General features: G+C 38.7%; 1 protein-coding gene across 2 annotated transcripts; it reads left to right on the plus strand.

Annotated features, from left to right (window-relative positions):
• Window positions 1–7,749: 7,749 nt before the first annotated feature.
• On the plus strand, window positions 7,750–99,954 carry KHDRBS3 (KH RNA binding domain containing, signal transduction associated 3). Of its 2 annotated transcripts, XR_005255695.1 has the most exons (11): window positions 7,750–8,263; window positions 34,845–34,963; window positions 46,057–46,173; window positions 48,239–48,385; window positions 54,548–54,687; window positions 64,849–65,041; window positions 77,023–77,105; window positions 92,203–92,261; window positions 95,603–95,752; window positions 97,133–97,189; window positions 99,210–99,954. XR_005255695.1 is itself a non-coding variant. In XM_038126985.1 (9 exons), exons 1-9 carry the CDS (start codon window positions 8,176–8,178, stop codon window positions 95,692–95,694), a joined length of 1,038 nt encoding a protein of 345 aa, XP_037982913.1. In that variant the 5' UTR covers window positions 7,750–8,175; the 3' UTR covers window positions 95,695–96,212. The 2 variants fall into 2 exon arrangements, 1 of the variants encoding a protein (XP_037982913.1); XM_038126985.1 differs by lacking the exons at window positions 97,133–97,189; window positions 99,210–99,954 and having other exon boundaries at window positions 95,603–96,212.
• The last annotated feature ends 44,225 nt before the right edge of the window (window positions 99,955–144,179 follow it).

The raw sequence follows: 144,179 nt of genomic DNA on the forward strand, positions 1-144,179 counted from the left end.
AGTCAATAAAACTTAACAGTTTCCTTATGAAAACAAAAGTGGTTTCCTTGGGAAATATTATGTTCTAATCCCCCACTAATTTGAAAAAAGATAATAAAATATCTAGAGACCTCTAAATAAGACCCAGAATTGAGATATTAGACTAAGGAGGTATTATTTTTAAGGAAGTGTGTGCTTGGATACATTTTAAGCCTTACTAAGCACTTCTTACCTGAGTTTACATTTGTGGCTGTTCACTGCCAAAATAAGGCAGTGCATGAACAAAATTCAAACTATGGATTTTTAGTAACTTATTTTGACAGAAATTTATTTCTTAATATAAGTCACATAACTGCATTAAGTCAGAATCCCAATATTAGAGGAAATGATGGGGAGGGAAATGAGGGAGGGACACTGCATCTAATGAAAATATTCCAGCAGGAAAGACATATTTTTTCCTTAACATTTCATTTTATACATTGATCTATAATGAAATAGTCCTGCTATAATGAAATAGTCCTGCTTCTTACTTTCCCTCATTTTGCAAAAACTTAATAAATAGATGGAAGTGCTGTGATACTTGTGAATGTATGGTCAGGACTATTTTCTTTCCATTTGAGTTCTAAATTAACAATCTGAAATCAGGCCATTATCATGCATTGAATTCTCAGGCACAGTTTATAGAAACAGGTGTTTGGGGGTTTTGTTGGGTTTTTGTTCATTTTGTTTTCCTCTCCTAGTGACTCCTATTTCTCTTCTCACAGCCACATTTCCTTTAACATCCCCCAAAGCAACAGCTCTCCCAGCTCCTCTTGCTGTATCTTGCAGTGCCAACTCTTCATGGGGTGTCCTGTGCAGGGCCAGGAGTTGGGCTAAATGATCCCTTTGGGTCCCTTCCAACTCTGAATATTCTGTGTTTCTATGATTCTGTCTATGTACTGTCTAAAGCTAAAGAACTACTAACTTAAATACACAGTTTGTTTACTGCAAAAATTTAAAGTAAATTTAAGTAAGTAAACATTTAATTACAAAATATAGGACCAAACCACAATGATTATAAGTTTCAATAGAAATTAATCTAAACTTATGTGACAGATTTAAGGAACAGATTTCTTGTGAGATAAAATTCATAAATATAGATGGTGACAAAACTCTGCCTTGCTATCCAAGGTATTTTTAAAAATTATTAGCATTTACCAGTGTATATGCTGCTGAAATATTTTTAAAAACAATTGTTTTGCATATATCTTCTACCTGGCTTTGTGATATTAAAAAAATAAGCAATGAGATACACATGCAACAGTCACATCAACACTGTGGAGATGGTATTGATGGGTAGGTTGAAAGAATTGACTTTAGAAAGCAGACCTATTTTGTGTTATAAGTGCAAATAGCACTATTTGGAGCTGGACATAAAAACACAACATCCTTCTCAGGAACTGCTGGTGAGCTGAGCAAACCTCTCATGGCAAAGACTGATGATTCTCTCTGTTCCTTAACTCTTTGCATCACAAAAGATACCAAGAACAGGATGCTGAGAACATTTTGCAGTGTTTGATCCTTTCACTGTATCCTGGCAGAGTGGGTGCATGTATAAAATCCACGTTTCACAGACTGATCTGCACGTGTGCTCTCAGTGGGAGCTGAGTCTTGCTGTCTAACATGGTGAGTTCCTCTGTCACGTGTTGCCTTGTAGAAGGTACAGAAGGGGAATGGTTCCGTCTCCAAACAGAAAATGATTTATGCCTTTTTTAGTTTGTTTTCTCCCCCCTCCCTCCCCCTCAAAATTGCTTCTTTTGGGGGTCTCCTACAGCTGCTGCTTTGCTTCATAAGCTCACTTCTAGTATGCAAGCTCATTTAAAAGCAGCATTACTTTTGTATGCACTTTGGTCTCAACAGAGTCTGCAGAGTTATTGGCTCACCCTCCAGCTTTTTAAATAAGATTTTTTATTCCAAGGGAAAAATGGACATTTTACTGCTAAACCTCCTCCCTCTAAGAGAAGCTTAAGAAATGCCTTTTCTAAGACTGCTTTACTATTACTGTGTAGAGTTAAAGTTGAAAAGCAAATGCAATAAATGCACCATCACCAAATGGCCTCTATTATATAATAACTTTAGTTTACTCTGACTCTCTGAGGATCTAGGCAGTCTGAACAATGTAATTTTCTGACATATTATCAGAAGAAAAGAAACTGTGGTTTTCATGCACAACAATGAAAGAAATAGGCCATGGGTAAATCAGAAATGAAATATTGCAGAAAATAGTGGTATGTAGAAGATATTAAGACAGCAGATTTATTTCAGGGTTGGAGTAGCTGATATTCTTCACCTTGGTTCCAGTCGGTAACAAGAAAAAAGTCATATTTTCAAAGCTCAAGTATCCAGTAACTCATGCAAGCAGACAGGAAAACACAAGATTATAGTTTTGAATTGAGCTCTGTTTCTTTTTCTAGAAAACAGCACCATACAAAGATAAATGTTGGGAGCCACATCACAGTCTTACCAAGACAACAGATAAGTTATGGCTGATGAAGCCTTGGTAGTTAGGAAAGACAGTCTGTGAGAGACAAGCTTTTAATGGATTGAATATAAGAAGAAAAAATTAGCAACAAACAATTTCACCCTGTAAAAAGCTGTCCTAAGAACAAAAGAGAACATTCATTAGCACACAACACAATGTGCTAAAAGATGTGAAAGCAGGAAGAGGACAGGTATAACAGAGATAAGGGTGTATTGGATTTGGCATCACCCACGTTCAGAGCAATAAAAGAGGTATGTGGGAGGACCAGATGTATCAAGGTTTGTAATACACGTTGATTGTCCCCGCCCAGAGAAGGCAGTCACAAAGTGCTCAAAGCAAACCACTTTTGTAAGCGTACTAGGCAGGAATATAGGAAATTAAGGAGTGTAAAATTTTGCAAAAGCTCCTAGCAGAGGAATTTAACAATAGTACAACATTCCTTTATAGCTACAGTATAAGATCAAGAAAGAATTACTAAAAAAGTATTTATATTCAAATATGACACAAGAGAAAAACACTATCTAGAAAAAGTTTTCTTGCCATGATAATGTTGATATCCTTTGCATCATTAGAACTATAGGAAGTGTGTATTAGCAAGTAGGAATAGAAAATTACAAAATCTAGATTTTTAACAAATATCTGTACAAAACAAATAACGGGCTGTAAAATCATTGTGCCTTATTCAAAACAAGATTAGAAAAGACCCTTTTAATATTACAAAATTCTTCAGAGCAGAGAATACAAAGTTCATCAAGATGCCTACAGGCACACCATATGACCAAGGCACATGTGTGTGCAGCTCCAGGACTACACTGTTCCTACAGGACTACACTGCAGTTCCACTGCTACAGCTGCCATTAGCAAAATATCTAGAGGAAAGAAAATAATCCTTCAGATCATGGCATACTTGAATATAATGACAAAGGTGGTGAACTCACTGCAATGTATTGAGTAATTACTGCACTAGAAATCAGAGAGACTGTTCTGATACAGTGCGTTAGCCTTTAAGATCTAGAAAGAATGTAAAGTAGAATGATAAAATTTATCTGCTCTAGATGATGTAATCATCTTGCTCTATAGGTCTCATATATTCTATGTATTGTGTTCTACCTTAACTTGGCTGATTACCTTGATTAGGTCCAAAAAAAGCCTAAACTTTGAACTATGAGGAAAAGGTATAAAAGAGAAAGAGGTGAATTTTCAGAGAAAAGCTTTTGAAAAAAAATTGTCATGGATATTTTGATATGACAGTACGCTCTTATTTATTTTTTCATATTTTAAAACACATGCAAGTTAAAAAAAAAAAAAAAAAGAAAAAAGATACAGGAATATTGGAGAAAGGAGTGCAATGGTACTTTCATCACGCCTAATAGAAATTGGCAAGTAACACACTGCAATATTAAGGAAGCCAGAACCCACTTAGCAACATGCTAGTCAGAATTGTGGTGAGTCACATCAATCACTAAATGTGGTATATGTGACAAACCATTTCTCCAAACAGACCCTGCTTCTACAGGTCTTCAGCTGTGTGCACTTTAGTGAGTTGAAGTCTCAAATAAATAATGATTCTGTAACAGTCTGCAGTGGTCTGAGATTTAAATCAGGAACTCAGGAGTTAATCAGAGGCAAGGACTACATTAGAGGCATGTAAAGTCTATCACAGAACTGGAAATGACCCCAGCAGGGTGACAACCTGTTGGTGCAGTGCCTTCTGCATTGCAGGGAGGGTGCTGCAACAGGCTCCCCTTGATCGGGTGCCTTGTAGTAGATCCCAGCCACAAGGTTGATTTTGCCTAAATTACTGCTCACTCTGTTTGGTTCTTCTCCTATGACAGGTGTTCAATGATCACACCAAGCTGCCACTGACTGTGGTGGGCTCATATCCCACAAAGCCAACCCTGTCCTGGGCTGCATCCACAGCCCTGTGGGTAGCACAGTAAGACAGGCAATTCTGCTCCTCTGCTCTCATGAGACCTCACCTGCAGTGCGGCATCCAGCTCTGGGGTCCTCAGGACAGAAAATACATGTATCTATTGCAGCAGGTCCAGAGGAGGCCACAAAGATGGTCAGAGGTCTGGAACACCTTCCCTGTGAAGACAAGGCTGAGTGAGTTGGGACAGTTCAGCCTGCAGAAGAGGTAGCTCTCGGGAGAGCTTATAGCTGCATTTTGGCACTTAAAGGGGACTTATAAGAAAGATCAGAACTAACATTTTAAGCAGGAGCTGTTGTGACAGTACAAGAGGTAATGGTTTTTAAGTAGAAGACAGTAGACTCAGACTAGATATAAAGAAATTCTTTACAATGAGTCTGGTGAAACACTAGAGCAGGCTGCTAGAGAGGTGATAGTGCCCCATCCCTGAAAACATTCAAGGTCAGTTTTGATGGGGCTCTGAGCAACCTGATCTAGTTGAAGATGACCCTGCTCATTGCAGGAGCAGAGTTGGACTAGATGACCTCTCCAACCCAAAGCATTCAATGATTCCATGGAAATGACAAATATTTAGTTGTACTTGCAATATTTGGAAAAAAGACTTAATGGTGAAATTACTGCTTGTAATCACTGCTTGTTATGTTGATCCAACAAATAAAGAAAATGTAAGTGGATTAATTTGTACACAATCCATATTTCAGAGAGAGGACACAGCTCAGTTTCTGCCTCTTTACACGTGGTCTCCTCACATCCTGTTGGTACCAGACAGTGAATCTCACTCCTGAGAGGGAAGATACCAACACATCCTAAAGCTTCTAGCAAATATGAGCATTATTTTTGGCACCTACAATTTCAGCTTATAGATAGACACAAGATCAGGTCAGATAACTGGCACTAAAAAGGGAGCAATGGATATTAGTCTGACATGGTTCCTGACTGATGTCCTCCTATCAAACTAACTTCCTGAGACTACAACATGCATTAAACAGCAAAGTAGATGTGCACTGTTAGAGAGAAAACAGATTTTAGTCATGAGTTTTAGAAGTTTGGACTCATGACTTTTCAATATTCATGAATCCTACAGCTAGTACTTACTGGGCAGCTCCTTGAGCAAGGCTGCTTTTCAAGCTCTGCACAGATTTCAGCAGTATGAAAGCAATCAATCCTTAAGAAGATGGTGTTTCTTGCCTTTCCTGGACAGTAAAAGTGATGCTCAGCAGGCTTTTCCCAGCTAACCACATCCTGGGCTGCTTTCTAGGGCCCAAGGTTTGTAATTTCCCATCCTTTCTGCCCTTGTCTTATTTTATTGCATCCTTGTGAATTTCATTGGAGAAAATAATATCCTGTATTTGTTATGTGCAGGACTGAGTTTGAACAATAGGGTACAACATGGATAGTTTTATAATTCCTATATTATTACAGACCTGGAGAGAACCAAGTCTTCTGACTTCCAGTAAGTCTTTCTTTGTTGAAAGCCAGAGGGTATTGGTATAATATGGCAAGAAATACCGTAGTTTCTTGAAACACCAAATATTTATTTAGTCAGTTACCAGGGAGAATATGACTCTTTCCAAGAAAGGTGCACTGTTTTTTACACAATTTGTTATAACATAACCACCTTTTTGTCTAAGGTCCTGTCCTGCATGCTTTAGCACAACTTTAAGTACATTTAGGCTTAACTGGAAAAATAAGGATTTTTTTGCTCCAGGTCACTCAATAAAGATTACACTCCTACATATTGTTCTATGTCAAGAGTTGTATGTGCCTGCCTGTTTCACAACAGATGGTTGCATTTCAGTACTTTTATACAGAAGACGTATATGGAAGGTTGAAAAAAACATTCGTTTTAATTCAAATTCTTCCAGCTGCTTGTATGCTTTAGTTCTATCCATTGAGCTTGATGTCATGCAAAATAATTTTTTAAATAGAACTTTGCAAATTTGTTCCTGTTCATTTTGGATCAAGATTTATTTGGAATGGTTGTACAGAGAGTACAAATCAAGTATGTTTCATGTTGTAAGGTACCAGACATTGTTTCATGGGGCATTGCAATCTGTGAAATGCAACAAGGAACAAGCTACCTTAAAATATAGTCTTTTGGTTTTCAGGGTGAAAGAGCACTTGCAGTTCTAAGAAGGGAGCCTTAACCTCTGCTTCCAAGCTCTGAATGAGCATTTCTCATGCTGGTTTACTTTTGCAGAGCTTTCTTCCTCCCTGTATTGCAAGGATATGAGTAAGATATATAGCAGATTTTTTTCATGAAATACAGAAGTAAACTTATAGTTATTAAATTCACAGATATAAGAGTATTTTTTGTGGTCTTTTAAGTCTAGATCATCAAAGTTCCTTATCGGGTTATCCAGTAAACATTGATTAAAATGCTACTTTATGGGTTTGGTATCAGCGATTTAGTAATTTTCCTCTGCTTTGGCCTTGTGCTCTGTGACAGAGAAGAGCTGGTCTGGCTTCCTCCGGGCTTTTGTCACCCAAGATTCATTGATGAGACACCTAAGGACAAATAAGGAAGCGATGTAAAGCCTCAAAGCTACGGAACAGAGCAAATCATGACCTCGTACAACAAATGCATCCTCTGACAAAATAGGCTCGAGCAAGGTCTTTTAAACTTTGCTCCTCTTTCCTGGTTTAGAACAGGGTGAATCCCAAACCCACTTAGAGCTGCACATCTGGGCAACTCATCAGAAATATATATAAATACCATTTTGGCTGGTATTTATGAAGTGGTTTGTATTACTAGAAGCAAAAGCACAGAATGCTGGATAGAGGATACCGCTGTTTGTGAGAGAGAAAAAGAAAATAAAGCCGCGTTTGCACTACTTTCAAGACGTGTCCTTCTCCTTAAGATCTGGGAGGGACGGAAAGGACATCGTACCGGATTCCTGACCCCTCTCACAGATCCTACGGCCCCGGAGAGGGCCCGAAGGGGACTCGTGTGTTGGAAGGGTCGCTGTGGGGTCTGAGGAGGCTCTGTAAGCCTCGCTGGTGCAGACATCGCCCCCCACACTCCCAGCGCCCGCTCGGCTCCCGGTGCGGAGCCGCTCTGGCAGCGTCCCTCAGCACCGGCCCCTCACCGACCGCGGGGGGCGGGGCCAGCAGCAGCGACCAATGAGAAGCTGCGGCTCGTCTCTGACTGACAGGCCACACCATCCAATAGGAGCCTTCAGTTGAGCAAGGCGACGACACTTGTGGGGCTCTGCTGTCCCCGCCCATTGGAAGGAGCCGGGGCGGGGCACCGCTCCTGGGCGGGGCTAAAGGCGGCCGGGGGGGCGTGGTCTGTGGCGGTATATAAACTTGGTGCGGCGCGTTTTGCGCGCTCAGTGGGCGCAGTGTCGCCGGCGGCGCTGTTTGCTGTGTGGGTCTGTGCGCAGCGTCTGCCGCCGCCTAACAGTCTCTTATTGTGTGCTCGGCTCCCGTCTGGGTCAGCGGCCCCCGGGGCGCGTCTCTTCCCCGTCTTCCCTCCTTGTGCGCTTCCGCAGAGTGATCTGTCCGCGCCCCTTGTCCGCTGCGGGGGGGCGTCCCCCCAGCCCGCGCCCTTTTTCTCCCCCCTCCTGGCCGGGGGCTTGCGGCGCTTCCTTCTGGATGCGTCCCCGCAGCCCCGGGCGGGAGGCGGCCAGGGGGAAGCGCTGCCTCCGAGGATTTACCGCTGCCTGGGACTCGGACCCGATCCTTCCCCGCGGGCGCACCCGGCGCTCCGGCTCCGCTGCCGCTCCGGGCCGCCGCCGCTGCCATGGACGAGAAGTACCTGCCCGAGCTGATGGCGGAGAAGGACTCGCTGGACCCGTCCTTCACCCACGCCTTGCGGCTGGTCAACCAAGGTGAGGGGCGGCGGGGCGGAGCGGGGCGCCTTGTCCCGCCGTGGGGACGGGCCGGAGAGAGCGGCGGATGCTCAGCCCGAGGTTGACCCTTCCTTGTTGCACCGCTTGGCGGGGTTTGTTGTGCTCCGGCTCCCGGAGGGGTTCCCGGTGCGGGGTTCACCCTTGCCTGGCACCGCTTGGGGGGCTTTGTTGTGTTCAGGCTGTCGGTGTTTGCCGGCTCCCGGCGCCTTCCCCTGCCGGGCAGCATCGCCGGGTGCCTGCCCGCATTGCCCCTCTTCCATCCGTGTTTTCTCTGCCGTCGCTCACTACTCGAGTTATGGATTATTCCGAGTTGAATGGCTGTGTCTGCTGTGCTCTGCTCGGGCTGCATGCCAATTGAAACCCCCGAAGGTTTTCCTATTTTACCCCGTTTCTGAACAATGAACAGCCGATTGTTTACGTGTGTGTGAGCCTTCGTAAGAACGAGCCTACTGCCCATGGCCTTTCCTAGAAACTTTGGGCTCTGCTATATTTTAGTAAACCTTTATAAAAACACAAAGCCTATTTTGTTTTGCAATTATGTAACTCCAGATAATAAATTGCTTCCACCCCTTTTGCATCTGTCAAGTCAGATGTGCTTTAAAGTGCTAGCTTTTTGTTTCAGTGATGCAGTACTGACTAGAAAAGTCATTCTATGTGAATTAAAGTGTGATTGAATGTACGTTTGGAGATACTGTATAATTGGCAGGCAACTTTCAAGTACAGCTCTGGAGAGACAAATGCTTGATCTAGTGCTTAGGATGCTCAAGTGAAATAAGCCGTGAACTGATCCTCTAACACACCAAACATAGTGATAGCCAAAATGATTTTGGCTTCAATTGCAATGATTACAAAGCCGTGCTTGGTGTGCTTTGCATCCTATAGCAGGAACAAGTTTAAGTTGATGTGGGTTCTTCTCATGTGTTGTGGGTTTTGATGTGCAGCAGATGCAAATGCCTGTCTCAGAATCAGAAGGAGAATTACTGTTGTCTGAAATACTCTGGAGTTAGGGGTAGCTGTCACAGTTTCAACTGTGGAATGCATATGCTAAGTGAATCGAAGGTCCATGTCCATGGGTGGTTGGTATTTTGCCTGTTTTTCCAAACTTTGAATCTGTAAAAATGTCACTGTTGATTGTGGGAAAAGGAGGATTATGTTTAAAAAAAGTTATTTGCTGTGTTTGCTGTAAATGAAAATACTCATAAAAATTAAACTTGATGGCTACAAATTATTGAAGTTCCTCTCCAGGTAGTGAAAAATCTTTTTGCATGTGTAAATTATTCCAGGGAGTTACAGAACCAGGTGATTTACTATTTTGTAAACAGTGTTAAAGAAAGTAAATCTGTCCTTTTTGGCTGAGTTTATGATATTTTTGGGGTTCTTATTAAAATGATAAATTGGAGGACTGAAAGTTTTGCCTTTCATCATGGTATCTGCATGCATATATTTAGCTCCAGAAAAAGAACTTATATTGTCAGTGTAAAAATGTAGACATATGTGCATCCAACCTCTGTAATCTAGTAGGTATCTTAGGGGTTTTTTGTTTACTTTGAAAGTGAAGTCTTGGATTATATCTGAAGTGTTTCACATTTTAGAGGTGGAGAAAAGAAAGATTGAGGGTGACTAATCAACTGGTAAACTCCAATTTAAAATGGAAAGTTGTATAATATCTATATATAATATTTTAATTGTAGAATCACCAAAAACCCAGATCCAAATGAAGCCCCTGTATAATACAGGTGGCAAATATGACTTCAGAAGGGGATGTTTTACTAACCCATCCTGCTATGGCATGAACTTTATCAGGGATTGGTTTTTTCTCAATTTTAATAATTCTATGCACTTAAATGAATGACAATTATTAGTGGAAATACATATGTAATGTATGTATGCTTGTGTTTTGTGTGCCAGGTCTACTGAGTATTTTCTATATTAGCTCATGTGGAGGCAAATGAAATACCTTGTATAATTTTTTAACTGAATGTGTTTATCTTTTAGGTTTAGAATGAAACAGGTTTCCAAGTTTGGCTTCTTTTGGGTATCTGTGAGATACTGCCTTAGCAAAGGTTTTAAGTGCTTTAAATAGCCAGCTTAATTATGTAATAGCATTTTGGTGTCTTAGTGGCATTAAATTTGCTATCTGTATTTACTTAAACTGAAATACTGTACATCAGCTGTCTTTCTTCAGAAACTCAAGAGTAATTTGTAAGAGTTGTATGGATAATGTAGAATCCTTTTGAGATGCTGAAGTAATTGAGGTATGTTTACTGCTTAGACAGAAGAGCCAAATGGCTAACAAATTTCCAGTCATGTTGAAATTTGGTTTCTAGGGAAAATCCTGGGTTTAGACTTCTGAAATGTGGTAATTATAGTTTTCAAATGGAAGTGGATAAATTTGCATATTATGCTTATAATTACACATTATAGTTTGTGTACACACAAATTACATAATTTTAAATTTAAAAAGTGGAGCTTGACCTGCTTCAAGTTCCTGGGTAAAATTTCAGTTAAAAAAGAACAATGTGGAAATAACTAAGATGCTGTAAGAATATTTTTGTGGGCAGTATTATTAATCTGTCTTTCTGAATTAAGATATGACAGGAGTTTCTCTGCCTTGAATCACTGTTTTGATAGCACTAAAATCAAATATCAGTATCCTTCAATGTTCCTGCATAGTAAGTCCTAATTTTTCTTGTTGAGAACTCTGTTCAAGGATTTGATGCCCCATTTCCTCAGGACACAAATACAATACCTATTACTTAAATTTTAGCTGCTGCTTAAATTTTAGAACAGGGGGAATCTTTTCCAGGAGGCTAGACTTTATCCCTTCTTCTAATTAAGAAAATGTATTTGTATACTTGAACATTGAGCCATCCTAAAAAGTGGATTTTTTTGCCTATAAACCCTCAAGCATGTTATAGATTGGAAATAGACTTATTTGCACGTGTGGTAAGATGACCATGCTAATAGGATTAATTTGCAGCTGGTACCGGACAGTGGGAACTGGAATTTTGTCCAGTTATTAGCTTATAGCAAGCTCTGTAAATGAGGAACCTGGGGAAAGGTGAGCTTCCATGAGGAAATGAGAGCTTAGTACATTTGTGTTTTCCTATTTTCAACTCATGTGCTTATCTTTGCGCGAAATCTGAAAAATATTTGTCTGTGGGAATGATGGTAGTTCTGAAATCAAGCCTTATTTGAAGGCTGTCTTTGCAGTTGTGGTTGTATGTAAATGTTGGTAAATGTGCAAGTGTAGTGTTGATTCTCATAACTTGGTTCATGAGCGATGCTCTAAAAATACTGAAAGATCCGTGACAGAAAAGTTACTTTACCTTCTTTCACATTTATTTATAGTAGTGATTTAAGACGAGCAGTTCGTGAATGTTGAATGAAGTATGTGAAACTGCAGATGGAAGAAGCAAACTGTAAATAAAACATGGTGATACCAGACACATTTCCAACAGGGGAGACGTGAAAATGGGTGCTTGGCAGTTGTTCGGTTGTGTAGATAATGAAAGTTAGGGCTGCTGTCATTGCTGAAAGACAACTCTCTTGTGCAGACTGGACCCCTGGAATTCTTCCTTACAAGCTCATTTTAGCTGCTTTGAGATTTGAGCTAATATCTGAAGTTGGCAAGGCTTCCTTTAAAATGTCGATGAGATGATGTACAGGAATACCAAGCCTCCCTATCAGTAGATGGCTGTATGTGCTAACTGTGTGTCGAGTGGCTTCCCTGAGCCACATGGCTTGTGGTGATCAGCAGGGGCTTGCTGTTTCTTGTGTCAAATTTTGCTTGGGACTTCAGTAATCAGAGCTGTACCTCCCTAATTAACAGGGAGAATGCAGTGTGAGGGACTATACTCAGTTTCTGCTTTGTGGAGGATATTAGTGGTCTAATTTTTTCTTTTTTTTTTTTTTCCAGCAAAGATGACTTTGTAAAAATGCTTGAAGTAGGAGCTTAACCATAAATTAAGGTTCTGTATATTATAACTGACTTTTGTGGTTTAAGCTCAGCTTGGTTGGTAGGTACTGTGCAGCCACTTGCTGCTTTTCCCCTGGTGGAATCTGCGGAGAATTGAAAAAAGGTACAACTTGTGGGTTTAATGACTGAAATAAAGTAAAATATAATAATTATATTGGAAATTAAAAAGAGGACTAAAACCCAAGAGAAACAAGTCATGCATAATACAGTTGTTCCCCATCTGCTGACTGATGCCCAGGCTGTCCCTGAGCAGCAATGTGGCTCTGAGTCAACTCCCTCCAGTTTATATACTGGACATCCATCCTGTGCTGTGTAATATTCCTTTGTCCAGTTCAGGTCAGCTCTCCTGGCTGTGCTCCCTCGGGGCTTCTTGTGCACCTGCTCCCCAGCAGAGCGTGAGACACTGCAAAGTCCTTGATTTAGAGTAAGCACTACTTAGCAACAACCAAAACATCCCTGTGTTGTCAACTCATATTGGATCTGAATCACAGCACTGTACCAGCCACTAGAACCAGGACAACTTTCAATAAATCTAGGTATGCAAGGGGTTTTGCGCTTTTTTTTTTTAATTTATCAATAAAAAATGTGATTGTGGAGTGACATACCTATGTTGTAATGTAAGTAATCAGTTTGCCACCGAAGCATCCACTTTCCTGTGTGGACAAGTTTTGTGGCATGGCACAGACACATGGTGCTGCTCATTGCAGTCACTAATGGTGCTGAATGTACTCCATCAGTGTAACCCCAAACTCTCCTTTTTGTCATTACAGTATCAATCACAGAAGCAATACTCTTTCAAGTGTCCTACTCTTTGAGGATTTCAAAGCACTTCATGAAGGTCATAGATGTTTTGAAAATGAGATATGGCTGTAGAAAGCTGACTGTGTTTTAAAATTATTCAGAGCACCGTATGAAATGTAGTAAGTTTTGTGCTCCTCAGATTTTTTTCAGACTGCTGGTCACTTTTAGATGTCATTCTTAGAAGTTAACCAGAAATAAACTCTTCTGGGTTTAGTCTGATTGCTAGAAGACAGTCTAAGCAAAACATTTAGGTGGAATTGGATATTTTCCAGGCCAAGTGTGATGAGAAATTAAAGTGTCAGTAATGGGAATGGATATGATGTAATGGTTGTGCCATCAAACTAGGGATGGATAACTTGGGTTCTATTTCTGTTTTCTTGAAGCAGCATGAAAAGTAGTAACTCTTGGAGGGCAGAAGGGGTATTTCACAATCTGTCTCTTATCTCAGCTATCTGTATTTGGTAAAACTTCAGAAGTTCCCATTTTTGTTATGGTTGCTCTTTGCTTTTACTACAGTGAAACTGTACTGGAGCGGTCAGAGGGCTTCCTATAAGTTAGATTTCAATCTTGCCGTCTTAAAAGGCTGCGGAAGTGGTTTATCAGATATTCCAGTCATGTTAACAGGGCTTCTGCAAAGTGCAGCTGAAGATAATCATACTTTCTTCACCCCTGGGCTCATCTTTTCTGAAGCCTGACTGAGCCTAGAGCCACTCACTGCAATCACAGTTGGTGTAAAGCTGACTCCTAATTCACTTGCACACTCACTTTGGCAGTCAATGAGAGAGATTGAATTTAAAGGTTTCAAATGCAGGCTGACATGGTTTGTCACTTTCAATCCTTTTTGACACCAGCCATGCAAATTAAAACTGTAACCTTCTGAGTACTTATTTACTGGGGGAATCAGAAAGAAGGTCACAGCACTGTTCCTCTGGCCTGTGGCTTATTTGACTTTTCTTGCATGTACTTTAAATTTATGTATGTGACCTTTCTGCCCTCTGACTTCAAGTATAATTAAGAAACACAAGAATTTAGGATGCACTTTTGTTTGAAAGAATCAGGTATCAAAGTTCAGAGTTGAGAAGGTTCTGTAAAGTATTCAGTGTGGTACTGCATGACTTTTTAATTAGTATTTAGCAGGGTTCAGTAAAAAGCATGTTTAAATAGATTAACGGGTAACTGACACACCTAATATTTTATGGTGAATTAACTGACTGTTCTTAGCTGAGCTCTGCAAGAATCTTGCAAACTTGATGTTTACATTATTAATACTGTTTTTCAAAGAGGGGATAACAAAGGACAGGGCTTCTCTACTGGGCATGTGAAATATCTTGATAAAGTGGGGTTGTCTACCCCTGTGTCCTGGGAAGGCAAGTCTCACCCATGCCATGGGAGCTGTTTGGTAGGGGTGGCGATAGTTCTGGGAATTATTTTAGAGCCATATATTTCTAGCCAAGTGTGATTTTTTCAAGTGTAACACTAGCTAGAAAATTAATATCTTTATGGCCTTAAGCTAAGGCCATAGGGGCATATGGATTTGGGAATTTAATTTTCTTGTGACATTTTACTTACAGAAGTCCATATGTCTTAATCTTTGACGAAATCATGGAAAAGTACAATGCTTTGCAAGTTTGAGAAGGTCTCTAGGCCTCTTGCTAGTCTGATTGGTGTATGAAAGAGATCTTTGACTTGCACTTTGAGAGCCTGACTGCCTTCAGGAGAGAATAAAGGTGCAAAGAGGCCCTGCAAATGGATAGTGAAATGTCTGGCCAAGAAGTACAAATGAAAAAATGCATGGTGCTTTAGCAGTGGATGATTAATTCTTAAACCACATATAAGGGCCAGTAGATTTTATGTATCTTGACAACTTTGCCTCAGAATGAGTTGCATTTATGGACATTTGAACCCTGCTAAATTGTTAAGCTCTTTGAACTGTCAATGACTTGGGCTCTACAGTAGCTGTAGGTTGGCTGTTTATGCCAAGGAGCAAATTAAAGAGCAGTAACTGGAGAGGTAGCATGAAGAAGCATTGTTAGACTGACTGATGTATTTTTGTACCTCAGCAGCTGAGCAGTGCATGTTTTATTCTTTGTGTGTTTATCCTATCTTAAAATTTTCCTTTCCTTAAACTTACCTTTGTCATATTTATCACTTACGGTTCTTTTATGTTGTGTTGTTGTTTTTCAGCATTTTACCTTTTTGTCAAGGCAAACTTATTAAGAAACTAGGCAGTTAAATGGATTTCCTTTCTATTCTCCATCTCTAGTTGCTATTTGCTGGATGCCTTTCATTTCTTATTTTGATGTGTTTATCAGACTTTTGGCTGCAGGTAACAACTCAACTTCAACAAATTTGCAAGGCAGCAAAAAATGTCAGTTTAATTCTTGTAGATGGTAAATCTTTCACTTTTCTTTTGGCTTGAATAGGTGTTCTTTTATAGATCTTTATTTTCTAGGAAGAATTTGTTGACAAAGTAATTGGAAACCTAAAAGATTAGAAATCATTTCAGTAAACCCATTGTACTTGATCCAACAGAAAATTTGTTATAACAACTGCTGCTGTGCTGATCTTGGTATAATATAGTGACTGTGAAAACCTGAAGCTGCAAATCCTTTGAGGATTTACTGATTTTCTTTTACTGTAATAATCCATCAGGATTGTTCAAAAGGAACAGTCTGAGTAAGATGCCTTTATGTGGACAAGACAAAGAGTATAGGAAGATGTCTTAAGTACTGTGTGCAGTTTCAGACACCTCAATATAGAAAAAATACAGAACTATTAAAGGATGTTCAGAGGAGGACTATGAAGAGTCTGGAGGAGAAGCCATATGAGATATGGCCGAGGTCACTTGGTCTGTTCAGCCTGGAGAAGAAACTGAGGGGAGACCTCAGGGCAGTCTGCACCATCCTCATAAGGGGAAGAGGAGGGGCTGGCACTGATCTCTTCTCTGTGGGGGGCAGTGACAGGACCTGAGGAAAAGGCCTGAAACTGTGTCAGGGGAGGTTTAGGTTGGATATTGAGACAATATTCTTCACCCAGAGGGAGGTTGGACACTGGAACAGGTTCCCCGGGGAAGTGGTCAAAGCACCAAGCCTGACTGAGCTCAAGAAATATTTGAACCATGCTTTCAGCCACATGGTTGGATTCTTGAGTTGGTCTTCTGCAGGGCCAGGAGATGGACTTCAGTCCTTTTGAGTCCCTTCCAAATCAGGATATTCTGTGATTCTGTAAATTGCTTCTCTCACTGCTGCTGCATTTGTTGAATGCTTGGAGAAGAAATGTCTGTTGCCTTTTATTGCCTCAAACCATTCAGCAACAGTAGTCTGGGAAGCAGATGTGTTTGAAAGCAAAAGGTTTTAGATGTTTTCAGCCAATTTTTCCTACTGCTTTGGGATAAAAATGATGATTTTCAGATGTAGAGATGGAAGGACTGCTTCTAATGTGGTCATTCTTCCTTTCATGTGTCCTTTTCTGTTTGCCGGTAGTGGACAAAGGTTTTTGTTACTGGTTCATTTTGTTCAGTGTCCTAATTAACTAGAGGTGGTCAATACCAATCCTGATGTGTCCCTGGTAAGAAGCCAACTTTCTGCTCTCTGCAGTATTTGAGGGTTAAGGAGATTTTTGTTGCCTTTCTTCTGCTATTAAGCAGAAATGCTGTGGTGCCCTCTATGCTGACTTCAGTGATACAGCTCCAAGGGGTAAAACAGTAAAGTTAAAAAAAATCGTCCTTTCCTTCTCTGTCCACCTCCAGACTAATGCTAAATGATAAATTTCACTTCTGTTAAAAAGAAAAGGCACTCTGGCTTTCATGTCTCTTTGGTTATTTGACTTTTTATGGTGTTTAACTGTACCCCATCTGCCCTCCTGAGCCTGAAGGAAAGCAGATTTTTCTCAGCTGTAGAAACACAGTTTGGGTATAATCTTGATCCATTTGTATAGTCATGAAAGTTCAGAAAGCATTTTTTCACTTTATTAAGTATCCAACTGCTTCATGACCACTTCCAGCCTATTATTTTAGGCTCAAGAAGTCCTAATTTTGGAGAAACTTGGTCACAGATCAGTTTTCTGCCTTCCTTTAAAGGGTTCCCCAAAATCTTTGTGGTAGTTGGAGATGATTCTCAGAGGAAAAGTGTTTGTTCTTAATGATTGGCTCAGTTTCTCCATTTAAAGCCTGGTGTGTCTGGAGGAGCCAAGTTCTTTTACAGCAGATGGGCTGCAGTGATACCTTTAGCCCTTGTTAACACTTGCTCCCTACGTAGAGTTATCCCAGTAATATCCTAGGCTGGATAGTCTGCAAGGTGAAATGCAGCACCTTAGTACTAGATCTTAGAGGCCGGAATAGACTCTTGTGGTCCAATTTGTCTTGTGTTACACAGATTAAACTTAAAGATTCTTTTTGCCTATCATATACCCTTGACCTTTTTATTACACCATGCATCCATGGTCTGGAAAAATGATTAGTTTTTTATTGGCCTACTGTATAAAAGCATACAGCAAAAGATTTATCATGTTTTTAAGGCTTGCTCTATCTGTTCTTTAGACCTTTTTGTTTCTGCAGGCACCAGAGTCTTCACAGAAGCCTGTTAATACCATGTGAAACAAATGCTGGGAATGATGTAAGTGTAGTTGTAAAGTGCTTGCGAGGGATGTGATGGTTTTGACTGGGGTTAATTTTTTTTCCCCAGCGGCCAATGTGGGGTTGTTTTGGATTTGTGATGAACACAGTGTTGATAACACAGGGAGATGTTTTCATTACTGCTTAGCAGAGCTTACACAGAGGCCTTTTCTGCTCCTCCAGTGAGGAGGCTGGGGGGGGAGCAAGGAATGGGGTGAGACACAGCTGGGACAGATGACCCCAGCTGACCCAAGAGATGTTCCAGACCATAGGGCATTGTGCCCATCATAGAAAACTGGAGGGAAGAAGGAAGAGAGGAAGTTTGAAGTGATGGTGTTTGTTTTCCCAAGTCACCATTATGTGTGATGGAGCCCTGCTTTCTTGGGAATGGCTGAGCACCCCTCTGGCTGTGGCAAGGGGTGGATGAATTTTTTGTGCTTTGCTTATGTGCATGGATTTTGCTTAAGCTATTAATAAACTGTCTTTATCTTGACCCACAAAGTCTATTAATTTTCCCCTTGCGATTTTATCCTGTACCCTCTTGGGGGAAGGGAGCACCTATGTGGGGTTTAACTGCTAGCTGGGGCTAAACAGTGACAGAGAATTAATGACCTCTGAAGAACTTTTCCAGCCTTATATCATCTGTGAATTTTACGATCTTGGGCAATTGTGAACTATTGATATGAACACTTTGGAAAGAGCAGAAGCATTCCACAGTGGGTTTTCCTACAATATTCCAATACAGCATCTTATATGCAGAGCTGTTGACGATGCTGCTTTTGCAGAACGATTTTTGAATGCATCTTTGCCAGGCAGCTCTATTATGATTAGGGCACTAGTTACTAGAGAAGGCATTGTGCATGTTTCATTTTTGGGGCAGCCGTTTCGGGAGGGTTTCAGAGCGTTTCGGGAATTATTTCTGGAGCGGTGCCAGGAGGGGGCGACAGCGGCCCGGCCCTGCGGGGCTCCCGGGATCGGGTGTGATGCCCCGGGAAAGGCGGGATCGGGGCTGTAGGAACGGGTGTGATCCCCGGGAGAGGCGGGATTGGGATCGGGTGTAAGCCCCGCAGGAGGGCCGGGATCGGAACTCCCGGGATGGATCATCAGCCCACCAGGAGAGGCGGGATTGGGGCTGTAGGATCGGCTGTGATCCCCTGGGACAAACGGGATCACGTCTGTAGGATCGGGTGTAATCCCCGGGATCCAGTCATCAGTCCACCGGGAGAGGCGGGACTGGGGCTCCCGGGAGCGGGTGTCATCCCCCCGGCAGACTCCGGAGCGGGTGTCATCCCCCCGGGAGAGCTGGGCTCGGGTGTGAGCCCCCCGGGAGAGCGGGGTCGGTGCTGTCGGATCGGGAGTGTGATGCCCCGGGGAGCGGGAATCGGGGCTGTAGGAGCGGGTGAGATCCCCGGGAGAGGCGGGATTGGGCTCGGGTTTGAGCCCCCCGGGAGAGCGGGGTCGGGGCCGCGGCTGCAGGCGGGTGCCGGCTGCCGTCGGTGTCCACCTGTCGCAGCAGCTGTCGCAGCCAGATGTGTTCTGTCTGTCCTCAAGGCACAGGTGTGTCCCTGTCCTGCTGTAACCCCAGCCCGCAGCCCAGCCCCCGCAGCCGCTCGCTCCCTCCCCCGCGAGGGAATGGGGGCGGGAATCGGAAGAGTTAAAAACTACAAAACTCTGGGTGAAGAGAGGATACTTTGATAAGCGAGGTACAAGCTGCACACACAAGCAAATGAAAACAAGGAATCCATTCTCCACTTCCCATGAGCAGGCAGGTGTTCAGCCATCTCCAGGAAGGCAGGATTCTGTCACACCTGACTGTGGCTCCAGGAGACAAATACTTCCACCTGGAACATCCTCGCCCTTCCTTATTCCTCCCACTCCAAATGTCCACCTCTTCCCTCTGGCCCTCACTTTGTATATTGAGGATGACACCATGTAATACACGGGGATGGTTTTAAACTAAAGGAGGAGAAATTTAGATTATATATTAGGAAGAAATTCTTCTCTGTGTGCTGAGGCACTGGCACATGTTGCATAGAGAAGCTGTGGAAGCCCCATCCCTTGGAGTGTTCCAGGTCAGACTGGACAGGCTCTGAGCAACCTGGTCTAGGGGAAGGCATCCCTGCCCATGGCAAGGGGTATGGAACTAGATGATATTTAAGGTCACTTCCACCCCAAACCCTTCTATGACCTGAAGTAACTTTGACCTATGGTGTTTTCTTCATGTATGCTTGAACTATTAAGACTGCTGTCAGTCCAGTTTGAAAATCTTGAATAAAATTTTAAAAGAAACTTTATGAGACTTCTAAATTTCAAGCTCTTAGAATATTCCTTTATTATCAGCTGATTAAATGGAGAGTACAGGGAAAATTACCATAATGGTATTTATAAATTATTTATTTATAGGTGTACTTATATAGTTTGCAGACCTGAAAAATTAGGCCTTGTTTGAAACCCTAAGTAATAGTTCACATAGTTCAATATAACATTAATTAAAAATACTGGTGTGTATTTCATTACCACATAAGTGGCAAGTAGCTGGCTGTGGGATCGGGTCTATAAAGAACTCTAAGCAAATTATCCTTTAGATTAATGCCCTGATAGTGGAAAATGGATGTGATTTGCTCCTTTAACTGGTAGATTATAGTTTAGACTTCACTGGTGTGCTGAGCATTGTGCTAATATAATGTATTTTCTGCCTCTGAGTAGGTTGTAGGTCCTGAAGGTAGCAATCCCTTATTCCTGTTCATGTGTTCAAAGCAATGACCAAAGCTTCCAGTGACTGCCTGGGCTAGGAGGCTGCTTGCTCTGATGCCTTGCATGAGGCTGATGCTGAGTATTCATTTAGTTACTCTAGGCGATAGCTGAAGTACTCAACTTGCTGGATAGCCTCCTGCTTGGTCATTTTTCTGGAGAAAGCAGTGAAATGGATAGGAAATAACTGAATCAAAAGTACTTTTTTTTTTTTTCCCCTGATTGGATTAAGTATAAGGTAAAACTGTAGATTTAATTCTTTACTGTTCTTTCAGAGTATTTTGTCCAACTTTGTATTATTGCACTGGAGTAGTAGTAAGTAGCTAGAGCTCAACCCTGTAGCTTGTATTTCAGTAAGTGTTTTAGCAGTAACTTCATTATTTATAAGTCTGTGTAAATGATGCTAATCACATAGGTATGTCTTTTCAGCATCTGTATGAAGTATTTTTTGGCTTCTCATTTGGAAATGTTTCATTGCTGCTACCAAAGCTGAGATTTGAAGCTTTTCTGCGGAGTCATTGGAAAAGAGCTGAGTGGAGGGAATGCAAAAAGCAAGCATAGTTCCTTTATTCAGGTTTGGTACCTTAAACGTGGCTGTGCATACTGTTAGTAATGGATGTCAAGCTGTGCTGTAATAAAACAAACGTTAGCATTATTTTTCTTTCATTTTATTGATGACTAATCAGCTGTTTGAGCTGTATGAATAATAGTCAATCAACTTCTTGTAATAACACCCTTTCCTCTTGTTCATCCTCAAAACAGCCATCCTGACGTGGGAGAAATTTTACATGTACCTAATTGAAATCCTAACAGAATATTGAATGCAATTTCAAGCTAAGCCACAAAATGAAGAAATAAGAGCAGATGGCCCCTTCAGAAAAAGAAATTAAACAGAATAGATATTCTTGGCCAGCTACATAGTTAATCTCATGCTTCTTGTCAAGGGGTACTGCCAATGCATAGTTATTTTGCAGGAGTAAAGTAAAAGCTGTATGAATTTAGCGATAAAAGCTTTCCTTCATTCCCAGCTCTTTCTGATAATTGTTATGTTTGTATTTTTAAAGTTACAGTTATAGGAAGTATGAGTAGTAATCTAGTGAATCAGTTGTGTCTTGCTTTAGAAAGGGATCCTGTAAAAAGAGTGGCTCTGGGAATGTAGTCCCATTTATGATCTATGAAAATTCATGGTAGCATTTCTCGTATTTTCCGGATCTGTGCCACACTGATGATTGAGTCTTTAAACCCTCATGTCAGATTTGGTAGAGGGATTTGTGAGTGTGTCTCTCCGGTTGGAAAAATAGTTTCTATTCCCTGTGGTTAAATGTTTTTTTCAGACGTATTAGTGGACAATCAGATTTTTCAGTTCAGCGAAGCACCTTTATTTCTTGGGTTTATGCAAAGTAGCACATTCTGGCCTCTTTAGGTGGTTATTCTGTATGTGACTGAACATGTCATTCCTGCACTTGCTCTAAGGTCAGTGAATGGAGCGGGGAAAGTGAGATTTGAAACTTAGTAACACATGATTCTTTCTCTAGGAAGACTTCATGGGTGCACAAGTACCCGTTGCGACTGTTAGAGTTTCTTCCCAAATGCACTTTTTTGCTTTGCTTCTCTCAAGTAGCAAGGAGCAATAGAAAAGCCTGCCCTTTTAATTGGTTATTGCTATCTCAGCTGTCCTTCATCTTTTAGGTACCCAGACTCTAAATTTCTTAAGCAGCTGTATTTTTTTAAAATTCATTCTCTTTGTCCTCTGCCACATCTAGAAGATAACTTCATTCTGTACTTTCGGAAAATGGAGCATCAACATTTTCTTTCCCATATAAAAGCAATTTAAGCATCACTGAATCAAGAAGTAATGGCACCTCAGGTAGTTTGCGTTGGCACTTTTCTTATTGTTTCTTGGCAGACAGAAGTGATGAAGGAGCAGAAACTTGAATATATGGGGCTGTGAAGGCAGGTGGGGGACAGGCAGGGCAGGTCTGGTTAGAAGCAGCTTCTGCAGGTTCCCAGCATGACTGTTAAAAATATGACCAGTTTTGTTTTTGCTGTCTCACCTTGAATGTAGGTGAACTTCCCTGGCTGGGAATTGTTCTACTGCACTTAAAGGTGTCAGCTGTTTTGTGCCTGTGACACTTTGTAGTAGTTGATTTTCAGTGTATAATCTGTAGAAATGTACTGAAATATGCAATTTTAACTATTGAATATAGGAATTACTCCCCTAAGAGCCCACATGCTCATCACTGGGAAGAAGTATTCAGTGAAAGATGGCATTCTGAAATTAGCTGGATGAGAACTAGAACAGTAACATGTCTGAAGTTAATTTATCAAATAATTGTGTGACATAATTCGGCTGCAGTAAAACTCAGGCATCACATTTTAGATTTCTATATAAGCATTTGATTTCAAACTGTCTTCAGAACAAGCTAGTAAGACAAATGAATTTGCAATGTCTTGACTGCTGAGTAGTTGCACAGAACATGCAATTTTCCTGATTCTTACAGTTATACCATAACCACGTCTGTTGGGAAGAAACTTGGATCTTTAAAAATACTTTTTACTGAAGAAAGATGCTTTTTGTAAACAAATTTACTAAGTCAAAATATAACTTACCAGAAGGAGCTGATTAGTTCAGTTTAAGGTAAACATGAAGATATTTTCTTTAGAGAAAGATTTTGAGTCAGAGCTGTTTCTTACCACAAGTAAACCAACACCAAAAATGCTACTAAAACTGTAGTGTATTTTAGCTTTGTAAGGTACATTTCAGCAAAAGCTTTCTGGCATAAGTTGGTAGTTACTTCAGGCTTTTATGCAGGTAGAAAACATGTTTTGTTTCAGTTTTTCTTAAATTTGGAAAGATGCATAATGTTCTATTAGGTGAATGCTAGAAATACTAGTTTCAGAAAAAAAAACTTTTCTTCACAGATGCCATGAAAGTTGGAAGATTGCCTTCCTCAGGGAAGCTGCTGCATGGACAGGCACATGGTCCTACAGAGGCAGAGATTTATTGCAGCTGTAGACATGGCTGCTTTCCTGCAAAAACTGGTCTGTTGAAAGATGTTTGGTCCTTTCCTAAGATTTGCATCTGGATTGAGTCCCTAAGATGGACTTTCAAGTTTTATAAAACTTCTAGGGGAGTCTGATCTTGTTCTACAATTCTGTGAAGTGGTTCAACTAATTTCATGAAAATAAGTTTAATAGCATAATATTTGGAAAAAAAAACTTGAATGTGGTAGTGATATGCCTTTTTCTGTGTAATATGTGTCTTCATACACAGAAAATAATTTGGATTTTCCTGCTATTGAGCATGTGGAAGGGATTGTAATTAATGTAATCCCTCTGCTAGTTAATTTTTAACTTGGATGTTTGAAGTTTTTAACATCCAATTTGTGTTGAAGCTCATACAAAAAATTACCACACAAATTTCTTTAAGCTGCACTTTCCCATAGGACAGTAGATGTGCAAGCTGCCTTTTCCTGCCAAGTTACATTACTGCAGCCCAGGACTGTATTGGGTGACAAAAAATAAAAGTACTGCCTACAATAGTTTTGTCAGAAGTGGTTCTTTGCCTCTTTTATCTGCTGGCAGTGGAAGTGATGGCCTTCTGGAGGAATCATGAAGTAATTTGGATCGGAAGGACCTTAAAGGTTATTTAGTTACTATCCCCCCTGCCATGGGCAAGGACACCTTCTGCAAACAAGGACCAGCTTGTTTAAAGCCCATCCAACCTGGTTTTGAGGTTAGAGGATTAGGGTTGTGTTAACCTAATCCAGGATGGTGTGTTGGAATTAGTCTCTTTTCTTTTACATGTGCCAACTTAATGTTGTAGGTTTATTTCCTACATCTGTGGATCAGAATGCACAGATGCTTTAGTTTGTTACCTTTTTCATAAATATTATGAAAGCATTTTTAAAATTTGTGATTTTTTTTTTGTTTTGCAGAGTAAAATATACAACTCATCTATTTAATGACCCATGACATACACCTGTTTTTGTGGTATTATGTTCTTTTCTATACAAGATGACTTTTTCACAGCTTACTTGCACATCAGTAGTTTGTGCTTTAGTAAACAAGGTTTCAGACATGGAATTTCTCAGGATTCCGAGAAATTTACTTCAAAGGACCAAGAACCTTGTGTTAAAAATCAGTAATATGAAAAAATTACAAACAGTAGGTTGAAATGAGATTATACATGAAGGTTACTCCAGCCTATGCTGTTTTCAATGGCTCATCTTTTAGAGGCTCTAAGCAGTGATTGCATTCACTGAGTTCGTGCAATCAGTGCAATGCTACAGAATATATAGGTTTTTTTTTATCAATTCTGTAGTGAGATTGAGGTTATACTTGTTGGTAGAGCTTATGTAGAATCAGTGGGTGTGAGTTTAAGTCATAGCAGTGTCTGGTGCTAACTCTGAATTTCACTGAATTAAATATAACAATTTAAAAGCACTATGGATGCTTGCAATAGCTTTATCTCTGTTCCTTTCACTAACACTGTGTGAAATATGGAGAGTGACAAGCTTTTATTGGACAGAAAATGTGTTTTGGACCATGTTGCATTCTGGGAAGCAGTGGGAAGAGCTGCATGCTTTGTGCATTTTCAGCCATGTGCAATGGAGAGGGAAAACAGTGGACTTCTGTACCCTGGGTCTGTCCATATCTGTGTCTCTGGACTGTTTTAGCGTTCCTGTGATGAATGAATAACATTGATTTCTACCATGCTTTCAGGTAACAAATCATGGCTTTCTATGTTCCAGTATTTCATGAGAAATGAATCTTGGGTTGGGGAAAGGGTATTTTTTTTAAAACACCAAAGATGGAACAAATCTTTCCTCCGAAAAATAATTTCAAAACTCTTCAACAAAACAGCAGAAATCAAGACACTTGCTAAAACTTGCATGAGAGGAAGGATCACCACTTCTAAAGTGCTGGCAGTGCTGTTCTGGTGCAGCGCAGGTGCTGATAGCCTTTGCAAGTGCACCTTCCTGGCTGGTGCTGAGCTTGTTTGAGCTTCAGGTCCTCTTCTGCAAAGCTGTTTTCTGGTGTTTGGTTTCCAGGACATTCTCTTGCATGGGGTTGTTCCTCCACAGGAACAGGACTTTGCACTTGCCTTTGAACTGCACAGGACTGCTGCCCATTCCTCCACCTCTTTGAGGCACTTTGAGTGTCATCAAAGCCTTCTGGTGTTTGGATCACTCCTGGTTTTCTGTTGTGTAAAGCTGCTGAAACTGCACTCTGTACCATCAGCCAGGTCACTGATGAACATGTTAAATATGATCGACCCTCAGAGCTCACCACTGATGTCTGGCCCCTGGCTGGCCTGGTTGTGATGCCCCTGACAGAGTCCTTTGAGCCAGGCAGGTCAGTTTTCAGTCTTCCTCGTGTCTCTATCCTGTGCCTCATCAGTCCGCATGAGGATGGGGTGTGGGAAGCTTATCAAAAGCCCTGCTACAGATGGGATGGACACATCAGCTCTTTTCTCATCTCATATTGTTCATAGTGTTGTTTAGTGTGTGTGACTTCCCTGCCACAAATTTGTACAGACTGCTCTCATCTTGGCCTTCTATGCTTGGAAATGGTTTTTAAGAGCTGTTTACTACATCACCTTCCAAGAGATCAAGGTGAGTCTTACCTTGCTGTGGTGTCCCAGATCCTCCTCCCCGCTCTTGAAGATAGGACTCCTTTGCCTCAGGGATCAGTGACATTCCCTGATGACCATGACCTTACAAAAACAGTGGCCTGTTGATGACATCAGCCAGCTCTCTCAGTATTTGTGCATGTGTCCTGAAACTTCTGCTTTAGTGATGGCTTCAAGTAAATTGTGACTCACAGAAGGTGTGAGTTGTGTTTTATTGGTATTTATCAGTGGGATATGACACATTACTTAATTGAGGATTGCCAGAGGCTCTACCCTGCCTTCTGTCATGGGGATGGAGGCTCCTGGCAAAGCTCTAGTTGCCTAAAAATGATTTTTAGAGAAGTAGAAGATAACACCTCTTGTTCTTGCTGATGGCTACATAAATCTTGCATAATTTTAAGCAAACAGCTGTACACTTACTTGTGTAACTATCAGTTATACAAAACACAGGGATGTGTTTTGTTAGCCTACTATCTTTTAGTATTAAATATGGTTTGTTTGGCTCTGCTGGCAGTTTTTTAGACTGCAGTCTTTGCCAGCGCCTTAAAGTGTGGTCTTAACAGTGCTCAAGTCTATCTGTTGTAAGGATCAACAACTGGATGTGCTATGGCTGCTACTTCACCTTTGCAATAGTTTAAAATCTGATATTTGCGTGTTGAGAGCTGCAGCTTGTGTCCATTTTTCAGTTGAGATCTGACTTACACCTTTTCTTGTGAAAGTTGTCAGAGGAGTCGCAGAAAGTTTGTAGCACTCTGCAGTGCTGCGTACATGATAAGGAAGGAAGATTATAGGCCCTTCTCCATGTCTCACCAAATGTCAAGTGAAATGTTGTGTAAGAGCTGCCTGGCTGTGTTCATATGCTGAAATGAAAAAGGTGGAACATCTGCTTGTAAGGACTCTTGATACAGAACATTAACTTCATTTTGCCTGGGTCCTATGCACCAAGTAGTGCAAGATACTCTGTACATTGGATTTTATTTTTAAGTTACAGAACAAATGAGTTGACTTTTTGTAGTTAGTGGATGTCTGACCTTGCTAATTTAGAAATATTCATGCTTAAAGAAAGATCTGCAGTAGGTACAGTGGGTGAATCACAGAGCTGATTTTAGCATTTTGTTATAAGTTATCTTCACAATGAGATAAATAATTTTCAGTGGAGTAGGTTGAGGATATGGGACAGACATCTACATCTACATCTTGTTTTCTTCCTGAGCAAGACTGATTAAACATCTGTTAATACCTTATACATGATTTTTGACAGCTCCTACTGTGGTACTTCCTACCTTACTGCTGACATTAATCAGTCTAAACAGATTTTAGTGGAGTCGTTTTTGATGTGGAGGTAATAGGTGTTCATTTTGTTTTGAATTGCTTAAATAAAAAATCCCATTCAAAATATTTTTCATATTGGTGACTGAAGTGTGTTTTCAGATCAGTGCAGATAGTAGTACCTAGATTGTAAAATAGAACTTATAATGCCTGTGAATGCAATTTAAATAAAGATTGGTTTGAGTCCTTCAACAGGGATATTATTATTAATTTGAGGATTCTGAATGCTGTAGACATCATTCTGGCATGAACTGCTTATTTTATTGTAAATTGAAATTAGATTCATTGTCAGTTGCTTTTACAAAATTAAGGTGGCATATGAAAGACAGTTATTTGGAATTCAACTATTGTAATAATGCACATTAGTTGAAACAAATTAGTGTGGTTTTTCAGGCACAATTCATGCTCCTAATACATTACTTTCTCTGCCAGTTGGGAATTAGGACCTATTACGGATGCAAAACTTGCAATTTTTAAAAAGACTTTTTAAAGGATTAAAATATTGGCTGAGCAGAACAGATGAAGTTTTCTGAGGCACTTAAATGAATGGAGGTGGGTGCATTAATAGAAAAACAGCATTAGAAATTGAAAATTCTGTTGCATTTTTTATTTGTGTTTTAGACCTATTTAGGATGAGTCTAAATGTTTACATTCCACATATATTTAGTTTCTTTATTTTAAATATTTTGAGGCTATTTTTATTTGATTACTTTAGTTTGCTAATTTTCCTTTTTTTGTTGTTGTTTTTTTTTGTGAAGATACACTAATTAGTATTTTACTTTTACTCTTAAACATCTTAGAGAGCAGAAAAAGGTATATTTGTCTAAGCATTTACTCATCTCAGAAAGTGTTTAGTTGCTGAACTTAATTGTGTGTTTTTCTGGGGGATTGGGATGCCATATACAGTTGAAATTGGGAAATTCTGCATTTTTTTTGTGAGCGTCTACACAGAGAAACTGCTTTGAAGCAAACTAGGCTATGCTAGACATGTTTTAAGATACTCAAAAGTAGGAGGCTAAGGTTGCCTCTTCTGTTTAGTGCAAAAATTGGGAAGGTTGTGCAGCTTCATGCTGATAAAGAGGATGGAAAATGAGTAGTAGGTCTCTTAAAGGCTGTTGTAAGGAAGTCTGTGAGGTTTATTTCAGCAAGCTTTTTGGACTGTATTAAACTTGGTGTAGTGATTCTAGTTCAAGTTGGTGCTGTGCAGTACTGTTTTCAGCTCAAAAGATGAGAAATATTGGTTGGAGAGGTGCTGACTCAAAGAACTTGTAATCATCCACTACTAGGACAGGGAATAAAGGAGATCAGGGTAGAAGATGTATAATCTAAAGCACAATCAAGACCATTTTACTACAACAATGAGATTAGGCTCTCATCAATTTAATCAAACTTGAAATTGTAATTGGGTTCACCATCTTGTGTACTATGGATTCACAGAACTCCTGGAAGGTCTGTGGGCAATTAGTCAGCATCCTGCACAGTAGACTATTAGGACTTGGCTTCATTGGGAAAGTTTTCTTTTTTTTTTTTTTAAGAATAGGTATTCTTAAAATGTGTCTTCTGGGATAAATTATGGGTTTTCCCACAGTGAAAGTTTCCAAATAAACAGTATGGAATGCTGATATTGTCAGTTTTTGTCCATTAAGGAAAAACTTTTTTTTTTTTTTTTTCTGAAATTCTGCTACATCTGGCTTGTAGCCCCCTTTTCCTCTGGGAGCTTGTCTCTTACCAAAGCTTGACTGTGTTCCCTAAAGGGGGTGTTCATAAAATGCAAACTAATAAGTCAAGGTCTGTTTTTTGTAGTACCATCACTTTGTTTTTTTCTGATGTGAAGCCAAAAGGACTCATGCTGCCAGGGGAAATGGCCATCCAGCTCAGTGTTCTGTCTCCATCAATGGGCAAAAGCAGTGAGTTTTCAAGAGCTAAAAGGACAGGGGGAATATGTAAAGATGCTTAGCCTTCAGTTTGACTTAAGAGCTTTATGAATTGAGGAGGGTGTGACTTTTCTAAGTCAACTGTGAAGTTGTGAGAATTCACTGAGAAATATTATTGCTGTTGGGCTATGCTTCAGTAGTTGTACAACATGCTTGATTGAGTCAGTCTAAATTTTGATGTTTCCTTTTCTTAGATACAAGGCAGTAAAATTGCCCAAAGAAAGCAAAATCTATTGCTTCTATTGTATAATGTTAGTAATTTTCAAACCCACTTGATTTAGGAGTATTTTTAAAGGATAATGTAGTTCTTAGAATATTTTGACTTTCAAAATAAATGTGGAAACTACTTCTAGTGCAATTGCAGTGCAGTTCTATCAATGCCCTGTTCTCTTAAGCTGTGATCATGTGGATATCCTTGAATGAGCCTTGCATTTTTTCACTTTTTCTTCCATCTAAAGCTGGAAAAAGTTAGTACAAAATTATTTGGATATGATGGTGTGTTTGGTAAGACATCTGAATCTAAGAAAATAAAGCAGAAACTTTTTTAAGGATTTGCAGGCAAATTGACCTGGTTTCTGTTTCTCCTGATCTTGTGTAAAGGAAATATTGCCTTGAGGACAAATGCAGTAAACATTTCTGTTTACTTTGAGGTTGACATTAGTTCTTATATTTATTATGTTGATTAACTACAGACAAATAGTGCATCACTTTGCTCAGCATTAAACACAAGTATTTATATTGGCTTAGCTGAGGGAGCTGGAATCCTGGATTGTACTTCTGCCCCAGGAAGATTAATACTAATTGAAGAATAATATGAAACAATTCCACTTCATCATTATCTGATGTATCTACCACTGTTATTTGGTGAATTAACTGAGGACTAATCATTGCTTAGATCTCTGCTATGATTAAATCTAAAGAAAAAAACCATCCATGCAGTTATTACTGCATGCAGTTAAATTCCTGTTGCATTAGCTGCATCCTTGGTCTGAGAACATGAGATTTTAATCTCTAGCTTTATGGGAAGCTTTAATCACATGTTTATTTACTGTTTGTGATCTAGGAAATGGCATTGCTTCATATAGCAAAGCAGTGCAGAATGTAATCTAAGGATTAAGAAAAGGCAAATCTTCCTATCCATTTGACCTTGAAAATCTGATTGGATTTCCTGTGTGGTCTGGCATGATTTTTCCCTAATTATCTAAAGCTTGATGTATGTGAATGATATTGTAAGAGCTGTGCAGATATGGATGAAATTCTAATGCTTAGCTGTATTTCCTGTTCGTCTTAGATTTCAAGTGCAAAGAAATAAAAAAAAAAAGTAAAATTTGAGATAAAATGTGATCAGTGGACTGGACTTTGTTAATACAAAATTAAAGTTTTTTATAACAGTGATGAAGAGGCAGAAAGTCTTCATTCAGTTTGATTAACACATTAGACCACAACAGGAAAAAATTACTTAATCTTACTTTGTACTGCTTTGGCAATGGGCTATGGTTGTTTGTTAGTAAAGTAATTTGACTTTTAAAAAAAATGGGGAAAATTATGATCTGTTTTGCTGAGAGCTGATTTGCAGCCTCTTAATGGGTTTCAGTAACTTCTTGAAGCAAAAAAAATATGTTTAAACAGTGCAAGTAAAAGAATAAAGGGGTTTTGCTTAAAATGTTCAATAAAATGTGTAGATACTTGGGGTAGGAAAACTGATTTTTGGAGTAAGTAATGTTTCTTTTAATAATTACTTTAGTGACTTGAAGTTCAGTATCTACTAGAGCAAGAAGAGAATGGTCTTTTTATGTTTTTTATCAGCTCAAAGTAGTCCCATATTATGAGCATATTTAGCATTAATCACATTGTTGCAATCAAGTCCTTCAAATACCAATTCAAATAACATTTCTGAGCTTAAGTATTTAGGAAATACAATTAGCCCTGTATTGATCTCTGAAGGAATTTATGCAGTTGGCTCAACTGAAGAATGTTACTGGGGTAGAACTTTGTGCTTAACTCTTCAACTGCATTTTAAGTGCATCTGAGGTGTCTGAAACAACTCATTTCCAGGTGTAATATTTTTTGGCAATTTCTAGGAAGTTCCTTAAGCCACTGCTGATTCATAAAGTTGTGGTTCTCACTTTCAGGTGGGCAGGGGGATTGTAGTGTATGCCATGCTGTGCATTTGGGGATCACAGCATATGACTCAACATGAGAAAACAAATGTTTATCTTTACCAATTCATAAAAACTTGGTGGGCTTTGATGTTGAAGGTAGTTTTATTTTGTTAGTTTAGATTCTTCAGGAAAAAGTCCTTTACTGTAACAGTAATTACAGTGACTGAGAACTTGGAAATGTCTTGCATCAGGCTGGGATCATTTGAACCACCTGGGGGGTCTTGGTGCACTGCTCTTTCACAAAAAAGTACAGCAAAATGCATTCATTGAATTTAATATTTAATGAAGTTTAACAGTGCTTTTCTGACTTAAAAAAATTTAGTTCTAACATATAAAATCAGTACTAAATCAAATCATATCAAATTTTGTTGCAGCTGCATTTGCTTCAGTCATTACAAATGGATGTATTTTTATTAGCGCTTTAATAATCAGCATTTCATGGTGTAAAATATTGCTCAAGATTGGCAAATTTCTGGTCAGTTTTAAGCTTTGAATGTTTATACTAACACTGTAATGCCAGCAGCAGCCTTAAAATTAGTGTTGTTTTTACTTGTAAAACATAAAAATCTACAAGTACCTAATCTTGTTTCTGAAGAGAAATCAAAGAGCTTTGTCCCTACTGCCCTTGTTATATGAGGAAAGAGTGGTGTTAGAGGTATATCTGTGTTATAGATATGTCAAAATTCATAGGCAGATAAAATAGTATTATGTGATTAATATACTGAATGTAATGTCATTATAAGTCTAGTATTATAAATGTACTAAAATAAGAATATTAAAAGTTTACAGCTTCACTGACCAAATGGAAACTGCTAAAAGAAACATGTCCAGACTAGTTACCAGAGCTAAAGGAGGGGGTTTGTATAGAAGCTCTCAGGAGCTGGGAAACCAGTTGTCCTACAGATACCACCTACAGTCTTGCTATATTTACATGTCAAGAGGAAAACAGCACAGGAACTGGGAATCTTAACTAAGTCAGGAATGAGATATCAGTGGCACACCTGGCCATAGATAGCATATTTTATGATAATCCACTTAGCCTATAGTCTGTTTCTGGGAAATCCACTAACATGTAAAGGACTACCAGTAAAAGACTGTTTAACATGTATATCTTCCTGGGCATGGGTTTGTGTATTGTAAACTCGATCCTTAAGGACTCGTCCAGCAGAAGACAAGAGACCGATGAATTACTCCCAAGATGTCAGAGACTGGACTGTCTTCCCATCTGATAATATTATCCTTGGACAGGAGAAGCTTTGGAAATTCACTTGATTATGAAAAGGACAAAGGACATCCTTGCCTCTGGCGAGAAAAACAGTATAAACACTGGACCCAGACATGGCCATGGTGTGTCACTACCTCTCTGACGCGACAGGGGCTCAGAGCTGCGTAAGTTTGTCACCCAGAGCCAAAGTCCTGGGCTTGACTCTGTCTATTTTGATTCACGGCTGGCTTAAATTGTGAATTTGAACGCAAAATAAATTTTATACTTTGTTATTTTATAATAATTTGACTCTCGCAAATTATTGATCCGGCTTAATTGGCAATTATGTTTATAACATCTGTGTTTGAATGCTGTGACGGTATTATGTGTTTACACCTGAATGTGGTATTTGAAAACTTTGACTTCTAAAAAGTACCAGTCACTGGATTTTTAAGTGGGAACATCACACCCTATAAAATTTTAGTCTTAATTTCACCTGGAAATGAGTTCCAAATTAAATTGATGTAACTTTACATTTGTTTAATTGTCCATTATTCTCTAGTCTGTAATGTGGCATTTCCAAATTTCCATTTTTACCTGGATTTTGAATATTGAAATGTTCTTCAGTTGTTATTAGCTGGTGAGATAATGGTGCTGGAGACTTTTTTTTTACTGAGCATGATGAAACAAAGGACATGCTGGAGCAAGGTTGCTTTGATAGAATTTTTACATTGCTATAATCCATAGGAATCAAAAACTTTGTAGAGACTTGACAAGAAGTTTTGAAAGTACAGCTGAGGAATTCTTTTCCTTCAAGAAGCCTTCAGATAGTCTGAGGCTGGTTTGACTTCCTTAGTTTTCAGGGACTGAATAGTAACTTGGATAAATTGTTTATTTCCTGTTTTGTGTTAATGAAGTTAAAACTTGCATGGAAGATAAGTTTCAGTTATTAAAAAGATGTTGACATCCTAATTTCTGTACTTGTAGATAAAAATGGACTGGTATTCATTAAACAAATTGCTGATAATGCATGGATTTTTTTTGTAGTTAGAAATGTGTTGGTTTATTCTGTTTTTCATTGGACCTAATTTCAAACCAGACTGTCTTTGAAAGTGTACTAAGGCTGGTTTCCCTATATTTTTGATTGGTTTCTTTGCGTTCAGGTTTTTATTACAGTCTCCTCTCGGCCTAAGATCACATTCCTCTTAAAGAAACTGCAAGGTCTTGATGAATGTCCTTAATTTCTAGAGGTCCAGTAGAGTAGAAGGGTGTTTCTTGTTGTAACAGATGAACAAGATATATGGAAATGCTTGTGGGGGACAAGTGCTAGATTCCCACAGGAGCACTTCTCTGGAACTTGTGAAATGGGTTGGGTTTTGCTGTGTGCTAACATCTTTAATGCTGCAGCCCCCAGCATGATGAACCCAATCCAGCAAATAACTCAAGAAGTGCTTCACTTCATCTCCCTGTATGCTCCTCATGAACCCTCTCTAATGAAATGAAATCTGCAGTTTTTCATTAGCACATTGGAGAGTCAATATTTGGAGAAAAGTATAGTCAAGAGTCAGTTTTGTGTGTACCTCTGGAATGAATTGAGTCATGCAGGCCAGAGTTTGAACTTCTAAATGCCATTCCTAATAATGTCATTGTTGGTATAACACTAATCTCAGATTTTTGGGTATGATCTATGTACCTCAATTACATTTCTGGAATTCCAAAAGATTAACCTGACATTTGTTCCTAAGTCCACTGTAGAAAGCCACCATTAAATCTGACACTTTTTTTATAGAAGGGGAATAAAATTGTTGAATAATAAACTATGCTATGTTTTTAAATTTATACATGCTCAAAGGTATCTAGGAATAGTTTTTACTAATTTAGTCATATAAAAAAATGTATCCTAAGTGTTAAGTGAGTACAGTGTTTGCAATGCTAATTCAAGGTGCTGGTATAAACATGAACATACAAAAAAGGGAAACATTCTTTATCCTATCGGCCTTGTATCACCAATTACATGTATTGATTACACAATATAAGTGTGCCATACAGTATTAGCTTTGAAATTTATTTATACTGAATTTGAAGATTCTCGGCTTTTAGATTGTGGCATTAAACTAAAAAAGTAACTTTTTTTTTTTTTTTTTTTTTTACAGAAATTGAAAAATTCCAGAAAGGGGAAGGAAAGGAAGAAGAGAAGTATATTGATGTAGTCATCAATAAGAATATGAAGTTGGGACAAAAAGTTCTGATTCCAGTAAAACAATTCCCTAAGGTAAGCCCAGTTTTCATATTTGATAAATATAAGTTCTTATAAAAGATATTTCACTAGTATCTTAACTATTCTTTAATGTAACATTTAAAACTATTACTTTAGTAATAACTAAAGTTATTACTGTTACTCTTCTGCAATCTGTTCTGTAAGATCTCTAAGGTAGAAGTGATTCTACCTTAGAGCTCCTATATTGTTCATTTGTTGAAATAAATGTGCAGGAAAGTGGTGCTGGTCAGACAAAGTAGTATGTTGAGAGCAATAATTGAACCATATTTTTGGGATAGCAGGATCCTCCTCTTCTGAATATCAAAAGGAAAAACAAGTTTTGAAGTTGAATCTGATGTCAGGCTTTGAAACTTTCTTATTGTAGCTGGAAGTGCAGCTTAAAATGCACCATTAAGGAACTAATTGTGAAAATTTTCTTCTCATCCTCTTAAGTTTCAGCCATTGTTATTCTTGGATGAATTATATCTTGACTGCTAAATTATGCAGTCTATTCTGGAGGGGTAGAGACTGCTTCATTAATATCTTTGCCCACCATGAATTCTTAACACTTCTTTACTGCCAACTATTATCCTGCACTAAAATATTGCTGCCTGGAAGCATTTATGCAACATTCAGTAGGCTGTGGAACTTTATTATTTTGGTGCTGCTTAAAATTTTAAGGTTAATGTTATGACAATCAGATTAGCATTTTTTAATTTGTTTGAAATGGCTTTTTCTTCCTACTAGAAATTTCAAGACTATCTTTTAATGGAGGAAAAAAGTCACCATTCCTCCCTCCTGTTTAGAAAAACCTTTTTTTTTTTTTTTCTGCACAGTATCAGTGTTTTTGTCACAGGCCTGTGCAGGATATCTTGCAGGGATTTCTTTGCTGCTGTTCAAAGTTTCATTAAATATTCCTTGAGTGAGTGCAAGGCTGCACATCACGTGGGCACATCTTTGGAACTCTGACTTAAGTCATCTTTATGGCTAAGTAGAGCTATATGCAAGCATGCAGTAGGATGAAGATGGCAAGGAAAAATATAGGAACCCCTTACTCCATGGTCAGTGTTTGCAAACAGGATGTTTTTCTTCTAAATGTTGAGATGTAGATACTTGAGCTCAGGGGCAAGAAAGGCAAACTGGCTATTAAAAAGGGAAACACTGCCTTCTGAAAGATACTTCTGCTTCTTTATCGAGTGTCCACTTTCCTTATAGGACTAAACATTGAAATTATTTAGGATAGCTAGTAGGAAAGCCCTTGCCATATTTTGAGCGGCTGGAGATGCTCTGCTGTTTGATTCTGGCCTATAAAGACACTGAACTGGAATAAAGCCTGATGTGTGCTGCGGAAAGAAGCCTGAACTTATGTCCAGGCAGGTCTAGGGGTGCAAAATAAAACAGGTGTGCAGAGCAGACATGTCATGTGAGTTCCTTCATCTCTACTAGGACTGCTCCACAGAAAGGAAAATATTGGTATCTCTGTTCACATAAATCTCTCTTCTGACAGAGTGAATAAAATCCTAGATACTTAATATTTAAGAATATTTTATCCCAATATTTGGGGGCTCAGCTTCTCTCAGAAATTTCCATTTTATTGCATATAGATGGATATTTGATAAAGGTTGCTCATTAAAGGTTCTGTAGAGTCAAAATTAACTAAAATTTCTCACTGTATCGGGAGCATCAGTTCAGAATTTTCACAGGTACTCCTGATACCTCCGAAAAGCATCTGCCCTAAACTGCAACGAGTCACTGCAATTTGCTATCACTTGGTATTAGAACCAGGCTTGTGGTTTTATTTTTGAGATTTATTAAATTATGATACAATGTATGAAGTGACATAGTTTCAACATGGCAAACTAAGAACCTTATCCTGGCATACTGTAGTCTACAGTAAGTGACATGAGTTTTAGATGCCTGTACATGGGAGTAAAAAGTCTTTTCGCATCAATAAATTTTTGAAGTGCTAATCCTATTTCTATTTTATTTGTTCAGAAGAGGGATCAGCCATTAGAGATGCTTTGTCAAGATATGTGGGATGGATACGAGGTTGTTCCAATCATCTTGGTTCCCCTGAACTGTTTGTGGAGCGCATGTGTTGGATATTTATCCATGTTGGCTGATTAGTGACAGCCAAGGTGGCTTCACTAAGGACAAGCTATGCATGACAAAACTGGTTAACTCCTTTGACTAGGTTGCAGGGTTGGTAGATAAGGGGAAAAAACAAGTATTGTTATCTATGTGGATTTGTGCAAAGCATTTGATACTGGCCCATATGTCACTCTTGTACCTAAACTGCAGAGACAGGGAGTTGATGGATGGATGGCTTGGTGAGTAAGGAATTGGCCGGATGGTCGCCCTCAGAGTTGTAATCAACTCAGTGTCCAAGTGGTGACCAATGATGAGTGGCATTCCTTGGGGGCTGGTACTGGGACCAGCAGTGTTTGATATCTTTGCTGGTGACACGGACAGTGACACTGAGTGCACCCTCTGCAAGCTCACTGACCCAGCTGTGTGGTGCAGTTGGCACTCACTGGAGGGACAGGATGGCATCCAGAGGGACCTTGAGAGATTGGAGAGGTGGGGCTATGCAAAGCTTGTGAAGTTCAGCAGGGCCAAGTGCAAGGTGATCCCTGTGGGTTGGGGCAATCCCAGACACAAATACTTGGTGGGCTGAGAATGGAGCAAGAGCAGGCCTGAGGAGGATGACTTGGGGTGTTGGTGGAGGAGAGGCTCAACATGATCCCAAAATGTGCTCTCACAGCCCTGAAACCAAAGGTGTCCTGGGCTGCATCCAAAGCCCTGTGGGCAGCAGGTCGGGAAGGGAACTCTTCCCCTCTGCTCTGCTCCTGTGAGACCCCACCTCCAGTGCTGCATCCAGCTCTGGGGGTCCCAGAGCTTAGGACGTGGACCTGTTGGAATGAATCTAGAGGAGGTCATGAAGATGACTGGGGCTGGAGCACCTCTGCTAGGAAGAGGGGATGAGAGAGTTGGAGAAGGCTCCAGGGAGACCTTACAGCATCTTCCAGTACCTAAAGGGGGTTTACAAGAGAGCTGGAAAGGGTATTCAGTGATTTGACAGGTGGGGAAGGTTTTAAAATGAAAGAGGAGAGATTTAGATCAGATAGTAGGAAGAAAATTTTCACAGAAAGAGCAGTGAGGCATCTGGTGCAGTTGACCAGAGAAGCTGTGGGTGCTCCATCCCTGGAAATGTTCAAGGCCAGGCTGGATGGGGCTTTGAGCCACCTGGTCAAGTGGAAGGTGTCCCTGCCCATGTCAAGGAGGTTGGACCTGGATGATCTTTAAGGTACCTTCCATCCTGTACTTCTCTGTGATTCTCTTCTGCAAAACTTGCCAAAAAATACTGTGGTCCTCATAAAAAACATGAAATGAAGTTTTGCATAAATGCTCTGTGGCTCTGCACAGCTGTTCTCTGTGTATGTGTGCAGTTTCCTAGACGATTTTACCTGTGATAAGTGTTGATATTGCTCCAAATGTGTTGATGGTAGAAAATACCAAGGAAGAATGCCTCAGAAAAATGGTTAAAAGATTTGTTTCTCATTTTTGAGTTTTCTTTCTACTGATCAGTGTTGGTGACAAATGCTTCAGAAGAATGAAATTCCAGACTTTAATATGGATGAAATCTGTGCAAAAAAATCTTCTGCATGTCAGTAGTGTGTTCAGAGTTCTCCTATCATTCTGGCATGTTTAATGCTGTTGCCTATTTTGCAAGATCCTGAACAAAGACATCTCCATTTTTTCCGGAGATGTAGTGTCTTTATGGGGTTAGTGACCTGAGAATCTGCTATTTAAGGCTGACAAAATCATTATAATTATTAATAAATCTCTCAAGCAAGAATTAGGTTACAGTTTGGGTTTAATCTAACTAACTTTGGTAACCAGGAAGTAGTGAGAAAAAAAAAAAAGTTTGCTTCAACTTCATTAACAGAATAGTCCCCCTAAATAAATGATCCTGCTTTTAAACTAGTTCAAAAAATCCCCCAAGTTATTAAAATTGTTAAATCCTTAACAGTGTTAAATAGATGAAAATGAAACTAACCACAAATACAATTGATTTTTGCCAACAGAAACTATTTGTTTATATTTGCCAGGGATGACTCTGGGAAAGAAAGATGCCTCTGCTGTTTTATGTATATTGATATTTAATGAATCCTGTCCTGATTTTTTTATTATAAAAGGGGACTGTGAACCCAAACAACCCATCAGTGCCCTGCCCCCAAGCAAGACAGCTTGCTAGACCTGAAATGTATATTGCATTACCTTTTCCTTCTTTAAAACTTTGCTGTAACTCTGATTCCTTGAATAAATCATAATAGCCTCAACACAGGTCAGGCAGTCCAGGCTCTGATCAGATCAGCCTGGCATGGTAATGCTTGCTCACATTTCCTGTCCTGTCATATCCATTCTCATGAGCCTGTGGCTGGGCCTGTGCAATTACCTCTGACAGCCCTGGAAGGTGACAGGTTAAGTGCAGCAGAAGCTCTTCAACTTAAGTGCAGAGCAGCTGGCTTTCTGTTGGAAAAGAAACTGGTAGACCTCACATTCAAAAGTGTGTATTGCACTTTTCTGGGCATCTTTGCTCACCCTGAAAAATTGTGAGTTTTCGGTTTTTTGCTTAGTGCACTAATAGTTGAGTGTTCCTGATGATGCGGTTAACTGGCCTCCTGCCTAAGAGCTCTTGGTTCTTTCTGTGATTCTCTGTAATTATATCCTTTAACTGGGAACCTTTGTCTTCCTCAGCCCTTGGCAGTGTTAGTTAACATGCTTAATCTTATGCTACAGATAGTTGGTCTAAAATGGGTTTTTTTCATACCTGGGCCTTGATGGAAGGTGACAGAATAACCAAGGCAACCTGAATTTTGTCTGTGCTATGAAATAATTCAAGATGGTTGGTCCCAGGAGTTATGTTCTGTTTCTCCTTGAAACTGGTTGTACATTTGAATAAATTTCCTTGTGTTATTTACAGACTCCTGTAAAAAAGTCCAATTTAATATGTCTTGTTATGGTGACAGAAAGTTTTACCTGGTAAGACAGAACCTTGTGGAAACTCCTCTATAGATTGCAGGCCCAGTCACATCTTTTCAAAATACTGTTGTATGGGGTCTTAGAGGTTTTTTTGTTTGGTCCAACTCTGCAGATGCCTCCAAGAGGCCTGAAGAGCTGTGATACGGAAATTAATCTGAGGTATTTAGGGGAAGCTTGAATAAGCTTTGGTAATGCTGTCTGCAATCCTGTTGTAACTGGGACATCTACTACGAGTAAGGATTAGCGAGGTTGGGCTTTTATGCAGCCTTATAGGAAAAGGGCCAACTTCTTGAGGTAGAACTGATTTCTAGCTCAAGTTACCTATAAAAAGGAGTCCATGTGCATGCTGGGTGTCAAAATGGCAGATAGGGGAATGAGATCTTGTCAGCTTAGGACACTGAGGTTAGAGTGACTTGGTTTTTTTGATCTGCTGAATACCTCAGCTGACTTTGGGTTGTGTGTGAGAATGTGACGCTTAAACCTGTATTTGTGTTTCATGCTTGAAAGTAATCTTCAAAGTTTCATGGACTTAAAGGCATAAAAGGTGAGCTGGCCACTCAAGGAAGATCCTGATGTAGTTGTGGAGGGATTCTGGATATGGCCCAACTCTGCTATGAAGAGCCATCACATGGGAAAGGTGTTTTAGAGCTTTGTTGTGTACTTGTGAGGCAGGAAGGTATTATCCCCCTCCCATACATTTAATGTATATGCATTGTGAATTAGTTTAGTCTCAGAACCTGATTTTGCTTTGACAGTTTGCTGAACTTGGGTGTTCTGAATTAGGTGAAAAAAATAGTTTCCATGGATGTTAAATGGAATCATGATAGTTTTCCATGAGATGGATCAAAACTGGGGAATAATTATTTCCATTTTTGACAGGCTACTATTTTAAAAATTGCCCATAGATCTACAATTAAATACTGGGTAAATCTCAGAAGAAGTTAGGAAGAAATGGTCTGTTGTTCCCCAAAGTGATACTTTAAATATATTTTCTCAAAAGTTACTGATTTGTGGAACTGGTATCCATTTAAGCATTTTAGCTCAACTTTTAAAGTGAAAATACCTGTTTTAAAATAGCATTGTCATATACAATGTATCTGCTATTGTTATGTAAAGTCATGGAGAGATTCATATTTTAATCACATGGCTAGTTAGAAAGCAATTTTTCATAATAGCTCATTTCTTAAAGCAGAAAAGAGCAAATGTCGTTGCATAACCAGAAGTAATGTGAAGGAACAAGCATCAATAGTAATATAGAGATAACTTTTGAGCAACTTTGTAGTAAAATTGACCAAGCTTTCTGCTATGCATAAATGTTTAAAGACCTAATACCATGTTACATGAAGGAGAGTAGTTTGTGGTGTAACACTGATGCTTGAAGCACTTACCTTTCTATAAAAACTTTATCTTTCTGAGATGAATAAGAAAATCCTTGAAGTTTGCCTTGTTTCAGGTCATTCTAGGGGAAAGTGCTCTGAATCTTAAATTAACTTTTTTTTTTTCCTAGTGACCCTGTCACAGAGAAACCATTGCAGAAAACTAATATGTCAATAAAGCTTTCTATGGCTTTAATAACAATGGAGTGCTTAAAGCTTTACAGGAAAGCATTTGGTCAAGCATTAATACTTTCACTGAGTGTTTTAAGCTGGATGAACCATTCTTAGCAGACATGCCTTGGTTGAGGATAAACAAGGATTACTTTTTATATTATATCCCCTTTTCTGTAATATATACATTTAAAAATGCTGTAGCACTGGCATTAGATTTTTTTTGTTATAATTCACATAGTAGATCAAATGGTTCTGAAGAGAGTATCATGTTTTTTGAATGCTCTTTGTAACTGTGTTTCTCCAGGAATATTTTCAAGCAGTGTTATGGTATGGAAGCAAATTTCTAGACAACTGTTTAACTCATGTTTTGATTTGGTGATTCTGAGGAAATGGGTGCTACAAAGTGATGCCCATAATCTCCATTGTACAATAACTGAAAAAATGCTTCTTAAAATGAGGATTTATGAACAGCTAAGAAAGGAGACGATGAGACAATTTTGAAGCAAAAACCTTATAATAATTTTGTTGCTTGTATTGTGAAAGGTGTTTTGTATTTAAGATGTATTTTAAATTGGAGATTTTTGTTACCGACTTTAGGATAATGTGTAAAAGGGAAACAGATACACTCCTTCAGTACAGTTAACCAGTATTTGCCAGCTAATGGACACCATGGTCAAGAGAAAAATCCCATGTCCCAGGAATTTAAGGAAGGACTGTTGCACTGCATGGTGTATCTTTACCCACAAAGTAAACCAATTCTCAGATTTTAGGAATAAGAACACCTCTCAAATCTTGCATCCTTTTGCTCAAACTAATGTATTATCGGATGGTATTTTGTTCAGAGGGTACCATTTATCAACAGCAGAATATTATTTGGTTAGAAGTGTAGCTGAGGTGCTAATTTTTCCCATTTTATCTAACTGTTTTCTCCCGGGTCTGTTAATATGAGTCTTGGTGTTGTTTTTGCAAAGATGTCTGTAATTTTGCTTGAGATACCATATTTGCCAATTCTTCAGAGCTGGTCTAGAAGCAAATCTGAACTGGGGACTTTTATCTCCCTTTATATATGCCATTGTCCATAGTTTACTGGTACTTACCTAATACATTAGAAGCTGTCTTAGTGCAGAGACAATTCCTGACTTGACAGAGGTGATCCAGTGCAGTGAGTCATTTATGGTTGACTCTTAAGAGTTTGTCTATTGTGGAGAACTGAAAACTAACTTCACCAGCTTGCACTGGAATACAGTGTGGCTGCTTTAATACAGTGTCAAGCTGAAGTTGGTGAAGGTAAGGACAATTTTTGGTATTTACAGCAGTTTGAAGGTGACTGTGCTTTTTGAGAGGGGGTGAGTAAAGAGAGGAGGCTGGCATGTCTGATTCTGATCCACACTAGTGAACGTGGCTGGTCTGACTTGGGCAGAGCTGCTCAGATGTCTGTTTGTTACTCTCCAGAGTGTCTAATTGAGAGATAGTTCATAAGCTGGAGTTCAATAATAAACCTGAAGTTATTCTTTGTTTTTGTGCTCTTGGGGCAAATAAACCCTAAATGTGGAACACGGGAAGCACTCATGCAACTTGTATGTGAGCAATCTTGTGTAAGAGCTAACCTGGATCTGCCAGGCTTACTTGCTTCTGTAACATCAGCAGATAAAAAGGATTTTTTAGTTTTGTAAGTAACATTTCTTTTACTGTGTGCTGGATTTATACCTTTACGTCATTCTATTTGAGTCATTCTATTTGATTGAAAGCAGTGTATAAGTAATAACAGTAACTTAGTGACTGATACTTTGAGTGTTTCTATAGCTATGAAATATCTCAAAACCCTTTGATCAGATGTTTCCAATTTGATATAAAAGGGAGATAAACCAATAGTTTGAACAAAATGCATTACCTATTCAAAGTAAATAATCTGTTTTCTACTGAAAGGATTCCTTCAATATCATAAATGGGTTTTATTTATGGAATAATCAACTGAAATGTTGCAAAGCCTTTCAGTTTTGTAATGTGGGAGCAAAAAAAATGCTTTGTGAGTGTGTTTCTAGCATTATTTTACTAACCTGTGCTAGTGCTTTTAAGCTACACCTAGAAGTATTATGCTTTAAGTCAGCAGAATTTCAGACTTGCAACACAAGTTTCTTATGCTTCAGACTTGTCAAATCAAATATTTGGAGCCTTAGTGCACAGGAAAGAATAGTTCAGTGGATCTCACGATGCAGACAATACATGTTCATGTTCATTAAATGTGTCTAGAATATGTCATCTGTGCGAGTCCTTGTATAGCTTCTGCAGTGTCTGACTTTGGCACTAGAGATTTTATGGTTTTTAAAAGATGACAACTTTTGGAAGTATTAAAGTTTGGTACATCAAGTTTTAGATTTACACAACATTAAACTACTTGGTTTTAACTGAAAGAATTTCTCTGCAGTAAAGAGTAAGTGTTTATTTTTGTTCCCAGTAGCTTAAAAGGCTGTTATAAGTAGACATAAGTAATCTTAAGTAATGCTTGAAAAACTGAGGTGGTGTTCCTCTACATGAAAGCTTTACTTTGAGATGAACTATGAGCCTTCTTTAAGGAGACTCTTGATAAGGAGTAATTGACATCTCGAGGTTCAGATTTGTTACAAATTGTTTCAATTTGTTTGCTTTCCTTAGTTATATCTTCAGAAACAACAAAATCAGAAGTCCAAGTTAAAAGGAATCTCTAGAGAACATCTGTGCCTTCAGATGCTCAACCTTCTGTTGAAATAATGATTGTAAATTAAATTGCACAGGACCCCATCAGTGGCCTTGAGTCCTGAATATTCTCAGCTAGGGAAATTTCTGTCTGTATCTCTTCAATCTTTCTGATTAATATTTTTTATTGACTGTATCTTAGGACCTATAAGAAAAAAATGGACAACTCTAATAAAAAAATTCCCTGAGAATTTTTTATGTGATCTGATAATTTCAGAAAAGACTGGTTCACGCAAAGCCTTAAATTTAATAAGCTCTGTGGACTTTAGTAATCTGTTAGCCATTTTCTCAAAAATACTGTGTCAGGTCTACATTGGGAATTTTCAACTAGTAAGGGGAGTAAACTTACATTTCCATATTTAGTTTACTTTTAATGCTTGTTTTCCTTTTTGTCTAAAGCTGAAAGAATTTAACTGGACCGGTACACTTTGTGCATTGTAGTGTGAGTGCAGCTGGGCCTTGTTCTGTCACCACTTCCAGTGTAGCAACAAGAGATTTGGGACTGCCATTGCCCCATGGTTAGGTCCTTTCAAGTAACTCCAGATGAACAGGGAGATCAGTGCAGCCCATCTTGGCTCTTCAGTGACACAGTAGTAGAGGGACAAACAGAGAACTTACAAAGTGTTTCATAAATTTGAGGCCATAAGGCTTAAGCTTGTTTGCTGTTCAGCATCACTATATTTTATTTCTGCTTAAAACTATCTTTTTAATATGATTGCATCACTTCAGTTGTTGAGTACCTCAACCTTCTTACCTGATGTAACCAGTTTTCCAGCATTGTTTATCAGGGCAAAGGGGGAACAATACCTTCTTTAACCTTCCTTTTCTGCTTGGGACATCTGGAGAAGCCCTTTCTGTTGCTCTTTGTGTCCTTTGTGAGATTCAGTTTCAGCTGTGTTTGGGCCTTCCTCACTCCAGCTCTAGACAAGCAGACTTTATCTCTATACTCTTCCCAGGTCACCTGTCTTAACTTCCCACTATCTGTGTATTTATTTCTTGCTCTTTAGTTTGACCAGCCTGTCCCTGCTCAGCCATGCAGGTCTCTTGCCTGAATTCTTGCTGCTGGGAATTGCTAGCTCTTGTGTTCAATAGAAGACTTCCCTAAAGATCTGCCAGCTCTGTTCCACTCCCTCATCCCTGAGGGCACTCTCTCAGGGGATCCCACTGACTAGCTCCCCAAAGAGCTGGAAATCTGCTTCCCTAAGATTCATGAGCCCAACTTCACTCCTTACCTGACTCATATCCAATGCACTCCAATCCTGGTGTCCCCATTGAGCTTATTTGCCTTGGTGACCAGCAGATCCCATAATGCCTTCCCTCTGGCAGGTCTGTCTGTTACCTGGGTCAGGAAGCTGTCCCACATGTATTCCAGGAGTCTCCAGGGTTGCCTGCAGCTTGCCTTGCCGCTTTTCCAGCAGATGTTGGGGTGGTTGGAGTCCCTCAATAGGACAGAAGTCTTGGGCAGGATGCCTCCTGTTAGCTGGAGCAAGAGGGCTTTGTCAACAGGCTCCTCTTGATCTGGCACCTTGTAGTGGACACCAAGTCATCCTTGAGTTCAGATATTTCTGTGTTACTGGAGCCACTGACATTCTATTAATTGTGCTATGTGATTGTACTTAATATTTTTTAATTTATGATCTAATCATTTGCGCCTATGACCAAAAGCTCTTTCAGCAAAATACTCATTTTAATTTATTCATTGCTCATTAATTTACATTAACTTAATTGTATTTTTAATTGTGTTGTTTTTTTTTTGTTTGTTTGTTTGTTTTCTTACAGTTCAACTTTGTGGGAAAACTTTTGGGTCCACGTGGTAATTCTCTAAAGCGTTTGCAGGAAGAAACACTGACAAAAATGTCTATTTTGGGAAAAGGTTCTATGAGGGACAAGACAAAGGTAAGGCCTGGCTATGCCAGTGGAGTTTTGATACTTACCTTAAATTTCTGAGGGGAACAAACCTTGTAAAGAAAATTGGAACAAATAAAGCATAGGAAATCCTAATACTGATTATTGGTTAATGTCTCTCTTTGGCCCATGATTTAGCATGCAGTGGGCAAACCAAGCCAATAGATGTCAAGTCATGGAAGGCAGAGAATTTTATGGGAGCTAAATTGCTGTCAAAGAGGGATACTGGAATGGGAACAAGTTGTGGCTTTTGTGTTGATCTTCATGGGAAACAAAAAAAAAAACCTGAAATGCTTAATGTGTTCCTATGGTTGTGAGATGTAGCCAGTGAGTGAGTGAGCTTATTTTCATTTGTGTGCTGTTATAAGAGTTTTAGTGTGTAGTATTTTCATAGAACCACAGAATATCCTGAGCTAGAAGGTACCCACGTGGATCATCAAAGTCCAACTTCTGGCCTTGCAAGTAATGGAGAAAGTAATGGAAGCATTGCCAAGTCATGTTACAGAACTAAAATAAAATACAATAATAAAGTGAACTCAGCAAAAAAAGCACAGAGTTACCTTAAAAGTTTGGTTATGGGAATAATCTTAAAAAAAACCTGCATTGAAATTCTATATGTTTTGTTGAAGGTGCTGATTGAAATGCTTTTTTACCAGGTCCTACACAGAAAATGGTGACTCTATTGCTTATTGCTTTTATCAGCCAACTTGATTGATAAACATAGACAGGAAGTTTCTTAGCACTCTGCTTTCTGCACAGACCAACTGCACAGTGATATTTTTTTGTCTTTAGGAGAAGAGGACAAGGAACATGTGGTGCAAGTATATACTAAAAACCAGTATATGAGGACCTCAACTAGCTTCCAGTGCTAGTGACTCATATGTTTGGAGTAACTGTGCCTAAAGTATTTAACTGAGAAGCAGTTCCTATTGAAACTAAATATTTGAGCTGTGACATTTATATTGGGTTACTTTCTATTTTTATGATCTCTTATTTTAATGTACAAAATAATGATTTTACCGATGGAGTCTAATCCTGCTGAGTGACTTCTTAATATTCTTGGTCTGGGTGCTCTGACAGCAATTTAGACCGATTTTTGGGTTTTTTTCCTGTTTTAAACATCTTCATAGTTAAACACAAATCATGTTAAAAAGAATGGTATTCATGAAGAGCAGAAATGAATTGTCACACAGAAACCTCAACCCATAATTAGGGGTGTGCAGGGGAGATTTCAGCTATCATTGCAATTTACAATTTTAGTAATCTTAAGGGTGAAGTGCTTACCTGGTGCTTGCCAAATACAGGAATCTGCAGGGAGGTGTTAGTTTTTTAGACAACAGAACTGCTAATTAATTGATACAATGTTATCTGGTAAAGCAATGAAATTATTTTTAGTGCTGGTCTCATCCCTTAGGACTAGTCAAGTACACACTGGTGAGGAGCAGCCTGAAAAAGCAAGTGCTGCCCTTTTGGTCTGTGGATATTTTGCATGTGAATGTCAGTATTTGAGAACTGAGCTCTGCTTTACTCCATTGAACTCAGCTTTGCAGTCATTGAAGTGGGTTGGGTGAAGGACGATGAAAGCAATAAGCTTGCTACTGAAATAGCTAGTGAACTCTTTTTGCTAATGTTCTCTTCCCTCATTTCATATGCTGTTAGCTTTATGTCCAAATAGCACAGTTCTGAGAAGGATGCACTCATTGGATAAAAACTTCAGTGAGAACAGCATATTAATACTGAAATTGAAATAATATTGGTAAAAGAAGCCCACTCTTGTGGAATATTAGATCAAACCTGTTTCTGTAGACTTTACTTGCAAGAAAAGAGCGTCTTCATGAAACTGGTGCACCTGGGAAAACTCTTGGAAGCATTCCTCCTTGTGCTACAGCGTCTGTATGTGAGCAGGAGCTGTTGGCTCTTACTTGGTGTTACTTTTTTATTTGCAGACATCTGAACATGAGTGAACAGTGTCTGCAAATTCCTCTGGAGAAACTTCAACACGTGCATTACGTTTCAAACAAGAATGTGTAAAACCAATCTTTTTCTTATCTCCTAGGAGGAAGAGTTGAGAAAAAGTGGAGAGGCGAAGTATTTCCACCTAAATGATGACCTACATGTTTTAATTGAAGTATTTGCTCCACCTGCAGAAGCATATGCCAGAATGGGACATGCATTGGAAGAAATCAAGAAGTTCCTGATTCCTGTTAGTATTTTTTTTTAATGAGAATTCTGGTAGTCTTAAATGAGAAATGTTATCTGTAAAACTGAGTAAGCTGGTCTAGCAAAGGTGTCCCTGCCCATTGCAGGGGGTTGGAACTAGATGATGTTTAAGGTCACTTCCAACTCAAACTGTTCTATGATTCTGAACAGCGCACAGTATTGATCAGGTCATGTTGCTTGATTATTTTGTGAAAGAAATGATGATTGTCAAATACTTTGCATTTTGATACAGGCACTTACTGCGTGAATCTGTAACTGTCCACACAAATGTCATGACCTAACCTACAGTAAAATAGAAACTTATTCTTGCTTAATTAGTCATATGCAAAGTATCACAGACTGCAAATGTAAAAATCTGTAAGATGTGTGCCTTTAATGTTTTCTTGGTACATGTGAAGCATCAGTTCTGTTTAAGAATTAATACATTTGAAGCTGTAGTTTTTCTCTCACGTGTAATCCTGGTTTAGTGTTGAGTGCTGAAAATCAATACAGGTTTATCTTGTATCTTCATTTTTATCACAATACTAGTGATACATGAGTGATACTTGTTCTCTGGTGTATACTTCAGCTTCCATTGTATGGGTGTATAAAATGACATCTGGTTTCCAGTACAATTTTGTACTCTAGGCTTGGGATATATCTAGTTATTGGTTTCTAATGTCTTCTATAAGAAGATAATTTCATCTGCACTTCATGTAAGAAGCAACCTTACATCTTTTCAATCTTAAACTGCTTGAAAAAGTCCAGCCTCTCTTATGAAGCTCTGGAGCACTTGAGGTGATGTATCTCTGTGTGAAGTTCTCAACTGTTTTAGCTCTTAAGTGAACATTTCTTCAGTCTTTATTGGTGATCAAAGGAATAGTATAGAAAGCAAAGCATTCTTAAGGTGCATTGACTTCTGTTTATTTTTACTGCTGAAAATGTTACCTAGGTGTTAGTCTTTATTTGTGTCAGATCTGTGAAGTGTGGGCACCTGGCCAATGAAAAGTTTCCTGAGGCATGTGTCTGAGTGACAGCAACTTGTAAATGTCTGAGTAGAGCCAGAGTGGCTGTACTGGGGACCAGTTGGAGTTGTTTCTTGTACAGTTGGTGCTGGTGAGTTAACAGTGCTCCTGTGTGTATTTTGGGAATTACAGTTTGCACCAAACCTAGTCCACATCTGTGTAACCGCCCAGAGAGTGGTTGGGCACCAAAACAGGCCCCCAGGGAAATGGTCATAACAAAAAACCTGACAGAGTTCAAGAACTGGACAGTGCTCTCAGGCACATGGTGGGATTCTAGAGGTGTCCTGTGTAGGGCCAGGATTTGGACTGAAATGGTCCCTCTTGGTCCCTTCCAACTCAAGCTATTTTATGAAACTAAGTCTCCAGGTGACTGAAGCTGTGTGCTCTTTGAGTGTTTCCTCTGACCTGTTTTCATCAGAATGAAGTGAGTTCATGTGCCCCAATACTACACTGTGTTATGAACCAAAGGATGATAAATGACAATTGTCATCTAATTCAGTTGGAATATGTCCTGATGTGAAATAACCCTAATGTAGATGCACTTTAGGACAGTTAAAAAGCAAAGATGTCCTGGGTGTTATGTTCTCATCGTATAAAAAATCAAGCATCACATTGTACACTTGTCTGCAGGTTCCAAATTGCTTTTTTCTTGATGCATATGAAAAGAGGTGAATGAGCATACTATTGTTCAGACATCCTAACAAATCAGACAGGGGATACTCAACAGAATATTTGTAGGAATGCTGGGCTATCATAATGTCAAAGGTTACTCTATTTACATGATTCATGATTTAATGGTGTGGAGTGATAAGAGAGAATTAAGTTCTTGGCTATTCTGGGCAGCAAACAGCTGCCTTTTTTAGATAGAAATATGTTTAATTTGATAAATGCTTCTTGCACGTTCTGGAAGGAAGGATATGCCTGATCCCCATGCCCCTTTCATCAGAGGTCTTATTTTTCTTCATTGAGCTTGATTTCCCTAATGTTGCCATAAACGAAGTAAGCTTATCATAACCTGGTCATTAGTGTGTTAAGCCAGTAGAATTACAGACTGATAACAAGCAATTCCATTGACTGGTGCTTATACACTTTTCCATCATTATTTTTTGATCATTGCATCTTTATTATACTGAGCTGAACTGATGCGACATAATCTTTCCTGAACTGTGGGATCAAGCCAACACTGTCTTAATTTCCCTTTGGCTTTTCAAATGTAAGCTTATCAGAATTGCTCTAAATGCCTTAATCTCTTTCGCCTATCCCCCCTTGCAGCAGCCACTGAAGGAATAAGTAGCAGCTTTTTCTTCTCTAGAACTACTGTTTGGTTCACTGCTGCCAAATGCAACTTGGTGTTTGGGGTTTGTTTTTGTTTTTTTTTTCCTTCAAGGTGTGTTGTGGCTTTCTTAAGAAATTACCTGTTTTATTTCAGGAAAGATGTCCTGCTATGAGTATATATGATTATGATCATAATTTGCATTCTCCTCACAATGTAGGGTCACCGACTTCCTATAGTTTTAGATGCTAAACCAAATTTATGAACATAGTTACTGTTCATTTTTCAGATCAGTGCTGAACGTACCACCATGTTTGGTGCTAGAATGCAGAATATCCTTGTGCTAGCTGACTATAGCAAAAATGCCTCAGCCTCTTTTATTTGATCTTCAAATCCATGGGCAAGGATCCTTGCATTGACATTTAACCTCAAGCAGCTGCAGTTGTGTTATTTCATTTAAACTTTTGGCGTTACTCAACCCAAAACATAAAAACTGGTTTTGAGGGCATTTTTAGCTGTGTTTATGTTGCCTTGAGTCTTACCTTTCTCCTGCAGTTAGAATTGTGGCTTCTGACTTTAGGTATGTTCTTTTACCTTTCTTTAAATTACCCAGACTCTTTGGTCAGCGCTCTTGTTTGAGTATTAGATTGGTGGGTGTTGTCCTTGATACTGGTTATCTCAGAATTACTTCTGTCAGGTCAAAAAGCCAGGTACTTTCAACCTCACCTGCCCCTGTATCATACCAGGGTTTCAAGGCCAGGCTGGATGGGGCGCTGAGCATCCTGATCTAGTACAGGGTGTCCCTGCCCATGGCTGGAGAGTTGGAACCAGATGGTCTTTAAGGCCCTTTCCATCCCAAACCATTCTGTGATTTTATGGCAATGGCAGTTTTGGCCATTAGAACTTAGCCTGTTTTGCTTAATCTTTGAGCAGTGGCAGTCATTTGTTTTCTGACAGATACAGCACTAATTACCCTTTGCCTTTGGTTACCAGAGATTCTTGTTCTCCTTGTCTTCAAAGCAAAGTATAGAAATGTCTTTGAGAGAACAATCTATACCGATTACATGACAATGTGAGTAGGAGTCACAACCTTTTCCTGTAGCCTGTCCTACCTTCTGTATATTTGATTTGTAAGATGTGGTGATGAAATAGCTTTTAATGGCATTTTTGAAGAGCCTGGTCGCCTTTGGAAGCTCTCACAGACTTTTCCTTAAGTAAGCTGGCAAGTAACTGTGAGGTGTAAAAAGGTGGCTGGAAACCTGATAATTATTGATTGTTCACTGTCAGGATAAAGATCTACTTGAGTGCTTTGCAAAGCTGCAAAGGGTTTTGTAGGGACCTGTCCTAACATGATATAAATAAATAGCTTTTCTGAAGGTTTGAGTGATAAATTGAAATAAGGTCTTAAGCTAGAGAGATCCCAAGAAGAGCCGCTGCCCAATGTGTTGATCTGGCTGGGTGAAAATCATAGATACAATTATAAAGAAGGTTTAGTTCGATCATGTTAGTATGGGGACTTGTGGAATGAAAATCTCTTGTGTGGATCTTGATGTAACTGTACCCTCCATGGTTGAATAAAACTCTAGTTTGTAAATTTATTCATAAAATGAGAGTATACCTGTTTGGTTGAAATTCAGCATCAGCATTTGACTGAAATTCAAGTGCTGCCACTGCCGAAGCTGCTTAGAGGTAAGGAATGCAGTCTAAAGGGTTTCCACATCTATCTTCTAGGTGAGGAAAAGATTATTGTCTGCTTAATTTGGCTTGAAGTGCACCGTTTCCGGCAGTGAGTATTCATAAATTGACCGTCTGCTACTTTTAATTGAGGAATCCATTTCAGAGTCTAATGGATTAACACTGCAGCTTATCGTGGCTGCCTTGTACTGCCCCTTCACTCTGCATCCTCCTGCTGCCTCTGGCATCTGTGATAAGGGCCATGTTTTGTGTTCTGTGCTGTGCACAGTGGAGCCCTTCTCTGTGACCTAAGGCTGCTGCTGTGTCTGGTAATATGCTGCTGGAAAGTGAGAAAGCATCAGGGTGAAAAGAAAAAGGGACCCAACACAGACAGTGGCAACCCAAGCACATCTTTGCTAAGGGATTAAATTAATTGAGTAAAAAATGATCAAAGGTATTTTTCCAGGAGCACAGATCTGAAAAAGATGTTTTGTGAAGAAATTATAAGGGGCATCTGATACAGGCTGTCAGAACTTTGATACTGTATGTTGGTGGTACAGTGTCTTGGCATTTTGTTCTATACAGGACATAGAATTTTGGTTTTGTAACCAGTTCTGATCCAACAACAAAGAAAAAATAGAGTGGGTTTCTGTACAGTAGCTGCCAGAAAAGTGTTCAGTTTCCTGTTTTTAGTTTACAGCCTGTGATGGATTGGTTATGTATTGGGTCCTGGCCATTTAATAATGGACTCTGTTTCTCAAAAGCTTCACTTATGCCATTTGAAACAGTTATTTCAGTCTTTTAGACCTTTTTCCTATTTTTTGTTTTGTTTCTGCTGCTAGATAGAGGATGATCTTAGGTGGGCAGATGTGAGTTAAATTTCAGAACCTATTTAAGGCAGTCTGGACAAAATGCTGTTATGGTGCTGCTTCTTCTAACACCAGTAACTTTCTTCAGCAATGGCATATAAAGGACAACTTTTTTATTTCCTTTTATAAAAGTCTAGGAGAAGCAGAATGTTTCAAGGATAATTGAGAGATTTGAATTCATGGAAGTTTTAATCTCCTTTCAATGCAGGGTTATGTTTCAGAGTCTTCAAGACTGCCTGACAATCTTTTGGTCCCTGTCTAGTGAATAAATGTAATAAACTCAGATTTGCAGTGAGATGCAGATTCTTTGTTTTGTCATTGAATTGTAAAATGGGTGGTGTTAGAACAAGCCTTCCTTCTTGAAATGGGAGGATTTGCAGAAGAGCTGTTGTATCAGAAGTATCCCTTTGTTTCTATGGGAGCACCTATTAATATTTTGATACTCAGTTAGTACGGATGCATCTTGGGTAAAATAGTTATCTTTAAATCACCTTTATGGCTGCATTCTGCTTGGCTCACTTTAAGTGGAGGAGAAAGGGTGGAAAAATACTTACATCTCAAGAGTTCAGTGCTGGGTCTGTTTTATTCCTGTGCGCTCTGCTTGTTTCAGAGGTTGACTCAAGGTCCCTGAAAACTGTGCTTGAGAAGTACCATATTAATTCTGTTTGTAAAAACCTGAGCTTTCTTTTTGCTAGACCTTGAGAGTAGAGGATTTGTGCAGACAGAAGTAAGCCATATGTCCTTGGCATTTTTACCATTGCATATTATAGAATTTAATTTTTTAGTTCTTCCTATTAGATAACAGTGGGTGTGTGTATTGAATGAATTCCTGTGTTTATTCTATAACTCCTGACTTTAGAAGTGTGGATTCCTAATCTATTCCTTCACTTTCATGTGCTGTTCTCAACTGTATATTTATTCTCTACTCTTTTGTAACTCTCTCTTTTTCCTGCTTTTACACACAGTCATTCTATAGCTGGAACTAAAAACTGGATCTCAGTTTAGAATATGGGATCTTGATTTTTTTTTTTTCTGGTTTCCTCCTATCTGTGCAGCATTTTAACATTGCTATTTTAACTGGTAAAGCTACATTAAAATATATCCAAAGGGAAAGAAAAACAAGCCTAAGCAGAAATGGCAGTTATTATGTAGAATTCTTTAATAATGTTTGGACTGAATAGTGTTCCTATCTTAATATGTATATTATACTTTTTCAGTGGAATGTTCAACTTTCTAAGAGGAGACTTTCAGGAGACATGTTTGCTGAGAGTGGTGGGTAAAAAAATAGAATTTTTTTTTTCTCACTCTTCCTCCCCTTGTTTTAGGACTACAACGATGAAATCAGACAGGCACAGCTTCAAGAATTAACATATTTAAATGGTGGCTCAGAAACTGCAGAAGTTCCAGTTGTCCGTGGAAAAGCATCAATTCGAGCAAGAGGAGTGCCTGTTCCTGCTTTGTCCAGGTACGTGGAATTTCATTGGAATGTGTGCATTTCAAGCTTTTCCCTGCAAACACAATTACTCCCCCCAGTACAACATGAAGGATTCCCAAAAGAAGAGCAAAATATTGGGGAAACAACCTTCATTTATTGATGGAAGTTTAATTAATTTGGACTGAATTAACAATGGTCTTGTGGAACTTGAATGCTGCCTTTGTAAAGAAGCTGTGCACAGCATAGGAGATGTTCAGTCCTACTGTGAGCACCTTGATTTCTAGCCTTGAGTGGCTCCTTAGGTGCAGTCTGTGTTTGTACCCTATGGAGTTGGAAGCAGTAAATCTCTTACCTTGACTGATGTGAATTTCAGGTAGTATCTCCAACTTACATAGTATGTTTTTCTTTTTTATGGTACTACTAAGTTTTCATAGTCATGATGAAATGATACAGAAGTGCTCTGGAGGTAGAACGTATGTATTTTCTTTTCTGAGTGGCCCTTTGTGAAAAGTGGCTTTTGTTTGATTTGCGTGGAGGCGAAGTCTACTGCTTTTGCTGTTTTTCTTTGTGACAGGAGATGTATTATTTTTACTCTAGCATCCCCCATCTTCACTGCAGTACTGAGATAACAGTTGAAACTCCTTCAAGTTCTGAAGTGTGAAAACAAAACCTAAATAAAGTTCTGTTTATGTTACAGAATACAGAGATTGTGGCTGCAGCACCTAGGTGTGACTGTTAACTGTGGTGATCTTTTCTTCTGTTTTGTGTACAGTTCTTGTCAATGCAACTTGAAACTTGCATATCTGAATGCAAGTTGTAAACTAATTTCTTGTTTCAATGCATTCCTCGTGAACTAATTTCTTAATAATACTCTGAAGCATTTTACCTCAGATGATGAAGCATGTTAGAAGAAGCAGCACTATGGAAATATTCCATATATATAGATCTCCTTAGTTAGATGTATCCTGAAAATTATTCAAATACAATGCAGAGTGCTAACTTTGCCACAGATGCTTATAATGATTCTGCTACACACTCTCAGTGTGGATACATTTGAAGTACTATTTAAAGTTTACTTCATTTTTCATGTCCTTCAGGTAATATTTCTGGGAAACAGACCCTATTGTTTGGTCGTTTCCTATAACCAAAGCTTGCTAACTGCTTTGCACTGTTAGTACCTAGTATGTGGATATGTAAATAGTTTTTTAGAACACAGCATGCTCTAAGAAAAACATCATGAGTTCTATTCTCTGGATTTTGGTAAATTATTTTTTCAAATCTGCATTTTACGCAAGAGATATACTGTTCCAGAGCTTACAGAATCCTTCAAAGTTGGTCTACAACTACTGAAATGTCTTCAGGGTAAATTTAAATGCTATTAGTGTTTGATTTGGAAATGACAGTAAAAGACTGTGGTTTTGTCATCACCATTTTTCACATATATTCTAAAGGAAAGTTAAAGGGTATCTGTTTGTATGACTTGTCCTTACTTCAAGGCTTGTCTTAAACTCCAAGACACTTTTCTGTCAAATTGAAGTGCTCTGTTAGTATACTCCTTGAGTGAAGTTCAATTCTGTTGCTACTGAGATTCTACAGCCATTGAGCTGAAGATTTCAAACTCAGTTATAAAGCTCTGATTCTTTTTTAGCAGAAATGGATTTCATTGAATAATACTTTTGTTGAAGCAAAGCTTTTAAGGCTTTGTCTCAGAGTTGGATAAAACAGTTTCAATCAGCAGCATCCCTGAGATATCCAGGAGAAGTTGAAGCAAAGCCTCAGAAGACTTGCAAAATGAAGTTTAAAACCTTGATCCTAACCTTTCTTTGTAATCTGCAGAATGGTGTTATGATACCAGTCTTTATACATGAAACATCTTGTTGAGTGTGTTTAAGTTCCCACTTTTGAAACCTTTATTACTCTTGAATAGTTTCAGTTAAAAAAAAAAAAGTACTAATTTATGTGGTTTTTGCTCCTTATCAGATGAGTGGGAACTGGATATAATACATCTATTAAATCTATTTTTAGCCCATAACAAAATTTTATTTTGTAGAAAACAGTACATTTGGTTTGCATACAAAAATTCTAGTTTATGTGCAGACATTCCTGTGTGTGGTAAGTAATTTCCTAATGGTTGTGGTGTAGCAACTCTATTCTTTTTTTTTTTTTTTGGATTGTTCCTGATTTTCTTGACTAAATTTTTATTACTCTAGAGTCAAGTAAGGTTTTGTTTGTGACTGGATGGAATTTGTTCTGGAAGAGCCGTGTGTGTTGCGAGCTTTACATTCAGCAGTCTCTTTTCTCATCATTGATCTCGGTGGATACAGCTGCTTCCTATAGCTATTTCCTTTCCCCCCTCCTTGCCCCAAGTTTTTGTCCCAAATACTTTTAAAGATGACCTTCAGATAATCCCAGCACTTCAGTTTTCTGTAGTGTTCATGCTGAGCACTTTAACTATTTTGACATAACCAACCCCTCTACACAACAAGAAGGGAAAGTGGTGAAATCTGGTTTTATTCCTTTGCTTTTATTATGATCTTAAATTCTTTTCTGGAGGCAACTATATAAAATGATCATACAAGTTGCTTTTTAATTTTTTGTGATGGCAAGCTTAGAAGGATCCATGGTGTTTAATGTGATGATGTTAGGGTGTGAAACCAGAAAATGTAACTCTTTGGGAATCAGTGTCTCTTTACTGCATGTGTGTTCCCATCCTGAATCAGTGCTTTATAAATTATAGCCACCAAAATGTGAATTTTGATTTCTGATTAACTAAAAACTTAAAATACACATATTAAAATTCTAGAGGAAGGTATCCCTACCCATGGCAACAGAGTTGGAATTTGATTGTTAGGGTCTCTTCCAACCCAAACCTTTCTATGACTCTATACATGTTAATGTACACCTCTAAGGAGGTTTTGAAGCTATAGCAGCATTTCTCTTTAAAACTTCACACTATTTTAAGAATAAAAATAAGATTCAAGGATCACTCATTTGTGACTCCAACTGAGAGGTTTTAGAAAAGTGAAATTCTAGAGTATGATAATAATAAGTCTAAGGATTTAGACTAAAAGTTCCTTGATACCTTGGGGTGACACAGGGGGAACCATTTCATGTCACTTATGTCTAGAAAACAGTGCTAGAATCACAGAATGGTTAGTTTGGATGAGACCCTTAAAGACCATCTCATTTCACTGCCTGCCATGGGCAGACCTTCCCCTAGACCAGGTTGCTCAAAGTCCCACCCTGGCCTTGAACACTTCCAGGGATGGGGCATCTGCAACTTCTCTGGACAGCCTCTTCCACTGTGTCTCAATGCTCTTATTATAAATTTCTTCTTTATGTCCAATCTCAACCTGCCCTCTTCAATTGGAAGTGGTTGTTCCTCATCCTATCAGTATGGAACCTGATAAAATTACTCTTTTTCTTACAGGCAGATTCATTTAGCTATTGAAAGACCACAGTAAGGTAGAGCTGGCTGAGTTCACACCCCAGATTAAGAGAGATTGTACTTGAAAAAAATAGTCTCATTAAAGAAATGGCATATTTCTGGTTTATGCTTTCAAGAGGGTATGGAGGGTTTTTTTGCTTTTCCATTTATTATTCATATTTCAGTCCATGCATGGCTGGTGTCCTAATGGTTGAGTGACTGTCACTGTCTGGGGAAAAATAAAACTGCTACAGAAGTTGTGAGTTAGAACTTGCTGTCTTGTATATTAGCAGATGAGCTGATGTGGATCACTGCTGCAGTGTGTTCACAACTTCCAGCTGCTTTCCTGCCACGACTGGAATGAACTGGTTTCTTTTTTTGAAGAATCACTTTTTTTCTTGAGAACATGTAGGTAGTGAAGTGCAAAAGATTCTGTAGCACAAAATAAATATTTGACAAAGCCAGCTCAGGATCTAGGCCAAAGGCAGATATTATTAATGTTCACTGTGTTTTGTTTTAGTTTTGTGATCTCCCATTTTCCACAAAATTGAGGCATGAACATATGTATTAATGTTTTGAAATATAAATATAAAATAAAAATTTTTCAAGGGTGTTAACTCAATGGTCAATGGTGGCCCTTTTTTTTTTTTTTTTTTTTTCAAAAAAGGATGAAAGGTCAGGAATCTGAGCTCTGAGTTGTATCCGCATATCGGTGTTTTAGTATTTTAAAATACCAGCACTGAAATAACAGGTCTGTTATTTTTCAGATGTCTAATATTAAACAAAAATATTTATTGTTTGAAGAGCACTGAATTTTGCTGTCTGTGCTCACATGAAGATAATATATCAACATCTCATAACCAGATTTGTTAGATCTATTTATTGAACAGTGTAAATCCCTGCAGATACATAGAACTATGAATGCTAAAATTAAAGAATTTCAAGTGTTTCCTCATTGAATAATGTAGTGTTCAAGAACTGGTCTTAAATTTTGCGGGTATTTCTATTTTAAAGCTGTTCTTCCATTTAATGTTTCTGAGGGGAGATAGTGCAAAAGGATCTTCATAACATTAGCTATTCCATTTTTTTGTTTCACTAAGAGTGAAGGAAAGCTGTGAACTGACTCTAGTTAGGATTTCATGATGAGAATAATTTTAGTCACTCAGCCATCCAGTGATGGGCTAAACTTGAAATAAAAATCAGTGTGATTCTAGAGCAGAGAAAGTGCTAAATGAAGTGATAGAAGTGGCTGTTGCTGAGGGCAGCTGGAGATGAGTGTAAGTGAAATGCTGTGCCTGCTACTGTAGGCAAGGGCAGTAAGTTAGTTTGCTGGAAATAAATCCTAGAAACAGTGTGGGACTACTACAAAGTAGAAATGTCAAATATTCTTGCTAACAAAGGCCAAAGAAGAAGTATCTAAGTTGTATAAGTTGGTAAAATACTATTTCAGTGGGAATCAGTGATTAAATCAGTACTTGTGAATTCCTTCTGAGCATTCACAAATGTTTTGAGTCTTACTTCGTGTAGCATAGTTCTAAGTGGCACTAGATTTTGATGTTAGACTTTCTTGACAATGTTTTTACTTACAGAATAAATTCAGGATTCAAACAATGAGTTGTTAATCACAAAATTCAATACATTAGTAATGCTGTAAGTGGACACAGTAAGGTAGACTTTGCTCTTGCACATTTTTAGACATTAACCATCATCTGTCATTACTCCACAGTTTTTACAAATCACTTTAGCACCTTCTGACACTTTTGTTAGAGGTTTTTTCTCCCCTTCTCTTGTGTGTTTCCAGTTTTATAGAAATTGTTCTTCACTTTGTATTTTCTTTTTCTTCATACACTGAAGTGCAAGTGTTAGTAACGAAAAAATGTCATGAGAGGAGAGTTAGATTCCAACAAAAACAGCTTCCTATGACAATATCTTCAAGGGATGATGTGGTATGTAAGTTAGATTAGAGTATTCCTTCCATTGTGTTGTGAAATAAAAGATATTAAATGAGTTACTGGGATTTTTTTTACTTAGTCTAGTCCATGGTACCCAGATATAAAAGCCTTTTTTAATGCAGGGCCTACAAGATAATTACCCAACTTCAGGAGTAAAATTATTCAGAATTTAACAATCTAAATTTCTTGTGTGTTTAATGGAGAAGGGTTAACTTCTTCACTGGATTCACCACTGCCAGATTAAATTCAGGAAAGTCAAACCCAAAGGGATTATGAAGATGAAACAAATACCTTAAATTTTCCTTAAGCATTAATAATCTGGCAATAAAATGTTTCTTTGAGAGCAGGGGACAATGGACTCAAGTGCATAGGTGAGCATTTTGTTGCTAAAGCCTTTATGGAAGTGACAACACCACCAGGCTAAGCAAAAGGATTTGCTGAGTGTGTTTACTGCCAATAATTAAATACTAGTGTGTGTTTGATAGAAATTGCAGTTAATAGGTACGTAAAGTTTTTCTCAAAAACATAGCAAAAAGAAATTGAAATGCTAGAGTCCCCTGTGATGCTCCAGCATTGTGTACTGCAGTGTTGTACTCTGAGAGGTTATTGGCACGGACCTTTTTATTTCACCTTTCCTAAAAATAAGACACTCTAGCCCTGTTCCAAAGTATTTGCACAATCAAAGTTCTCAAAAAGTTTGGAGACAGATCTGTGGGAGGTTCAGTGCTTATTTTGTACATGCCATCAGCCTGGATATACAGCACTGTAAAAGTTTTTATGGGTTCATACTCAAAAGAGGTTCTTATTGAGGGCATTCAGAAGATTTCTTACAGGGACAGAGGTGACACCATGGTAAAGAGGAAAGAAAATAAAGACAAAAAAATGCCTTTCTTATATTTTAGAAAGTGAGCTGTTAGTCAAGGCTGACAGTGGGCTAACAAACCAGCTTTGATAATGTGCAGCTTGTTACAAAGGTTTTTATAAAGGAAATAAAACTAATCAGCTGTCTGGTAGCAAAGATGAGGGAAGATGAAGGCACCTGGAATTTGGCTTGCAGAAGGTTGTCCTTGGGCAATGAAGCAAACAGTGGAAGAGGTCTAGGAGCCATGAGAAGTTTGATTTGATGGTAAGGTATCTTTGGATGTGATAAAACAGAGCTGGGATAAAATATGTAAAATAATTGTTCTAATTATTAGCAGTTGTGCAATGATTCTTTCAGTTATAGAGAGGAAAGGGTGGAGAACAGACCCTCTGTGCAGTTTCTTCAGAGGCTTTAGAAGCAGATGGATACCCCTCAAAAGTAGTTGATTAGGAGATGAAAAGTCCGGGAAAGAATGAAATTTCAAAATCAGCTTCATTCACTTTTGTTTGGTCCTGTGTCTGGCCACCAGGGAGGAGCTCAGCACCTCCTGTTCCACTGCTCCCCTTGAGGAAGGTGTAGACTATGCTGAGGGCACCCCTCAGCCTTCTCCATTCCTCTGATGTTTCTTTTGGACCCATCAGATAAGCTGCAATTGTCATTGGTAGTATGAAAGTGCTTTAATCTACTTAATTGTTCCTGATAGGTGAACAGTTCTAGACTGCTCATCTGGACACAGTTCCTGATGCACTTCCAGTTATTTTATGTTTGGGATTTTTTTAATTAGGAAAGAAGCTGATTCAGGAAACAAGTCTGCGAATACACACAGTTGAATAGTGAAGTTTTGTATGTACTCTTATGTTTTCTAAAATTGTATTTTTTAGTGTCCTGAGCTCTGGACCAGTCTTAATTCTAGATATCCTTTAGGCAGTTGTAGTGCAGAACCTATTAGTTTGTGTAATGGTAGGATAGATAAATTTATATATGTGTAGATATTAACTCCCAAGTGTCCCCTCCTGTAAGTTGGATTTTTTAGCAATTTTCTTTTCTAAAGCATTCAGGTTGGGATTCAACTACAAATTAGAGTAGGCATCTGAACCTCTGTTGCAGTTTATTGAAAATTAGTGCACGTATTTTTATTTGTTCCTTTTTTTTCTGTAATTTGTCTCTAAACCATTGGCAGCACTATCCAATGGATTACTGGAAGAACAGTTCTACCATGAGGAATTGTTCAGTTATTCTTGATGGTGTGGCAAAATCTTAATGTACATGTGCAGGTAGACATTCATATATATGAATTGATCTGCTCTGGTGATTGAGGCTCACTCTGGGAGGTTTCCTGATTCTGAGACCATTGAAGGACTTTCAGGTATCTTGGACCTGCTTTTCTGAGTATCTTGTTTTATTAGGATTCTTCCTTGGAGGTTAGAGTTGGGTTCAGCCTTCCAGGTGATACCTCTTTTAAAACCTGTTCTAGCTTTACTGAGCTCCTACTGCCCTTTCTCAAGTGCTCTCTTTTTTGATAATTGTTGTGTATTTGTTCTGACTTACCACAGAATTGCTGTCTCCCAACATCATATATGCACATTTTACTCTTTTAAGCATTTTAAACATAATTTGTGTAGCTGCCCTTTTCAAATTAAGCAATACCTATTAAGCAATACCTGAACAGATCTGTTGTTTTTGCAGAGCTGTGCAAAGGTTTCTGTTCAAGTGGTTCCTCTATATTTGAGTCTGTTCATTGTAAATGTGCATCAAGCTTCTTTACTTCCCCTATAACTTCTTTAAAAATAACAGTTCTTGAATTAAAAGGATTTACAATTTACAAACTTTTATGCAAGTTAAAAGAAATAACAATTTACAGTTTCTAAAAATTGCCTCTTAGCATCATAACCCGATACAACTCAAATCCGTGTGGTGCTGATTGAACTCTGCTGTCACTGGGTTTTTTGTCTCTGTGCTTTTCCAGTCTCTTCCAGCCTGATGCAGTAACATGAGAACCATACAGCTCAGATTAAGAGGTCCTGTAGGAGGAATGAACACAGTTATGAAAAGTTAAGATCATAAATGATCTCATAATACAAGAGAAATATTCCCACCCATCACCATCCAATCCTTTTAACTGTTTTTTGAAATGCAGAAAAGACCTCCTCACGTGGATCTAGTTTTTCTAATTACTTCTCAAGAATAAATCTGTGCTAGCTTGAAAATCTGTACCTTTTTTCTTCCCTTAAATGTTTTTCCATATTTTCCAGCATATTTCCTGCTTTCACTTGCACCGTGCCTGAAGGATGCTGTCATGATTATGCCTAATGATTCTTAAATCTTTCTACTGACCTTTTTCTTTTTTTTTTTTTACTTGGTATTGACTATATTCTGTGCCCCTAGGTTCATTTCCCTTTCTCTGGCTTCTCCTGGAAAGTATCACATTTGCTATTTCTTTATATTACTTTAGCAGGCTGTGTCTGGAAACATCACTGCTCACCCCTGCCCCCACTACAATGAAGTCAAATAAGCAGCTGTTACCCAGTCCTGAGGAGGCATTCTACAGATAGCCAAAACCAAGTAATAAGCACAGTGTTAAATCACTTACTCTCTAGGCTTGTTTAAAATACTTTGTGACTGTGTTTTGACCAGTAATAAAATTAATAAAATCTATCCTGGTTTTACCTTTACATTTTTTGCATTCCTCATTCAGTGATGCAGTTTTTGAAATACTACTTATTTGTGGGAAAATGATTGTCTTGTTTTGTGATTCATTTATTGATGTGAAATTATATGATTTGTATGAAATGGGATAGGAAATTATAAGGTCAAATCTGGATCTTTATCATGCTGTTCAAGTTGGAAATTTCTACTGAAATCAGGACATTTTTACTCAATTACTGGTCTTGAGATTAATTAGATAATGGCTTGGTAGGTAGAAAGATAGGGTGTAGATCTTGTGCCTTGTTACCTTCTATGTATCTGTTGGAGTGTATGATAAGGGCCTGACTTCTTTGGAACAATTCTATTTGCCAACAGCAGTCATTCAGACTGAATTATATCTCCTTTAGGAGAGGAGATGTCTGTTAGGGAGATGTCTAATAGGGAGATGCCTATTAGCAATGTTTTAGATGTCCTATTTAAAAGAGAGTAAAAGATGCAAATTTCTCACAGATTGTACCTCTAAGTCTCTCCCTTTACTACAGGGAGGTAGGAGGAAAAGCCACTTCTAAATGGATCAAATGTTTTTTGAAAAGTGGTTCAACTGAAGTCTTATTTTCATTTTTCAGCCCTATGTTAAGTGTCCAAAGTAATGGAATGCAAGTTAGTGCCTATCATGCTTTCAGAATTTTTGACCAAATATGCTGTTATTTAGTATTCTTAAATACATATAGGACATCAGGTTATATCCTCTAATCACCCTGCATTTTATTACATTTGGATGTTTCCTGAAACAGATGGAAATCTCTTCAGAAGCAGAAGAAAATGTACTTTTTGTGATGCACTCAGTGTCTCTCAACCAATGTGATTTTTGGGTTGTGTTCAGAAGCTTTCATGGATCAGAAGGAGTGGCAACTGATTCCTCTGTGCAGGGTTTGAGTATGATATAGCCTGACACCTTCAAATGAAGCTGTTACTCTGTGCTTGTGATTTCACAAACTAGAAGTCAAATTCCAGTGAAGTTGCCTGATTCCAGCAGATTGTTTTGGGTGTGTCTGCGTGTGTGAGAATGACTCAAGTCAGTGCAAGGTTCATCCCTGAATCCCAAGTCTAGTTTGTACCTTCCAGCATTTTTTGCATAACGCGTGTAATCAGATTTAAGCCTACAGAGAAAGGACAAACTCTAAATCTCTTCTAGACTTTTTCTGGCTGTAGCAAAGCAAAACTTCCATGATGTGGGGGAGGGAGGTGTTGGAAGGGAGGCCCTGGCTATAGTGTTTAATGGTGAGTGATCCATGTGTTTGCAGGGGCCGTGGGGGAGTGCCTCCACCACCAGCAGGAGTGCCCAGAGGGGCACCAGCTCCCAGGGGAGTCCCTCCCAGCAGAGGACCAGTCAGTCGGAGCCGGGGACTTCTGGCACCCAGAGCACGAGGAGTTCCTCCCCCGGCAGGGTACCGGCCCCTGCCGCCACCCCCCGCACAGGAGACCTACGGGGAATATGTAAGTGGAGCTGTGGATGTGCTGGGCATGGAGCCTGTGTCATTCTGGAGAGGTCAGATCCCTTCAGAACTCTGTGCAATCTCTGTAATTGGCACCTAAGTAAGTGCTACACCCGACACCTCTGACAAATGTGGTCATCTCTCTTTATCACTTTAGGCTTGAACTGTTCAATTAAAAAAAAAATAAAATCAGGTTATATGTATACACCACCATAAAGACATTTACTGTGCATTTGGCTAAATAGTTATGTGCCTCTTAAATGTTTAATATTAGGTTTCTGCTTTCCAAAAAATCTGAAAAATCTCGATTGTTGTGGACTTTTAATTCTCAACTAAAACAGAATAATATTCTAATCTTCCTTCCTAAGCCTATCTTTGTGGTCATATAGTGGTTTAATGATCAGACATGTAAAGTATTTTTATGAAAGCTTCAGAACTAATCCTAAAATTTTAACAATGCACAGTATATCTCAATAAGCCATACATATCCATCTTGATTTTACTGTATTAAACATTAGAACTATATCAAAATACTTTTTATGTTATTTATGACAAAATTATGCAGTTAAAATTGTTAAGGAAAACTTAAATTGAACTTACAGAGCAGTAAGATAGAGAAAAAAGATCATTAAGTCAAAACTGTAGTGATAAAAATTAATTTAGTCTTATAGAAAAATAATACCTTCAAGGACAATGGTTTTAATACTAAAGGTTTTAGTGTGCCCTCTTTAGAGCCAAGTGTGTCTGGACTTCATTGTTTAGACTAGCAAGAAAGGAGATTCTGTGTTTCTGAAAATGTCTTTGCTATTTAGATATTTTTTGCTTTTCTCTAAACCTTTCTTTTACTTACCTTCACCTCTCTTCCTCCAAAGATTCTCCACCAAAACCGTCTAAATCAAATACCGGGGTTTTTTCCCTTTAGGCAGAAACCCGGTTTTCTATATAACACTTGTAGCTTTACAAGGGAAGAAGTTCAGTGTTGTTAATGTAAACATTTATGCATATAACTGAAAAAAGTCATAAGAAGTTAATGTAGTTCATTAATTTTGAGGAAGAATACTTTAACAATGTGCCTAAATTTCCCCTGACTATACTTGACAAGCCAAAGTGGGTATTACAAATAAGTGGTTCTCTCACAATGCTTTCCAAGACATCAATCCTCATTGTACACCTGTTTCCAGGACATGCATTCTAGAACACAGAGAGAGATGGCAGAATAGAAACCTCTTTGAGTAACCTCGTATTTCTTTATGATCTGCCATTTATAGAATGTGTCTATAGAAGTGGTGTGGAAGTAACAGCTGTTTGCCTCAGTAGCCTGAAGTATGCTTCACTTCTAGGGAGAATAATTAGAAAATAGCACTGTACAGAAAAATAGTGCTGTGCTAAATAACTTCTAAGAAGAATTTTCTTTAGAACTGGATCACTTATCTACCAGAAAAGATACCTTAGCTGTGATAGATATGGTTAGATATAGTACTAAAGCTGTAGTTGAAAAAGCAGATCTAGATGGTCTATTTTTTCTTTAGAAGAGCATTTAGCAGGGACATAAGCCATTGGTGTGTTGCATGTTCAGTGTTAAATTTGATGCTTGGTATTTTTTTGCTTGTCCATTTGTGGTACATTATTTAAGTGCCTTATCTCTGTCTTTTACAGGCCAAGGGAGCATGGTATGAGTCATTGGTAGTATTTCTGTGCCTTCTTTACAAACTCCTGCTTAGTTATATCTAATACTAAAGCATTAGTTTGCCAACCTGAGCAGAATAAGGTCCTGTTGGTTGAGAAGTGTCTGTAGAATGAGAACATCAGAAACACTGGGGGGTACCAAAAGCTATTTTAAGCACTGCCAGAGCTTTGGAGACTGAGGTATCTAGCGAGGTGACAGAGAAACCTTTAGAAGTGTATTGGGTTTTTGTGTCCAGGTTTTGGAGGCAGAGGGGTGCAGGAGTGATTTCTGTGAGGCACTTCTGGAAGCTTCTGCTGTGCCCAGCAGAGCCAGTGTTAGCCAGCTCCAAGGTGGTCCTCCTGATGGCCAAGCCAAAGCCCAGCAGTGGTGGTACTACCTCTGGGAAAATGTGTTTAAGGGAGGGAAAAAATCCCAGTCTGGAGCAGTCTGTTCCTAAAGGGCTTCACCCCATGCAAGGTGCCTACACTGGAACAGTTCATGGCAAGCTGCAGCCCAGGGGAAGGGCTCACATTGGAGAAGTTTGTGTTGGACTGTCTCTGTGGGAGGAATCTGATGCTGGAGCTGGTGAAGAGTGGGAGATGTCCTGTCCCTGGGGAGGAACGAGCAGGGACAAGGTGTGGTGAGTTCACCACGGCCCCCATTCCCATCCTCTGCATTGCTGTGAGGGAACGAGTGGAGAATTTTGGAGTGAAGTTGAGACTGGGAAAGGGGAAGGTGTTGCTCAATTGAGTTTTTATTTCTCATCATCCTACTCTGATTTCATGGGTAATAAGCTTATTTCCCCCAGCTGGGTCTGTCTGACAGTAACTGGTGAGTGATCTTGAGCCATGAGACTTTTATGGTTTCTCCCCCCTGTCCACCTGAGGAGGGCTTTGGTGGGCACCTGGTGTCCAGTCAGGGTCAACCCACCACAAGAAGACTTTCCATTGAGGATTGGAAAGTCCTGAGGATTCATGAATAACTTTTCATTCCCTTAGGCTTACAAGCCTTTGCTTTGTATTCATTAAACTGATGTGAAACTATGCAAGTCCAGGAGGAAGCAAACTGTGTGTGGATGGAAGCTTTGAACCACTCACTCCTGTAACTGAATATCTCAACGGTGATTTAGGGCTTTCAGTATGTAAAGTCCTTGCCCATTTCCTCTGTTGAGTGCTATTAAATCTACCTTGTTACAGACAATGAATTGCAGCATCCTTTTTCCTTCACTCCCTTTGCTAACTCTGTGTAGTCCTTGCAACCAATGAGTTTGTAACATCTATGACAAGCTCAGTCATAGATGCCTCCTGCTTATCCTGATATCTCTCCTTCCTCTGCTTGATTAAGTAGCTGGTTTTCTATAAATAGTTACCTTCAAAATGGAAAAGGGAATGCCTGTTTCATTCTGAAAAGTTGGAAGTGTTACTTCTGGTGGCAGTATTTCACTTGGGGAAAATATCACGGGCAAAAAGTCGCTAATTAGAGATGCATTTTAATGTAAGATCAAGAAAACTGTGTGAACATTACTGTCCTGTGTTTAGAGCCCTCAGGGAAGTGTTCCAGAATCTTGCCCATTACAGAAAGGTCTGCTCAGGGTGAGCTACCTCTGTTTTCTGTCAGCTTTCTGGGGTCTTTGCATTGGTGGCCTTTGAATGCTTCAGCTTTCCCTGCAGAAGTCACGCAATGTTCCGGGCTAGCAGCAGTAGTGGCACGTCTTTCCAGTTCAATATAAGCAGTTTTCCCACTCCACTGTTGCCAGTCTCACTTATGTATGAGTCTCAGCTGCACTACTCATTCCTCCTGAGACCCCACCACACTGTTAGTACCATGATGAAGCTCTTGAAGCCACTAAATGACAGTTCCTTATCATTTTCTCTGAAGACTGACTCTTTAATAGCTGTAGCATCAGCTTATATAAGAAAAATTCCAGCCTCTACAGCCAGTCAGCTTTATAATCGCTGTTCTGAACTCACTGCTCTGGTTGCTGTGATAAACTTTCTCTGAAGACTAACAGGACTCTTATTTTTCTTTCCTCAGCTGCTTAGGTCAGGAGAAAACATGTTGTGACATGTGAAGCATGGCCAGGATTATTTCTGTAATAGTTGGATGAGGGAAGCCATACTAGGTGGATGTTACATTTGTTGAGGAACTTACAGATGGTTTCAGGAACATTTTTATCTTAATTAAATGTGGTTTTTTTTTCTTTACTCATTGAACTATACTGTGTAATAGATAAAAATATTTTTATAGATTTTTAAGCTGACAATTTATTCCACTATAATAAGAAATATAAACTGTATTTAAGTAATGTAGCTGAAAATTTTAAGCTTTTCTACAATTTTCCAATAAGCAGGAAATTAGTAACAGTGTAAGGTCAATTCCTTAGCAAATGTTGAGTCAAACATGGGTTAGAACAAAACTGCTCAGTCTCAGTCACTGCCTCGTCACATTTGTTGCTCTTGGCCTCGTCCTGCTGTTGTCTTCTTCGCAGCTTCCAACCTCTGAGGCTTTTTTCCAAATTAGCAACACAGCAGTGGGACTGAAGCTTTTAAGACTAGATTTTTATTTGATGCTGTTTTCATTTTATAAAGGCAAATATTTTGCAAATATTCTGCCAGTCTTTCACTTCTGTACTTTGCATGAATGTATTCGTGATGATGCTGTGTCAAGTCCTGTTTTGGCTGCTTAATTGTGTTAAACGCAAGTGAGTTTTATCTGAGTTCATAATCACATTTTTAGGCATTAAGAGCTTTAAACACAGATTTAAAACCTGTTGCTCTGGCAGTATGGAATGTCTCCACTAAAAAATAACTCATCAGTCCAGCATGTTGTAGCCAAGATTTGCTTCAGCACTACTTTGGAAGGCAGTGCAATCTGAATATTCCTCCCTGTTCTGGAGAAAATTTGTGTCAGAGCTTTATTTCTGGTTTTTGGCCTATTTATTTGTTTTCTTGTGTTCAGACAAGGGTTAACTCAGGGGCAGAGTTTTCTGATGCACTGACCACATTTATAATTTCTAGCAGCTAAAGCTTCAATGACATTGCTTTGTGTATTAAGAAATGGATCCAAGATGGAATGTCTACCAGTAAGAGAGACCAAGGGAGCCTTTCTAATTTTAAGTAAATTGTAAATGGAAAAAGAGCGCTGTGAATTATTGCCAATTAGATTTCAAGATTATTTTAACTTGCATACAGATACAGACCACTCAAAAGGATGTACAGAACAGTTGGATGCAAAAAAGTCACTGATTGCAACAAACTTCAAAGCCTACTCTTTAAAAGCTACATTTAGTTATTTCTTCTTTCTGCAAAACCATAAAGGTTAGGGATTTTTATAAGATTTATAGTTCGTGAAGTATTCATATATGGATATTTCCAGAAATACATTGCTTTAACTGATGAACAAAGCAGACCTCAGACTCAAGATTGTAGTTCTCACTCTCAGTCTGTATTGTGAAACTGTAATTAGCACGGTATGTGTTCTGTGAGGTACATGTGTATTACAGGTATTACAGTTATATGAGACTATGCTTGTCCTGTTTCCCATGAGAAATGGGGAAGACCCAAAACATTGCCATAACCTGCTGTCTAACAAGACCTCACCCAAAATAATGAGCAGGTGGTGTGTTGCTCTGTCTCTGTAAGTGAAATCTCAGTATTTTTCTGGTACTAGAAGACCTGTGGTTCAAATTCCTGTTACAGGTGTTCATATCCCCTTGGGTCTCTCTGGAGATGATGTGCTGACCACCAGGATACTGTCCCAACATACATAGCACTTTCTGTCCTTTTGGTTTTGCAGGAAATCCTACAAATTTGATAAGCTTTAGGGAAAGTTGATTCACAAATAATATTTGTCTGGATGGCTAAGAAATTAATTTCATGATCCAGTGAGTATTACAAAATATGAATGTAGGTATCCATTAGATAAGAGAATAATTTCAGTCTTACTATTTACAGGGGAGAGCCCATTCCATTGAAAAACCTATATCCTGTTATTTAGTTCACTTCCTTAGAAAACCAGTGCAAATTCTGTTTTCATCTCCAGCCTTAAGCTTGAATTCCCTGTATCCCTATTGAGATCATAATTAATTTAGATTTTGAAAAACTGAAAATTAGGATTAATGTGGAAGCAATTTTTTGGAGCTATTAATAAACTGCTGATTTTGAGTGGTGAACTGTTTTTAAATTAGAGTTTTCTCATTAAAATTCACTTACTGTTTGGGGTTGAAGAAGGTAAGATCTGTAGGGAAAAAAAAGAGATAAATCTCTGTCTACCATATAAAAAACCCAATTTTATTTACAAATAAAGGTTTCTTGAAGTTGAGTTAGTAAAATATTAGTGAAGGTAAGGGCTAGTCCAGATGGCATAAGACTTTGAAAAGAATTTAAATTCTTGAATGGAGTTCAAGTATAATTTCAGTGTCACTTTGCAATATTTACACTGTTTTAATTTACCTTGATCTTGTGAATGTTGATAACATCCTAACGACGTGCAGCATTTTAAATCATTGAGTTTATCTGCTTAGTTGTTTGAATGTGAAGCTTTTTGTTTGGGTTCCTGGAAAGGGCTTGAATTAGCTTAAATCTTGAAGAAGCAGAGAAATTGTCTATTGTCCATGCTGTCCCTCTTGCCTTTTGTGGATAATGTTGTGGTTTCCATTTAGGCATTGTGCTATTTTCTGAGCAGTTTGTTCATTGTGTTCTGACTTTTTAGAGGGTGCTAACACTGTTCTTAAATTCAAGGGGAATTTGTGTAAGACTTTTGGAAAGCAAGTTCATAACATGAAAACATTATTTCTTGTTTTTTTCTTCCCAATACAATGTTCTTTTTCATAGTAAATAGGACAAGCAAGAAGAAATAAATAAGCGGGGGGGGAAGGTTTCATATTTTAAGCCCTTCAAATAAATGCATTATTTAATTTCTCAAATCTTGTATCTTCTCTGGGGTTTTCAGGATGAGATGGAGAGACCATGCAAAATGTTTTCATTTTCCCAGGAACTGGGGTGACATTGGCTATGGAAAAGGCCGAACAGCTTTTCCCCTTGCCTAACTCAATGTTCACCTATAAAGGTCCTATAAAATTCCTTTCTAAGTATTTTAGTTTAAGCTGCTTATCTGAAACTTGGTATTATTGAATGAGTCCTCCTGATTCTGGCACTACTCCCTGCTGTTGTGTATAGAAAACCAGACTTGTTTTGGTCTGATAGTAATTTGGTTTAAATGTTGCTGTCTATATTCATTAGCAACTCCTCAGGGTTTTTTTTGAGGTGCATGAAAAACAATTCTCTCCTGCATCTCTCGTTCTATGAAAACCTTATTTGTTCTGGTTGGATATACACTAGGCTCCTTCTGGATGAAAACAGATGAAAATCTCCAAAACAAGAACTTACAGTCTGTGCATGTTTGCTGCTAATGTCCTTGATGTTGGTGCTCAGACTTAAGATGGTTGTAGCTACCCATATTTGTTCTGATTGCCTCATATTCCCTGTTGATTAAATGAGGAGGGGGGGATGTTATTCCCATGTAACAAAATGGCTGTTCCTTCCCTTTACAGTTGTAATTTGCCAAAAGGAGTTCATTGCAATGATGTTGTTTCTTGTTGTCTCCTTCAAGTTAATCTCTGCATAAACTTTTTTTTTTTTTTTTTAATTTGAGAGTTTTTATCTAAAAGGAATATGTGAATGTGTTCCTCCAGTGTTCTGGGATAAAGTAGTGGTGTAAGTATTAGTTTCAGAGAATGATGATGAAAAGAAACAGTGTAAAAATTTTAGCTGTATAGTGGTAGTGTCCTTTTATTTTTTTTCCCTTGGCTGTATTTCCTTAGATGGGAACAGCTGGAAAATTGATTTCTTATTGATTTCATGATCTTTTTTCCCAGCTCTGCAAATGGCCTTTCTCTTAAAAGCCACTTTTACCCTCTTCTTTCTTCTTGTTTCTCTGTCTTGTTCTTTGAAACATTGTTCATTTTCCTTAAAGAGAGTCCAAACAGTAGTCTGTCATTGTCACTGCCAACAGATTCCAATTTAAAACCACCATTTCCTACTCTCCACTTGCAAGGGTTTGTTCAGAGTACTGTTTTAATTAAAAAGCACTGATGAGCAAGGCTTAGCATGATTTATAATGTTTTGGGAAGTGCAGAGGTTGTGGCAAAGATTGCTTTTATTGTTTTTTGACCCATGATAGTAACTTAATATATTCAAATGGTGCATATTTACAGATTGCCTTTGATTCTATTAATGAATAATGTCTGTTCTTTACACAGAGCAATTACAGCTACCAGTGCTGCTCTTTGGATTTATTTCACCTGTGGGCACCATCATTGAGACCACTGCAGGCAGAAGCTCTCTTTAAGTAGAAACACTTATAGGTTGGCTTAATAAAGGACTTTATTATTAGGCTTTGAGATTTTACAGAGTAATTTCAAATTCTTTTCAGATGATCTTTGTTGTAACTCCAGCTTTTCTGTTACTTTGGGGGAAGATTCTTAAGCCTGAAGTCAAGACAGTTGCTCTTGATACCTTCCTGATGGATACTTCAAATGTTGGGTGATAAATACCTGCAGTTTAAGAGGACTTCAGCATTTTCAGCTCTTTTTTCCCCACATTCCAGTTGTAAGCACAGACTGTTCAGCACACTTGCTGCCTTTTGACCAGACTAATCTGATAAGATTTAAGTTTTCTGGGTTATCCTGAAAAGCAGAATAATGAATAACAAAGGAAAGGCTTCTGTTCATGGCATGAAGACATGATATGGTGTGGGCTTTTGCGTTTTGAAGTGGGAGATTAAATATGGGTTCACCAGTAAAATTTCTGATATCTGAGTACATTTAGGAAAAGCTATTCATCGACATATGTCGTATGAATAGAGAGGGAAGTCCATTGTATTACATTTCATAGATTGAAGGAATACAGACTCTGTCGTCCATGTGAAGAAGAATAATGACTTTAAATATGAATGTGAATGCTTTTATAAGTACCTGAAAGATGCCCAAAAATCAGCAGGAAAAAATGTAATGAGAAGCTTCTTATGAAAGTATAATTCTTTTGTTATTACATAGAAAGAAATCTGTATAGCAATGCTTGGGCTTAGTAGAATGTACTTAGGACAAAGGTGTACTTCAGTACAGGCTTTCTGTGTGTGTAAGTTCAGTTCTGTCCATTTTTATCATATATGTGTAAAACTGATAGTTATTTTCATTAAAGTTAGCATGGTATTTTATAGCACTGAAATATGCCAGATGGCCAGGGATGTTTCACCTAAATACTAAATAAAGTTAAAGAAAACACTCACTGAAGCCACTAGAGGTCTGGTTCAGAAAGAAAATACTCAAGTAGCATAAATTTAATTTAAAATTAAAAAAATTCTGTCTTGGTTGACCTTATTTGTAACCTTCTGAAAGAGGAAGTTTTCAAATACTGCATGACTAAGAGCAAATACTGTCAGACCTAGTTCAGGAAGAGCTCTGAAACATATTTCAGTTGCTCCTGCCTAATTGCTACTTCAAAGGAATTGTGCAGAGCAAACACATATTTTGGAATTTGAATATCTTATTTCTTAACAGAACAAGCTATTGAGAGCAAACCCATTTTATTTTTGGATCATGTTGCACATATTTATCTTGTTTTTAGTGTAAACTTTGAGGTTTATAACTGTAAATATTAGGAGAAAATTCTTTCCTGTGAGGGTGGTGAGGCTCTGGCACAGACTGCCCAGAGAAGTTGTGGCTGCCCCATTCCTGGAAATGCTCAAGGCCAGGTTGGATGGGACTCTGAGCAACCTGGTCTAGTCTGGACACATGGAAGGTGTCCCTATCCGTGACAGGGAATGGAACACGATCATTCATGTCCCTTCCAATCCAAACCATTCAGTGATTCTATGAAATCTATCAATTATAGTAATCTCAAAATCCCAGGTTGACAATTTTAATTCTGACTGGAGTCCCACTTATAAAGCACAAACCAGATATCTTTCCATACAAGGCTTCTAAGAACCATCATCAACAATATCATAATGCAGGGCTTAATTTCAGCAGTTGTCAACTTACTAACACATGGAGTGGTGAACAGTGATGAATCCTGGGCAAAAATTCTCTGGAAGACAAGTGCTAATAAAAGAAGTAGTTCAGTCTGATACAGAATGGACCTCCCCCAGATTTTCCTTTTGTTCTGCTGAACATCTTATGAAGGATCTTCTCTTTTCAAATTTATTTTGTGCTCTGTTTTCAAGAAGTCATAGAAACACTGTAACTTCAAAGCAGTCTCTTACCATCTTTCTTTCATGACCCATTTTTTCAGTGAAATTGTTAACATAAATGTGGATGAGAGGACTGATTGCTCAAGAGGTCTCTACTGATTCCTTAGGGGCAAAGCTTTCCTTAACACATTGGGAGGTTAATTTCAGTCCTCCACTTTTATTTGTTGCCACTGCTGGATGTGCCCAGTTTGAACTTTGGAAGGGATGTGGAAGGGATTTTGAAGTTTTAGGGATGGCTAGTTCACAGTTGGGAGAGTCTGTGAGAGGAGACCAAATGTCATGTAAACGTTCTGGAACAGAGCAAAGAAATTGGCTCAGGCAGCTTCTGCTGTTGGTCTGGGTCTGTATTGTTAACAGATGTCTCTGTATTGCATCAATAAGTAATAAAATGCCTGTTTGGAATACCTGCCAGGAGGCAGTGGGGTTGGAGTTTAGTCTGTGGCTTATCAAAAAACCCTTATCTGATGGGCAAGAAAATCCTAAGAGTCTGTTTTAATTTTCATTCAAGGGAATGAATTACTGAAAGACAAAATGCATTTCCTTTTTTGAGTGACTGTTTATTCATGGATCCCCATGCAACTGACAGCTGAACGAATCCTAGTTTCTTCTTCCAAACCACTGAATAAACTCACTCAACTGTGCTGGCAAATGTTCACAGACACCCTTCTCCTAATCACTGCTGGGAAACAATCATGAGCACTGATCTAGCAGTGGTGAAGCTCTCTTGATAGGCAGGTTGCCTGTTTTCCATAGAAGCAATTTCAAATGACTGGAAAACTTGCTAAAAACTCATAGAAAATTAGATTTTCTGTCAGTTGTTTTGAGGATGTCACTGCCTTCTGCTATAGCAAGCTGTCAGATTCCTATCATTGGAGATGTTTTCTACTAGAGTTAGACAATCCGTCATGTGTTGTTCCTATCTAAATAGATTGATACTGATTGTTGGTTTTGTTTTCTGTCACTGCTGAAAGATTCTTAGACATTCCATTTGTGAAAATGTTCGTTCTTTCATGAGGCTTTATCCTTTAATTGCTAGTGCTGGATGCACACTTATTCGGAAAACACCATTTTTATTCATATATATGTATATATATACACACATATATACATATATATATGAAGGATGATCCCCCAGTCTTCAAAGTATCTTCTTATTAGGTCATTTCCATCTGGCAACATACTCTGAAACATCCACTGAGGTCTTTGGCATATTTAGACAGGATTTAGATATTAGGATATCCTAGGAATCAGTGCAGTAGATGTGCCATTTCTGCTTTTCCTGTGTTTAGCTCACTTAGGTTTATTGTTGGACAAAACAGTAAATTTATGGCAGTTCTTCAGATTTGTATAGCTCATCCTTCTCTGTGAAAACACATAATCATTGTCACTTGTTTTTATCTTAGACTTCTGTGTGGCTGAGGTTAGTATTTTCTTCAGATTGATGTTCAAATACAGCACGGTTTTGAGAATTGTGTTACATTGTATGCTTAAACTGTGTGAATAACGTGGAGGGAAGTAACAAATGCTTACTTACAGTTTCTTATTCAGTGCTAAACTTTCAGAAGTTGAAGTGTATTCAGAGGGCATTCAGAGCAGTAAAATTATCATTCTTGCTAGTCTTATCTCTAGGGAAGTTCTTTCCTATCCAAAGTTAATAAGAATTGAATTTATAGGCCAGAAATAAGTCAGCTACCTAAGTCAATTGTAAAATATTTATTCAGATGTTTTGGCTCCTGAGATGCTTCCCAGAGCTTTCTTGAAGATCACTGAAACTCAAAAACATGGAGACATGAAATGCTTGTACTGTCATTTGCACAAGCCAGTGTTAATTAAAAAAGAAAATTTTTCCAAAGCACATTGCCTATAGCCTAAAATAACTTTAAAGAAATTATGGTCTACGATTTATAGGTAGGAGTAATCTCAATATTCAAATTTTGCTACTTCATGGTGTACATATTTTATACATACATTACAGGAGAGTGTTGTCTTTCACACGTAGAACTGGGTTACTGTTCTGTGTCTGGAGTGTGCTTGAAGTTAATATTGCATCTTTTGTGTCATTTCAGGAGTATGATGATGGCTATGGAGCTGCCTATGATGAACAAAGCTATGACTCCTATGATAACAGCTATAGCACTCAAGCACAAAGGTAAGCCTCCAAATCACCTGTAACTGCATTTGAAAAATTCTGTGGTTGGCCAGTTCGTTTTACTTAGAGTTTTTCAATTTCATATTGAACCTCAAAAACTTTATGAGAGGATTTTAGAAATAACCCCCAGGTTACTTGTCTTTAATATCACGTAAGTGTAAAAGTTAAATTTCTGAGAGGCTGAAAAGAAACAGAACTGAGAATTTGTAATAGTTTTAGTGATGCCAAATCCTAAATCAAAGTTTTCAAAAGTTAAAAAAATTCAGAGAAATTTAGTTCAGATTTCTTGTGGGAGGGAGGAGTGGGTAAGGAGGGGAGAGGAGAAAAAATACAACTTTATAGAAGGTATTAAATTTTCTGAAACACAACTGATTAAATTTTCTTACTACTTTTACAAAGTTATATTCAAATATTTTACCTGTATTTGACTGTAAAAAAACACACCTGTCACTTTGTTTTACTCCTCTGGGACTCCTTGTGACAAATTTGATTCTCTTGCCATTTGTTTTCCTTCTCCCACTTCATTGTCAGCAGTATTTTAAAGCACTTTTGATTTTTATTTTTTAATTTTGATTTCTTAAAGGAGTCATTATTTTGCAATTCCATGAATAACAATATGACCCAATGATGGGAAACATGCTGTGAAGTAAAACTACTTCTTTTGTGTGGTTTGAACTTCATGGCAAAAATCTCATTACAAATATAGCAGCTTGGATGATCATCTCCACTTCTGGAAACAGAACTTCTGTCCACCTTTTACTGAGTTGTAATTGATTTTCATTCTTTTTCTCTCATGCCAAGCATTCATAATTTGCTCAGTAGTAGGTGTTTCAATGTCTTTGACAATGTCCCGAAATTTTATGGCCAAGTTATGACTTGCCTCTGAGGGAGGATTACTGAGATTCCTGTTGATAAATCCCTTGTACTGAATTAAACTTAAAAGTGTATTTGAGGCAGATTTGTTTTACCTTCTGCTAAATATGTAAGATTTACAATGCGGCTTTATTTGAAATAGTACAGAATTGTTCACAGAAAACTTGAGAACAAAGCTGTTTACACCTGGCATCTGCTCTGCTGTAGTGTTGTCACACCCAACTTCAGTTTTGTTTTGTGTAAATGAATATTTTTCTGTGCTCAACAACTTAGTCAATGTGAAAAAGCATAGTGGAAAATTCAAGTGTCATTATTGTTAGAATTAAATTATGAAATTACCTTTGTGTTTGATGCTTGGCTCCTACAGACTCTAAGCTTGATAAAAATATGACTTGAGAAATCTGCAGTGTAGAAACTTCAAAATATGAGACTCTACAGAGTATTACATTTCAAGAACAGTTGCTGGTAATGGATTTTTTTTTCCCCAAAAGACAGTTGCCAAAGTAGTCCTCAACTTTTATGTTGGCAAATCTGTTCTGCCTTCTTGCTTGCGCTGTAGGTAAATGGGTTTATTGCACACAAACATTTGGACTTCATTACAAAGTCATTTGCCTGAGTCAAAATTAAGCATTACTTGGATTTGACTTTTTTCCCCACATTAAGAAGGTTTTCACTGAGATTTTCTTCCTTTGAACTAAAATTAGGAAAAAAGCAAGTCTCCCCAGAAATGAAATTGCTCTTGTAAAAGATTAATACATAAGAATATGTATAATTTTCTTAGATACATTTGCGCATGCTTAGCTGTCTAGAAGGAGATACTTCATAAAATGATTGCTTTACTTTGTATTTACCTGTAGTTTCACAATACATACATTGTTAGATTTCAACTAATTTGTTACCTTCTTAATGATTGTCTTTCTTCCCCTAATTTTATTTAGTGCTCTGTGGAAAGAAAAAGCAAGAAAATTTTCACTTGCACTTTTCTCACAGGATATCAACACTCACTTTCTGGCATATTTTCTGGCTTGGCAGAAAGATTTTTAGGGTAGTATTGGCAGGCAAAAAGTAATAACTATAAACAGCCATCTGAGCTACCTAGACCAGCATTCCTATCTTTAATCTAAATATCAAGTAGTAGCCCATATTGCAAAGTATCATTCTGTAACCATAATGAGATACTTATCATATTTAGGAGCATTACAATGCCCTTACTATGAAGGAAATTAGGGCAAAGTGCATTGTTTTCATAGTTTGGCCATATTTCTAGTATGTCATCTGATACTGATTCCTCTAGAAATGCTGTGATATTAGTGATACTGTGTATTAAAGCAGAAATTTGAGAAAGAGGTAGTAAACTGAAAATGAGTTGTCTCATTAAATTACTTGCAGTAGCTTTTAGTACATGACTAAGTTTGAGTGCAGGAACAGAGCTTAGTGCTCACAAGTGTGCAGTGATGATATTTGATATGGCAGAAACAGCTAAAATTTTCATTTTTGTTTTAAACAGTTGTCTTATTTAGGGATTCATCTGTTAAAGACAGAAACTTACAAGAGAATCTAAAATACCTTTAAGAATTTGGAGATCTCTAAGAGGCTGCACAACAGCAAATCTTTTGCTGTAGGTGCACAGGAGTGCATTCTCGAAATTCAATCTTCAGCACCACATAGTGTGACTCTCCTTTATTGCTCTTTTAATCTGGCCATTAAATGGCCAAATCTGAGTTGGAGTATGATGAGTGACATGTTTAAATATGAAGAATAGGAAACTGTGTATTTCTGTGCGCATTAAGGTAGTTGAGACTTCGTTTGTTCTGCAAATAAATTATTCCATTCTATTTACTAACTACTTGTTGACACCAAATCATGAGTTTTTAGAAGTTTAATGGTATTTTATTTGACATTGTGTGAATCCTTCCTTGTGCCTGGCAAACTGAAGTTTGAGTTAAAACCTGCCACAGCACTAACAAGAGAGGGAAGCATGAGAATTTCTTGAGTTCTCATCTGTCTTAATGCCCTGTAATCCTATAAAAAATGTTGTTTTCCTTTGGAACATTTTATTATGCACTGTTGCTTGTTCATGGAACAGAGCCCCAAATAGTGCTTCAGGATGTCCTTTAACAGAATTATTTTTTATGGTCAAAAAGACTTAAAATATCCCTTGAAGCTGTACTGTGCTTTATTAGATATCTAATTGATTTTTTAGAAGATTAAATTACATGTACAGTTTTTTGCAGAGGGATTGTTAGATCATTTTATCAGTATAAACTGGGATATTTAATCAACTGGATTGTTATGTCTTGTTATAAAAAAACCAAAACAGTCTAATTTTTTTTTAAAAAATTGCAATTTCTGAAAATCAGAGGGTAGCAAATGCTTCATAGACTCATAGAATAGTTTGGGTTGGAAAGGACTTCAAAGATCTTTTAGTTCCATCCCCCTGCCATGGGCAGGAACAACTTCCAGTAGACCAGGGTGCTCCAAGCTCCATCCAACCTGGTCTTGAACACTTTTGGAGATGAAGCATTCACAAATTCTCCAGACAGCCTCTGCCAGTGCCCTACCACCCTCACAGTAAAGAATTTCATTCTAATATCTAATCTAAATCTCTCCTCTTTTAGTTTAAAGCCATATCCTCTTCTCCTGTCACTTCATGCCCAATATGCAGTGAGGCTTTAGGGTTACATGATATGCAATCAAGGGCATGTTATGTAGTCAGGAATTCCTTCATAAAATTTCTCCTATATACATAATAATTACATGTGTGCAGTTGTGTGTCAAAAGCCTTGTCAGGATCTTATGGTAAAATATGAATTACAGTTGGGAAAGCCAAACTCGTGACTCCTGGTGCTGGTATTTGCCTATGTCAGACACATGTAGACTTGTCACACCAGCATGTATGCATGCTTACACAACTTAGCTCACTTTTAAAGGACTTCCCAAGCCTGTCTAGAATTGTAATTATGTACTTGGATTTATTGCAGAAAGTTGGGGGTGCTTTAATGGCCTGGTGTTAATGCTAGACCAATTTTCTTACGAAAATTCACCTAATAGTGTTGTGGAGGAATCAAGAGGATTTAGTTGAATCTTCATTTAAAACTGTAGTTTTAACATTTGCAGCATGAAAAGATCTAGTTATTTTAAATCTCTGAAATAGGCTTCAAATTGAGCCAAAGTGCTTTTGGTCCCTTAGTGACTCCATACATGATCTGCACAAGTGTTTGCGAGGACAATAAGGAAAGGCGAGGCAAAGGGGAATGGATGCTAATAAATCAATTGTCTCTGTCAGCTCACTGTTTAATGTTCTCTAGAATACATAAGATTTATCACTGAGGAATTGTAGAATAATGGTGGTGTATGGAAACAAAGTCCACCAGGGAGATGTACTACATCATTTGGATTTAGCGCTGCCATCTGCTTAATGGCATTGAGATGACTACAGAGGTACTTATGATCAACCATTCATAGCAGTGACAGATGCTGCAGAGAGTTAACATGCCAGGGAACGAGGTTTGGTGCTGAAATCCAGATTATGTGGCAAGGTTGCTGAGAAAGGGGGGCTGGGTTTCTTACCTCTCCAGTAGCATTAGAGGGTTTACTGTGTGCTTTTAGGTTTACTATCGAGAGAGGATGGCTAATACAGTTACTGTAGTGCAAAAAAGAATGTGGACAAACCCCATCTGTCTGCTGCGTGCACTCAGAAGTTTCAAAGAACTTCTTTAGGCTTGTCTGCTAGCATTTAAAATGGATACTTTTCCTAGGAATGAAAGAAAAGGTTTTTCTGGATTTATTTTCAGCCTACAACAGAGCTCAGAAGCCTAAACTATAAGAGGAACACTCTGTGTAGCTGTGTGCCAGTGTCTGGTGAGGGACAAGAATGAGTCATTTATGTAGCAATGTCATTTTGTGTTTAATTATAATTCATAATTTTAAAAGTATTTGAGATCTTCAGTCGAGGTGATCTCACCTTCACTTTGTTGCAGAATTTAATCTAAATACACACATAAAAATGTGAAAATTCAGACTTGGAGAAATTGCTGGATTTGTTGAGTTTTCTGCATTGTTCTGTGGTTTCCACATTTATCTAATGCTGCTATCGATTTCTCTTGGCAACAACCATTTTGCCATTGACTTAAACAGTGTTTCTCAACTGCTCTTTGTGCATGTCTAACAATGATTACTATCACTTCCAATCACACCAAAATGTGATAAATCCAAATCCCTGCAAGTTGCTTGTGAGCCTTGGAGCCAGACAGTTAACCTAATCTGAGCTGAGAGAGCTGGCAAATTTTTTTAGTATACCTAAGTTTATTCAGTGCCACTAAATCATTCTGTGGTTATTGTTGATATGTTGGGGAGTAAGAATTACACACTGCAACTTTGTTAGATCATTTACTTAAATGCATAAAAACATAACTGCCGCATGGTAAGTCCTAGGCATGTTTAAAACATGATGTTATGCAACTTTCAGGTTGGAAAAGATCTCCAAGATCAAATAAAATTGTCAACCCAGCACCACCATGTTCACCACCAAACCATGTCCCAGGTGCCACATCCACACTTATTTTAAGATTTTCACTGTTTCTTGGGCAGCCTATTTCAGTGCCTGACCACCGTTTCAGTGAAGGAATTTTTCCTAATATCCAGTGTTTCTCACAAGGCAGAAAACCTTTCCACAGCCTCCTTTCAGGGAGTTACAGGGAGTGATAAGGTTCCCCCTGAGCCTCCTTTATCATTGCCTTATTTACCATTTATTTCAAAAGTGACTGATTCAAGACAGAAAACTTCTCTAATAGGGAAGACTATGCACAAAAACCCTGTGGCGTGAAATGTTTGAGGAATTTTATCTTTGTAGCTTATGGTAGTTACCTAACAATGGGGAAACTGGATGTTGGGTTGAAAAGGACTTAGGAAAACACCTTGAAATCCAGCAGTGGCCATTGTTCAACTGATGCTTGAAGAATGCAACTAAATTGGTTTGCTAAAGTCCTTCAAATCTCTAAGTACTGCTTTTTATATTATTCCAGAGGCACTTTAGTTACAAGAGAAGCTGATTCCTGGTATGTTGGCTCTTGGAAAAACCCTCCTCATTTCCCACTAGGAGCTCAAATTTTCAGGTGTTTTTTTAAACTATGCTTAGTAGTCACACAAAAGATGACATTCCTGTTTAATAGGAGGATTTTCATGAAGAGCTGAGCATATGGATTTGAAATTGGCTTATGGAGATGTTGATATTGGTATTTGAAAGTTAATTGCTAACAGTTTGTTTGTGATGCTCAGTGTTTTAAATTTACATTGTTGAGTTTGTCAGCAATCATGCATTTCTAGGATGTATAAATATGCATTATATGCAAATGAGTGTCTGTTACTGTAGTTTTCCAAGATGTAATTCTCTCCATTTTAATGCTTGTAGCTGTTTGTATTTCATGCTTTGACTTATAAATCAAATCAGTCTGCAGAAGTTTGATTTCTGGGGATTGTGTGAAGGGTTGGCATTTTGCATTGCTGTTGTTTATGAACACCTGGTATGTACCAGAGTGTACCAGAGGTTATAATTCTATGAAATAAAGCCTTAAAGCATAAGCATAAATAAGCTAATGTAGCTTTTGAATTAAAATCCTGGCATGTGATTTCCTGCTTCATTTTTGCTCTTCTATTATTGAAAGAGATTATTTACTGCAGTTTTTCAGATCTAATTCTTCAGGTTTAGATAGATGTTTTCCTTTTAATTACATGTTAAGATGGGACAAGGTAAACTATTCAGAAGTTCCTCAGTAGTATGGATAGTTTTAATTGAGAATCGAGTGTACTTTAATTTTTTTAATTGATTTAGAGAAATCTGGTCTGAAATGCCAGTAAAAAGGAATATGACTGATTCAGCTGTAGTGATGGAAGAAACACAAGCATATCTCACAGTGCACTCTTAAAACTGGAAAAGGTTTTTTGAATCCTCATTGGTGATATTAGTAGAGGGCTTCACTGTTTAATAAATGTTAGGATTACTCTTTATCCATACTAATTGTAAACAATAAAATTAATTTGGTTTTCTTCCTGATTTTGCTAATAAATTTAACTGTGTCTGTGCCTCCATATTTAGGAAACAAGTAATAATGCATTTGAAAATAAATTTAGAAAGCTCCTAGAAAAACTAACATGCAGGTGTTATGTAGTACTAAAAAAGCAGTAACATCAAATTACAAGTATTGAGGAATCAAGAAAAGTTATTCTTTCATAAAATTATATTAATTTTGCATGATTATTTTAATTTGATGATTTTACAGCATCTTAAACTGGATGGTTGAATTCCACAATACAATTAAAGAGGATTAGTAGTTGGCAGGATTTTGAATTTTTTTCCTTGACTTATTACAGAAGTGAAAACATGAGAAAGGGAAAGGTCAAAGTGGATCTTCCAAGTCCAAAATAAGGGAAAAAATCATTACCAGGGAATATTTTTTAAACTTGAAGTGCTGTGTTGTACATGTTACTGTAACTAGTGGAATCAGTCATAGTTTAAAAAAGTCTTAATTATAGGAAGGCTTTGAATTAATTACAGTTTGTTTTAAAAATAAGGTTCTTTAAGCTTGCAGGATGGAGGTAACAAAGAGAAAGGGAGAATATCCAGTTGCCAGGCATCAGCAGGATGCTGTAGAAATGTGCTGGATATATGGGCTTTGGAGACAGAAAACGGATAATCAATCATACAAATTGAAGTTATTCATTTAGAAAGGACTTCTCAAATATCTCATGTTATAATTAACTTTCCAGCAGTTTGATTAAGAGATACAAAGATAAGGAAAAGAGACTACATATTCTCTCCAGACTAGAGAAAGGGCATCTCAAATTTACATTTGCAGACTAGAAAATTACATATAGATATTTATAGGGAAGACTTTCTTTTTTCCCTGGTGTGGGATGAACTGGAAAAACTAGAAACTCACACTTGGAACCCAGTGCCTATTAGCTGAATGAGAAACCAGGCTGCCTCAGCTCAGAACATATTTTTGTCACTGAACATGTTTTTGTAGATGAAGATTTAACACTGTTTTGCTGGTTGACAGTCAACACACTTTGGCTGCTTACTAGCAGTAATTGAAAGTCGCAGTTTTCCCTCTGAGTACCCTGTTGTATTGTTTGCTTTTCAAGGGAAGAAAAATCTTCCTTCTTTCTGTTGGTAAGGAAATGCCTACTTAATTGGGCAACTAAAAATGGGAGATAGTTGCAGGAAAACTTTATAATGGTCGTAATTGTTTGTCCTTGTATTTTAGTTCAGTAGAAGTATTGAGGGCAGTAAATTGTGCTTTTAAGCACGATTTTGATATAGTTCAGGTATAAATGGTGAAAAATAACGTAATACTAACCATCATAACCACGTTTATCTTGGTGTAATTGTATCAGGAGTGTTGTATGTAAAGCACTTGAAACATGAGTATGCATAGAAGTAGTGGAGCTCACGTGAGGCCAGGAAATGAGTCCTTGCACGTAAATGGATTGAGTTGTCCTTAGGAGGACAAGTCCTGCCTTGCTGTACTTGGAGAGGCAAGGTTCGGACCCTGCTGGTGCAAAGGATATTAGAGAAATACTGGAAAGATCTTGAACATGGTAAAGCTTATGATTATACAGCCCTGAAAACAATTAAACCTAATCTTTCTTTTACAAATTTATTCATTATTTTTGAATTATATAAAACCATGATGATACCTTTTCTCTTAAATGTTCTTCAATTTCAACTTGTAGGGCCCCAAATTTTTAAAAGGTGTTAAAAGTTGTACTTTGTTCCTTCAGTAAATTAAAAGAAGATATGATGTATATCTTCTGGGGCAGTATTTGTGCTGATGGAATGGTGACAAACCACCTGTGCCCTTTTTGAGGACAGTGTGTTAGAGGCAGTGTTGTCTTGTACTCCAGTCTGTGACAAGTGACATCATTTTGGATCTCTGACAATGACATACACAGAACTTGAGGATAACCAAGAATTGCCTGGAATAATATCCCGGCTCTTTCCAGTATTGCAGTGAATAGTCTGAGGAATTTTTGGCTGCTATTTCTCAGCTCTTCACTGGGCTGCTTCCACTGCCTAGAGTAATTTGTCTTTTAGGAGAGAGAGGGAAGAAAACATCTTGTTCTGATGTTAATGTTGTGTCATGTCTTTTTTTCTTCATTTAGCACCTGAAATATGATTGGTACACCCCTGGATAGTTAAAGACTTCAAGTTTAGCTTCCTACGGTAGCGGTTCACACCCTGCTTTGCAAAGCACACAGATGAAGTGTAGGGTGTCTGGGGCTTGGTTTTAATTCACCAGCCAAACCAAAATGCTGAATTTATGCAACCTGAGTTTTTAGTTTTTCTGCTGGTACTTTCTTATTTAATGTAGTGAATTTTTGACATTAATATGGTTAGCATTTCTCATGTTCAGGGATGTTTTGTTGCTTTGTTCTATTCATAGTTTCAAGGTAAAGCTGTAGCTCCTGCTGCTGCTGTTCCTGAGAAACCTTATTTGTACCACATGCTTCAGTCACCTCTTTTAATTGCCATTTTCCTTTCCTCTCTTGAGAAGTGGTACATGAGAATGTAGCGTGGGAAGACTAATTGAGTTGAGACAGCAATAAGTGGACATTTCAGATGGTAAAACTGCCCTAGGCAACTGTGTAGAGTTCTGCTAGAAATACCTAATAGATCTGTGCCTGGTAGGTAGCACCAGAATGCAGATGCCTCTGAGGACATTTCACTATTGAGAAGTGAAATTTCTCATTTCTTACTTAAAAAGTAATTCCTAGATAGTGATAGCTAAGGGGATCATTGAGAGGGCACTCTGGTCACCTTTTAGGATTACAGGTAACAGATCTGCTGTTTGTATGATCCATTTGAGAGTACAATATGCTATATTTCAAGGAAGATTGTGTCATTTTTCTGTATTTTATAAAGCGTTCATATAGGGGTCTCAGTTATTTTCTGAGATTATTATCTGTTTGACAGATATAAACTGAGCTGCAGGGATAAAAATATGTACTACTAAGTAGTAGCAGAACTGGGGATTTAACTAACAATTTATCTACAAGATGCAAGAAAAGATGTGGCCCTCTTCTTGATACTCTGGATTTCTGCTGTCCTGCTGTAAGCTGGGTTCCTGAGGAGGGTGTTCTAGTGATCCACAGAAGCATTAAGAACAGCTACCCAGTGTTCAAGACATCACAGAGTTATGCAGAGTCACACTGCAGTGATTGTTGTCTTGGACACTCTTCCTGTTTGCTGTTGACAGATGCTTTTTGCTATCAGAAGTAGCTGAGCATGAAGATCTGACAGGAATGATGGAGAGAGGCTTATCCTTATGGAAGAGTTCTCTTCAGATGTGATCATATCAGTCAGGGTCTATCATATAAGAAGTTGCTAGAGAGATCCTCATTTGCTTTTTCTGTTTTGCTGTTCTGTGCAACTCTGGGTGGAAGCAAAAGGATGGTGCTTGTTGGAGCTTCCCTTGGCACAAAAGAAAACCTTGGTGTTTGCAAGGGTTTTATTGTCAGTTTCTGAAACTGCCTTGGTTTCTGCCCAAAGGGATCAAAATTATTTCTGATGCTCACGTGAAAAAGCCAAAATTTTGGTCAGTTTTTCCCTAATAAGCATTACTGGAAGCTGAACTGTTGGCCAAGGCTGTTTTTCATCAGAAGCCAAAGAAATTTTCAGATCACTTGGTGCTTATACCAGGCTTGTCAGTGCTTAAGTCTGGGATTTTCCAGTAAACTAGAAGCTTTCAGTCAGAAACCTTTTAATCTTCCCTTGGCAAGCAGGCTCCCTGCCACACTGCTTCTGTTGCAAACACAGAAATGGCATAATGGCCAATTTAAAAGATGCCTGTATCAAATGTAAAGAGCTGTGGCAATCACTTGAATTAAGTGCAGTATATTTTTACTGTCTTTGTGCATTTTTGGAAGTACACTTGTGCTGTGTGGGTGATCTGCCTGTTTTAGGCTTGTCCCAAAAATAGCCTGGTGACCTCTTCTGATATGGAATCACAGAATCATTAAGGTTGGAAAAGACCACCCAAGAAGAGTCCAGTGACCAAACACCACCATGTCAACTAAACCACTGCACTCAGTGCCACATCCAGACATTTCTTGAACACTTCCAGGGATGGTGACTCCACCACCTCCCTCAGCACTTCATTCCAATGCCTGACCACCCCTTCAGTGAAGAAATTCTAACTGATGTCCAATCTGAGTCTCCCTGGTATATCTTAAGGCCATTTCCTCTCATCCTGTCTCTAGTTGCCTGGGAGAAGAGACTAACCCCCCCAGGAAACAATCTCCTTTTGGGGCATTGTAGAGCAATAAGGTCTCCCCTGAGCCTCCTTTCCTCCAGGCTTATGGCTAAATACAACCATCTCCCTCAGCTGCCCATCACAGGACTGACTTTCCAGACCCTTCCTAGCTCTGCTGTCCTACCCTGAACAAACTGATGCCTCAATGTCTGTCTCGTACTGAGGGACCCATGAGAGTTGGGTTGAAACCACTGTTGATATCTGTCCAAGAATATTCCAGGGTGTCTAGGCAGAATAACCTAATAGTTAATAAAGTATAAAAGGTAACGTTCTTTAAGACTTCACCATCATGTCGAGAGCAGCTATTCCTATTTGTTTTTTTGTAAACATTTGTTCTATTATGGTTCATCAAGATATTTTCAGAAACAAATCAGCTTAGTAGAAAAGCCTGAGAAATTGAGGTCATTTTTCATAGGGCCTTGGAAGGCTTATGTTGAATACCTCTAAATTAAAGTATTTTAAGATACTTCTGACAGTGATTCTAGAGAAATGGCAGGAAGCTTCCCAGTCCTCTAGTTTACTAAATAAAGCCATAGAGAAGCATTTCTGTTTCATCAGTGCTGCTGTGCTAGAATCTGAGCTTGCTTCTTTCTGTCTGGAGTTTTTTCTCTTAACATAGAAAACAGGCTCTTTCCCTGGCCTTACTTACACTATTTAAGCCTCATTTCACACTTCCTCTGAACATTGTAGGATTACTTCCCAGCCCTCAGCAATTAGAAACAACATACTTAAATTTATTGTTGTTTTCTAATCCTGACATAGCATTAATTAGTTTCAAGTTTTTATGCTGACATGGAAAATCAAAGCAATTTTTCTTTGCCATCTTCTGTCTTCTCTCTTGTCAGCCCAAAGCCATTATGCTGGATTTGGAATACAAAAGAAGCTAAAAAGAAGGGATATAAGCAAAAGGTCTGTGTGTACAAAAGATCTGAATCACAGCTGATACTCCAGTGTTAATTGCACTTGTGCCATTTACTTGATGGTTAGGAAGATGATTGACAACTGAGCTGGATATAGCATGTAATCCAATTATTTACCTAAAATGTATATGCATAGGAAATGAGGAAAAATTAAGCAAGTGGTTTCATGAAGACAATTCACATATGAAAACAAAATAATTTCAAGTACAGTCCACGTCTAGTCTTGTCAGGTTGAAAAGGGAAGAATCCATGTCATGTTTTCTCCTTTTTTTTTTTTGTGAAAAGAGTGAGTCACATGAGATAAAGAAGGAAATTAAATGAGTTTGTGGGTTTAGTTTTTTTGGGTTTTTTTTTTTTTACCTTTCTATGAGACAAAATGAAAGGAAGAGGAGCAACCTTAACTAGCTGGTTAGTGGAAGGTGTCCCTGCCCGTGGAATTAGGTGATGTTTAAGGGCCTTGGTGATGTTTAAAGCCTTGGGTTGGAAGGGACCAACCCAAGGCTTTCTGTGATTCTGTGAAAAGGCCTTTCCTTGCAGAATGAATCCATTAAGGGAAATAAAAAGCTTAATATTCGTCAGTCAGACTGCTAAGATGTCAGAGAATATATACGAAAAAATCTAAATGTAATGGATGATTTTAAAGCAAAAATGTATATTATATCTTCTGTCCACAGGAAGAATTATTTGATGTAGCTACTGAAGTCTTTGCCACAGAAATGACCTCAAGTATATCAGTTAATGAGTTAAAATGTACAATTTAGAAGTTTATTATTGCTTTAGGGTGCTTTGAATAAGTTTGCTTTTTGCAGGCAGTTGCTTTGAAACAAAATACAATTCTGTAAGCTGTAAGTTCATACACAGTTCTAGAATTTTCTGTAATTCTAAAAAAAATCTCAAAAAACCATTAGCATCGGTTTTGGTTGTGAACACCATGGAATATTCAGACTCTTTAACAAATTAAAAAAATATCTTTTTCTTTTTTTTTTTTTTCCACCCAGACCTCCTTACAACCATCTTTATGTACCTTTTGCTGTGGGTCTTGAGGTTTTCTCATCTGAAGCTTTGGGTTTGTTTAACACAGAGTTACTGGAGAGTGTTTATATACTTTATATTCATAGAACATGAATGAAGTAGAGCAGGGAGTACTGAATTGCACTGGGCAAGTTTCTTTCCCATTGTACCTTGTACTTTTCAGACAGATTATACATTTTGAAGGGTTTGTCTGTGAATAAAGATGAGTTGTATATATATATTCAGTATAAGTGAAAGGTTCCTTCCTTTCTGATGTTTATTTGTTTTGCAGTTTGTGTGCTGTAAAGTGAGTCTTTTTTTTTTTGTTTAATAGATGTATTAGAGCTATGAAATGAGACTCCACAAAGTCATTCTGACAGGATTGACAGATACAGGGATGGATCTCAGCTGCTTTAGACTTCTAAACTTGATCACAGTCTTAAAATAAATAAGTTCTGTGTGGAAGGATAGTGAATGTCAGTTTTCAGTTCATTGTCACAATAAAGACTTCTATTACTGACTGCTGCAGGGAAAAATACTTCTTATTCAAACTTTACCCTTATTCTAGGGTCCTCATCACCTGAGAAACCATAGAAAAAAGGTTTTGTAGGGAAAATTCTTTGTGGGTCTTCAAAGTGCAGTTGTTAAGGTTTTTGTTAGTTAATTTTTTGTTTAGGAAGCATTATACCAGCAATAAAAAATACTCATCCAGGCTTTTTAGATATTCATTTGCACACACCAAAACTGTATTTTTTTGGCTGGTCTGGTTATTTTGAGGAGCTTAAAATGTTTAGTTTAATGAAAAAAAAAAAAAGAAAACAAAAATAAATGCAAACACACTCAAGCACAACAAAGTCTTTTGTCAGTTCAGAAGTAATTGTGATGTGTTGTTTGTTTTATATAAATGCTTTACCTGCTAATTCATGTTAAGGCTATAAATTGTTTATTTTCACTCTGGTGTTTATTTTGTTAGCAATCAATCTAATGTTAGGAACATTTTGTCAATATCAGTAATTACTTGCTAGTGATCATATATTAGTGATTTACTTCTCACTCAGGAAGTGATTCTATGAAAAGGTCTTTACTTGCAGAATAAATCCATTAAGGAAAATAAAAAGTTTAAGAGTCTACTGATCTGGTAGCATCATTTCATAGAGTATTTTCCAAATATTGCCAGCCCCGAGTCTGGCTGTGGTTAAAAAGAAAAGGAAAAAACTATTTAGGCACTTGCTTTTCATATCCTACAAACTGTGTAAAAGACTACATGTAGCTAGGCTTGCATGAAACATGAGAGCATAATGGAATGATGTGTAATAAGGACTGTTCTTCAGTTTCCATTCGGGGGTCTTAATACAAATATAAAAACCATGATGAAAAGGAGGACTGTTTTAGGCCATGATTATGGTATTCATCCACACTTCTGAATCCTGACAACTACAGATTACATCTTTTAACATAGTTCCCATTGTCATTTCTTCCTATTAAAATGATAGCCTTCATATTTGTGTTCTGCTGTCTTGTTTTGAAGACACAGCAGCTGTAAACCTTCCAATTACCAAATATTTGCCTTTTATTGCATTCTGATCAGTGAATTTGAAGATATAAAAGCAAAATACTAGTAAGTGATGAGAAGGAATTTATAGGATGAATGAATTGGTTCAGTACCTACATCTCCATTTTTTTCATTAACACTTGTAAAGATCTTTAACTTTCCCGACTATAATTTTTAATGGAAAATTCCCACATCCACATTTACAATGTGGATGAGTAGCCAAGTGATGAAAAAAAAATCCTGAATGAAATTAAATGTAGTTTCCAATCAATAAACAAGGGGGACCTCAGTTGTCACTGCCACATGGATACTTACATTTCTTAGGGCATGTGCTATATCCTTCAAGCTCTCTTTTCAGATGTAGAATGTGTAATTATTTCTTCTCATGTTTTCTTCCCTGCTCTCTGCGTGCCCTTCCTGCCCCACAGTGGAGCAGATTACTACGACTACGGCCATGGACTGAGTGAAGACACCTACGACTCCTATGGTGAGTGGCTTTATCAGCTCAGTCACTGCAGCAACAGACTCTTGGAAAAAAAAATCATAATGGAAGGATAATTTCTGTGAGGCAAGGCTTAGTCCTGCAGCAGGCAATGGCTGCTCAGGGATTCCTGAGATGTCACAGAGCTCCTTGTGTGCTTCTTGAGAAAAATGCCCACTGTGGTCTGTTAGCTAAAGCAGTCATGGGAAACTAAAACCAAAGAAGCAGAGAAAATGAAACTTAAATCATGATGCATGCTGCCTTTTCATGTCACATTCAGTAAGATTTAAGAAAAAAATGGGGGCGAAAGACCTTTTTCCAGGAACTTTTGCATACCAAAAGCAAATGTTTGTGGTTTGGCACTGCTTTCATTGAGACTTGGTACAAGGTAGGAATCTGCTGAAGCTCTCAGCTGAATTAGGGCCTAATTGAGTGAGGTTTAGCCTTGTATGGTCCTTTTGTTTTATTTCATTTTTATGCATCAGTCTTGGGAAATCAAGCAGGGAGTCATTATGTAAAGGTTAGGGAAGTACTTTAGGTAGCTAATAGACACGAGGGCAGGGGGTTACTCTGTGTAGAGACAAAACAATGCTTAATGAAGCAAAAATACATATACCAGTTGTAAAAATCACTTTTTTTTTTAATATACGAATGTGGTAGGTTTAATAAAGAAATCTGTTACGGGTTAGAAGCATAAAGCATTTCAAAAGACACCTTTGATTAAGGGATAAATGTTAAGTCTCTGGCTAGAGATCAGAGAAATACAATCTACGTCTCTCAAATCTTAAACATTTGAGGGTTGTCAGTAACCTGTGTAAAAGTTGTGATTCTGAGTAACGAATGTTTCAATGACTTCTGAGCTCTATTTGAAGTTTTCCACGGTCTGTTTCTTTAACTCCATGTGGAAGTGCTTCCTGCTTGAAACTAAAATGAGCTTAACTAAGTTGTGATAAATGTACCTAATGCAGTAGTTTGCCCAACATATCTGCTTAAACTAATTCTTTCGCTTAAGGAGAAAGAAAAAGGTCATGTGAAATTTCTCATCAAAAGCTCATGTGAAATTCCTCAATTCCTCTGTCCCCCAGCACTTTCAGTTGGTGTTGATAGATATATAGCTTAAATTTTTATTTCAGCATTAAAATAAACTGTTTGCCATTATAAACCTGATGTTTTTAAGACTATTTCAGTAATGCAAAATTGATGGGGAGAAAATATATGAAACTGCTTAATGTAGATAGACTGAAGGGGAGAGATATTGATTGCAATATTTAAGGTTGAAAATATGGATTTTTCATTTATTTTGCATTTAAAATTGATTTTCTATTTATCAAAGCACAGCCACTCAGAATATTCAGTGATGTATTTATTCAAGTTGAAAGAAAGACTATAAATACCTTGAAGAATGATTATGGGTTGCAACCACTGTAGTTTTTGCACATATAAATAGTTATACACTTTATTTCATAAGTATATCCCTTAAAAGCAGAGTTAGAGATTAATAACCATCTTCACTATATGTAAAGAACATTAGATGCCTCAAAATAAGTAACACTGCCTAGTGAGCTGGTAGTTGTCTACTGCTGGCTGGGAGGAAATTCAGATTCCCAGGAGATATCTCAACCTTTCCTTTGAGAACCTGAGGTGGCAATCCAGAAGATGTAGGAAGAATATCAGTGTTTTTAGGATTTGGAACCCTGAACAGCACCAAAATGAAAACTCAGAAACAGTATGATAACTCTTTACCCTGCTGCTTTGATCAACCGCTCGAAAAAGAGCAAGTATTCCCCTTTAACTGTAACCAAGACTTCTCTTTTCATTTCAGCAGTTCTTGCAGCAGTATTTAAAAGCTAGGATATTTTTAATTCCTACTTCTCAGTCAGCTGCCCATACTATTAGTCTCAGGGTCTTTTTCTTTTTTTAATGTAAATCATGCTTTCTGTGTGATGAAGAAGCACAAGAGGTTGTTACCACATGGCCCTGGAAATCCCCTAAGGTGAAAGTTTAATTCTTTCAGCCTTACACCAAATTTGAACTTGTTCCTTTTACCTACTAGGCAAATGTTCTGACCACCTGGGTATGATTTATAGCCTGGACTCTGCAGGCGGCCACCTACCACCTACATTATTAAAAAGCAGATAGGATGAGGCTTCTGCAAAGGGATTGTGAAACCAAACTCTTGACATATGGGATCATTATCATCTAATTTCAGATATCTCATGTCAGAGCAAGTTACCCCACCATTCAAATTGCACGGCTTCTTTGAGTTCTTTTTTTTGTTCTTTTTTTTCCCTTTTTTTTTTTTTTTAAGACAAAGTGATGTCTACGTTTATTCTGCCATACATTTGGATTCCACCTTTAGTTTCTGGATTGCATTGGGTTCACTGGAGCACCTGCCTGTTTTGTCTGTTTAGGGCAGGGTACTTCAGCAAAAATAAGTACACATACACTATTTTAATGTGTGTTTTCTTTTGGGGATTTTCTTTAGTGCTGCTTTTTATTTTTGTTCTTGCAGATGTGATATAGTACTCTGATTTGTTTACATCATTAAAGTGTAGCTAAGTACTATTTCCTTACACTCTGTGTTTAATTCTATGTTTTCCCTTTTGCAACTGTCTGGCATAGTGGGTCTAACTCTCATTTAAGAAATAATTTTTCCTTTTTTTAAAAAAAAAATTATTATTTATTACATTAAAAGGTGGTAGGATTATAAATCAATAAATGCAGCACAAGTTTTTTTTTTTTACAAACTTATTTTATAGCCAAAAGTCAAACAACCAATGTTATTTGTCCTTTTGATAATTTTTTTAAAACTGCCCTCCTATTTCTTGCATTTCAGAGAAGATGTATGTTTACCTCCAGAGAAATGCAATATTGGTCCCAGCATGTTAAAAGCCACAGGTGTTTGTAGTGATACTTGAGGCTTGGTTTACATGTTTGAATTAGGCCAAAATTGGCACTGATGCAGAGAAACTTATTTCTGAGGGCAGCTTATTTCCTCATACATAATTCATACCTTCCATTCATTTCATCCCATTGCAATTATTGGTGTGTCTGCCACAGGAGCTGACATTTCTGTGCATTTGCAGCAAGCAGGTCCAGCTGAATTTCTAGAGCTGTAAATATTTTGGCCATTAGCCTCTCATGTTCCCTGCTCCTGTGTGCTGAGAAATCACTGTGGGATAGCTCAGATAGATGTGCTGTGCCCAGATTTCTTGTTTCAAGTGTTAGACTTGTACACCTTGGTTTCTGTCAACAGAATGTGGCTGTTTGATTCACAGATAAGAAAAATTAGATTCAGCATCTGAGAATGTTGGAAGGGCTCTGACCATATTTTCTTTTCCTTGTAGGGCAAGAGGAATGGACCAATTCACGACACAAGACACCTTCTGCAAGGACAACAAAAGGAGTCTACAGAGACCAGCCATATGCCAGATACTGATTGTACTGTCTGATGTTGTGAAATATCCAATCTCCACCAGTCCTGTATACTGTTCAAAGTAATTTTTTCTATGAACAATCCCTTTTTATTAACTCAAAGCGCATAAAATTCTGAATGGATGGACTGAACTTAAAACATTTTGTTGAAAGAACAACCTGGACAGAAAGATATGTAAAACAAGGAACTTTGTTATTTCCAAACTGTGTTTGAAAAAATAGGTGATCAAAAAAATAACCTTTGATTAACTAGTGTTAAACAAAAAAATAGGTTTACTAAATACGTTAGTCCATTCTTTTTAACATAAGTGTAACCTTTTATTTTAAAGGTTTTCAACAATTTAGTTTTTAGCTTTTATTTTCAGCCATTTGCTAGATTTTCTCTTTGCAAACATGCGTAAAAAGGGAAGCAAACTACAAATGCGAATAATGTGGTATTTTGTAACTCAAGTCTTGAAATGTTCTGTAGTGTTAAGCAAAGTTTTACCCTTGCTTGATACTAAATAAACTTTTGAAAGAAAATCAGTGTGTGTGAGATTAATTTTATGCTTTATCTTATAATAAAACTTCATAAATAGTAGTAAACAGGGAGAAGTGTTTAACAGTCATCAGCATAAAAGGCTCATATTAAACATTGTGCAACTTCTTTTAAAACAAAATGGTTTAAACCTAAATGTATCTCTCTATATACTCACAGTAGATATAAATGCTGTTTAAAATATCCAAATGGTATGGATCTGCTTGAGTGCCACATTAAATCAAAATACTTTTGTTTAAAAATGGTTTAAAATAGCTAATGAATTTTCTGGAAAAAGATGTGACTAGTTTTCACCTTGTTGAGCATTTTTTCACTAGTGCAACTTTGGAATTTTTATGAGAATTTTGGTACGTTAATGACCACCTCGCTCCGTGCTGGAAGCAATAAACACAAAGCTTTTAAAGACTTTCTGACTTGACTAATTGAGGTCGCTTTCGTCAGAGGCAGAGGATGTGTAACCCTTAAAACGGTCTTCATTTGCAAAGGTAAATAAATCAAATAAGATTTTAATCTCACTTAAGTTATCTTAATATAACCAATAAAAACAGGGAGGCTACAACTTAGAAAGTTTCATTTTAGAATGTAGGAAAGACTTGTGAGGACACCTAAATTCTCATTTTAAAACGTTCAATTTGTATTAGTCATCTAAAAAGCCTTAGCTTAGCTAGTTAAATTTGTACAAACTATTCCCTATTAAACAACTGTAAAACCTCATAACCAATAGTTTGTAATATATTATTTTTCCATAAATTCTAGTAACTTAAACATTGCAAATGTTATCTAAAGCTTTTTTTTAAGGATTGTTTCTATTAATTACAGTTTGATTTATATTGTTTTCTTTAGTTTTTATTTGAAATTCTTTGAAACTTAGTAAAAACATCTTTTTTTTTCTCTCTCTTGTCAGGAAACTCACCTCCTTGGACAGCCAAGAGAACAAAAACTCTAATCTTGTGATGCTTTGGTAGGTATCTTTACTCACATCTGAAATTATTAGATAGATAATGGAACTTTTGATCAGGTCCTTAATTCTGCACACAGCTTTTAAGTTACATGGCACTGTCTGAGTTCAATTCTGGTAGGAAAAGTAATCGTTTTAAACTTTCATTAATCAGGACCTTGAGCTGTCACAGTGTGTGGACACTCCCCTGGCAGTTCATTGCAGGGTGTGCATGGCTTTGGCAGCATCTCAAACAATTAAGTCTTTGATTGGACAGAGGAAGCTGAAGAAACCAAATGTAATTTGATAATTGTAGTTTTCAAATAGGAATTTAAAACTCTAATCTGGTCAACAAACATGTCTAAAATATGAAAAACACATTTTGTGAGCTGATTTTCAAAGCAGGCATTTCTGCACAAGTAGCAGACTGATTTCTGGCATTAATTGAAGGAGAACAAATCTATTAAGAAACATTAGCTGAAGAATAGCTGGCTCTACTGTATCTAATCAATTCAATATATAAAGTAAGAAATAATTAAACTGTATTTATGCTCAGATGGTGTATATTTTAAATAAAACACATTTTTTTTCTACTTGGACTGGTAATTCTTCCTGCTAACCTCATGATCTCAGTGGTTTTGGTTGACAAGGCTCAGATAAATAGAGCTTTATACTGTGAAATATTGCATAAGTTGCACTGCCTCTGTACTGCAGTAAATTTAAGAGGCTGCTGTCACAGGCTAAAGGAACCTTTTGTACATACAAAATGGCTTTAGAACTGTTTTGAGTGTTTTAAGGGCTTAAATCAAAGGACTCTAAGAGTAGCAGAACTTGAAGATTTCTTCCCTTTGGGGCTCAGAGGGGAAAGATTTAATACCAGCTGCTAGAATTGCTATGGCAAAACTGAATATATAAATGTTGTTTAAAAATATTTATAAAAATTGGCACAATCTCTCCTTCTGGTCGCATCTTAAATCACATAATATGATGAATTACATGGAAAGTTTTCATCTGCAAACATCATGCATTATTTTAAATAGACAGAATGAAACTTCAGGGGTCGAAACTAAGATACCGAGTAGCAAGGGTGGCTAGTAGATAAATATGTGAATCAGAACTGGATTCAGTGTTCTGTGTTGTTTATCCAACTCCCTTTTATTTAATGCAATATTTTCTTATTGCCTCCAATATGGAGGATGAGAGTGTGATCAGCATGAGTGATTTCTGCCACTTCTCTGCTGCTCTGCCTTGATGTCCTAGAGAACCTTAAATTGTTTTAGGCTCCCTTCGGGTGAAAAGATGTGTCTCCCTGATAACAGAGGCTCTAAGTGCACCATTGAATGATCACCATGTGAATGAAGTCTTCTTCCAATGCTCTGCATCTTATTTCTCCTAAAAAATTTTGTTTCCATGCCTCTTCAAAAAAAAAAAAAAAGTATCAATTCTCATGTCCTGTGTGTGCACAATAAACTACATCAGTTCAAACAAATGGTATTGGATATTCTTCAAATCTATATTTTTGCAGTGCAAAACTTATCTTGGCATTTCCTCAAATAACACGGACTAACGTTGTTCTGTTATTGCATTTCTCTTGTGGGTATCTTTTTTTTCCTGTGGAGTAATCTCTTAAATTAAATCAATTTGATTTTGAGCAGAGGGAAAAATAATCTAAAAGGTCTCTACATGAAAGAAAACCAATGTAGAAGGCAGCCATTTTTCCATTGTAACAAACTTAAGAGGTGTGTTTTCATTCTAGTAGAGTTTTGCACTCTGACACTGGCCTGTTACTGTATGTTAATGGTCAAAAAAGTAATGTTAATGGTTGTAGCTAGTAATATCAATAATTTTCCTTTATTGAATCTTCTTATAAAATTTCCACTGAATTTCAGTGATAGCAGTTTCTGCAATGCTTGCCGAGATCCACATACATTTATTATATGCATAATTGTCTGATTCCTCTACTTGCAGTCTGACAGGCTTCAGAGAATTCATGATCTGTAGTCTCAAGGTACATACAAATAAAGTGTATTTTTCTCTTTTTCAGGAACTTCTGCCATGTTAATTATGGACTGCTTAGAGCACTGTACTTACCGTATGCTCAGACACTGACGAGACCGAGTACGAAAATCCTGCTCAGCATTTCTTGTATGAAAGCCTTAAAGTGTACAACAGCATACACTTTTTAAAAATAATTGTATATTGAAACTCTTAACTGTATAGTGATGCAACAGTGTTTTATTTGGAGCTCAATAAAGAATTTCCATCTAAGTTCCTGTTACAAAGCAATAACGCGACCTCCTTTTCTTTAGTGACTCTTTTTAGCCTTATGCAGCAAGTGTGAGAGAGTGTGTGAAGTCTCATGACTAGAACTGAAATGCTTCTGGAAACAGCTTGTCTAATCTATGAACAACATGGATAAGTTAAAATGAAGATTGGTGTGTTCTGCTGAAGCTTTTTTAATAGCTAATTGTAAACAAGTCTGCTCCAGACAAGACTCTTGGGTAGAAATAATGCTCCAACTTCCATTTCCTTCAAAAACTTGTATAACAAGAAGGTGTTTAATCCCTGTCAATTATACTGTGCTGCTTATTCTCTTTCACTTGGTGTTTGATGCATAGAAATCTTTTCTCTGATACACAGTCACAGGTTTTTTCTAGTAGTAGAGTCTTGGATGAGGCTTTTACACCTTGATAAATCTTGTATCCAACAGTCATGTTTCCTCAGTGTTTTCTGTTTTATATTAATTGTGATTGTGATAATTTGTAACAGAAATAAAGTTCTGATAATTTCTTTTCTTTTGTTTTTTTTTCATAAATACTGCTTGCAGAGCACATGTGCCCCATTCATCAATTATGGTTCCATCAGATGCATTTTTCTTCACTGAATCTCAGTTTGTTGCCAACAAAAGTGTAATTTGGTTCTGTGTTGTTGCTGTTTTGAACATAAACAATACCACTTGACAGTTTCACACCAATATGCTGCCTCTTCAACAGGTTTTCATAACTTCTAATTCCATATCCTGACTACTGAAAAATAGCTTTGAAGTTGTGGGATTGTGGATAAAAATAAGATTTCCTATTAACTAAGGCACCAATCAAATTATCTTGAGTAAGGCAATTTTTAATAGACTGAGTAAACTGACCATTTAAAAGTTTGTATGTTAAACCTCTGAATATTTAAGGTGATTTTGTCAGTTAATCTCACCATCTGGAGAGGTTTTCCCTGCCTTCATCTCTCACTGTGCTAAAACTGCATTTCTAAACTGTTTTCTACAGCCAGGAATAGTAATTATTTAAATAAGTGAAAGCAAAATCAAGAATAAAAACTTTGAATAAGCACAAGAGATGTATAATAATGATTCCTTCAGACTGACAGGCAGGAGCCTGTGGTGTGGAACAGCACCTGGCATTTTAAATGCAGGCCAAGTATAAAAACTGTATATAGATACTGTGTGGGGAATTTAGATAAGCAGAATGCAATTTCACTTTCTGTAATTTGGACACCAGGATTGCCGGCACAAGCTCATTTGAGGAGTGCTATGAACTACTCAAGGAGTGAAGTATCATCTTTCACTCTGGAGTCATGGGGTGCTTAAGGGCAATACTAAAATATTTTTGGCTAGTATGACTCATGTGACTGTCAGGGCTATCTAGCAAATGTGGCTTTCCTGGGGTCTTCTCTGATTGCTGAGTGGCCTAAGAGGAGCCACTGGGGTCTGGTCAAAGTGGGTGCCCAGGGCCATCCAGCTTTTGGCGTGACAAGTACTTTGCTTTGTTTCACTGAGAGTTCAAGGACTTGCTGTCTCCAGCCTTTGCAGCCTGGACTTCAGCCCCTTCCAACCCAAACCATTCTCTGATTCTGTGGCTCCATTTCTGCTGGGTTTTATCATCACTAGGGAAAAAAAATTAAGTTTTTTTGGTTGTGTTTTGAGTGAAATCTGGGTCTCATTTGTCACTCGCTTCAGGAGCATGTGCAGCCTTGTGCTGGCTCAGTGATGTTGCGCTGTGGGACAGACCTGATGCTCTGTTCCCAGAGGGGACATCAATTTACTTCAAAGGTTTTGAGGAAGGATGTGAGCCTGCTACTTCAAATGAGTTGTCCAGTCTGCATCACAGCCTGTCCCATTGTGTCTGCTCTTGTGGGGATGACTCCACCTGTGAGGTACAATAAATCTATGAAAAGATGTTTGTTACATGACTATGAATTAGAGCATACTCTGAGGTCAGACATCTTTCTAAGGGATGTTGAAGAACATAAATTTCATGCTAGAACTTCATCCTTCTGGTAAAAAAAGAAGCTGAATATTTGAAGATGAGAATGTAAAGTTCAACTTAAAATGCATATATAATGATTTGGTATAAATTTTCCCACACAGAATTTTGCAATCTTACAAAAGCTGTTTTAGCTATTGTAATTTCTGTAGTAAGCTCACAAATGTGTGCTAAAAGGCCAAATTTGTAGAAGAATTTCCAGGTTGCCAATGTTCAAGAACACCAGCATTGTTGGCAGCTGAAATAAATACACACTAAGAATCCAAATATCTTTGACTTTAAAACTTTATGAAAAAGACTAATTGTATGAAGGAGCTGAGAATTACTTTCACAAGCTCAGCAGTTTTGTCTGAGACAGCTGAATTTGTTTAATGGGGAGAAAAACCCCTTTGGTAATGGAAATTATTGAAAGTATTTAGTATTGAAGCAGACATTGTGAAGATAAATGTTTGTGCAGCCTCAGATACTTCATTGTGCATTGACCCTTGTCTTCAGGCAGGCTTTCCACATGACTGCAAGTCAAGAGAACATCTCTGGCAAACCTGGATTTTAAAGATGTTTAAGCTGTAGCCAGGGGCCAAAATAAAGCTGCTTTGCTGCATAGTTTTTTTGGGGTTTTTTAGGTCTTTTTTCCCATCAGTGGGAAGGTATTAAAAAAGTTTGAGATGTCAACACTCCTAAAATAGGTAATTAGAAAATAGTGGACACTTTCACTTTTTGTACAAAGATGTACTTAACAACTATGAAATTAAAATAATATATATTTAGTAAAGGTTTATGGCAAAATTTATCAGGAACCTATATATCCAGTAATCAAAAAAACTCATTTTCTTCCAAGATAGCCACTGAGCCAGAAGTCCTGACTAAACAAGATTCTGATCTTATTATGCAGAGAAAAATCAAATATGAATCAGTCCTTGGAGTGTAGTTTCTGCTTTTGCAAAGCTAAATACTAAACCTGTTCTTTATGCTTAGAACCATTTGGCATGAAATAGCATAAATTATTTTATCTTTATCTTCCTACTGAAATTTAGAATGAAAAAATAGTTTTCAACCAAAGTGAAATTCCAGCCCCTTTGTGAAGATAATGGGGGGTTTGTGGGGTTTTTTTCTGACCTCCAGAGAGTGATTTTTTTTTTGCCTTAGACAAAACATAGTAATCTGCTCCAAATGCTTACTCAAGCAGTAACCCAGGAACTCAAGTTTTTTGTGTTCAGTGGCAAAAGAGTTGGTGGTAACTTGTGCTCTTGCCGTTGATCTGGTTATGAAGGTCAACACAAAGATCCTGATGTCCCAAACATCTCAGGAGGATGAAACACTTTTTATTCATTTGAATACCTGCCTTGGTTTTTTTGTTCATCTGTTAAAAGTTGAAGTTTCTTAGTGTGGAGATAGCTGTTTGTTGCCTTTCTTACTGAAAGAAGACATGTAGGCTCCATCTCACAATTAACTACTCTTATTAGGATAGTAAAAAAAAAAAAAAAAAATAAATATATATATATATATATATATATATAAAAGGAAAATACATTTGTCCTTGGGTTAATTCTTCTGCTAGTGCAATTACCAGTTCAGAAATCCATGGATGAAGATGCTCTTGCTTCAGATAGTGAGACTGCTAAACCTGCATTGACAGATTCTGGGCTTTTGCTAAACTATTTTGCAACATTTATGTTACAATATACGTATTTAGAAAATTTGATAGACCTTTCAGGATAGATAATTACAGTTGGAAATCAAGTGAGAAGACTGTATAGACTTCTGCCTGTATGCATACTGGAAATCATCTGACTAATGTTGGTTATCAGAATTATTCACATGTGAAAGTTGACCTTAATCTTTTTAGTAGAAGTTTACAGATTCAGAGGAAGAGAGTTAAAGGGACCCACAAGGATCAAGTCCAGCTATTACAGGGACTGACCCCACAACCTTGGTGTTATCAGCACCAAGGTGCTCTGACCAACTGAGCCAATCCCAATTATAAGCAACAAAAAAGACAGGACAAACCTGCTTTCAAAATTCAAAATAAGAGCATATGCTATGCACAGTTTCACTATTTTACAGCACTTGAGGCTCTAACTTCAAATGGTTTGAATAGAAAATTCCCTTAGATATTTAAAATACTCCAGTGATGATTTTCTCATATAGCTTACTAATAAAAAAAAAAGTGTGTAGTTTTTTTCATTATTAATTTTAAGACTTCAGAAATAAGATCACTCTAAGACTGACAGAATTAATAAGTTAAGAAAGCAGAGGTGATCCTCAGGCAGTTCTCCTGAACAACTACAGGATGAATGTACAAGGGATTGTGGCAAAGTGTGTTTGATGGTGGTGACCATGAAATGCATTTACCTTATTAGACTAATTACAGGCTTGAGGAAATGAAAATGTAAAAAATAATACAAGCATATTACACAAAAGGAAACTGAGAAGTGGTTGTTAAAAAGAAGCCCAAATACCAAAAGACAATTTGGATCTCAAAATCTGTAACTGAAGAGGAAAACCACCATGTTCCAGAACATATCTTCCTAAAGCTAGCTTGGGAAGCCAGGCAAAATCTGCTAATCTTTTTGTTTTCTTTCTGTTTTTTTTTTCTTTTTTTTTTTTTTTCTGTTTAGGTTATTCTATCTATTTTCTCCTGAAATTCACTCTCAGTTTAAATTTATTTGATGTTAGGAAGTTAAAGTGATATATCGTAGTTCAGAGGGGCAAGATAAGCACAGGTCACAGTTATGGTCTGTGATAAGTTTTTTTTTTTTTTTTTTTTTTTTTTTTCTGCCTATATGTAACTGGTCTGGCATTGAAATTCCTCACCTAGTAGGAACAGCAGCACAAATTTTTTGGTGATACACTTCAAAGATATAAGCATATAACTTTTGTAAATGCCACAATCAATATTCCTTTCAAAGGTCACTTTGTGTACTGAATAATATTTATAGGCATGTGTACATAATTTAATGGTTTTTGGTAAGGGCCCTTCAGAAGAATAATTCAAAGGACAGAAGGTGGTATCTTACTGTGAGAGACTTAAAAAGCTTGATTATGGTTTATAATTGCTTGCACAGGGAGAAAATAACAAGTACTAAATTACTCTAATCTAGTAGTGAAAAAAAGTAAGAACTAATGCTGAGTAAAAACCCTGCAGTCTTAAATAGGAAATTAGGTTCAAATGAGAGTGATTAACCACAGCAGCAAGCTACATGAAAAGAATGGGCTTCCCTTTGTTTTCCTGCGTAGCAGCTAGATTGGATGATCTCATAACTGTGTCTGAGCTCGAGAGTCATGGATCAGTGACTGTTGTATAATAATTCTCACTGTTACTTTCTTTAACTGTTTTTCAGACTAATACATGAGAGTTAAGATGATCAAAGTTCCTTTTATTCACAGGGGTGAATTCTCCATTTCTGTCTATGTTATTTATGTACTGCACATCCTACTGTCTTTGCAAACTGAAAGGGAGATCAGTTGGTATTTCCTGGCGCCGACACACCAACACAACTCTTGTTCCTCATGCAGGCTGCCCCTAGAAATTCTGGGTATTGCTGTGGTAAACTCACAAACTGCACTTTTTAAATGACACCATCTTCTTTTTGAATTAACAGAAGGCTTTTAATTTCGTTAAAGAAATAAGCTGGATTTTTTCAGTTCTGACTTATATATGTACAATTCAGATGACAAACTCTTGACTGTTTGCCCGCGGGAACCCCTGAGCAGGTGCTGGTGGGGTGACTGCCTTCCTGAGAGCAATTCCTGGTCCAGAGCGACCAAGTCCCACAGCCCACCTAAACCTCAGGCCCGGATGGAGTGATCGAGAGATGCCAGTAGAGAAGGAGGGCTCTCCGTTCGGTGAATCCAGTTGAGTTTATTAGCAGGGAAGTCTGAAGGGGAGCAGGAACACGCAGAGACACAACCACAACTGAAGGGCTCCGAGGACAGAAGAGCCAGGGTATATAACCGGGGGAAAGGAGGAGGGCTCAGGGTACAGCACATCCAGTGAGAAAAGGGGTGGGAGGGGGAACCGAGGGAGAGTGGCATGGGTTTCTCCGATGAGGGAATGGGGCGGGAGCAGTGCTCACGAGGGAACCAATGGGAAGAAAGGAAGCACGGAACCTTCTAGAATTGGGAGTGGATAACAACAGATGGACAGTGGTGCCTTTACAACAACAGGCAAGGCAACATGGGAAGTTGTGCCACTTTCTTGCCCTAAATTACACAAAGGTGTCTTCCCAAGGCATCCCACCTCTGTCCTCCCCAGAGCTGCTTCCCACATCTACCTAGGCTCCCCTTATCATTGACTAAGAGAAACAATCTCAAAGGATAAAGTAACTATTTGAGATAAATGGATTGAGCTTAGGGGACTGGCACACCTTCTGAAAGCACCTGGCTCTTTCTCCTTGGCTCATGTGTGTGATTAAATTCATCTGGATGTTTGAATGTTAGGTGTCAGAAGTAAAGAATGATGAATCTCGCTCATAATTCTGTTCTAAAACCACCTCTGTTGATACCTTTAAAACAACAGCAAGGAGCAAAGAAAGGCAGACTCTTTTTTGATGGCTTCTACTCCAAATATTTCTCTATCAGCCTTCTTAGTATATGCATTGATCAGGAGGTTTTCACACTCAGTGTTTGTTTCCAGAGACTTCTGTTAAACACAGCTACATGCTTTTGGTTGTAAGCATCTCAAATCTCAGGATCAGGTAGAATATTGGCTGAGAGGACTTGTACAAGAGGGAATTTCCCTTCAAATTCAGGATATTCTTTGAATCTGTATTCTTGGGGCTATCCTGTGCAGGGACAGGAGTTGGACTTCAGTGATCCTTATGATTCTCTTCCACTCTGGTTATTCAGTGATTCTATGAATTTATGGTTATGCTATAAATGTTAGTTGCTGTTTAAGAGAAAGCTTTAAATTCTGAAGGAAAGCCTAGAGACCAGAAAAAGCAGATGAATAAATACTTAGAACAATGTGAAGTAAAAGTTTTTTCTCTTTCAGTCTAGTGTTTGAAACATGAGTATCCAGTCCACACTAATAACTATTAGATGTTACACAGAAGGAAAATAAAATCCTCCAGTGTACTTATCCAGTTATCCAGAGCAGTTTAAATAACATTATCCATTCTTTGGAATATGTGCAGGGTGTCTTTTAACTAGGAAACAGAAAATATGCAGCACTTCTGCTAATGAAAATCTAAGACTTTATACCTCTGTGGCTAATAACACTTAAGGAATTCACTAACTTTCGAACACTGTTCTGTTAAGGGAGTGATGCAGGTAGAAAATTTTTGCACTATATAGAAAAAGAGCTAAAGCAAGCCTGAAGTTTAGCATTGATGAAATATTCCTTTGAAGCTGAAATTTTCCACGAAAAACATGGGTCTGCAGAAAAAAAAAAGGATTGGAAACAGAGTTACTGTTTAGTTTTAAAATAACTTATTTCAAAATTTATTTTCAAAAAAATGTATCTTTTTAAAAGATTACTTTCTTTCAGGACAGTGTGCTAGTCAGCATTTACCCAACACCCAAATGAAGGTACTTGAGAGGAACCCAAACTGACACAAGTCCTTCCTTCTTCCACTTCTGCAAAAAAAAAGCATGAGTAGGAGGTTAAAAATACTTAGCATGCTTTCTTGGTGTTACTTTTTCTTCTCAAATCCATCAAGGTAAAAGAAAGATGCTTGCAAATCTTTATTTCTCCCTCAGCCAGCAGATCTTAGGACCATTACAACTTTTATTCAATAATTTGGAAGCATCTGTACAGTGTCAGTGTCTGTTGAGGTTTATGCCTTTCAGGCGTGTCAGACACAGAGGATGTGACCCTAAGTCTAGCCTGTAGCTGTTCTGGGCTCCTTTATAGACAATTGTGGTAGAAAGCCATTGAAGAGAGGGGAGACCAGTGCCAGGTGGGATTTGGTTACCCTGGGAAACATCAGAAACTCTGCTCCTAGGCCAAGAGCCTCCTTTGGTTGCCTCAGGTTATCTCACACCTCCTCACTGACTCATGGAAATGGCTTTTGAAATAATTGCAGTTGTTAATAGAGTTTAAAAAAATTAATAAGGAATAAACACATTAAATATGAAGTTGGTGCTCCCTGATCTGTCTTCTGTACTGTTCAAACACAGAATTTAAGTGAGCTGATTAGAAATAAGTTTACAGTGATCAATATATGTCAGCAGGAAAAAGTTTATTTCCTTATGTTACTTCACCACCAGTCCTGTTGTTGTCCTTCACTGCTGAAACCTTGTTCTGCTCATTCCAGAGAAGGACTGTGCAAGTGGAAATACTGTTAATCAGATGGTGCTTGAGGAACAGTGCTGCAGATTAATTATCCCTGCAGATCTTTTGTTCTACTACAGGTACATCTAGAGAACAAGGCAGAATTTTCATAATATATGCTGGCAATTGTTTTTCAAGGAGCTTCTCAGTATTAAAGCATCAGAATATCTAGCAGACTGCAATATATTATTTATTTTCTTCTCAGTACCTACTGAGCTTTTCAGGTCTACTGAGCAGAACACAACTCTGCGTTAGTACATGTATCTGTGAATGTCTTTTTCCTATTAGCTCCATGTAAGAGGCATTAAAATTTATAAAGCCCAAAATTAAAAATTAGGATATGCCTCATGATGGTATATTTCAAAAGAAAAATCAGAATTCTAATTCCCTGTCCACATTATATGTACTTAGAATGGAGACAGGCTGGAAAGATTTACAGCTTTGATTTAGACAGCTAATCATCAGAGCACAAGTCACTGACCTTTAGGCAAAATTCAACAATTTTTAATCAAGTATATATTTGCAAATCAGGGCTGAAAGCAATAGAAATCTTGAAAAAAGAGAAGAAAAGTAGAACAAACACTCTGAAAAAAAGATATGATCAAATCAAATGCAATTGGGGAAAAAAAAAAAGCAAATGGAGAGACTACAAGCAAATGGACTGAGACAAAATGAGGAGCAGTGAAAAGGACAGACACTTGGCAAAATTATTCCCATTGAATTCCCAAAACTAGGCAAGAAAGGTAAACAAAACCACAGGAGTAGTAATAGAAGAAATTAAATTCTCCTAAATGACAAGAGAAAATTCTGAAAAAAGAAAAGCAAAAACAAGAAAAGTGAATGAGATTTCATGAAATGCACAGAAATGGCCCAAACCTTGTTGAATTGATCTTCATTGAAATCACAAGATTTCATTTCCTTTCCTGCCCATTAAGCTACTCTTTTAGTCTTCTTCCTAACTGATCAGGGAAGAAAATATAATGAAAGTCTCATTTGTGTGTGAAGATGTGGGTAGGGAGTGATCACTCAGCAATCGCCATCGCAGTGTTAATTGAACTTGATAAGCATTGCTTACCACAAAAATTTCCAGACTGATGCTTTGAATGCCTCATTTGTTTGGGCTGTTGGACCCTGTGTCCATATACAGTGAATAGGAAGAGCAGAACTGACTCACAAATTGGTGGAAATGGTTGGGGTTTTTTTGGATACAGATCAGGTCCCCAGTGGGATTTGACAGGATCTGCTCAGCTGTGTCTCCATCCTTCACTTAAACCTTAAGTGGATATAAGGAAAATTTTTTTCCCTGGTGTTCAAGCATTGGAACAGTCCACGCAGGGAAGTGATGGAATCCCTGTCCTTGGAGGTGTTCAGAAAATGTGTCAGTGTGGTGCTTGGGGGCATGGTTTGGTTCTGGCCCTGGCAGTGCTGGGTTAATGTTTGGCTTCGATTTTCCAGCCTTTATGTTTCAATGTTTCTTGCTCCCCTGACCAGGCCTGTAGGTTAGTTGCAGTGTGCCACACTCCTCCCACCCAGGCTGCTCAGGCAAAGGCACTTTGTGCAAAACTCTGATCTGACCTGTCAGATCACCTCCCCTCCTCCTGGTTAGAGCACTGATTTTTGATCCCCGCTAGAACTGCCTCAGTGTTCCTTCTCTAGGTGCCTTTTACATTTACCAATGCTTTAATTAGGTGTAGCAAAATTCTTTTATGGATGAATCCATCCCCACCTCCTAAGCCTCTGGTGAAGCTTGTTATTTGTCTCTTAGATATCCAGCAATGGTGTTAGTTTTCACCCTGCACTTTCCCCTTTAAGAAGTGTGTAAAGCACATTGATGAGCATCTAATATTCATCCAGAGCCAGGTATTTATTATCTAATTTCAGTTTCCTGTTGACTCAGCAGGTGGTACAGCTTTTGATTCATATTTGGATTGCTGTCTTTCCATTTTTTCAGGTTTTTTTTCCTGTATTTTTTCTTCCTTTTTTCTTTTCCTTTTTCCCCCACACCCTTTTGAAAACAGCCAAAGTTATTTGCACCAGCAAACTCTGTCTGTAACCGGAGATTGCTTGTGAGTGAACTTGTATCTGCTGTTGTGACATCAGAACAGCACTTGCAGCAGCAGCAGCAGCAGCATCAGAGCAAAGGGCCCTGTGAGGTGGTAGTTGCCAGGCTTCAAATAAGATATCAGGCTTCAGACTTGCCACAGAGGAATGTTTAAAGGCCCTGTGCTACAGGAAGCCTAATTTCCATCTCTGTCCCAAAAATCTGAAAGGGTAATGACTGCACAGTTTGTCTAGCGAAGTTCCTGGTGCTGCTGTGCTTTCACGTGCAATTTTTCCTTTCCTGTCAAGTTCCTGTGTGGCATCACTATGTGTTATTACACAGCTGCTCCTCTTTACCCCAGAGAGAGTGGCATTTCAGCAGAAGACAAAGCAATTGCTGTTCTTCAAGCATGTGAAATTCCCTGGGAGTAAAGAGCTCCTAATCTTCTGCCTTATTTGACTTTAAAATCTTTTCCAAACATCTGCAGATTTAAAATCTGATATTGGTAGAGATGCAGCCTTAAATTATTATATCCTTGAAGACGACTACTTCTTTTCACCTCCCCCCACACAGAAAAGAAACAGAACAGACTTTCAGGCTTACTAAATCAGACAAAATAGTTGTAATTAAATATCAGCGTACTAGAGGTCATTTGGGTTTGAAACTAGAAAATAGCCTTAAAATCCTACCAGATGTGCACCTTCTGCCTGTTCTTGGGATGAGATATATTTAATTTGAGTTTGTGTTTATTTGTACTGTAGTTTTTCAGCTGACTTCCTCCATTTATACCAGAAGATCTGACATAAGTGTTTTGGTAAAATTAGATAATAAGTAAACAATCTATTATGCAAAAAAGATGTTAAAAAACCAACCAACCAAAGAAACAAACAAACAAACCACAAAACACATCCATACACCACGTACCTATTTTTCTTTAAAGAAGGAAGATGTATCATCTTGGCAATTTCACATAACACAGAATGTGGACTGTGAAGTGACCCCAATGCTGCTCGTTCAGATTAGCCATGTGTGGTGTGCAATCTCCTTCCTGTCCCAGAAGAAAGTCTAGTCATGAGCTGTTCCTGGTTTTCAGGATTAGCCAAGCCAAGCTTAGAAATAGCTCTCACAAAATTCAAGGATGCTATTTTTTCCAAACCCTCAGGATTGGTCTTTGTGTACAGCTCACCTAAAAATAGTCTTCACACAAAGTTTCTCTGGGCATATATGAAATTCACTTTCCTGCTGTGCAAGCTCCATAGCTTGCCTTCATTTCAGCAACTTTACCTTTTTTTGAAGTAGAGGGTTGAAAGCATTTCCACAATGTAGAATAAGAGTTTGATGTGGTAGAAGGGCTGTGTGTCATGAACAGGACAAGTCATGGTCGGGACTGGGTTGGGTGATGAGTTGGAGTGCTTCCCTAAATGATGGATATCAGAAAACAAATCCAAATGAAGCAAATACGTATATTTAAATAGGTTAATTAAAAGTCATTCAGTTTTGTATGAGATTCTCTGATTCATAGAATGATAAAATTGTTTGGATTGCAAGGTGCCTTAAAGACCATCCTATTCCAACCCCCTGCCATGGCCAGGGACACCTTCCACTAGCCCAGGTTGCTCTGAGCCCCATACACCCTGGCCTTGGACACTTCCAGGGATGTGACATCCACAACTTCTCTGGGCGAAAGAGCTGCACAAGCTGTAAGAAGTGGTGAAAGGAGGCAGGAGTTTCCCATGTAGTTATTTAACAAAGTTTCTTTTGTTTCTTGTTCACAATGGTGGATTCTACAAACGTCAGTGTCATATCTGGAAATCAGCTGCTAAAACTCAGTGAGATGGTGTCTGGACACTGAGCTTGACTGGGTATTTTAGCTGGGAAGATTTAACAGTGACAAACAAAGCCAATTGCTTTTATCCCTCAGCACTCCCATCCTATTTCCCACCTCTCACATTACGTATGTTGCTATGGGACCTGCTAATGAATGTGTATTCCTGCAATATGTACAGAGACACATATCCTGCATTTATTTCCTCTGTAACAAAAGTTGAAAAGGTCATTCTTACTCCCATTTGAACCAACAGTAATTGCAGTTTGCTCATTAACAACTGTAACAAGCAAACTGGAGGGAAGTGCCACACCAAGTGGAACACAGATTACCAAAATTTGATGGGCTTTTCCTTCGTATTTTATGAATGTAATGAAATCCTTCTGGAAATTGTAAGTGCTAATCTGATAACATTAACTTGTACTGCAAGAAATTATTAAGCCTTAGCTAAATTACTGTGCTATGATTGCACTGAGTGCAGCACAAGGAATCCCAGTTCTGCTGCTGGTGCTTGGGTTCATTCAGCAGAATAGGCTCAAATGTCTTTTCCCCCTCAAAAAATGCAAATTCAACATTTCTTTCCAAAGCTGGATGAAAGGATCTCAAACCAGAAGACATTGCCTGCCCTTCCTTTCATTGTGTAAGTATTTTGCTTGTTCCAGCTCTTAACAATATTTTTTCTAGGGTATCATCACTGATTTAAGGTTGAATTTTTTTAGTCTCTGACTTCCAGCTCTTGTTAACAATGCCAAAATAAATATAAGCATGTTTTCATGCAATCCTATGGAGTGAATAACCTACCAAGTATTTTTATTTTACACTAGAAAAATGTAGGTGATGAGAATATTACATTCTGTTGGACTAGGGGATGCAAGTCTAGAAGGTGGCACAGTGATATCTTTTCTAAAATTTCATGGCATGTCACTCCACAAGTGCCAGAAGTGACACAGCAGAGAAGGTCTGAGGAAGTCAAGTAGAATCTGTCCCCAACAACACAAACACCACAGGGAGGATAGCTATTAGGAGAATAAACTGTTGGGATAATACATAGGAAGACTTCAGGGGAAAAAAAAACCCCAAACAAGGTCAAAACCTCCAAACAAAAAACTATCAAAAAACCAGAGGGTGATATTCAGATAAAAGATGTCTTGGAGTGTAAAATTCCCTGCCCTGTTCATTAGCCAGCACATTCACAGAGCTGCCTGTGCAGACAGATGCAAATGCTGTGCTCCATCACAGAGAACAGCACGGGGAAAGAGGGAGCAGCTCCACTGCTCTGGTGGGACTGGGAGCTCTGCTTAGCAAAGCCAGAGCTTTTGGTCTTTTTAATAAAATGACAGTAATTTGATAGTAATAAACATCAGGCTGCCACTGCAACGTAGCAGTTTGCAAATAATGTTGACATTATCTTATGTTTCATGTCAGAATGTGGGTCTGCTTCATCAGCTGATTAATGGGGAAATTGGATGAAATTCTTTAAATCTGACAAAAGGAGCTTGGATTGCACTGGGAATAAATTTTGTTTTCACCTGTTCCTTTTAAGCTTTGGTAGTACTTTTCCCTCTGCTTCTGTTATTTGGGGTTTGCTTTTATTGGTTTTTTTTTCCTAATTTTGAGCATTTGTGCAAAGCTGTGACAAGTTCTACATAAATAATAATGTTGGCTTAACTACTGGAAGTTCCATTTAAAGAGGTTCTGGAGCTGGTTTTGGTTGTTTTTTTTGGGTTTTTTGTTTGTTTTGGTTTTTTTTTTGTTTGTTTGTTTGTTTTTTTTCCTAGAAATACACAGTCCTGAAATATGGAAGTTTTGCTTTTTGTAGTGAGGTGGTTTCTGGGGGTTTGATTGGTTGGTTGGTTAGTTGGTTGGTTGGTTGCATTTTGTTGGTTGGTTTCTGTCATTTGTTTTGTTTTTTTTTTGTTAAAGTGCTTTCATCATTAACTTCTGTCTCCCTGCTGTCACAGATTGCTGTGTTTCCTACACAGTAGTGATCTAATACAAATGATGATCAGCCTTCCAGAATTCATTTTAGAACTGAGGGAATTATGGACACCGAAATTTGCCAGTGCCTTGCCAGGAATTCCCTTTGTCATTGCAGCCCACTGTTGTGAGCCAGGAAATCTGTCACACCACAGCCCTCCCAACCACATTTTTCCAAATCTTAAACTTGACTTTCAGGATTTCCTAGAAATGCATCTGACTCTAAGTGAAAGGAACCAGGAAGATTTGAATTTTGCATTCATTTTATAACTGTGTGTACAATTCAAATACATATCTTGGCCCTAAAGATGAGAGTCTGGAGTAGGATACTGGACATTTATACAGACACCAAGAAAATTCATCAATTCTCTTCTTTTCAGAAGGAAAAATATCACCATGTAGTATCCCCCTTCAGAGGTGTTTGAGCTTTGTGCTGGAAGCACACCTGGCTCATACTGGTTGCTGTGTGTGCTGAGTGTGGAGAATGATGGATATTCCCACCTGTCCATTCTCCCAGGCGTCTCACACAAATGGATAATCCAGCACCAATGTGCCCATTTCATGGGCTCAACAGGGGTTCAGGTTTAATGGGACCCCAGGAGATCTCTATTGAAACTTCCTTCTCTAAACAAGGTCAGCTATGGGATCCTGTAACATGGCCCAGTTTGTTCCATTTGGATCTTGAAAAGCTCTAAAGATGAGAAGGCACGATGTATCTGGGCAATCTACTCCACAGCCTGGCCATCCTCATAGGGAAAAAAACCTCTTTCTATTCAATATGAGACTCTGATATCCTCCCACCACACACCACTGGGAAAAGCCTGGCTCCATCGTCCTGAGGACTTGCCATGGCAGCTGCTGTGAGGTCCCCAAGGCCACCTCCTCTCCATTCTGAACACTGCCCGTCCCTCAGCCTCTCCTCTGGGGCCTTCCAGCTCTGATCACCTCAGAGTCCTCCTCAGGACTTGTTTCTGGATTGGTGATATATTTTCTGTATTGATTCTGTATTTAACTCTTAATTAAGTCAGTTGAAATACAAATTAGTCACTTACTTAAACCCCTGCAGACTTGGTACCAAGTGCTCAGACCCGTTCTGTGAATGGTGAGAACCTGCCCTTTCCATCTCCAAATCTCATGGGCAAGAGGAAAAGATTATCTTTCTTTCAGGATGAGAGATTCAAACATATTACCCAAGTTGGACAGAGGTGTTTTAGTCATTCAGGGACAGAGTCACTTAGTCCTTTCCCAGCTTTGCTGGACTGGACCTCAAAAATCCATTTGTTTTTGCTGGAATGGGATGACAATGATGATTGAATTTGGAATGAGTGTCAGTAAGTACTCCCAAGAGGCACTTGACACCCTCTGCAGGAAAGTCAGTATTAAAAATCAATTAGCATTTTCACAGCACAACCTTTGCTATACAATGTACAATGACCTTTATAGGCCAGGGAAGAGTCAGTTTAATGTACTTTCTATATAATGCCAGGTGGTAATGTCTTCCCTCACTTAGGTGGCTCATGATTAAACTCAATTATCTCAGCTACCAATTGACCTTTATCCATCTCCCACAATTTAGTGAAGGGAAGTTGGTAAAAGCTAGCAGGGTAGATACATCATGTTATGACAATGTCTTCTTATAAGTGGGAGTGAGGCATTTCTGATATGCAGTGGTATCAAGCAAATTTTGTATTCTTCCAGATAAAGGACAACTTGTTGAGATGCAACCAGGTTACTTTTGTGCCCCGTGTACATTTTCCTTTCCTCTTTTCACTGTCATGCTTAGTTGGAGGTGTTCAGTAGATAAATATTTTCCATTAAACAAGAGTAGGAAGAGACATTTATCATACCCAGCTGGTGGTCCAGTAAACAAGGAGGGAATTTACCATCCTTATTCACCTTTGGAGGCTTTATTCAAAGTACATCCAGTAGCTGAGACTATGCAGAGCCACAGTGCAAGAAATGGCCTTTGCAGTAGTTGTTTATCTCCTTGCTGATGCAGTAGCTTCCCATGATCCAAATATTTGCTAGCCCTGGAGGTCTGACAAATAATGTTCTGAGGTCAGTATTAAAATGAAGTACCACAGTGCAGTCTTCTCTCATGTGCAACTAGATTACTTCATCTCGCTTATCCCATTTTTAAATCCATGACAGGGGAAGACTAATTGAAATTTCTAAAACACATATAATTTTTCAACCTCTTCAGTTCAACCCGAGGAGGAAATTATCATTTACAATTGCATTTTCATCAGGAAAGTTTGAATTTTACAAGGCTCCAGCATGTACGTGGCACATTTGCTCATCCTAAGACTTCTTGACAGTGTTTCTGTTCCTTGTAAATGTTCCTCACATCACTGTGTCCTGGATTCCAGAGTTTGAAACCTGGTTTAAATGAAAGCTGATTTGGGCTCTCCCCGTGGAACAGGCTGTGGTTAACTCTTCACTGCAGTAAAGCAAGCACAGCATTTATAGAGTATTCTTTTTAATGAAAGAGCACAACTTTGTAAATAATTGAGTATTTTGCTGCTTTGGTTCTTCACCATGTTTCCTTTCTATTGAAATACTCTGGAAGCAAGAGAAGGGCCGCTTTATCATGCTCTATTTCTATGGGCTCGTCTGCTCTTCTCGTGTTGATTTTCACTCTGCTCACAATTTGTTGACGCCTAATATTTTTTCCCCTATTGCAATTGTCATCTGGAGCTCTCATTTGGCAAAGCTCTCCTTAAGATGTTTTCATTTCCTCTCCAGGCTCCAAAGATGCCAGCATATGGCCATGGAACACCGTCACTGAATTACTGTCTCTTTTCATGGTAATTAGTTTAGACTTTTGGACCACATCTATCCCGGTTAATTGAATGGCACCAGGGAACATTCCCAGCAATCGGAACTTGATAGACTGTCCTGTTAAATGGCTCCTGCTATGATTTTGGCCCCAGCTAGCTGGCACTCTCCCAGATGCATCCTGGATACAGCCAGGGAGTCAGCACAGACCCAGGACCATTCCCAGAAACCAGTTTGGATGCCCACCCTGTTTCCAAGGCTGGGAGAGTTTAATGGTACAGATAGAGGCAGATCTGTGCCAAAGAATGATCCCAGACACATGTAGCATAATTATCTACCATATTGTAACCCAAAAGCAGGTTTGGATTCCCCCTTTTCCTCTTTATCTGGAAAGAAGCACAATTACTGCCTTAAAAAAAAAAAAAAAGAGTGCTTTTTAAACATGTATAACATATATCTTGGGAATCACTATAATTTTGTGACAGCAAAATGGGTGCTGTTCATTCCAGTCATTGATTGTACAAATACATGCACATATTTCATCTGTGTATGGGACCTGCTCCACAGATGAATCAGGACTAAGCAGTGAAAGGGCTCCACTGCCCAGGAACATGGCTTGTGGCAGCAATGGGGTGTTATGTGATGGATAAGAAAGAGAATATGGGGATGTAAATGAGGATTTCTTGCTTATCATAGTTGAGTACTGAACTGAAGAACTAGATACTATCCCTCCTCCCAGTGCAGAGTTCCCAACGGATGCTCCAAGAGAGACTCAGAGCCAGTGGTTTAGCCCAAGGTGGAAACTTTTATTTTTGACACCTCAGAAAAGTGGCCATTGTCTGTATCTGCTGATTGTAGACAGATTCACAGAAGGCTATAAAAGGGCAACCATGACTCATTGTCTTCCTTAATCAAAAGCTGTGGAGGAAAGAGAGGCAGGAATCATGTCTGTGAAACAATCATATGTGGCTGCATCTAGGTTGATTTTTTGGGGTGTTCAAGTAGTTCCTTGGGGATTTTCTAACTAATCAGATGGCAGATGTTTTCATGCCGAGACCTTTTCCTCTCTGAGAAGAGCAGGAGGTAGCTTCTTTCCCACGGTTGCAGCTCCACATATCACTTTTTCAGGTGATCACATTCTCCCTTGAATAGGGATTTTGTGCACTGAAAGCCTTCCTGTGGTGTGCATCCCCCACACATTTATAAAGATGTTTTGGGCTTGACACAAAAAGTTGATGTTGGCTTGGAATGATCTTAACCTGCTTGTGAAATATCCCAGCTGCAGTGGCCTGACAGGAAATTTGCAGCAAAACCTAGAATTTCACATCAGAATTAGAAAGATCCTGCAAATAATTTGCTTCTTGTGGAATGTGCAGCTCTCTTTTACATCACATGAGGAGAAATTCTTCTATCATTAAAATGGAATAAAAATAGTTTTTCAATTCAACATTATATTAATATTAAAACATTGTAAAAGCAACCCTGTGCTCCAGAGATGTACAATTCAATGTCCCCAGAATGTAATATCAAGGATAGCAGGTATTATTGATTAATTTCATTATACAGGGTACAGTATTCACTTTGGAGAGCCACTCAATACTAGTTATCAAAATGTATGCAGAGGACAAGGAAAGGTTACGAAACTGCTTGGAGAACAGAGCTAACAAAGTGAACTCTCAGCTGTGAGACCTGTGCATGACTTAGTACTGCTAATAGTGTGAGTATGTGCATATTAGAAGCCCTATTGATCATCAGGAGCTACACTTCAAGTCAGAAATAACAAAGGTAGTAAGACAAACACAGAAAATAATAGCCCATTAATCTGGGTAACAGAAGCAAACTGTGAAGTTTGAAAGTCCTTGGTAGAACAGTTTTATTCTACTCAGGAAGTAGCTGAAGAGTAGAGGACAAGGAAAAGTGGTTTATTTCCTCTGTGTCTGAGATTGGTACTGCAACAGGTACAAATGCAAACCCACATATTTACTTTTTAATGCTGTTATTATTGTTTCCAATGTCCTTAACATCTCTACATATATAGGTTTGTTTTCACCAATTGGCAGTGACTTCCACTAAAAGCAATTTACTATCTAGAGGGCAAATATAAGGGTCCTTTCCCTGAAACAAAAATGCTCTAAAACCACAGGCCATTTGGTTAATCCTTCTCTGCTTTTACTGCCTTTCCTTTGCATTAGAAACATTTATCTGTAATGGCTACTTACCTCATCTTGTTCCAACTGATCTTCCCACTACAGCTGCAAGATCGAATGCTTTATGATAATACAAGTAAATAATAGCTCTTATATACCAAATAAGAATTTAAGATTAACTTCCATTTTGGTAGAAACCAAACCTCTCCCTTAACAAACAACAAATAAACAACAAAAACCACCCCTTTCCTAAAAATCTTACTGTCAGTTCTTAATTTTAAAGTTTCACGCTTTTGAAACTGCACAGAAAAATCAGGATACCTGGAAACTTTTTATACATGATAATTTTAATCTAAACTACAGCAATTTCACTCACTTTACATGGCCATTTCCAGTTATTTGAGGTGACAGGGACAGTGAGGGAAGTGAACTGTGTCACCTGCCTGGTGAATGTGTTGGACACCATTCAAGTTTCCTCTTGCCAGCTGAAATGAGGATCTTCTCCTCTCCCCATGTGGATGTGGTCAGCCAGCCACCTGCAGAGGGGGGCTGTTATACCCACCCAATCACACCAACCTGCCCTGCCCCTGAAGAATTAGAGTTACATTTTTTATTGCTAAAGAGGGAAGTTAAGGAAAGATGGCCTAGGAAATGGAAATCAGCACACTGAGCTCTGTGGCCACCTGTGTCTGACAGGCTTGCAGGTTCATTTAGCTGGTGGAAACACATGATTCACTGGATTACAGTGAGAAGATGGAAACTTGAACCCACCTGAATCCTGTAAAATTACTTTTCCTCATGATGTGGCAGCTTTGTCATCTTTTACTGTGACTTACAGGAGATAACAAACACCCTCTACAGGGAGGCTACTCTAACTCTCCTATTGATTTTTGCCAGTCCTGTGTGCTTGTTTAATAAGAAAAATGTTGCTCAAAACTGAGTCTGATAATCTTAAATATGTTATTTACTTTTTGAAAGGTGAGCTGGATTATGATTAATATGGTAAATAGCTCAAACCTAATAGAGTCAATGCTTCTTTATATCTCACAGTGGTCCAGTCCTGGTGCAGAAAAGAAAGTAACAGTCAAGCCTGAATGAAACACTCCCAGTTTTCATGTTTGTGGTTTTGATTTATTTATTGATATCTATGTAGAGGCCTCCATTCAATCACAGAAGCTAATGTTATCCTGCTACATAGCTGGGGATGAAAAACCCAACTATCTGCCAGGTACAACCTCCTTTCACACTTCCCCTGCCCTTTTCTGGGGTCAGTCAGCACTGGAAGCTCTTCCTTTTGATGATCAGCTGAGAAACTTGGTACATGTTTTCCTGTGAGTGCATCAGACACACCTTTTACAGGGAACATGTGACAGTTCCTGTCTTTTGTTTGCACTGTGACAGGCACCTCATGGCACCAGCATTGCCCAGGAGGAAGGGCACAGGTGACCCACACCAACCTGTACTGATCTCTGCCCCTGTCTCCTCTTCATTCCATCTCGCTGCCCTTTTTGACTGATATCAAATCCCACCCATGTCTCAAGACACTCAGCAACTCCCTTAGGAGTCACCCCAGGATGGGACCAGGCCCCCATCAAATACCTCTTGCATCCCTCCACTGGAAATGGGGAGACTGCAGAAGATTCAGATTCTCCTTGGCAGGGCAGGCATGGTGGATGATCCCAGCCTGGCAGTCCTGCCCTTGCTTGCTGGCTCTCAGAAGGGTCTCCAAGGCCCCTGTCAGCCATGAACCTGTCACAGAAGGCTTTTGTGGTATCTTTCCTGTGGAATACGCAGCAACAGGAGTTCTCCTTGCTATTGATTAGCAGCAGCTCAATATAAAAATGTTTTAGGCAGCAGAGCTTTACTGGAACTGCAGTTGCTCCTGGTGCTGCTGACTCCCGAAGACAGAGCACTGCTCATTACACTCTTCCTGAGCTCATCTTCCTTTCTCTTGAGATCACTGTGTACATTTGTCATGTTGTGCAGGACCCTACAGACACCAGTGCTTGCTTTGCTTTTCCTCTTGGCATCCCAGCTGGGCACTGATAACTTGTCTTGTCATGCTGAACCACTGCTTTGTTTTGATATTTTTTTACATGGTGATACAATATTTCCCAACATTTTACCTTGAAACTGGAGCTGGGCCTAAATGGATGGAAAAAAGCCTCCGTTGGTTGGTAAGACTTTCTTGTTAAAATGGAAAAATAAATAAAAATAAGGTATTGCATAGGACTTTATGTGTTAATTCTCACAATAGAATTTATCTACGATGCAGTGTGGTTTACAGTTGCAATTTTAAACTAGTGGTAACTTTTTACACTATCAAAATGTTAGAAGTAACCTACCAACTTTAATAAACCATCTGCTAAGAACAGCAAAATTTCTCCTATGTTCAAAATAGGATTGGAAAGAAACTCAGTCAGTCTAAAAGACCAATCATTGTTGTTTTTTCTTATTGATGCTGGGAGGAAATTCTGATGTGTTTTGTGAATTTGTACCAGGAACATTGACTCTTCAGTCAGGATTCATTCTGCATAAGGAAACAGGCACAATTAAGTTAGTAAGACATCAGTGACACTGTGTTGAAGTCATGAAGAATAATGAAAACCCTGAATAACTCATGATTACTGGTCAGCCTTCCCAGAAAACTGTGATTAAAAACATCAGCTGCAGGGTGTTTTTTGTGTGCTTCAGTTAGCACACTTCTCTGCTTTAAAAGGAATAAAATATACATCAGAAAAGAACCAATACAAAAAGGAAATTAGGAATATTTAAAGTAGTTGAGTTTTGGTTTAGTAAGTGCTGCTGTGAGCAGTGAAACCTGTGTGGTGAAAGGTCTGCTCTAACTCTCCTGACAACTTAATTGTTCTCATTGAGTGTGTTTCTATGGATGAAGAATCCATACCATGCCCCTTCCATATGGAGTATTTGGTGCCTAAGGTATAGCTGAAGTTGAGGTTCCTTGAGGATGACACTAACTTGGGTCTTCCTCTATGTATTTCATCACAGCATGAAGAAATTTGGTCATTTAAATTTAGGTTACTTCCACCAGTAGAAAAGTTTAATCCACTTCCCTCCTCTGTCTTTTCTTGCCTCAGTGACTCTCCCATTTTGCTAGTATTTACCTATTTACCTTGACCTATCTGCTGCTTTATCTCACATATCTTCAAAGAAAAAAAGGAAAAGAAAAATATAATATAAACAAACATTTAAAAAGTTATTTTCCTTCTCAATTTTTGCTCCTTGTTAGTCTCCTGTTCATATTAATGTTGTTACTTAAATCATAATCTGAAATTATTTGCTACAGATAATCCCACAGTTCTGTATAACTTTCAATTCCTTAGCAGTGTTCAAATTTAAGTCTCACTCTTTCTCAAATTAAAGGCTTTTGTAGCCATTCTGACATTCCTGCCCAGGTTTTGATCAGCTCTTGTTTTCATAAGCAAGAAGCTTGCCTGTCACCCTGCCCTGTACAAGCTGACCTTCCTCTTCTCCGTGTAAGTCACTGCTGTCAGGAGTGATCTCCCAGGCTACTGAGCCCTCATCATCCCTCCGTGACGTCCTTCTGTGCTTCCCTCAGGATTCTCTTTTCTTATTACAAGAAAACCAAAACAAAGCACCTGTTTGCCTGAACTGAACCAAATGAACTGAACTGAACTATCTCCCCAGCCTCTTTCAATCAGTATCACAGTGTCAGCTCCTGCCTCTGCTCCACCCACGATCTGCCAGCTTCCACTAGTTGCCCTCTCTCTTAATGCCATTTGTTTTCCGTAACAAATGGGAAAATTCATGGCCTTATCCTCGTTGAATACCCTCAAAGTCCATCCTCATCATGAGCCCTACAAAAAATTCAATACTATGCAGCCACCCCCTCTGCAACATTGATTTTTGCCTTTGTTTTCTTGGTTTTCCCACTTCTACCCAGGTGTTCAGTTTCAAATTCACTGGAAGCAGTTTTGGGGTAGAGCCTTCATTGGCTGCCTGGTTGGAAAGCAGTCTTGACTTACCAGTGTGAGAATTTTTTCCCCAAGTGTCCCAAGTCTAACTTGATGCGGTTTTGCTTTTTATATTTTACGATCTTTGTTGTATGATTTTAATCTCAGAACACATAGCTTCAAACTGGATGGACTCTAAAATTTACAGTAATCCAAAAGACTGTTCTAGATGTGTAACAGAAGCAGCCCCACATTCATGTTTCTCTTGGACTCTTCCTCAGGCTCACTGGTGCTTTCCCATAACTCCCACCTTTGTGAGAAACTGCCCTGTCAAGACTCACAAGCCTTTTTCTTTTGACCTTCATTCTTTTTGTTATCAGATCCATTTAGCCAGTGCCTTTTCTTCTTATCCCTCCCTCTCTGCCTGAGTGACTCATCTGCCGTATCCCTTCTGGCATTTAACTTCAGAGTTGTCTGGGCAGGGACTCTGTTGCTGTGATTTAACTTTATAGCATCCGGTCCTAAGGGACTCAGATCCCCAGTGCTGGTCTTACAGCACTCCTGACTTCCCAGTGATTCTGTCTCCTACAGCAGGCTGCTCAAGAAGTACCTGAAAATATATTAAAAATATAGCACAATGACATATCCCAAAAGAATCTGATTTAAGGACAAATCTTTGTTTTTACTGTACACTTTCTTGTTGAACAGTTCAAGTTAAGGACAAAGTGTCAGCCTAAATTTACCTTCTTTGCTTATCTCCTGTCACGGTCTTCATCTTTATTTTAATGCAGCTTACATAGACATGCAAAAAATAAAGGTCATTTCCTTCTACTAAAAAGAATTTGTATTTCTTTATTTTTTAGAATGACCTTATTGCTACTGAAGACACAGACAGACAGGCAGTTGGGGAGTCTGGAATAGTTTATTCCAGAGTTTATCAAGCATGGTGGGAGTGCTGGTGACAGCTCAAGCAAATGCAGAAGGGGAAAGGCATCTGGTGGTTTCTTCAGAGATGTGTTTGAGCTGAGGACATATGTGTCTCTGTCTAAGGACCTGCTTGGTCACTAACGCTGGTTAGGCACAGATTGGTGATGCAAGTGTAAATGGAGAAAGCATTGGGTTAGGAGGGATGGCTGCATGGTGTTCAGGAGGACATAGCTTTGTGTTCTTGATGGTGGGAGGCTTGGACAAGGGCATGGAGTTTTTCTTTAAGGAAAGGGCATGAGGGAACAGAAATGGGGTGGTTGACTCGACTTACATGTGTAAATTGTCCAGAACAGAGCTCAGAATGGACCTACAGCTGTGCTGGTATCCTGACTAGACAATGCTGGGAAACCTTTGTTTAGGTGCAATGTTCTTTCAAACTACACCACAAACTGACTGTAGAGTTTGAGATAATTTATCCCCCAGCCTCTGTGTGCTGGCTCCACCAAGGTCCTGTTCTCTACCTTGCACAAGAGATGATGCTGATACACAAGAATTTAAGGGAAAGCTGCTATCTGCCCCTGTACCATGAAGGAGGCATTACTTTAATTCCAGGAAGGTAAACAAGGAGAAGGGGAGCTGTCACTGGGGAATTGTAAGGCAATCTGGAGTAAAAGCTGCCTCTCACTCCTGCAGGAAGTAGTTCTTCAGAAGTGCCAGGAGAATTTAAATAAAAATGAGACAGTACAGCTAAGATATTTAATACTAGAAAACTTTTAAAATTAAAAATAAGGGAAAAGCTAAATGGAAAGAAATGTAATGAAGGCACACTGCAAGACAGCTATTTTTAAATGTCCTTAGGAGTATGAGAGACAGTGAGTTTCATATCATGGTATTTTTCAGTGTCAAAACCAAAATGGAATGAAATAACCATGCAATGTCAGGAATTAACTCTTCCATTTAAGGTTTTATTGTCTTTGAAAGCTTTTTCTAAATAGCATTTTTGAGACAATAGTCTTTCCTCCCTCTAAATCAGAGTTACATATAAAAGTTTGTTCTGCAATTGTTCCTTTAAGCCTCAACACTGTATCTGTGTATCCTGTAATGACTGGGTCATTGTGTAATATCTGAACCATATGGAAATCAAAGTAAACCAAAGGGTGGGTTAGAGAAATTTGCATCAAGGTTTTCATGTCCCCCGGGTCACCATCTGTGTGCTTGGTGACAATTTCAATGATTGCACCAGAAATGTGTCACTTGCCATTTAATACCTTCATTATAGGCAGGGAAATTTCCTCTTTGTCTTTAGGGATTAGCCAGAACAATAGAATTACTATAATAAGATGAATCTTCACAAGACAAAGTAAGGAGCTGTTTTCCAAGTTATTAGTTTTATGAGTGGAAAATAGAAGTAGTAGTAGTAGTAGTAGTAATAATAATAATAATAATAATAATAATAATAATAATAATAATAATAACAATAATAACAAGACTCCAGTAAATTATGCAAGCCTTTATAAAAGGGCTCATATAAACCTTAAAAAAAAAAAAAAAAACGAACCCAAAAAACACCATAACCCACAAAAACCCAAACCCAAACAGAAGTAAAAAAAAAAACAACAATGTATTTCAAACTAATTATTCTGCAGTCAAGTGACATAGCCTGTTGAACTGAAGCCTGGAAAAGTCAGTGTAGTATGAAAAGTGACACAATCCATAAAAAAAAGTGTCACAATCAAATTTCTCTGCTCTGGTCATAGGCACATTCAAATTTGTTCTACAAGATACTGTACAGGAGGTCCTGAAAATTCTTTCCAATTTCCATGGCATTGAACCCAGCAGACTGACAATTTAAACAAGCTATCTAGATTTCCATCTAGGTATGCAATCAGAATGTAAATGCACTGGAATTTTTTTTATTCATGCTACATTGAATTTATCTCACCATGAAGACACTTTGCAATGTCCTTTTTTCAGGATTGGTGCTGAAATGTCATTCTTGCTAATGCTTTGCATAAAAAAGGGATTCTATTCTACAAAATGTGCAGTTGGCTCTCCTGGTAGGTAAAAGAATCAGCCCTGATGGAGGATAAAGTAACAAAGGATACAACACTGGAAATATCAATAGTGTCTTTTGCTTTGTGTGTGTGAAAAGGAGTGGGCGAAGCTATTTGAAATTACTTAATTAAACATAAAGAAATGGACATGCTGGCAGCAGCTGTGAGGCGAGGATGTCATGTATGGGATTGCCTACTAATCTCAGCTCCTGCCCATGCTGCATTTTGAGAACTATTGCCTTATAATGGCTGTGAAGATCATTGAATCACAGAGTGGTTTGGGTTGGAAGGGACCTTAAACCATCACCAAGTTCCAAGCCCCTTGCCAGAGACAAGGACCTCCACTAGAGCAGATTGCTGAAAGAAAGTATCCTCTAATTGCTGCTACTGATTGGAGAAAGATTGCAACTGAAAAATATGCTAAAATTACAGAGACAGCAATAATATTGCTCTTTTTTTGCCTCATGTTACCCTTACCTGCCCTCTTGCAGTACTTGCAGTGACTGTTTAGGAAAAGGAGTGATATCAATCAACATAACAAAAGTACTGAAAATCCCTACCTGGACCTTCCTACATCAGTTTAAATCAAACTTATTTCACATTAAGGCAGCTAGGAATAGTATCTAGTGAGATGCTAAAGCTGCTGTTTTGCAGTCCACAGAGAGCTCGTGGGAGTTTGCACAGACTCAGCACAATCAGGTGAGGGGTGCTGCCAGAACTGTGCAGGGACTCCCCTCCCAGTGGTGTGGGACAGCAGTGCCTGTTGGCTACAGACTGGGGCAATTTTACCTGAGATCTGCAATTCAGCCTGCAAAATCTCTGTGACTGTTACAGGGCTGAATAAACAAACAAACAAATAAATTACACACACACACACAGACACGACACCCCTGGTTTAGTCCAACCCGCTCTATTCTGTATAGAAATGGACCTGATAGGGCAGTATCTGGAAATTAGGAAATTACCGCATATGAGATCAAGAGATGACAGTTGTCTGGCAACACCCACAGCAAAATGATGCCTGTGTGTCAAAGCTGGTGCACCCTGCCCCCAGGTTTTGGATTGAGGAGTCTGGGTAGGGAAGTCAGTCACCTAAGATCTGATATCTTGAAATTTTGTTTTACTGCTTCTCAAGGGGAAAACAACGATTGGAAATTGTCTGCGACAGGGTGTTGAGCCCTGACTCTGGAGATATGGAAATCCTGGAAAGCCTGAGAGCACAGTGGCCTGGTAGCAATCAGACAGGGAGTTTTGGCTCTTGAGGATCCCTGATGCAGCTCCATGCTCAGGTCTTGTCCTATCTGGCAGGTGAGCTGCCAGGAAACTGGGAGTTATCAGAAAATCTGGTAAGATGGTGGACAAGGAAGTGGGCTGAAAGGTTAGAGTTAGACAAACCTGTAGAGTACCTATGAGAAACCTGGAAAATTAATAATCTCCTCAAAATTGCACAATTTTGGATAATTCCTAGATTCTGATAAGATGGAAAACTTCAGCCTTGCTTTGCTTACATTCTTTTCCATCTGTACTTCTACAGTAGGAAAAAAAAAAAAAGGAATTCTTCTCCTTTTGTCCAGCCATTGCCAAAGAAATAATATTAAATACCATTATTGCTCAGACTGGTGTCCTAGGTGTTACTGGAATAAAGCATCCATTGTCTTTAATGGAAGGAAGTTCGGACTCATCTGCCATTTTCCAATTTCTGTTCACTGATGTATCACCCCCAGGAATTGCTAAAATGTTGCTAAGAGGTAGATTAGCAGAAGGGAAGTGGAGATGAGATCCCATATGGGTGAGCTTGACTCACCAGATACATAATCAAGTGTTTATCTTCTTTTGCTGGCTCCAGAGCTATTCCTACGTCTTTAAAAGGTTCATCTAGGTCCTGATTAATCAAGGTAATCAAGGAAGATAAATCAATTAATCTATCAGATTTTTGTCAGTGGTGATATTAATAGAAAAGAGGAATGGAAGGCATGATTTTTACCAACATAATTCTAATATGGCCATAGTTGTGTTTCAGACATGCTAGCCCTGAGAAGACATAAGAAATACCAATACTTCTTGTTATGTACAAACTCTGAAAAAGAAGTTTTGTCCTTCCCCCTAGAGATGATTATGCCTTTTTATTGATCATTAAATTTTATGGCTTTTGTACTTTTGTTCTCCCTTCTTTTTGCATGCAGATTACAGCCAAACCTCAAGGGCATGTAGGCAGATCAAATACAAACAGCAGAATTCCTCTTCTTTAATGATAGGACAATATTTACATATGCAATATCATAATAGAGGATATCAGAGTGCTCAATTCTTCACACCTGATTTTGAAGAAAAAGAGGGATGCTTGCAGAAGTTGGTGGTATTTTTTATAGCTGTATGGACACTCTGCAGGAGGCCCCACCTCTGCTGTTAACTATGTTCAACTTTGATGATTCTCCACATTATCCACGTAGAAGATTAATTAGTTATCCCAAAGAAGGCTCCTGTTTTCTTTAATTTGGTAATACATCCATCTGTCAATGCAGACTTTCTCTGAAATCCTCTGCATCTGTGAACTGTCCATTTTCAAATAACCTTTTTAACTGTGGATTATCACTTTGTATTTTACTTCAGACAGATTAGCACCTGATACCTTCCTTTTACTTCAGCTACAGATTAAGACCTTCTTCTTCTTCTTTTTTTTTTTAATCAAGTGTGGTTAGTATAACCTAAAGACATTTTAATCACATTTATGTTCTTTAAATTTAATGCTGAGATTTCTCAGCAGTCCTGGAAATCCAAGTTACTCAGTTATAGTAACAGAATATGTGTGTATATATGTATGTGAATATCTATGTGTATATGTAACAACTGCTATATAATCACAACAATATTGTTGGTATTTATCAAATTTTTAAATGAAATTTGCTCACATATCTTTAGGCTTCAAACCAGCATGAGTCAAAGTGATCCCCTTACCCCTTCCTTTTGTCTGGAGAAAAGCTCTTGGGTAGACTTTGCGGTGCTGCCTCAGCTCCCCCTGTGCAGGAGAGGCTGAGGAAGCTGAGGGGCTGCTGATGGAGGCTCTGCTCAGTGGTACCCGGCCTTCCATCTGCTTCAGGTTGTTGCTAAGGAACGTCTGCTGCAAATAACAGCAGCACCTTCCCCCACCTGCTCCCACGCCGGCTCCAAGGGCTCCGCTCTCTCTCCTTGACTCCACAGGCCAGGAAGCACCAGATGCTGCAGGATTGTGTGGAAGCTTTTCTTTCACTTTCCCCCACTCGCAAGTCACTCCTTAAATCCTCCAGAGCTGAAGTGCCTGCTGCCAGCCCAATGAAGCTGCCCAGCCTTCTCCCTCCCAGCCCTGCCAGTGCCAGTCTTACAGAGCTTTTCCCTCGGGCTCCCTTCCTCACCTACTCTTCCATGGTGTGGTGAAGCACATCATGATTCAGGCCTTCAGACCCAAATGCTTTGTGCGTGGATTTGCAGAGGAAAGGTGAGAATTCATGCAGCAAGTTCCCTCCTCTCCACAAATCTAGTCCCTTACAAGAGCTGTGACTTGGATCTCATAATTCATGTGTGCTTGGAAGGAAATGAAAAAGCATGTCGCTGACTATGCTCATACTTTAATGATTACTCTGTTTGAATTAATTATACCCTTTTTGGTATTTTTTGAAAGGTCTGAGGCTGATGGTGTGAGATATGATTTTATAAGAACAGAAGAGCCGACCACTCATGTGATTATGAAATGATATACAGTTGAGCAAATATTCTTTATCTCTACTGAGAGCTAAGGAAAAGTTCATAGGCAGAGCACCCTACTATGAATAATCTTCTTATTTCTAATGCCACCCAGCCATGCAGACTTAAAGATAAGTACAGATGAACTAAGAGAGGCTGAAGTTATTAAGTGTAATGGAAATGGACTTTAAATTTTGCGAATCAAAATTTTGGATTGACTTTTTCCTTTAATACTCTTAAATTGCCACTACAGCAGTTCCATTTTCCTCATCAAATTAGTTAAGTGGGAGATGAAGTGATGCAAGTTCTGATCTATCAAGGAATCACAGCCTCTGAGAAGAAACAACTGGAATATGGAAATGGCTGTTGCAAAGCCAGGCCTTGTGCCAGGGTGAAACAGAGACTTTTATTCTTTAGAGATTCTTCTGAAAAGAGGTTTGTACTTCCAGTGAAGCAGTGTTACCCACCATCATCTGACATTTATTTCCATTTCAGGTCCTTCAAGCCATTTTATTCGTAACTTTGGGCCACGCAAAAAAGGGTCTTGGAGCATCCAACAGCTGGGAGAGGAAGAGGTTTGCAGGGAACATGATCTAGGTCAAAGATGTCATATGAAACTTCCCACAGCTGCTGATGTTTAATGCAGGCCATTGCATGGGTGGAACTGCTGTCCTGGAGGGAGTGGGAAGGCTGGTAAGCTGCTTCTGAGGGAGTCTGGGAAACCTATGGACAACATGGGCTTTGTCTGCAAAGACGTTCTTGGGAGAACCCAGCCAGGTCTCGGTTTGCCCCTTGGCCAGGCCTGGGGGGCTGCAGCTCTCTCCTGGAGCTGGTGGTCTTTGTAGCCAGGACTGTGGCCAGAGATTCACAGCTCATGGGCAGCACCACACAGAGTGAGGGGAAATGTGGGACATCCATGGCTGGGATGGAAAGCTCCCTCTGGATCTCCCACCTGTCTGTGACACATGTGCTTGTGAAAATCCTTTTTCTTTTTTTTTTTATACAGTTTTTAGTATCTCAGCAGAAACAAAAGAAACCAAACCAAACCACACAAACTGTAACCTGTTTCCAGCCAGGCATGAGCTGTTAACATGCAAATTGCAACGCTTCAAAATCAAATGATCTCCATGAGAGAGACTCCACTAGAGAAATCACAAAGGCTGTGGGCTTTTTTAATTTCATTCTCATTTAATTTCCTTTAACTTTCAGTAATATCTCTGTTAAAAACACCCCAAATTAATGTGAGAGTGCAAATTTAAATTATTATTAAAATCAGCAAAATTATTTGAAAGCTTTGACCTTACATAAAAATGCTTCTCTATTTAAAATCAATTTGGTCTCATCTGTGCTGTCCAGAGTTATGATTCCATGAAAAATAAAGTGTAAGAGTAGCTTGCCTCTGGTTACTGTCCTCATGAGTCAGATGTCCTCATCTTGAAGCAGGTTTGGGGGCTATAAACACTGTGGTTCTTACCTTAATTGAATCAGTGGGAGTTCTGCTAGTAATTTCAGTGGGAAATGGTTTTTCTAATGAAATGTTTCATATTTTTAAGGCCTCTCCAAGTCTGCATGAAGGTTCTTTTCATCTTGGGAATAGGTTGAGCCCAGCTTTAGACTGGACAGGAGTAACAAGTCACCTCTGTGACTTGTTAAGCATATCCCTCAAGAAAGCTGGTCCTGTGTGGAGCATCTCAGTTTAGCTACTAAAAAAAAAAGAGAAACAACCCAAAGGGAAGCATTTCTGCCAAGGATTATGTCATGGGGACACCCCACCTGCCCCCACAGGGCTGAGACATAGATCCAGGGCTGTGGAGAATACTGTGAAGGGACCTCCAAGCAGGTTTATGAAGGTCATGTTTGCATCCAGAGCAAGACAGCAATATTTGTGGTGCTGAGCCAAAGCCATTTTGCTTTCTTGGTCTCTGCCCCATGCCATGAGGGTGCACTGCAGTCAGAGAAGCTTTCAAATCTCTGTCCTTCACCCTCTTGCTTTGGGAAAATCTGTGCTTTCTTTGTCACTGGGGAGGTGATTTTCCTTCTTTCCTGTTTTACTTATTATAGCTTCTGTTATTTGATGGTATCAGAATATGGGGGATTGACGTGTTTGAGTTGGTTATAATTTTATAATTTTTTTCTTGAATTCTGCTTTTTTTTTTTAAGATACATTGATTATTGCTATGAGATAAAGACTTGTCTATTTACCCATTTGTACATCAATTAAATTTTCAGGTGCTCAGAGATATTTGTGTCCAAGGAAAAAAGAGAATCCCAACTACAATCACATGGAAATATGAAGACTGTAGCTAAAATATCAGTATAGGTGAATGGTGAGGGTTATTTGACTGTTCTAGCTCACACCCCACAACAAACCAGGGCTCTGGCTTTTGTTTCTAGTTGCTCTGATCCCTCTTGCTCTGTTGCAAAGATGCAAAACAAAATAATTGTGTGTTAAGGCTGCCAGCTCCTTATTCCCTATCCCTAACTAAATCTCCCTAATATTCATGGTAAGGAACTGATTATAGGGTGTGCTGTTGGCTGGTGGTTTTTTCCCCCTTTTTACCATCTGTCTGCTGTGAATTCATCTGAAATCCCTGGCTTCACCAGCTAAAATGTTCTCAGCAATGCATTTTTTTCCTCTTCTAATTATCCTTTTAATTTTCTTCTGCTCAACTCCCACTCCTCCTCCCCCTTACCAGATTGTTTATATTTTTCCAAAGAGCTTCTGAGAATTGCTATTGCTTATCCTGCTCTTTTCACCCTTTACCTGCTCCTTATTCCAGAAATTACTCTCTTGTACCCTCCCTTGCTGTGATCTTGCAGGAGTGAATGTGGATCGCAACCTTCACAACTGTTTCTGACAAATTGCCCCATGGAGAAGTAATCTGTGATATTAAGAGTGTTTTCCTGTTACTCAGACCTCTCTGTTCTGCATTAGCAAGTGGGACAGATTCCAGTGAATATTAAGAGGTTTGGTACAAACAAATAGTACTTTATTTGTGGAGAGAGATACTTACTTCATCCAATGACATCAGCAAGCTCCACAAGAAGCTGCTGACTGGGAATTGACTCCAAACATGGCTGTAAAGTAATATTTGAGTGGCTGGAAAAGTGCAGCCTGGAAGGAAGTCATGGGGCTGGTCCTGGGAACAGTATAGGTATGGAAGATTTAGGAATGAAACTATCATCTTCCCAGGCTGGGGTCTTGATCTGGGCAGAGATGCAGCCAACTAGCAAAAGGAATAATTAAGACTGAGGTGTCTGGCTCTGAAATCTGATTCCCATGACTTGTTTTTAGGTGGTATTCAAGACTGGTGACATCTGAACTCTCCTGCCTCTTCAAATTTCCTCAGCCTCAGCAGAGCCCTCTCTGAGTCCTTGCCTGTTGTCTGAATCTAACCAGGGAGCAGGAAGGAGGCAGCACAAGGCTGGTGTCTTCTGAGGAGCTCCATGCAGTTTTTAGATATTCCCTAACATGCAGTGACAGAACTGGGTTCCCCAAGAAGCTGTTGCTGGTGGTTTTATGTAATAGCCAACTCTATAAACACATTTGTAGATATCTATAAAAAGCCTTTGCTGTAGTGTCTGCACATGAACTGCTGTGCACTTCATGCAACATATATAGAACACAGTACATGTGAGGTATTCATTACAAATACACTGTCAGTTGCACAAAAACAACCATATTAATATAATCTAATTATGTGTTTTATATAATAATGTTGTCTTCTAACCCCAGCAGGCAACTAGGTAGCACACAACCACTCGCTCCAGTCCTCCCCTGCTCCCTGTGGGATGGGAAAGAGAAACAGAAGAGTAAAAGTGAGAAAAGTCGTGGGTTGAGATAAGGACACATTAATAAGTAAAGCAAAAGCCATGCACACAAGCAAAGCAGAACAAGGAATTCATTCACCACTTCCCAAGTTCAGGCAGTTGTTCAGCAGTGCCTGGGGAAGCAGCTCTCCATCACTCATACCAGTTACTTGGGAAGACAAACACCATCACTCCAAATTGTTCAAGATCACTGAGTCCAGCCATTAACCCAGCACTGCCAAGTCCATCACTGAACCTTGTCCCCAGGTACCACATATGCAGTGATTTCACCACTCCCCTGAGCCTTTAAAAACAGTGAAAAGGGTCTTGGCAATGGCATCAGCTACCTCCCAACACCCTAATTTGTATATCCTGTGATCTTGAAGGTGTTCAGTTGGTTTAAGTGCTTCCTACCCACATCTTCCTCTGAAGAGGTCAATGTTGCCTTCCCACATAATCTGCTGGTGGGATCAGGAGTCTTGGAGGCCAGAGAACAGACCTTTTGAGTGAACTTGGCAGAGTAGAAATGAAACTTTGCTTTCAATTCCATCCACCTCACATCCAAATACTTCATTCTAACAAACACTCAGCCTATTGCAGTTCAGAGATATTTCATAGAAGCACAGAATCATTAAGGTTGGAAAAAACCTCTAGGATTATTGAGTCCAATCATCAACCCAGCACCACCGCCATGTTCACCATTGAACCACATCCTCACGGGCCAAACCCACAAGTAGCTTGAACACTTCCAGGGGTGGCAACTCCAGTGCATCCAGGACAGTTTGTTCCAGTTCGTAACAACCCTTTCCATGATTTTTTTTTCCCTAATATTGAAGCTAAAACTTGAAGGTAAAAAACCCTGGAAAAACTTGAAGTAATTTCCTCTCATCCTGTCACTTGTTACCTGGGAAAAGAGATGGACACCCATATCACCACAACCTCCTTACAGGCTTGACATTGAATTTTGTCTACCTAAGCTACTGTGGTGAATTTCAAAAAGATAGTCTAGGTGTTTTCACTCTTCCTCAGGTTGGTGTCCTCACCTCTATTCACTTTCCCTTGAGGCACCATGGTTCCCTTGACAGCTGAGCTGTCCCCGTGATTCAGTGTCTTTTTTTTTTTTTTTGAACAGTACGTTTTAGCGTTTGAAAAACAGAAAGGACATAACTTTTCCAGACAGTTTTCTTTCATCAAAAACCAAACAAATCAATAGAAGTAGACCAACTCTCACAGGTGATATTTTCACTATCCATTATGTTCAAGCTCAGGGACATTCTTGGAGGTTAAATTCACTCCTGTGAAAATGGAGCAGTGCAACAGAGACCTTGTTCTTGGCCAGCCAGTTGGAGATAAGAGGCCACAGGAATTTTTCCAGCTGGCAGGGGCCAGACTGGCTTGAGCAGAAGAATGGAGGACAGGAAGGAAGCCCCCATACTTGGACTTCTTATATGAAAAAAAAATGCAGCTGAGGGGAAGAGATAGGCAAGATACAAGACACCAGCTCATAGCGATGCAGATTTTATTATAGTGCAGCTGGTGACCCTGAATCCTCCTGCCAGCCGGGGATGCTGCAGTATTGACTGTGCAGTCAGGTTTGCAGCAGAGCAAGGACCCTGACTGCACTGCTGATCAAACGAGCCATCAATCTAGTGACTCACTGTGTACTTAAAACTCCTGCTCAAATTCAGGTTATAATTCATACAGCTGAACACATCCCAGAGCAACTGCCTTTAACTTAAGGCAAGAGATGCTAAAAGAGGTAAAACAGCTGAAAAATTAAATTGACAGTTACTAATAATAAACGTGAGGACTCCTTCTCCTGACCTCCTTCAAATGGCATCTCATAAAAGCATAGAAATGAGGTTTTTCAACTCGTTGGGGATTGCCTTTATAGCAATGCAAGGAGGAACATTAGAAGATTACTGGAGTAGGAAATTGCTGACCATGCAAAGAGTGGGCAATGAACATGGCTTTAAAAGGGACAGGACCAGCCAGGTGTGAAAGAGAGGCATTATTTCCTTGTGTGACTCTGCACCAACTTATGGCACTGGGGCTGGCTGGATCCAAGCTGGATCTCGATTTGTTTGCGTGCAAACAGATTTATAGTGCCACGTGAGATGGCTTGAGGTGTCTGAACAAGCAAGTCTGAAGTGAGACAGTACTTCACAGACTGACAGTCTTCAAGACCAGATGCTAAAAGCCAGATTGTGAGACTCTAGGAGATCTCAAATGGCACTGCCATGATCAGACAGAGTGCACATTTACAGCAGAGATCACTCAAGTTAGCTCAGGTGACTCCTTCCCCTTTCATAGTCTGTGACTGGCAGAGGGGAAACCTTTGATGCAGCACTACCCCTGTGTGCAGAGCATCTGCTGGTACATCAGTTTAGGCAAATTTCATTTAATGGAATAAGGAAGGAAATTACAGTAGTGTTGCAATTTAGATTCTGGAGTGTGATTCACGTCTGGGGCACAGACTTTGCATGTAAGTCATTGCAGTGTTTCTGTGCTCACCTCCTGTGCACAAAATGGGTATAACTGCATTTTCCCTATTTTATAAAAGTGACCTGGACTATGATGCATTAATCAGGAGGAGAAGCTCTGACATCCAAATAGAAGGTATTGCCATAAACACAGGGCTGATGTGCAGTAATAGCTGGTTTTGTCAGGTCAGCTGTGTTGGGGTCTTAAATGGAATCCAGTTATTACTAATAACACTATAACTAGTATTCAGACAGCTCCCTAATTTTACATTCAGTAGGAACAAGGAAATAATGGCTTTCTGGAAAGAGCTTTTTACTTCCTTACAAGACAAAAGGCCTAAATGTTTTCTCCAGATATCCTTGTTTTCCAAGTTGCAAATCTTGTTTTGGCAGAGATGATGCTCTAATGCACCTTAAAAAGTATGATAGGGGTATGCCAAGGTCTAGCATAAGCTATTTGTTAGCAGCTCTTTAGACACCCATGGGCAGATTGGGCTAGTGGAAGAATGTGGAAAAATATGGCCTTTATGTCCCAAAAATGAGTATAAGGGAACAATTAGATATCAGGATGTTGGTTTTAATTGTTGTATTTATATAGATTTTGAGTCAAATTGACAGAAGTAGTTTAGCTGCTGACATCGTTGCAATGAATGGTACAGAACTGAAGTGTCAGAGTATAACTCAGACCTCATAAAATGGTCCTAACTGCTGCCCCTAGGAATATGTGTCTTTCTAAAGCTACTGTGGAAGCTGATGAAGCAGATGTTTATAATTGGAACAATGTTCAAAATTTTGTCCAGTACTTAGGGACTTCTCCTCTGGCATAGCATAGTCCAGGGATACTCAGGGATGCCTTTGTTACTTCCTCAGAAGTCTCCTTCCTGAAAGGATTCCTCTCTGCTACACAGTCTGTGCAGAGGAAGGCTTAGAATTGGGTCAGTCATTAAGATCCCATGTCATGGAATCATAGAATCATTTGGTTAGAAAAGCCCCCCTAAAATCCAACCATCAGCACAGCACTGCCAAGCCCACCACTAAACCATGTCCCTCAGTAACACATCTTCACATCTTTTAGATATCCCCAGGGATGGTGACTCCATCACTGCCATGGGCAGCCTCTTCCAATGCTTGACAACCCTTTCAGTGAAGAAAATTTCCTAATATCCAATAAAAACATTGGGAGGCTGTTTCCTCTTGCTTTTGGAACATGAAGGATTGTCTTAAACATCTTTGTTTTGGTTCTCTGTTCAGTCACAGACTTTCTTTGTGTTCCATGAGGACAGGAGACTATTAGGACCAGGAGCTGGAAGACTGCACTTCCAATATGGCTTCTCCCTTGTCTGGCCAGGGGCTCTGCTACTGTGCATCACCCCAAAACTTCCTGTGTGCCCTCACTGGTACCTTTCCAGCTGTGCTGTAACACCTGCTGCCTGTAATCCCATGGTAGCACGGGGAAAGTGCATAAATAAACACAAAAGAAAGAGAGAAAAAGCCATTTGCTCCCTTGGGAACTTTTATTCAAGGGAAAACAAGGCAAAGATTTTGGTGGCTCACCTCGCATCATATTTTGCTCCCATACAAGAAAGGTGTAATATATCAGGACTGCATGTCTATTTAAAGTGTTGGCAGCTATTGCTTCCAAAATAAAGTTGGCTTTTAAATATTGAGGGTCATATCAAATCCTATCATTATGTCAACACCGGATTGACAACTGCCATGAAATACTGAAACCTGGCAAAAAAGAGAACCTATCAAAATTCTCTCAATAAAATCAGTAGAGAAAATAAAATGAATGTCAGTAAAGGCTTTAAGTTTGTTTCAGAGAAAATTATATTTTTTTCCTGTTATCTTTTCTTAGTTCCTAAACTCACTTCATATTCTAATATGTAATTTGGACTTATTGGCTTTTTAATAGTTTGTACAATGGATTCAGCACAAACAAGTTATTTATTGTTCCATTGTAAAGACAGGTGGGAATCCAAAATTGCTTTAAGAACATAATTTCCTGATATGGAGAAGCATTTCTAATGTGCTGTATTTATTGTGCTTTTATAGTACAAAGTTTTATTAAGAATAAAGTTGGGAGAGTGAAAAACAAAATGCAAATTTCGTCCCTAGTTTTGTTGTTGATGTTTGATTCTCCAGGCCAGAATCTTCTTCTCTGCTTCTGTAAGTAGATCAGGAAAACTGAGTGGAGATGCACAGGTGAAAAGCCAGTGCAAATATTTTCTGTGTTATGCTGTGTGGTGATCCTGCCTCTCACCCCCTTTTCTTATAAAAACCCAAGATTTTGATGTAAAATCTAAAAGCTCTTCAGCAATAATTGTATGTTGCTTTTGCATCGAGGTTTTCTTAAGGTTCTTTCTGTGAGAGCCTCCATTTCACGGCAGGAGAGATCTCATAGGGAGACCAAGGGATTTTTTATCACACATGTTTAGAGGAACTGAGACAAAAATTTCTATGGAAAGTGCACTACTCATTCATATCTTGTTATTAGGAATTGCAGACCATTTTTGGAAGGGTTTTTTCTCTCAGAAAAATTTCTCATCAAAAGGGAAAAGGGGAAACCTTTTATGGCTGTCAAAATTAGGCAGCAGCGTTCCTAGAATGCTTTAATTCAGAATTCAAACCAGGTAAAGTATGGAAGTTTGTTGTCTCTGCTAACAAACTGGACATGGAGAGAGCTGGCGCACTGCAGATTGTGTAGATGGGGCTAAATTCCCCTCTCCCAAACACAAGTCTGTATCCAAACTGCTTCTTGGTTCACACTGCTCCCTGGACCAGCCTGACCATTTTCTGTGAAAGTGGAGAATTCAGGAAAATAGAAGTTTGTGTTTCAAACAACGCTGGGGCCCCAGTCCTGTGCTGTTCTGGTCCTGTTTATTTCATTAACCAGGAAGTAGCCAAAGAGACAGATTGGGAATTAAAAGCACAGACAGGGATCAGATGATTCCAATTTCATCTATTAAAATGTCAAAAAGCCTGCTGAGCACTGACCAAGCACCTTGTGCATAAATCACCAGTGAAAACCTAGGAACCATTTTTAGCTAGTGGAGAATTTTTACTTTCACTCCCAGGAAAAGACTTGGTTAGATGATGAGGATGAAAAAGAAAAATTCAGTGCTTGTAAGTAGTCTGAAACTCCTCCATCGTGAGGAACACTGAAGCATGTAAGAACAGGGTGATGCAACACCTAGAGCAAGCATAGATGCTCTGGTCCAACCATGTTGTAGAAATCTGGACCTCAGATCAAAGGCAGACCTGTTGTAAATTCTTGGAGCTACCACAAGTCTGTTACTCACGCAGCAAAATAGAAAACTAAAGAAGACAAAATAATGAAATTGTAGAATCACAAAATGGTTGGAGTTGGAAAGGACCTTACAGATCATCCAGTTCCAACCCCCTTCTGTGAGCAGGGACACCTTCCACTAGAATGGGTTGCTCAGAGCCCCATTCAGCCTGGCCTTGGAAACCTCCAGGGATGGGAAGTCCACATTCTCTCTGGGAAACATGCTCAGAGGGCAATACTTTATTCAGGGTCTAATCCCAAGTCACTAGCAGAGTAGGAAAAATAATTTTGATCTCCTGTTTCCAGACATTCCCATTGCTAGCTGACTTTATTCAAAGCTTGCAATAGCATGCTGTTAGAGGCAGATCAAATCTCAGTGGGAAAAAAAAAGCCTCTGAAAACACCATTTTTTATTCCTTGTCCAGGCAGGGGCCAAGCTACTACAACATGGAAAGAAAAAGCTTAAAATAATCCCCAAATAATGTTTTCAGAAATCCCCATCCTTCCACCTGTAGCACATAAAGATTACAGATGTGTCTCCTGGAGAAACTGAAATTTGGCTTATAGTTAACCAATCAGCCTACTGCAGTTCTACTGCAGGTCAATTTTATTCTTATTTTCTTTTTGTGCCTACATTGTGCTGGCTTACATCTAAGTTGAAGCAACTCTTTTGGATAGTCTAAGAAATATGTGGGTTTTTTCTCTAAGCCTGATTCCACCTGGCTGTGTAACTGTGGATTTCCTGTGTATGTGCTGTCTTGGTTTTCAAAAAGCATTGTCTCGTGCTGACAATGAAGCATCTCAGAAGGTGAGCTCACAGATAGCCTCAGGTGGGATCTTCTTGAGTCCTCCTGTATACAGACCTAAAAAATCTTTTCAAACTCAATCTACTTTCCTGTCAGTTGCAGCATTCCCCCTTACCCCTAGTTCCCAGCCTCAGTGTCCTAATTTCCTCCCTGACTGATTGCATGAGTCTTTTCTCCTTCTGCTGCTATTGCTGTCATTGTTACCCTTGTTATTTGGGAAAGCATTCTGCAGCTCTGTTAAGCATCCTGAAGCCAAAGGAAAATGTGTTAGGAAGTCACAAGCATGAGGAGGGATTCAGTGGGGACATCTGCTGACAGTCCTGTTAGGTCAGCAGCCCATGGCATTGACAGCCTGATGGTCCTAAGACCTAAAAAGCTGCAATACTGGAAACCTGACAACTTCTGCTGCCAGAAATCTGAGGATCACTTGTCACAGCAAATGCAAGCACAGCTCCTGAGCAGCCAGGGTGAAAGCTGAGCCTGGAGGGCTCTGTGTACCTTCACCTGCTGCTATGGAAGATGCAAATGGAAAAGGATCAGACTCAGAAGGGCTGGCCTGGTTTTTCTCTTCTCAGCCCACATCTGTGTCCAGCACTGGACTTCCCTTTTCAAGAAAGACATTGCAAAGTGCAGGAGACCAGCAAAGCCCCACAGAGGTGGCTGGGGCTGAAGCACCTGCCTGGTGAGCAGAGGCTGAGGGGGCCCAGAGAAGCTGTGAAATCTCACCTTGGTTAGTTAAAAAATCAAATGGATGAGGTGCTGAGCAACCTGATTTTAGCTGGCCTTTCTTGGACAAAGGCAGTGAAACAGGTGGCCTTCAGAGTTCATTTCCAGCTTTGATTATCCTGTGCTTCTGTCCACCATGAGGATTTGTTGTTCCAGAGTTCTAATAAAAACTCTGGCCACTGATGTCATTTATGTTTTTGGACAAAGTTAAAAAAGGAAAAAAAAAAGGGCTTGGAAAGTTTTAATGGTTAAAGCTACTGAACAATTAATGGAAACCATTAACAAACAAGTGTTCTGAGGACAACAAAAGGGAACAAAACTTTTTTAGGTGTAAGCAAAAATACAATATAATTAATTCTTTTTGAAAAATAGAAGAATTTAAGGGGACTCAAAATAGCAAATGTTGATAAATAAATAAGTTAATTGAAGACTTTTGATTCCAAAATCATCAGACTAGGGTTTTGTAGTTTTTTGTTTGGTTGTTTTTTTGGTTTTGTTTTTGTTTTTTTGGCAACTTAATGTGTGAACTTGTAATTTAGAATTCAGTTTTTCAGTTATCAGAGAGAAGGCTTCAGTTCCATTTTTTCCATCTGCTTCTAATATATAATTGCAGGAAAAACCTGTATATACCAAGATGTAGAAGAAAAATCTCTTGATGTCACATCATGTGACCACAGAGGGTATGTCAGAATCTCTGAGCAAGCAGCACCAAAAACTTTCAGGGTTATACTTTGTGAACCACTAGAGCAAGACTTCACTCACCTGGTAGAGTCATGCCTTTCCCTATTGCCAAAGGGAAGGGTTGTCTCTTTGTTCCACTATTGATTGCAACCATTTTTTATCTTCTGAATCTCCAGCCTTAGAGTGAAATTTGTTATGTTTATCCTCTGCCAGAAGGTCACCCTCAAAGAAAGTCCAGCTGTTTTTTGTACAAAATACATATCAGGTAAGAAACCAGCATCCCTTTTCACCATCTTCTCTTCCTCCCACCACCATTTATTCTTATCCAAACATTTTGATTTAATCTGCGTGTGTGGCTGATGGAATAATTCTTGGATTGAAGCTGGACACTTTTTGTTTACATTTTATTGTCCTTCCTCCATTAAGCTGAGGACAATCTAACTCTTATTTATGCTGCCTCTGAGCTTTTCCCTTTCAGTTCTTGCTGAAATATACTTCTGATCCCTGCATGGCAATTGGGGTAGTTTAGATTGCAGAATGGACTGCTCCCAGAAGAGTCCTAAAAACCCCTCAGAGTACAGCTATTCGTGACATCCATCACTTGTTCGTGAGGTGGCATATGCAGGACCTCAGCTAATCCATGGGACTGGTTACTCTGTAATGGCTGAGCACAGACTGCAGATGGGTCTGCCTTTATTAACAGATGCAAATGGGATCACTTTTACAGGCTGCAATAAAATGTCTATTACACAACACTACAGTACCTACTTTTTGTAGGGTTGGCATGGCCATGTCCCCTTCCTGTGCAGGGAAATCAGGGCCTCTTCAAGGCTGCCACTGGAAATACTCTAAAATCCCACACCAGCTGTTCCATCTGCAGTTAGGTAAGTAGCATCTCAGGGCTGCAGAGGACATGAGCATGAACTTGGGAGACAGTCACTGGACTGGGAATGCTTCACAAAAATCTCCTGCCTTTGGAGTCTTCAAGGTATCTGTGGAGTCAGACCAAGTGCTCTCCCCTACAACCAGTCAAGTCCTGACAGTGACTGACAACCAGAAACTGATTAAAAAACAGATGGAAAAAGCCTTTCCACATGGGGCCCAGAAAGTCATGGAAAGGAAGAAGGACCTGCCTTCCTCAGGATGCACCAGCTGGAGATCTGATAAAAAGCTGCACAAAGCATGGACTGAGGCTGCAAGAGCTGTCTTGCTTTCTTGTGTTGCTTTGGATGATGAAGCAGATGACTTTTTAAGTCCCTCCCAGCCCATACCTTGCTATGATTCTATGAAAAAGGCATGCCCAGTTGCAAACCCAGCTGTCAGTAAGCGTAGCTCACCTGTTTGTTTGGGCATCTAGGTATATGTGAACATGTGTAGAGAAAGGCAAAATTCATGTTGGAACAGCTGAAACACTGGTAGAAATCAGAAAGGTGGTGCATGTAAGGGGTGCTACCTACACTCTCACTGGAATCTAAAGCAAGCTCAGACCAAAAGGTCAGTACAGTTTCTGAAGATGTTAAGTACTTCTAGCACAAGTGGCTGGTGCTGCAGATGCTTTTGGTTTCTTGTCTTTGCTGAAAAGGGAAACGATGCAGTAAAGAACAATTCTTTCCTGCAGTAAGAAAAATAGCTTTGCCAAAGGAAATAGGGACATCCTGCCATTCAGATTGCCTAATGACATAAGATAATGTTCAAATTCAGATCAGTGATGCTTGGTCTGAATCAGGCAGAAAAAGGCATTTACCCTTGATATCTTACCCGTACAAGTGAGCAGGCAAATAATTTACCAGTCAGTGAAGTAGATCTAACAGAGGGTATCAAAGATGTTTTTAACCATCTCTACTAAGAGTTACCACCTTCCAGGCCTGCCTGGTGAATTGCTGACTCTGAAAGAGCAGTACTGTGCCCCCATCAACTGATCCAAAGATCTGACCTTGATGTAGTGAAATAAGGATGGGACCAATGCCTGTTTTTTGTGAAATGTTTTATACAAAATGCTCATCCCTGCATAATCTCTGAAGCATCTGAAGTCACTGTGGTTATTCCTTTAACTACACAATTTCATAGTAAATAGTACAAAACACAGTAAAAGAAAACCACTGGAGATTGGACTCTTGCTAGAGAGTGATGGTACAGTCCCATGACTTTCCTTACCTGGAATCTCAACAGATCATCCCATAAGGCAGCTCAGTTATTGACTTCACTTTGAAGGATTTCTTGGAAGCACAGGCTTTTCCTTTTTGTTCTGCTTCTATGTTAGTAACCAAAAAATCCATGAAGGAAATCAATGTGAATTAAAAATGTTAACTCCCAGTTATTATGAAGGGTGTGAAGAGAATACAGTGAGCTGGGTTCCTTATTGTATATCTTTCAAGAGTGTTGAAAAATATGGGTTTACTTGCTATACTTATTGCCTTTATTATCCAGTACAATTTGTTGTCAGAAATATATGAGAGTCAATTAAGATTTTGAAGAAAAGTTTTTCTTTTCTTTTCCAAACGAAAGTGTCATATATCATGGAATATCAACTCCAGTGTTAGGACTAGCAGAAATTTACTGCATCATGTCCCTGCAGTGAAAATTTGCAGCTAGATTAATGTTCCTTTAGCTGGCATTAAATCAATTCCATACATATGCTCGTATTTTCACCAGTGACATTCTGCAATAGCTGATGTTTTGTAGGAGCTGTAAAGAAAAAAACCAGAAGATTTTGTTCAAGCTTCATATATATGTATGTAGTGTACAAGGGAACAAGACACTTAATGCTTCACTTGCTATGAAAAAGTCTTGAGTTTTTAAATTAAGTCAACTCTTTGTGTTTTTCATGGCTATACACTGCTTATTATCAGCACAGCTTCAAGTAGTTGAGAAGCATCTAGAGTTACATAGATCTAATCTGGATAGAATTAACATTTTCTTTTTTTTCCCCCAGTTTATTGGAAATGCTCTTATTGTGAAACTTGCACGTCTGCAATTGACATATTGGGCTAAAACTGTCACATCTTCCTACCCACTGCTCACCACAGTGTAGCTGATTTCATCCTGGCTGGTTTGTCAGGGGATCCATGAAGATAACAACCCTCAATGGCAAGACATGAACTCCTCAAAGTGGTTCTGCATGTCTGTGGTCTTCACCTCCTGACCAGGGCCACAGCAATCTCCAAAAAGACCTTTATTCTCCTTGAGCTCCTTCTCAAGAAAGGACACTGAGGAGAGCAGAGTCAGCTCATTTAGGCTGCTTTCATGGAGCAACAAATGCAGCCCTGGAGACAA

Source organism: Motacilla alba, chromosome 2 (assembly GCF_015832195.1).
Source record: "Motacilla alba alba isolate MOTALB_02 chromosome 2, Motacilla_alba_V1.0_pri, whole genome shotgun sequence".
In the NCBI taxonomy this organism is placed as follows: domain Eukaryota; kingdom Metazoa; phylum Chordata; class Aves; order Passeriformes; family Motacillidae; genus Motacilla; species Motacilla alba.

Excerpts from the sequence above, each read along its gene's own strand:
- KHDRBS3 (XM_038126985.1), top strand. The coding sequence starts at position 8,176 with ATGGACGAGAAGTACCTGCCCGAGCTGATGGCGGAGAAGGACTCGCTG. Across the intron at positions 48,386-54,547 it reads TCAAGAAGTTCCTGATTCCT|GACTACAACGATGAAATCAG; the intron begins GTTAGTATTTTT and ends CCCTTGTTTTAG. Across the intron at positions 92,262-95,602 it reads AGACACCTACGACTCCTATG|GGCAAGAGGAATGGACCAAT; the intron begins GTGAGTGGCTTT and ends TTTTCCTTGTAG.